This window comes from Cnephaeus nilssonii (genome assembly GCF_951640355.1).
Source record: "Cnephaeus nilssonii genome assembly, chromosome: 4".
NCBI lineage: Eukaryota > Metazoa > Chordata > Mammalia > Chiroptera > Vespertilionidae > Cnephaeus > Cnephaeus nilssonii.
Window position 1 is genome coordinate 102,912,393 of NC_137075.1, and position 134,679 is coordinate 103,047,071.

The 134,679-nt window shown below is 41.3% G+C and overlaps 1 protein-coding gene and 6 long non-coding RNA genes across 11 annotated transcripts; 1 reads left to right on the top strand and 6 right to left on the bottom strand.

Moving 5' to 3' along the window:
• Positions 1-8,831: 8,831 nt before the first annotated feature.
• LOC307097769 lies at positions 8,832-18,009 on the bottom strand. Its single transcript, XR_013813377.1, has 4 exons — positions 17,642-18,009; positions 15,682-15,757; positions 13,424-13,509; positions 8,832-8,973 (listed from the first exon to the last, which is right to left on the bottom strand). It is a non-coding gene; the product is annotated as an uncharacterized lncRNA (long non-coding RNA).
• A 2,004-nt stretch (positions 18,010-20,013) lies between these two features.
• On the bottom strand, positions 20,014-25,998 carry LOC307097768. Its single transcript, XR_013813376.1, has 6 exons — positions 25,653-25,998; positions 25,279-25,352; positions 23,433-23,526; positions 21,535-21,621; positions 21,036-21,121; positions 20,014-20,108 (listed from the first exon to the last, which is right to left on the bottom strand). It is a non-coding gene; the product is annotated as an uncharacterized lncRNA (long non-coding RNA).
• An 8,309-nt stretch (positions 25,999-34,307) lies between these two features.
• Positions 34,308-39,223, bottom strand: LOC307098845. Of its 5 annotated transcripts, none has more exons than XR_013813470.1 (6): positions 39,147-39,223; positions 38,479-38,550; positions 37,486-37,559; positions 36,753-36,847; positions 35,743-35,826; positions 34,308-35,626 (listed from the first exon to the last, which is right to left on the bottom strand). It is a non-coding gene; the product is annotated as an uncharacterized lncRNA (long non-coding RNA). The 5 variants fall into 5 exon arrangements; XR_013813471.1 differs by having other exon boundaries at positions 34,308-35,041; positions 35,418-35,826; XR_013813472.1 differs by having other exon boundaries at positions 34,308-35,051; positions 35,418-35,826.
• Positions 39,224-40,353: 1,130 nt separating this feature from the next.
• LOC307098869 lies at positions 40,354-46,697 on the bottom strand. Its single transcript, XR_013813478.1, has 6 exons — positions 45,925-46,697; positions 44,962-45,044; positions 43,233-44,243; positions 42,272-42,340; positions 41,779-41,822; positions 40,354-40,445 (listed from the first exon to the last, which is right to left on the bottom strand). It is a non-coding gene; the product is annotated as an uncharacterized lncRNA (long non-coding RNA).
• A 172-nt stretch (positions 46,698-46,869) lies between these two features.
• LOC307098868 lies at positions 46,870-55,974 on the bottom strand. Its single transcript, XR_013813477.1, has 7 exons — positions 55,869-55,974; positions 53,790-53,846; positions 52,609-52,663; positions 49,484-49,568; positions 48,733-48,813; positions 48,083-48,162; positions 46,870-47,260 (listed from the first exon to the last, which is right to left on the bottom strand). It is a non-coding gene; the product is annotated as an uncharacterized lncRNA (long non-coding RNA).
• Positions 55,975-58,059: 2,085 nt separating this feature from the next.
• LOC307098466 lies at positions 58,060-87,290 on the bottom strand. Its single transcript, XR_013813438.1, has 5 exons — positions 86,855-87,290; positions 82,111-82,197; positions 75,293-75,378; positions 59,484-59,566; positions 58,060-58,115 (listed from the first exon to the last, which is right to left on the bottom strand). It is a non-coding gene; the product is annotated as an uncharacterized lncRNA (long non-coding RNA).
• Positions 87,291-94,507: 7,217 nt separating this feature from the next.
• RTL1 (retrotransposon Gag like 1) lies at positions 94,508-118,363 on the top strand. Its single transcript, XM_079769228.1, has 4 exons — positions 94,508-95,200; positions 95,416-95,506; positions 104,401-104,469; positions 112,383-118,363. The coding sequence occupies exon 4, from the start codon at positions 112,468-112,470 to the stop codon at positions 117,172-117,174; it is 4,707 nt and encodes a 1,568-aa protein (XP_079625354.1). The 5' UTR covers positions 94,508-95,200; positions 95,416-95,506; positions 104,401-104,469; positions 112,383-112,467; the 3' UTR covers positions 117,175-118,363.
• The last annotated feature ends 16,316 nt before the right edge of the window (positions 118,364-134,679 follow it).

A 134,679-nucleotide genomic window follows, 5' to 3' on the forward strand; every position in this document is an offset into this window, starting at 1 on the left:
AGTGAGGAATGAAAGAAAGGACAGCTCTGAATAAACTGTCCTGGTCCTCCCGGATAAAGTGACATGTGTCCCCAATAGCTTCCTGGGTGTTTAGAGAGGTGGGCAAACCCACCTTCCCCACCCAGCCTCCCAGCCCGGGCTGAACAGCTCCTAACCTCAGACGGCTGCTAGCCGGTGGCTCTTCTCACTTCCTCGGGGCCTGGTCATTGCTCACTGCCTCACCCGTCCCTCTGCCCTGCCGTTCTCTCAACAGCACACTCATTCCCCCCTGGCTCTGTACTCTGCTCCATCCCAAGTTCACGCCTTCAAGGTCACACCTTCGTGCACTCATTTACGCCCCAGTTCCTCATCCCTGCACTGACTTGCCCATGTGTCCTCTCAGACACGCGGCCATGAGCATGTTTGCTGACCTCTGCCCTGTGCGGAGGGCGGGGCGGCCCTGACTCAGTGTCCCTGTCTCCCAGGAGCTCACAGTCTGGTAGGAGAAAGACGGACATTGAACCCACATGCTGACAGGAGGTGGTGGAAGTGTACAAAGTGGTAGGATTCCAGGCTTACAATCTACAGTCCAGGATCAGCAAGGAGTTCTGGCTCCTGCAGAGGGGACCAGACCAGAGAAAACCAAGAGAGGCAATTCCCGGAGGTGGGGCAGGGTGGGAGCTAAGTACAGGAGTTGGTGATAAAACCCATTCACACCTTATCATTGGGAAGGGTGCACACAGGGGGGATGGGCAGAAACAGGTACATACTCAGCTTAATTACACACAGGGCAAAGTCAAGAGAATACTAGTTCTTTTTTACCATAAAGAGATACAGATGCATGGTTTTCAAAAAAACAAAGGAACCAAACACCTAAAATGTAAGCCCTAACATTAGAAGCTGCTCGTGTACTTTCTGAAATCCCCAGGGTACATTTTTTAAAAAAAAGAAAAAGAAAAATGTAGTCTATATAACAAAAGATAGCAAGAAAGGGAGAATTAAAAAAACAAGCATTAAGTGCAATTTTTAAGTCCAAACATGAGAATCAAGAAAAAAATGTAAATGGGTTATACACTCCTAAAAAGGGGATTTTTCCATTCAAGTCAACAGCCTCAAATCTAAACTATAGATTGTTTATTTGAGACACACTTTAAATACATTCCAAAAATTCAAATAGAAGGCATGGGCACAGATAAAAAAGGAAGACCTCAATTTTCATGCATGTGACATTCAGGCAACCACACACTCATGCACCGACATGTCAAAACCCACGGAATTCACACGCCAGCTGACTGCCAGCAATCGACGCCCTACCGCTGGCCTCCAAGTCCTGCACATATAGCAACTGGTTCCATGTTCAGTGTGCAATTGCTTAAATATCCCACTGCCGAGGCTTTCATAGGGGGTTCTGAGGGGGACTTGCTTCCCCTACCCCCCCGCCCCAGCCATGTGTCTGGCAAAATGATGCCTACAGCTTGAGGTCACTGCCCAGCTCTAAATAGGGCAGCCTTGATTTGATCTCCTTTACTGGACTTCTGGGTAGTATTTGGTCTGAATAAAGGGCTTGGCTGCATTGAAACCCCAGTATTTAATTACATTTTGCTTATATTGTTTTATAAAAATGAGTGGAAAATGAAAAAATATATAATTGCTGATACCTGTGGTAAGAACACAGATGTCATATATACTTTAAAAATTAAGACAAAGATGGAAATCATTAGGTGAACCCGTTGTGGCCAATGTTTAGCCTCGATAATTGAATTTAAGGCAATCAACTATGTGTTTGGAAAGAGGAAAATGCTAGACATGGTCTGCGAATGTGCAGAACAGTGAGCTCTCGAGGAGCAGAACGCTTTGGAACATGCAATTGTCTGTTTCAGCTTTCAAACAACACTCTGTCTTGAAAACAGGCTTCCAGAAACAATTACATGAGAAAGTCCATTTATCCAACTCAGATACAAAAATGAGAATAAAGCAGAGGTAGGTCAACAATTTCAAGTACCCAAGAGCAAAATCATTAAGCAGGCCGATGAAAATCACCTCTCAGAGTCGAAAGGTACAACCACAAGGATATAACAGTAAGAAACATTTACATGAGGAATAAAACAGCATCCCAAACTGGAGGAAACAGATAAAAAAGGTTTCCAAAGCCCTTTCAATAGTAAAGACATCGAATAGGCAAAAAGTAAATAACAATCTTAGAGGCAAGTCACATCATATTTCACAGAAAATGAGAAACAAAGAAAAGAAGCGTAAGGCATGAATATTAAGTTACACTGTCCACAAAGCTCTAAACGATATGACATAACAAAAGTTAGATAAATTTTATAAACTAGAATGAGATTAAAATTACGAATGTTTATAGAATTCTTAATTCTTTACTAAGAAAATCCAAAAGAATAAAATGCAAACCTAGTAAAACTAATTGTCTTCACATCAAAATTGGTAACCTATAAACAAGATGTACACCTTATTTTAAAGGCCCATGAAACATTTACAAAATTGATTGTAAAAGGCACAAAGACATCAATAAATTCCCAGAGTAGAATTTTTTATGTCCACATTTTCAACCCACAATGAAATATAACTACAATTCAATAAAAAGTTATAAGCAACAACACACAACCCAAATAAATTAGCAATTAATTTTAAATAAGCCCTAACTTTTGGACATTTAATTCAGGTAACCATTTCTTCTAAGAAAAATAAGAAATGAAAAGCATAATTACAAATATTTTAAAGTATTGAAAAGACTACATATTAAAACTTTTGATATGCAGTCAAAATTGCATCCAGAGGCAAATTCATACCATGAAATGTTTTCATTATTAAAGAAGAATAACATAAGAGATATATAGACCAATCCATAAACAAGCTTAAGGACAGCAGAAAGAATTAACCAAAAGGCAGATATTGTTGAATTTGAACACATACACAAAAACAGTTGAATTGATAAATTATTCCAAGAACTGATTCTATGAAAAACTTCTGAAATAGACACTATTCTAGCTCATCAAATAAAAAAAAAAGAGATAAAGTACACATACACAAATTTAAGAATTAAAAATATTATATAATCATAGAAATAGGTTAAAATGTATTATAGAAGTAATATTTAAAACTCTATGCTAAGAATTTTTATATCACAGAAAAATAAATTATTCCCTAAGATTATTATTAGGTTAAAAAAGGCATTGGGCAGTTACTGTGCCAGACACAGTGCAAGTTACTTTATCTCTTTAACCCTCACAGTAGCCCTATTAACTACAGATTCTCATTTTACCATTTAACAAACAAGAAAACTAAGAATTAGGAGGAAGACTTTGTTTTCCTGAGGTCACATGGGAAATGACAGAGAACAAATTTGAACCCAAATTGTCTGCACATTTAATTTCAAATGTCTGCACATTTAACACTGAACTATAATAGAAAAAGAATAAAAAATTCTAAAGATGTAGAAAATATAACGAACCCAAGAAATACAGAATAGGAAACATCTCAAAGAATCATCTCAGGAAAGTTATATATGAGTGAATTATTTCAAGCCTTCATGGAATAGATAATTTAAATGATGTATATATGGTACAGAATATAGAAAAAGATGGAATATTTCCTAATTCATTTTACAAAGCCAGCATAACTTTGACAGCAAAACCAACAAAAGATAAATTTGAAAAGTCCTACATGAAACAATAGCAGAGCAAATCCAATCATCCATTAAAAGAACAATATGCCCCAAACAGGTAGATTAATCCAAAAATGTTTCAAAGTTATGAAACATTATTATAACCAATAAGTCAACAGAGAAAAACAACGTAAGTATCTCCATAGATATCAAAAAACCATTTCATAAAATTCTAAATTCATTCCTGATTTTAGTCACATATTAAGTAGAAATAAATACTTCAATAGCATTATGAAAAATGTATAGCCTACATTTATTTTTATCTTATTTAATAGTGAACCAGAAGCAAGATAAAAATTTCTATTATCAACAATTCAATGTTTTATAAGATCTAGCCAATGCGATAAGACAAGAAAGAGAAATAAAAGAGAAAAAACGCTGAGAAAGGCTAAATTTGCATTATATAGAAATGAATGGTTCTTTACCTAGAAATTCCAAAACATTCAACTAAAATCTTGTAGATCAAATGAGAGAAATCAGTGAGACAGCCAATAACAAATATATAATCTCTTCCCAACACACCAGTAATAAGCAGTTAGGAAGTATAAGAAAAAGGAGTAATACAAGCAATATTTAATTCCTTGAAATAAGTTAATGACAAATTATAAATTTATAAAATCTGACAAAATGTGTATATATACATTAAATTGCAAATTATCATGCAAAGCCCAAGTATCAAAAATATCAATTCTCTTTAATTTACAATTTTATAAAATTTCACAGAAAAGCTCTAACAATTTTTTTAACTTCACAACATCATTTCATTCACCTGGAAGTATCAACAAGTGAGACTAATCAAGAATTAAGGAAGACTATTGCTATCAAATAATAACACACATTATAACAACACCATATATAAAACAAAGCAACACTGGTGTAAGAATAGGCAGATTAATGGAATAACAGAAAGCCACAACAAGAAACAAAAACTATAAAAATATCTAGCATGTGGTAAATGTGGAAATGGGACATATACTTATTTGTCACAATAATTAAATTAATGGATTGAAGATGCAAATATAAAAGATGAAATCATGGAAAAACTAGAAAAAATAAAGTGACTATATGAGCTCAGGATGGGAAAGGTCTTTCTAAACAAGAAGGAACTATTAAGGAAATTTTGTGATAGATTTTTAGAACATAAAATGTTTAAGTTACAAATTTCATGAACAAAAGAAAATCATTGGTAATACATGATGGAAAAATAGTTACCATTCTAATTTTAAAAGGTTTTATAAAATAAAAATAAAAGATGAAGACACCAAGAGAAAAAAATGGATACATAACTTTCAGTTTAATTTGGTGAATGGAATACAGATGTTCACCTGCTCCTTGCACCCCTTGAAACTGCTAAATGAGTGTGAAGAGACTTTCATTTTGAGCATAAGTACACAGGGACAGAGGCCAAGAAGGTAGTAATTGTAACTGACTCGAAGCTGGGAATCCTACACTGGCTCTAAGGAAAACAGAAATAAAGCCCAGTGCTTTCTAGGAACCCATAGAAGTCTCAGGAATTGAGAGCACCAGGTACCCCAGTGTGGCAGGAAAATCTGGGCCTAAATGATAAGAAACGGCTGAACGCCTGTGTAAGAAGGCAGCTCCCCAAATCCTCACCCACTGTGGAGAAGCCTTCGTTACCCCTGAGAGAAGACTAAAAGTGTGTTACATGGAGACAATAAAGTGGAGGTAACTAGAACAGACACATACCTATTTCATCTATATTTACATAAAGTTGAGAAAAGCATCTAACATGGAAGTTAGAAAAAAAGCTTAGAGGTTCTATAGGGAGAAGAAAAAAAAGCTTGGAGGTTCTATAGGGAGAAGAAATTTCAAGACAATCTATTAATATTATCAGGAATATCAAAGAAGCAATTGCACCTATGAAACAAAATGTTATAAAATAATATTTAGAATGTAATATAAAATCTTGAGAATTAGAGACTATAGAAATGAAAATAGGTCAAAAGATAAATTAAAAAAATTATCTCAGGATTGGAAAAAGAAATTAAGAGTGGACAATCAGAGGGGAAAATATGAGAATATTAGAGAACTAGTCAAAGAAATCCAACACTCAAACAATGAAAGTTCTAGAAAAAGAAAACAAATGGGAGGTCATTATCCAAGGAATTGTTCAAGAAAAATTTCCATAACTGAAGGACACAAGATTTCAGATCAAAAGGACCTGGCAAAATAGATGAATGTAGCTCCACATCAAGTCACATAGAAATGAAATTTAGAACACTAGAAGACAATGAGAAAATCATTTAAGTATCAGGAAGGAAGGGGGAGGATCACAGAAAGGGGATAATCCCAAAGGCTTCAGACTTCTCAATAATGCTAGAAGTCAGAAGACAATTATTTATGCTTTCAAAAAAATCTCAGGGGAGAAAAAAATGACCAACTAGAATTCAATACCCAGACAAACTATCAATGTCAGTGAGAACTAGACATCTGCCTTTTCACATGTGAAAGGTTTCCCAAAGTTTATCTCCCATGAATCCTTTTACACTTTGCTAGAGTGTGCACCCTAGCAAATCAGGGGAGTAAACCAAAAAGAGAGGATAACACAGTGTTTATGACATCAGGGAATTCAACCAAGGAGAAAGGACCAAGAGAATCTCTAGGAAGAAAATGAGGGAAGAGCCCAAGATACAGGCAGGAAGCCCAAAGATCAACCAATCCAGAACACAACAGGCAAGAGGCTCCAGGAAGAGATTTATTCAAATGATAAAGCATGAAAAAAAAACAAAACAAAAAAATAACACAAATGTGTTTGAATATATTGATAAGGTTAGAATAAATCTGTGATGTTCATTAAATTCCAATCAAAGAAAAAAAGTAAAGAAAAGAAAGAAAAAATAAATTAAAAAAAAAAGATACAGGGTGATTATCAACTCCAGAAGAAACAAAAAGTTTGAAGAAGAGATAAAGAATCATATATTCCACTGTTCCATTGTCAGGAGTGTTTACAATGTTAAGATCATGTAAATACTGAGTGCTGATCAAACCAAAACTGAAGCAAACATCTTTGAGCAGAGATGTGCTTATGTGTGGTGAAGCCAAGGGCATTTGGGAGAGTTAAAGTCATACCTTCTGTGGGTAAAGAGTCAAGATAATGCCTAACCCCCCCCCCAAAAAAAAAATGAAGAAGAAAAACAAGAATATTACTTAGAAATATGGATATAAATGTCAAGAGAATTCATTTTAAAAGTTCAAAGCTGTTGTGCTGTGGGGCAGGATATTGAAAAGAGTTGGGAGGCTGGAGGATTGAGACTTCTAAAACAACCTTGTAGAACTATTCGACTCAAAATGATGCACATGCATGACTTCATCTAAAATAAACTGAATGAAAAAATGCAAAGGACCTGAACTGGCAATTCAGATCTTACAAAGAAGCAATAAAGATATGGGGGATATGCTCTTAGCAAAGGTAATAAAAGAACTGAAAATCAAGAGAACAAAATACCATGTTTTGACAAACTAGCCAATGTAAGAAACCTCCATTATTAGCAGAGAAGCAGGCACTTCTTAAACTAATTCTGAGAATGTCAGTTGGTACAAAGTCTGAGGTCAATCTGGCCATACAAAGCGCATGCCTCTCGAGGCGGTCATTTCACTTTTAAAAGGAACCGAGGAAACAAGTCAGGGATGCGTGAAGATGAAGGAACACGGATGCTCACCCCAACGTGCTCTAGCCAACGTTGAGACTTATCTAAATATCTGATGCGAGGGAACCAATTAAACCAATTATCTAAATATCTAATGTGAGTGAACCAATTAAACCAATTATGATATAGTCATTTGCTGAGACACTATGTCACCATAATAACAAAACACAACTAAAAAACAAACAAACAGGAAATTACTTAATGGCATGGGAAAACATTCAGAGTTGGGTGAAAAAGTTAAGATGACCGTGATGATCCCCAATTAAAAATATACAAACATACATATGCGTGTATACACATACACACACACACACACACACACACACACACAATTATGAAATGGATGGAGCAAACACAAGACGAGAGGCTGGTCACAAAATGAGGGCAGGGATCATCTTTGAATGGTGGGACCAGCTTGTTCTTTTTAGCATTTTACAAGCTTTTACAAGAGAGGTGTATTTTTTTTTTATTTCCTTCTTAATGAGAAAAACGTTATTTTTTAGAATTATGTTCAAGATGTTTCAGTTATTGGCTGAGAGTCCTTTAAGGGAAATCTCACATGGCTCCCACTTACTGCATCTCCATGACAGTTCGCAGAATGCAGTGACCTGCATACTTTTGAGGACACTCGCTTGGAGCAGGAGTGTGAAGGTAACCCTGTGTCCTGATTCAAGTGGCCAAAGAGGACTCTCTTTGGTCAGCTGGGAAATGAACTCGGCCCCACCACCTAGATGAGACCGGAGACCAAAGGGACAGCTGTCTGGGGTCGAGCCTCTGCGGACCTCACCTCTTGGCTTGCCCTCTCCCTAGTAGGACCTTGGACAACTTTGAGCAGCTTCGCTACTGGCCCTGCAGTACACTTAGAGAGGCTTCTGCCAGGACTGGCCCAGCCTCCCCTGCCCTGCTCCAGGTGGCCGGTGCACCTGCTGGGGCCCACTGAGGCCCTCACATGGGCTCTGCCCGCCCTGTGATCACCTACAAGTCTTCACGTGACCGAGACCAGGGGTTCCCAACCATTATTTGGCCACACCCCACCTAAGCATCTCTGAAATCCTGATACCTCCCCGCCCCTCCAGTGACATCTAATTTTTATTATTCAAAAAGTGACTCCTAGTCACTTGGAGAAGCCTAAAAAGCCATTAACTTGGTCTAAACAAGCTTCCAAAGAACATGGCACCCATGAAAGAGAAAAATAAAAGAACAAAAGGACAGCTGAAGTCCTGAGGAAGAAATCACTAAGAAATTGTTTAAAAAAAATAATAATATGAAGTGATATGAAAAACAGCAAATAAAGTTTCAAAACATTTAATAGAGAACTGAAATGCATAAATGTCACAATATATATTTATATGCTGTATACGAGGCCCCTAGAACCATAAGAAATGCAATAACTTCACTGTTAATAACTCATACTCGAATTGCCCCCCTTAAAAATAAAATTGCCCCCCCTATGGGGCATGTGCCCCACATTGGGAACCACTGACTGTACTGTCTGGCCCTTTCCCACAGGCATGTATGCTTCCTAGAGTGTAAGCACGAGACGCAGAACTCACCCAGGAAGCGAGGGCTCCACCGTCAGAGGCGTCCTCTCAGGAGGGCTTGTGCTCAGGCAGCCACACCTCCAGGATCTTTGCAGATGACCTTCGAGACAAGAAGGCCATGTCACAAAACCCAATGTCTGACCCACAGGGTACAGGGAGCAGGTAACCACTCCTGGGTGGGGGGCTCTGGAAACAGGGAGGTTCCGCACCGGGGACAGGATACTCAAAATTCCATGGGAAAAGGATAGAGATGCTACTAAACACCGGTGTTCTGTATGGAGAAGACCCTGAGCAGCTCCAGTGGGGCTGGGGTGTCAGGGAGACCCTCCCCGAGTGACAGAGCTGATAGGAGGTGTGAACTGGGGAATTAGCAGACACTCAGGATGAAGCAAGGAGCAGGGAGCAGATGTCAGGTCCAGCCAAGGACTCTTGGAGATAGTCAAGAGCACAGAATAGGGGGTGTGTGGCTATGCAGTTGTCTGAGCAGATCAAGCCTCTCAGATTTCAACTCATTGAGTTCCTGCTATTGTTACTATTGTTGCCAGCCATCATTGTTCCATGAAGGTTCTTTTGTATTTTGATCTTTATTCAACATGTTAAGGATTAAATGCCCATTCATAAACCCACCACAGCTCCAACCCAGAGCTGAAACACTAACTGTAACTTGCCCACCCTGGGCTGGGTGATCCTGCAGCTCCCTGTCAGCCCTGACGAACACGGCTGAGACCCACCGTGGCCACACACCTGATCTGGATTTGAGAGTTCCCATCGATACAGTCCCAGCCACGCCTGGGAGCTCAGCTCGGCCAGGTTGAAGAAATGGCTGGTCTGAAGGACAGACAGACAGCCCAGCACCCGCTGGAGGCTCTCCCCGAGGTCATGAAAGCAGGAGACTGGGAGCAAGTGGAAAGGGGCAAGCTCAGGCAGGCCAAGGGTGGCCTGCACCCAGGGCCCTGGTGGCCAAGCCAGAAGCGAGGCTCTGAGCTCTGTGGCCAGATGAGCCTGGGGAGGCACTGGGCACGCAGTCAGGGCTGCCCGAGCCAGACTGTGGCCCTGACGGGACCAGGAGCATGGCACTGCCTTCCCAAGGCCTGTTTCCTTGTTTCCTCAATGAGGGCTTGATGTCACCCATCTCCAACTTGGTGACAATAGCCATAATGTAGTTATTATTCTTCCTCCTTAATGTCTGGGACAAAGCCCAAGTCCCATTTAGTGCTCAGACACTTGTCCCATCATTTGAAGGACCAACTCAGACTCCTCTGGCTCTGGGAAGGTATGAGGCCTGAGCCGAAAGCTTGAGAGAAGAGGGTGACCGTGACCAAGCTCACTCAAGTTTCATCAGAGAAGCAACCAAACCGCAGAATTCTTCCTGCAAACCGTCCGCCCGCTCAATGACAGTGGACGTTTGTTTTTAATCTTCCTTTCCTTCCCTTCTCTGAGAGGAGGCCCAGCGACCTCGCAAACCAGGCTCGGCTCTGGCCAGTGGCCACGGGGTTTCAAATTTTGAAACGGGCCTTTTGCAAAATGTTCAGTTTCAAGCCCGGGTCCAACTGCCCACATCCTGTCCAAACTTCCTGGGGGAGTGAGATTTATTTAAGGAAGGAATAAAATCCCCATGTCTGTGCCATGGACTGCAAACACGCTCCATCCCAGGCAATTTCAAGGATTAAGGTTACATATTTCTTAATGAGTCGCAGGCGGAGGCAAAGTGGAGTGGGCAGGATCAGGAGGACAGGCCTGGGTAGAGAGGGGTTGCTTCTCCTCAGCACCACGAACCCCTTTCTGTGCCAGGATGGCAATCTCACAGTCTTTCTTTCGGGCATTCATCCCCTGTCATCCAACCAGCATTCTGACGGACGGATCCATCAGCCCTCACAGCACTAAATGGGACTGGGGCTTTGTCCCAGACACTGAGGAGGAAGAATAATAACTACATTATGGCGATTGTCACCAAGTTGGAGATCCACCAGCACAGGTTCCGCACTGGACAGTAGGGGCTCTGAGGCCCCCAAGATTGAGCATCCACACTTGGGGAGCTCAAAGTCTGATTGGGAAGGTAGATACCTAAATAGGTCATGAACGAGCAACAGAAGTTTCTGAATGGAGGTCAAGTTCACAACCGAGTATCGGTTCTAAGAGTGGGGTCAGGATGAGCTTGTGCAAAGGCCCAGAGACAAAGAAACACAGAGACTAGGGAAAGCAGCTACTGGCTGGTGCACAAGGCCAGGGAGCGTGTGGTGGGAGGTGTGGCTAGAGTCCAAACCATGAAGATCCTTGAGTGGGAAACCAAGGGTCTTGGACTTCGGCCTGGAGGTTCCAGAACTCACAAGAGCGCTTGAAAGAGCATGGGACTCATCCTCATGTATTCTAGAAAGATCACACTGACTGCAGTGAGGAGAACAGACTAGAGCAGGGACAGGGAGACCATCGGAAGACTGATGTGAGCACACAGTGACCCTGGCTCACTGGAGCGATGCTAAAGGGGCGGGACTGGAGTCAGAGGTGTGCCGTGGACACGACAGCAATGTTAGCAATGGGAGGGTCCCTGGGGCTGCCCCTGGAAGAGGCTCAGAGTGAATGTGGGAGATGGAGAGAGAAGAAAGGGCCAGTGCAATGCATATCCATCCTACCCTAAGTTTGTGAGTTGGCGGCAAATCTAAGAGCAACACTTGAAGGTGGACATGGCAGATCAAAGCTGGACACTACCAGCTTCCTTGACGAGCTGCTGCTGGAGGGAAACTCAGCACCTGGCTACTCCACTGCCAGACAGCTGCCGAACTCCCAAATCTGCTCATCTCTCTCCTCCCAGGGTATCCCCACTGACCTGACCCCAGGAGCCTATGCCATGTAAGGGCCTTATCATGATGAGCTTTTGTTAGGCAAACTTAACTCTCGCAACCATTCAGCTGGAGGGCGTCAGTGTCCCCATCTAATGGATGACACTGAGGCTGGGTCCGAGGATGCTTCGCATGTAACCCAAAGTCCCACAACTAGAACCAGGAGGCAGGGAGCGAGCCCACTCACTTGGAGGCATAAAAACAAGACTGGGTTATTTTTAATTTCTTGTCTTGGCAGGCGCACGGGCAGCTTTCGGGAAGACCCAGGGCTCCCATTCCACCATGCCAAGCCAATGTTGCCCAAGGACGGGCCAACGGCCAGGGCAGTCAGAACTGCCAGTATCCTGCCTCACTGTCTGGTGCTGGACTCCAGGGAGAATCTGAACTTGGATGGGAGACGGCGACCATCTGATACGCAACACGCTTCCCCACAGAATGGCTCCCAGGCCTTCTGAGAAGCGTTATCCTGGTTCCATAAAAGCACATGTATTTTTAATTATTCATTCATTCATTCGGCAATAATTTACTGGCACCTCCTAGGCACAGGGCTGGGAAGGCACTGGGGACACGGAGAAAAATTTGACCCAGTTTCTGGCTCTCAGGGCACATCAGCTCAGTGATGAAATTAAACAAATGTTCACGATGGAGTAAGACTGGTGATCTGGGTGAGGTAGCTACAATGTGCTGTGAGGTTGGGGTGGGGCAAACTCTCTGGAGTGGACAGGGAAGGAGGCACATGGTGAGGTCATTCACTAGTTGCCTCACACATGGATCACAGACTCATCCACTCATTTATTGATTAATTTGCATATTCAATCATCCATTCACAGAGGAGTTAATTTATTCTTGGATTACACACTCATTGACTCACTCACTAATTCATTCTTTTATTCTTTCACTCTAATATAGTCATTCCTCTGTCCATTTGCTGATTCATTCCCTCATTAATTCGTTTCATTCATTGACTTACTCATTAGTTAAATTATTCAACTTTTTCCTCTTTCATTGATTTATTCATTTATTCGCTCACTCATTTTCTGAGTTATTAATCAAGTCATTTGGTTATTCATTGACTCATTCACTGATTGACTCATTCACTGATTGACTCACTGGTTCATTTATTCCCTCATTACTAATTAATTTTCACTTATCCATCAGCTCATAAACTCATTCAGAGATTCACTTATTTATTCACTCATCCATTTGTACACTCATCTTTCACTTACGACTCATTGACCTACTTTATTCATTCACTCATTCCCTTTTTGAAAATTTTTCTAACAGGTCCATTTACTAATTCATCACACATGTATGCACTTATTAATTTAGTTACTCAACTCATTGCCAATTCATTCGCCCATTGGTGTGCTCCTTCATATTTTCATTCATTTATTTTTTCATCCTTTGTTGACACAAAGACTCATTCTTTCACTAACTCACTGCTTCATTCATTCTTTATTTCAATCATTATTTATTCAGCTACTCATTCAATTAATGTTTATTACACGTGATATACATGCAAGGCACAATGGGCATATGAGTATGGTTCCTGTCTTCCTGGAGTTTAGAGCCTTGTGAGCTTGTTACTGGCTCAGGCATCATCTCTTCCATAAAGTGCCTGGTACTTAAGCTGAGGGCCCACTTCTGTGCTTTTTTAATGATGTAATGGAAACCTATGAACTAACCACTCAAACCAAGAACTTTGTTACTTACATAGCACGGTACGCTCCTTCCCCAGAGGGATAAGGTGAAGATCTTCATGACTGCAGAATAATTTAATTAGCTATGGTGCTTCCATCCTGTGGGATGTCAAAAGAATGCTGGTAAATGAAAAGGCTAGATTGGGGTTTTAATATGGCAAACGTGAAAGAAATTAATCATAAACAATGATTTATGTCACATTCTTATCTCTGACCCATGAATAGACCACAATTATATTAAAGTATTTAGTTATCCATTTAATAATAAAACAAACACCCTTCAATAAGCCACCCAACATGAGAACTCTGTCCCTCACCCACAGAACTAAGAGGAGCCCAAATGTTTTACTTAATTAAGAGGGTTATCATCTGCGTGGATTAAATTATAAACATTATTCCTTTGTCCCTCTGAGCTACTAATAGCTATGAATTTATTTATTCACCACAATGATAAAAGCAAGATCTTTGCAAACACTCAGTACAATAGCACTGAGTAATAGTAACGCATGTGCAGTTGCTGCTCGTTACCAGACTACTAGTATGTCACTTCACAGTGGAATTTAGTGGGCACAACAGCTCTAGTTATATAACAAAACTTATCACTGGCCTTCTTTAATTTCAATAGTGCTTAATCTTTAATTTTATAAATACTTTATATGCAGTAATAAAATGAACAACCAGTAGAACAAAGACATCCCAGAATTCATATATCTGTCTATATGTGCTGCATTCTGAAATTTAAAGAAACATGAATCCCAGATCCTTAATGATAGATTGGTCCTGACACTTGTTCATTACATATGCTACAGTTGGAACTGGTGTGGCAGGGTTTTTATTCAGTTCTATTTGTTAAACCCTTCACGTATCAGTTCACTGTAATAATATAATTATCCATGAACTACAAAAGCACAAGAATGGGATAACTGAACATTCCTATCAACTGTCTATGAGATCACATCTAAAGGAGCAATAGACTAGATTTCTTTTTGTGTCAGATCTCAGACATCCAGACACATGTTATTCATCATCCTTGACATCCATGGCCAGATGTTACCAATGGTCCAAGCACATGAATCATTGTCTTCAGTTATTATTTGTCTATTGATATATTCATTAATTTACTACTTACTAAGAAATACATATACATGAATCTGAAACTCAGAATAAGAGCCCTAACACCCCTAATGTTTATAAAATCATTCCCCATAGACACTAGATTATGTTTCTTGAATGGATGTTTTAAGAAACATATCAGTGTTTCAAATATGGCTGCCTCAATATAACCATTCCTATTAACCCCATGTTCATTATGGGCCATGTTTAGTCTTCTTTGATTATATTGTCTACTTATTAATAATGCATTGACCAATCCAATCCTCCCAACCAAGACAAGAACTGCAACTATTATTCATGCTGGAAGCTCATGCTCCTAAGATGACCATTGAGTTGGAGGCCATGGCAAAATGTTAAAATCAGCACAGGAGTGCCCTTTCGTTTACTCAGTAATTTAACATTTCTTCATTTATGGTACTATTTGGGTATTTTCTCTTAAAAGAAATGTTGGATTTGCAATTGATCCAAAATAAGGCACTGATTATTACTTATCAATAGCTCTGTAATCCTTAGCCAAAGGAGTAACACACTTGGTCCCCTTAGTATCCATTCCAAATTATATTAATTTCTTTCTTATCACATATTTAATAACTGGATTATACTTCACTCTCTCCATCGTTAATTATCTGATATTGACTCTTTTATAATAACATAATCATAATCCATGAACCATAAAATTAGAAGCTTAAATATCTCTAACATCTATCTGTGGGATTTTTTCCAACATGAGAATAGATGAGATTTGTATTGTATTGGACGCAGAGTTCCAGACACATAGCAGCCATGACTCCTAAGCCACCAGTGGTCACCTCTGACCCAGACATGGTCCTGTTTTTAAATTCATGTCTATATGAATTTTATTAATTAATCAGGTCACCAATAATAATAAAATATATACCTAAGGTCACAAAACTTGAGAGTAATATACATACATAAAACTTGTGTTATAGAATTATTACTCATGGCAATCAAGCCCTTACATTACTCAACTTCCATGTTGCACTTAGGGATTAATCAAAGCAATGCTTCCTGTGAGCCCCATATTTATGACTGAGCCAGGGCCGTCCTTCAATCATTACACTTCACAATTTTAAAATAATACAGTGAATATTTACATAAAACAATGACACCAAGACAAGAACTGTCACTATTACTCACATGGGTCTCCATGCTCGTAACGCACAGATACAACTATGGAGCTCGTGATGCTTAAATCAGCTCGAGTGTGTCCAGACTGCGGGGTACAGAGCAGAGGGAATGATTTTTAAAAGAGTGAGATACTGTCTGCACTGGTCTGGGCACCCCACCTTCCAGTCAGTCAGTCATTCAGGGAGGTAGTGATTTAGGTTAACATTTTATCTTTTTGGAAGTAAATAAGCAGTATCATTCTTGCCCCTGACACAGAACATGGACTGTTATTTAACATTGTCTGTGTTATCCTCAGCCAAAGAGAAAACACCCTTTAACCTTTTACTTCCTCAATAATATCAGAGTATTCAATATATCAGACCATTTCCTGCCTAATCACATACTTTCACAATTGGATAAAGCTTTGCTCCATTCATCTCTATTTCTTTATATATTTATTGATGGATTCTTTTATTTACCCAATTATAATCTACACTAATAAAAGAGAAAGATGCAAATTAACTGTACTTTTGCTATGCCCACCAGCCAATCAGGAGTGAGTATGCAAATTAACCCAACAAAGACGGTGGGTTAATTTGTATCCACAGGCAGTTCTGCGCCACCCCAGCTGCTCAGGGCCTCTGGGCAGTGTGGGAAGGTGGGGGAGCAGGGGGAGGGCCGGAGCGGAAAGAGGTGGCTCCAGAGCCTGAGCAGAAAGGCGGTGCCAGCAGTCAGGGAAAGGAAGGCCCATTCTTGCACAAATCTTCATGCATTGGGCTTCTAGTAATGGAATAATAAAAATACACAAAGATCAAAAATTTAATAAAGCATCTTTGTGTATTCCTGACATGTGTCAATAAAATCCCCTCAAACAAAACAGAGTGAATGATTTTTTTTAATTGAGACGATATCCTCTATGGTTCCTGCTTTCTGCATTTCATTTATTCAGTCATATAGGTAATTATTGTATTTTCATAATGTATATATTTTTTCCCTTAACAAAAGGACAACAGACAACACTATGGTGGTTACCAAAGGGAAGAGGATATGGAGGTAGTAAAAGGTAAAAGGGGTCAAATATATGGTGACAGAAGCTTTGACTGTGGGTGGGGGGCACAGAATGAATGCAATATACAGATGATGTATCATAGAATTGTACACTTGAAATCTATATAATTTTATTAACCAATGTTAGGCCAATAAATTTAATTTTTTAAATAAGGGAAGCCTCAAACTTGGAACTGATCCAGTACAATAAAACTGACTTTTATTTCAGTGTCTATATGATCTTTAAACAAAGGTAAAATTTTCAATCCATTGATGTTTTAATGGGCATCAATAGTCTCAATTTTTATTAATATGTTTTGCCTCATCACATATGTTCTTAGTTGGACAATGATTAACTCTTTTCCTTTTATTTATTTATTTTTATTTGTTTAATTGTTCAATCATTCATCTGTTAGTAATAATAAATCTAAATCTAGGAATCCAAAATAAGAACATGATCTTCATATATTTCTATTGATAGGATTCTTAACAGAGGGAATACACTAATTACATTTTGTGTTAAACTTCAGAATTCCAGATTGATCTTATTCGTTATTCATAACTCATATGAGTCAGTCATCATCATTGGTCCAAGTGAGGCCATCTTTTCTTCCTAAATTTGTATCAATTAAAAATCATTAATTCATTGATAATAATAAAATACACATGATTCACAAAAATGCAAGAACAAAATCCCTGAATATCCCTAAAATCTATTTATAGAAATCTTTCCCAATACAGTATATCTTTTGCATTAAGCAACGTTAATGTTGAACATTATCAATTAATCAGAATAATGTGTCATATTATATTACTCAATGGGCCATCGCTAACATTTTTTGTTATATTTAATACTTTTTAATAATAGTGGGAATTTGATTAAGGTTATTACTACCTTAAACAAATGACCAAAACCAAGAGAAGAACTTCGATAACTACTCACCTTGTTGTCTCTCTGAAAACAGAAGTGACATCTTATTTTGATCATGGAAGAAAGCTTTAGTCAGCTGGGTGCTTTGTTTCTGCAGAGTATCAAGCAGAACAGATGATAAAAAGATTGAGACATTGTCTCCATTGATCTATAATTTCCGTAATTATTTTGGTATTTATTCACTTATGGTAAGATTTATTTATTTTTATCTTTATAAAATAAACTTCCCATATTTATCACCGAGTCAGAGTTGCCCTTTTAAATATCTTTTGCACTGCCTAATGAATAATTTTTAAAAAACACACATTGAAACCAAGAAAAAAACCTTGAGCTATTATGCACATTAATCTCTGTCCTCCTACTAGAGGCAACTAGAAAGCTGGTGACCATGGATGATGCATAAATCAGCTCAAGAGTGTCTGAGGAAGACAGCGCAGAGCAGATGAAAAATAAAATTAAACTGTCATTGATACTTGCTTTGCACACATTTCATTAACTCAGTATTTAGGTATGTATTAATATACATTCTTTATCTTAAGAAAAGTAAAAACTCAATCTTGAGATTGACCCTGAAGAATAAAATAGACTTCCTTATCAGTATCTATATAATCCTTAGTCACAGAGGTGACCGATTGAGCCATTAATTTCTTAATGGGAATCAATGTTTTCAATGGCATTATTACCTTTTACCTCACTACAAAACCTTCATAATTGAACAATACTTCACCTCATTCTTTATGTTTATTTATATTTAATACTTTTATCACTATTCCATTAATAAATACAAATCTATCTCTGTGAAATCAATACACTAATATGATCTCTATATTCCTGACATCTCTCTATAGAAACCATAGAAACCATTTCAACAGAAGAATCAGACTATGTTCTAGACCTCAGAGTCTCAGACATGTATTTTCATTGTCATGACTCCTATACCACCAGGAATCATTATTGATCCATGACTTGGTCTATTTTTCATCATCTGTTACTACATTTGTATCAATTAAATGATTAATTCATTCATAATAATAAAAACAATTCATGGATTATAAAAACTTAAGAATGAGATTCTTGAGTATCCCTAAGATCAATTTACAGAATCATTCCCCACATAGACTATACTTCATTCATTAATAGACCCCAATCCTGCACATTATCAATTGATCAACATAAAGTTTCATGTCATATTTATCAATGAGACATGGCTAACTTTTTATAAATTTAATGCCTTTAAATAATACTGTAAATATCCTTAAACAAATGGCCCACTCCATGATAACAACATGACCATTAGGTACCTTGATCGCTTCTCAGACACAGAGGGAACATGACAGACAGCAGAAGCCGAAATCAGTTCCAGGGTCCATTCAGGAGACAAATGACCAAAGAAACATGATAAAAATGTTGAGACTTTGTCTCCATGGATTCAGAGTTTCCACTATTTATTTGCATAGTTATTTAAGCATTTATTAATTTATGGTCATATTTATTTATTTTTCTCTCAATAAATCAAATGTCAAAGTTGAAACTTACTCCATCGGTAACCGACTACTATTTATCACTGTTTTTCATTTTTATATATATCAAGGATATATATATATGCTGGGTAGTATTATTTTCCATCCCACTATATATTTTTAACAATGATGAGGGTTTCACCTATTCAAATGTATTGACTATATATTTGTTTATTTATCTTGCCATTTCTAATGATATTTGTAAATATTCATGTACACAAAGACCAAGAACATGATCCTTTGTATGCCTAGCCTCTCCCTATAGGATCACCTCAAATGGGGGGAAAAGGACTCCTACGCACACTAATCATCATCATTTATCCAGGGTTGAGCCTCATTGTCTTCATTCATGTCTATACATCTTTATTGATTAAATCACCAATTTACTAATAATAAAATAAATACCTTAGGGCAGTGGTCAGCAAACTCATTCGTCAACAGAGCCAAATATCAACAGTACAACGATTGAAATTTCTTTTGAGAGCCAAATTTTTTAAACTTAAACTTCTTCTAACGCCATTTCTTCAAAATAGACTCGCCCAGGCCATAGTATTTTGTGGAAGAGCCACACTCAAGGGGCCAAAGAGCCACAGTTTGCCGACCACAGCCTTAGGGAGTCACAAAAACTTGAAACAAGATTCTTAAATATCTCTAGCATATGTCTTTAAATTACTTTCCATAAACAATATATATGTTTATTAATGACCTCAAAGGTTAATTTCCTACAAAGGTTAACATAATACTTCATATTAGCACCATTACTCTTTTTTAGCTTGTTTGGCAATCAGAGATCTTATTTCAGGCTTTTTAATAATGCAGTGAGAACCTTTTTTAAAAAAAAAACAAAACCAAGAAAAGAACTATGTTACTCACATTGCTCTCCATGATTTTAATGCATAGATTCAGCCTCAGAGTTTATGAACATGGAAGCATGCTTAAATCACCCACATGCAATGATTCTAAGGAGTACAAGAGAAAACAATAATTTATAAAGTTGAGATATTAATTATTGATTCTTAAATATCACCTATTAGTCAGCCATTTAGTAAGTAATGAATTGAGGTAATGTATATTTTATTTTTTCATAAGTAAATGAACAAAATCAATGTTGCAATGGACAGATAATATGAATATTTACTATTACTTATCAATAACTATATCATACTTAGTCAAAGAATAACACTTTGTACCTATATCCTAATATATATTTGTTTCTAATATATATATTAACAGCTTTTTACCTAACCACATATTTTTATAATTGGACAAAGTTTCACCATCTTCATATTTACATTTATAGAGTATCCACCCAAAAATGTATACACGTACTTTGAATAATTATAAAGGCAGTGTTTTTAAAAGTATGTTCCATTTTAAAGTGTGTATACATTTTTGGGTGACACCCTGCATTTATTTATTTGTTTACTATTTCTGTGAATGCCCCCTTCCCTCTGAGATTCATCAGTCTGTCCCATCTTTCCATGTCACTAGTTCTATTTTATTGCTCAGTTTATTTTGTTCATTAGATTTCACATATAAGTGATTTCATGTGATATTGTCTTTTTCTGATTCACTTACTTTGCTTAGCATAATAATTCCCAGGTCACTCCATGCCGTCTCAAAGGGTAATAGATCCTTTATTTTGGAATGCTATACAGCTGCATAGTATTCCATTGTGTAAATGTACCATGTGTTTTTATACACTCATCTACTAATGGGCACTTGGGCTGTTTCCAGATCTCAGCTATTATAAACAACACTGCTATGAACATAGGAGTGCACATATTCTTTAATTACATGTAATATTTGGAATAATACAGTGAATACCATAAAACCAGCCATTCAATCCCAAAATATGTAATATCTAATATATTGCTATTACTCACATGGGTCTCCATGCTCCTACAACATAGATGCACCCAGAACACTCAGGACCAAGGGCGATGCCTAAGTCAGGTCGCGTGCGTCCATCCTGAGGCGTAAAGAGCAAAGCAGAGGATAATAAAATGAGGCATGCTTTGCAGGAAGAGCAAGACCCCCATTTCTTCTGAGGTGGACCTCAGAGTTTCAGACACGCATTGTCATGGGGACTCATAACGCCGGCAGGTATCATCATTGATCCAGAAGACCATGTTGTCTTCATTCATTTCTATGTTGTTTATTGATTAATTCATGAATTCACTAATTATAATTTAAAAACCAACAAGGCCTTAGAATGTAACTAGATATTCTTAGAATTTAACTAGAATCATTCTCACAACAAGATATTTTCATTGTTAATTATTCTGTTTTTCATATATGAATTAATCAAAAAACACTTCCTATTAATGTTGCAATTATTCACAACAAATATCAGAAAAGATAAGAACTTTCATTATTACTCACATTGGTCTCCATGTTCCTAAAACAGAGATGCAATCCTATGGCTCATGGTGAAGGAAGAACCCTTAAAGCAGGTCGAATTTGTCCAATCTAAGGAATAAATAGCAGAGCAGATGATAAAAAAAAAAAAATGAGAAAATCTCCCCATATGAAAATCTCCCCATAGATTGTTGCTCTTCACCTTTGAGTTCGCAAGGCACTTAGGCAGTCACTAATTTGGTATAAGTTTTTTTCTCTCTTAAGAAAACAAACAACATTGATATTGCCACTGAACCAGAATCTGAATATTGTCTGTGAATCATACTATCCAAGTCATCCTTAGCCATGTACCATTTAATTCTAATTTAACTTCAGGTTTTCATAATGTATCAATAGTAATTTCTTGCATAATCACATATTTTTACAATGAGACATTGTAAAATGTCACTGCATTCATCTTATGTATTTGTTTACAGATTCTCTCATCTATCCAATTATGATAGAATGTAAACATATGAACACTTAGACCAAACTAGGTTTCTTTTATGATAGACCTCAGAGTTCCAGACATGTAGTCATCTATGTGGCTCGTTCGCCACCAGTCGTCATCACTGATCTTATTGGAACCCATTTTTTCCTTTTTAATTGTTTATTGATTAAATCATCAATTCACTAATAATAATATCTAAACACTATGACTCACCCAAAACCAAGAAGAGTTATTACACCCCTAACCTGTACATATATTATTTTCATATCAGTGTTCCTCTTTGATTAATTATCCTGCTTTTCATACATGGATTAATCAATATAATGGTTCATATATCTCGTATTTATCACTGAAATGCATTCCTTCTTTATTTATATTTTATAATTGTTAATACTGCAGTGAATTACCTTATAAAAAATAACTTAACACAGAAAATAACACTTCGACTATGATCACATTAATCTCCATCCTCCTATTATGTAGACGCAACCAGAGAGCTTGTGACCAGGGAAGACACTGAAGAAGTCCTAAATATCCCTAGATATTTAATGTAAGGCCTAATGGACATTGATCCCTGCTGACCACGTTTCATAGACTCAGGGTTTAGATATTTCTTCTTTTATCTTAATGTATATACTGGGTACCCCAAAAAATGTATACATACTTTAACAGCTGATAGCTCAATTTAGAAAATGAAATGTGTTTTAATAAACACTGCCTTTATAAATTATTCAAAGTGTGCGTACACATTTTTTGGGACACTCTGTATATTTATCCTAACATGATGAAAAACTCAATCTTGACACTGACCCAGAACAATACAATGGATTCATACTAATTAATGTCTATATGATTCTTAACCATAGATGAAATTCACAGCTACATTGGTTTCTTAATTAATATGTTCTTTCAATTGTTAATATCCTTTGCCTGAACACATACATTCATGGTTATGTATTTATTCATCCTAATTCTTTAAATACTTAACTATTTGTTTAATATTTCTATCAGTCTATTAATAACATATCTACTGGTATGTCAATGAAATCAGAACAAAAACATGACCTTTGTATTGATCTTGACATCTATCTATCAGAGTTCCAGACACATATTCATCATATATGACTCAAATGCCACCAGTAGTCATCACTGATCTAATTAAGCACTAATTGTAATTTTAAAACTTGATGATTCACAAAACCAAGAAGACATTGATATCCCTATTACGTATCTAGAATCATTCTCATATCAATATACCTCCATTAATAATCCCAAATTTCATTGGAGCATTAATCAATATACTGTTTCCTGTTAATTCATTGGATGACAGTTAGATTACTTTGATTCCCTAAGGCACTTTTTAGAAATGCACTAAATAGCCTAAAAAGAATCATTCAAACCCAGACAGGAACTTTGACTATTTATTACTCACATTGCTCTCTGTGCTGCTAACATGGAGATGGTAGCATGGAGCTGCCCCCATGGGATGAGGCTTAATTAGCTTTAATGGTCCATTCTGAGAAATTCTAAGCACAGTCAGACAGAAGAAAATATTAAAGTGTTATATAGGTATTTAAAATTTCTGTGTATATATTATCTTCTCTTAACAAAAGGAACTGTCTCAAATTTGAGACCAACCCAAAACAATGGATTTACTCAATTATTTTTCTTTTTTATTAAACTTATTGGGGTGACATTGGTTAATAAGATTATGTTTCAAGTGTATAATTCTATGATACATCATCTATATATTGCATTGTATGTCCACCACCCAAAGTCAAATCATCTTCCGTCACCACATATTTGACCACCTTTACCATTTACTACTCTCCCAACCCCTTCCCTCTGGTAAGCACCATTCTGTGTCTATGAGTTTTTGTTTGTTTGTTTTTCCTGTTTGTTCATTGATGTTCAGTATTTCTTAATGAACACAATGTTTTCATTTTTTAAATATTATTTCTTTACTCATGACATGTTCAAGTTGCACAATGCTTCACCCTTTTTTCTGTAGCTATGATTCACATTTCTTTACTGGTTCTATAGATCCATTAATAATAAAAAGTATAAATCGATGAAGCCAAAGTAAGAACATGATTTTTGTATATTCTTAACATCTGTTTACAATATCGAATATAACAGAGAGGATACACTAGGCATTGTGTTGGACCTTAGAGTTTCATACACATATTTTCTAATTGTTCCCACCATCATGGTCCATTAGAAGTCTACTTTTTCTTCATTCATTTCTATTTTTGTATTGACTAATTCATTAATTCACTGATAATAAAAATATCCACAAAAACTTAAGAACAAGATACTTAAATTTCCTTAATTTCTACCTGTAAAATCATTATCCACTTAGGTTTATGTCATTCATTAATCAATGTCAATGATACATGTTATTAATTAATCAAGATAATGTTTTGAATAAGATTTATTATTGGGCAAAAGGTTCCTTTTTGATAATATTACTATTGGTAATACTGTAAATATCCTTAAACAATGACCCAAACCAAAATAAGACCTTAGACTTTTACTCACTTTAGTCTCTTTCCTAAGATAAAGGCAACATAGAAAGCTTGATCATGTTAGTAGACAAAATTAACTTGATCACCTCCTTTGAAAAGTACCAAGCAAAGAATTGATAAAAAACATTGGGACTTTCTCTTCATTGATTCATAGTTTTCTCCAATTATTTACATAGTCATTTAGGCATTTATTAATTTATGATAATACTTATTTTTTATTTTTAACTTAATAAACTTCAAACCTACAACTGACTCAGGCAATAACTGACTCTTACTTTTCATTGTTTTTATCCATGCACACACTTGGTCCAATTATTATTCATTCTAATGCATATTAATATTCTTTTACCTTGATAGTTATCAGAGAATAATGCTTCACCCTCTTCATCTTTTTTCATTTATATATTTATTATTTATTCTGCCATTGATACTTTGTTAATATTAAAATCCTGACCCCAAAGACCAACACAAATGCATATGCTTCACATCTGTCTAGATCAGGGTGGGGAATATCCGGCTGGTGGGCCATATAAGACCTGCGAAGTCATTTGTTCTGGCCCTGCCAAGGCAACTGCAGGTGGGACTCGAAATGCAATAAATATAGGAGCTTTTTTCATAGCAATATAAATTTATAGTAAGTGAATTATATTAAGCAAATGATGTTATAAATATCCAAATGGCCCTTGGCAGGAAAAAGCTCCCACACCCTGGTCTAGAGGATCCACTGACACATGGGGCGTGGACTAGTACCTTTCATGTGTACACGTCGTATTCATTGTCCGCCAGCCATCATGGATCCATGACTGTCCCTCTTTCTTTTCATTCTAATAAACAAGTGTTTATTAATTCATTATAAAAATAAACATTAATTTTAGAAACAATACTAATATCCTTTGACATCCCTATCATCTATCTGTAAAATCATTTCCACGTTGACTAAATATCTTTTATTAGCTACTTCAGGATTACATTTATGGGTTAGTCCATTAAATGTTTCCTATCAATTAGATATTTAACATGGCCTATTTCACCTTCTTTGATCATAATTAATACTTTGGAACAATACAGTGAATACCCTTAAAGAAGCCATTCCCACTAAGACAATAGCTTTAATTATTACTCACGTGGTCTCCATGGAGGAATGCTACCATCAGCCGGAGTGCGTCATTCTGTGGAGTCGAGAGCAGAGCAGATAACGAAAACAGACTTCCTTCCATTCATCTTTGATGGAAGCATTTAGACATCAGTTATTAAGTATATTTACCTCATTGTCTTTTGTGAAAACAAACTACTTTGAACTTCCCACTGACAAAGAACATAAACATAGTCAATAATTTACCCTGTCTATATCACCCTTAGCCAAAGAGGTTACAGTCACGTACCATTTATTTCTCTTTGGACTTCACTATTTTCAAATTATATTAATAGAATTTATTGCCTCTCCATATATGTTTTAAATTGGACAACACAACTACCATTCAGCTTTATTTTTATATATTTCTTCATTGGTAAGTCATTGATCCAATTATAATAATGACTGAAAATACATATAGAGAAAGAACCCATTTTCAGACACATATTATTTGTTATTCGTGACTCATATGCCAGCAGGTATCATCACTGATCCAAGGACCACTTTGTCTTCATTCATTTCTACATTGTTTATTGATTAATTTATTAATTCACTAATTAAAATTTTAAATCTCTATGACAATCAAAAGCTTAACAAGATCTTAAGATCTCTAATATGTATCAAGAATCATTCCTACATTAATATCTGTCATTATCTTGTTTTCTTATGTGCTTTTAATCAAGATAATGATTCCTATTACTCCCATAATTGTTACTAGAATGCAGTTTACCTTCTTTGGATTTCATACTTTTTATTAATATAGTGAATATACTTTGACAAAGCAGCAAAACCAAAACAAGAACTTCCATTATAACTCACATTGATCAGGTCTAGGGCTCTGGATCAAGGAAGAATCCTTAACTTAGCCCAGTGTGTCTGTCCTGAGAAGCATAGAAGACAGCAGATGATAAAAAGAGTTGAGACATTCTCTCCATTGATCGTTGCTTTTCACATTTTGTTTTTTCAGCAGTTTGGGCAATTATTAATTTGGGATCTATTTTTCCCTTAAGAAAAAGAACAATGTTGATCTTGCAAATTGATCCAGCACCTGAACAATGTCTATGACTTATACTGTTTGTCATCTTTATACAGGTAGTAGTCATGAAGCATTTATTTCTAAAGGAACTTTAGGATTTTCATAATATATCAATAGTATTTCTTACATAAACACATATTTTTATAATTGATCAATGCTTCATTAAATTCATCTATATTTACTTATAAATTTATAGATTCTCCCATTTATTCAATTAAAGTAATAGAATAAAAATGAATGAAGACTAACACCAGAAGCAAGATCCTTGTTTATTCCTGACATCTATCTATCGGATCCCTTTAAACAAGGGGGATGGATTTCAGAGAGCTACACATACTAGTATTCATTGTGTATGTCTCATATAGCCACCGTGCTCATTATTGATCCAATCTTGTCTCTCCTTTTCTTCAGTCATTCCTACAGATTCATTGATTAAATCATTAATTTCCTACTATTAATTTCTAAACACTGATAAACAAAAACCCTAGAGGAGCCTTTATATCCCTATTCTATACATTGGTTATCCTAACACCAATGTGTCACTTTCATTAATTATCCTCAGTTTTCCACTGGAGTAATCAATATAACGTTTCATATATCCCATACTTCACTAAGATGCATTTGCCTTTAATTATATTTCAGGATTTCTAATAACACAGTGAATTATCTTTTTAAAAAACACAGAAACTAAGAAAAGAATTTTTACTGTTTACTCACATCAACCTATGTCTTCTTATATAGAGACAACCACACAGCTCATGACCATGGAAGATGCTCTACTCAGCTCGAGTGTTTTCATTCTCAGGAGTACAGAGTAGAGGGTGATAAAATAAAATAAAGAGAGAAAGAGCCAATCATTACTGATGATTTCTTTCCATATTTCATAAATTCACTATTGATTTGTTATATATATATATAATCTTACAAAAGCAAAAACTCAATCTTCAAGACCAAGAAGAATACAATGGATTCTTACTTATATGAATATTTATGACTCAGTCAAAGAGGTGAGACCCCTATCCATTTATTTCTTAAGAGGCATCACCACACACTTTAAAAGTTAGATGATGCCTCATTTTTTAAAAATACTTATGTATATTTGTTGAATGGTCCCACCAATATACCAGTAGCATTAATAACAAATCTACATCTAGGAAATTCTCACAAGAATATAATCACTGTATATTCTTGACATCTCTCTATGGAAGCAAGTCAAAGTCCAACTAAAAGAATAGATTGATGTTCCATGCTGGACCTCAGTTTCAGACCTATAGTATTCATCATCAAGACTTGTACTTGACCAATTACCAATATTGGACAGGTTACTTCCTATTATATTCATTAATGCTTTTACAGATTAATTTATTAGTTAACTAAAAACAAAGGTCACAAAAAGTAAAACAAAACTTCTTACTGACTATAATCTTTCATTAATTAACTTCAATGTCTCCTTATATAGATTACTTAATATAATGCTTGATAGGCCACGGTTATGATTTTTTTATTTTATATGACATTTTTAATAATGCAGTGAAAACCTTTTTGAACAAAAACACAAAACCAAGAAAAGTACTTTGACTATTACTCACATTGATCCCCAGGTTTTAACAAGATGGAACCATGGAGCTTGGGATCATGAAAGATGCTGAAATCATCTGTGACCAAGGTAAGTACAAGACAGAACAGATAATTTTAAAAAAAGGTTTGAGATATTATGTCATTAGTCATTGCATTTCACCTTTCATTGAGTCACTCATTCATGTAATCTACATTATATATATTTTAATTTCCCATGAGTCAATGAACAATATTGATCTGACCACTAACAGACATGAATATTAACTACCACTTATTAATACCTATATTATCTTTAGTCAAAGAATAATGACCTAATACCATATAATCCCTTATCAACATCAGTGATTTAAATATACATTAATACTATTCCTTGACTAAACACCTACTTTTATAATTGGACAATATTTTGCCACCTCCATCTTTATTTATGTTTGCTTATTAATTATTTCATAGATCCAATTATATAGACAGAAAATGCATAAACATAAAAATTAAAAACAAGATCCTCATATATTCCTGAAAACTTTCTAGGGGATCTCTTCAAACAATGGGCATGGACTACATTTCATGTTGGACCTCAGAGTTCAACATGTAGTCATCGTATAGGACTCATACGCCACCAGTAGTCATCACTGATGCAATACCACCCCTATTTGTTTCATTCATTTCTACATTGTTTATTGATTAATTCATAATTTGCTAATAATAATTTTAAAACACTAATTACACTAATTACACACACACACACACAAAACAGGAAGAGTCATGATATCCCTAACCTATAAATTGAATATAATATATCTTTTAAAAATTATGTTGTTTTACATTTATGCATTAATCAATTTAATATTTCATAAAATACAATATTTATCACTGAGCTATACCTGGTCTTCTGAAATCCTATATAAAACTTTTTAATGATACACTGAATACTCTGGGGGAAAAAATCAATCGCTAAACTCAAGATGAGAACTGTGGCTATTACTCACATCGGTCCGTGTGCTTTTCACACAGAGATGTAATCATATAGCTGGGCAGCGCAGAACAATGCTTAACCAGCTAACATGTGTCCATTCTGAGAAGGACAAAGCACAATCAATAATAAATAAATAAATAAGCCTTTAACCCCCATTGATTCTTGCTTTCCACATTTCATATTTGCAGTTACTTAAGGAGATTTGACTGTGGGTGGTGGCACACAATGCAATATATAGATGATGTATTATAGGATTGTACACTTGAAACCTATATAATTTTATTAACCAATGGCATCCCAAAAATACAATAAAAATATTTTTAAAACTAAAAATTTTATGTTTTATAATGTAGATATTTGCACCTCACAGTTCCAGATTATTCAATGTTCATAACTCCTCTGCCAATCATTATCATTGGTCCATAGGGGCCAACTTTCTCCTCATTAATTTCTACATTTGTGTTGATTAAATCATTAATTCATTGACAATAATAAAATAAATACATGATAAAGAAAAACTAAAAAACCAACAACTCTGAGCATACCTATTGTCTACAGAATAACTGCCAACATATATTGTATCTTTCTCATTAATCAATCTCAATATTCCATAATTTCAATTAATCAATGTAATGTTTCATGTCATATTTGTCATGGAGCAATAAATTAATTTTTATTAAATTTATTATTTTTTGTTGTTGAGAATATTACAGGTGTCCCCCATTTTACTCCTTGCCCCTCTCCACCTGGCTCCTGCCCCACCCCAGACCTTAACCATACTATTTTCTTTGTCCATAGGTTATGCATGCGTTCTTTGGTTAATCTCTTGCCACCCTCCCCCCCTTCCCTGTGCGATTTGTCAGTCTGTTTCATGCTTCCATGTCTCTGGACCTATTTTGTTCATCAGTTTATTTTGTTTATTAGATTTCACAGATAAGTGAGATCATGTGATACTTGTCTTTCTATCACTGATTTTTTCACTTAGCATAATAATCTCCAGGTCCCTCTATGCTGTTTCAAAGGGTAAGAGATCCTTCTTTTTTACAGCTGCATAGTATTCCATTGTGTCAATATGCCACAACTCTTTTATCTACCCCTCTACTGATGGGCACTTCAGCTGCTTCCAGATCTTAGCTATTATAAATAATGCTGCTATCATTAAATTTTAATAATACCATGAATGATACCCTTAAACAAATTAACCCACCCAAGACAAAATCCTTGATTACTACTCACCTTGATCTCTCTCCTAATGTGGAGGCAACAGAGCAAACTTCTCCAGGGCAGAGCTGAAATCAGCCGGAGCATCTGTTCTGAAGAGTCCCAAACAGAGAGGGAGACAAAAAGGTTCAGACTTCCTTCCATAGATCCTTAACGCACAACTTTCATGTAACCAGTCATTTAGGCATTCATGATTTGGGGTATATTTATATGTTCCTGGCCTTCAGGACAACTATTGTGAACTTCCCACTGACACAGAACATAAACATTGTCTATATTTTATCCTGTCTATAGCTTCCCAAGCCAAAGAGGTTAGAGTCATGGACCATTTGTTTCTCTTTGGACTTTCACTGTTTTCAATTATGTTAATAGAATTTATTGCCTACCCACGTGTCTGAAATTGGACAATGCAACTACCATAGATATGTCATCATTGATAAATCATTGGTCCAATTACAATTAAGAATGAAAATGCAGACAGAGAAAGAACCCATTCCTTCTGTGTTGGATCTCAGAGTTGAAGACATATTATTCATCATCCGCGACTCATACTCTGGCAGTTAGCATCATTGATCCAAAAAAAGGACGCTTTCTCTTTATTCATTTCTATATAGTTTATTAATTCATTAATTCCCTAAATAAAAAATTAAGACTCTATTATTCACAAGAACTCAAAAGGGTCTTGATAGCCCTAACTGTACCTAAAACATCATCACATCATTGTATCTGTCATATTTATTAACATTTTTATATATGAATTAGTCAATATAATGCTACCTATTAATCCCCTATTGGCCACGAGGATGCAATCGGGCCATCTTTGAGTATGTCATACTTTTATTAACACAGACCACCCAAACCAAAATAAGAACTTGCATTATAACTCACATTGGTCTCCAGGCTCCTAAAGCAGAGATGCACTTCTATGGCTCACGGTCCAGGAAGAAGCTTACAGCAGGTTCGGTGTGCTTGTCCTGAGGAGTATGAAACAGGGCAGATGATAGAAACGGTTGAGACCTTCTGTCCATTGCTATTTGCTTTTCACCTCTCACATGGTCAGTCATTTGGGCAATCATTGATTTGGTGTATACATTTTTTCTCCTAAGAAAACCAATTTTAATTGGACCACTAACCCAGACTATGAGCATTTTCTATGATTTATCCTTTAACTATACAGGAAACAGTAATGTGTCATTGGTTTCTAATAGAACTTCATGATTTGCATAATATATTAATACTATTTCTTGCCTACTCACCTATTTTTTATAATTGGACAATACTTCATTGATCTGTTTTTATTTATGTTTATTTATAGATTCTATAATTTATCCAATTATAATATCAGATGAGAATACATGAACACTAAGACCAGAAACAAGATCTTAGGGTCTTCCTGCCATCTGTCTAATTTGATATACATTCATTCTAATTATATTTCTATAGGCAGTATTGAATGGACTAGAGTAAGTTTACATTGGAACTTACTAGAGTAAGTTTACATTGGAACTCAGAGTTCCAGACATGTATTCGCCCCATGTAACTCCTAGGCCACTAGTAGCCATCATAAATCCACAATTCTCTCTCATTTCCTCATTATATTCTATTTGTATATTGATTAAATCATTAGTTCAATAATAATTCTGAAAGACTATTATTCACAAAAAACAAGATGAGCCCTCATATCTTTAAACTTAATATACATTTACTCTCACAGCAATATATGTCTTTTTTTATCACCTGTTCCCATGATGCATTACTGGATATAATTTTTCTTATAGTCCATATTTAACAGATACAGTTCCCTTCTTTACTGATACTTCACACTTCTTAATAATACGGGGAATAACCTTAAAGTAACAACAACCACACTGAATCCAAGAAAAGAACTTCAATCCTAACTCACATTAATCCTCAAGCTCCTACTACAAAGTGGGAACCAGAGGGTCTGTGACCGAGAAAGGTGCATGCGTCATCTAGAGTGTTTGCGTTCTGAAGAGGATAGAGAAGGGAAGATGGTACAGGAAAACCGAGGCCCAGTCTTGCTTTCTGAGTTTTATTTCCTCAGTATTAAGGTATTTATATTTTTAATGTAAATTTTTATCTTAACAAAGAAAGTTGGTAAGAGAATAAATTTTAAAAGTTTTCTTCACCGGCATATAAGCCTAACCAATGGACACAGACAACAGGGGGGTGAGGGCATGAGTGGGAGGGTGGGGGGACAATGGGAGGATAAGGACACATATGTAATACCTTAATCAATAAAGAAATTTTTTAAAAAGTTTTCTTCACCAAAAAAAAAATATTTGGTAACTACATATGGAAACTGATATTAAACTAAACTTAATTGTGATCATCATTAGGCAATATATAAATATACCGACCCTTTCCCGGCTGGTGTGACTCAGTGTTTGAGCATCAACCTAGCTCACGACCATGGAAGAATCCTTCAATCAGCTCGAGTGTGTCCACTCTATGGAGTACAGAGCAGAGCAGAAGATAAAAAATTAAAACTTTATCTCCACTGATCCTTGTTTTCTGCATTTTATTTATTCATTTAGACATTGAGTAATTTTTCATATTGTAGTATGTTTTCTCTGAACAAAAGATAATTTTAAACTTGAGACTGATCAAGAGCAAAGTAATATTGAGTCTTACTCATCACTGTCTATATGGTTCTTAGGCAAGAAGACAAATGCTACTTCCACTTATGGCTTCATCAGTATGATTTTAATTTTATTGCCTCATGACATGTGTTCCTAGCTGGACAATGTCTCACTCTTTTCTCTTTAGTTGTTTATTACATTCTTAATGGTTTGAGTATTGATTCATTAATAACAATAAATCTAAATCTATGAACTCAAAATAAGAATATAATCTTTGTATATTCCTAACATCAACCCATGGGATCATGAACAAGAGAAGATAAACCAGATTCTGTTTCTTTTTTTTTTTTTTTTTTTTTTTTTTTTTTTTTTTTTTTTTATTTTTATTTTTATTTTTTTTTATTAAGGTATTATATGTGTACATATCTTACCATTGCCCTCCCCACACCCCACTCCCATATATGCCCCCATCCCCCAGAGTTTTGCATCCATTGGTTATGCTTATATGCATGCATACAAGTCCTTTGATTGATCTCTTATCTCCTCCATCTCTCCCTAACCTTCCCCTTGTAATTTGACAGTCTGTTTGATGCTTTACTGTCTCTGTATCTATCTTTTTGTTCACAAGAGTTACAGACACCTCGCACTCACCATATATGACTCTATGTAACCAGTCATCATCATTGGTCCATTTTGGGGTCTCTTTTTCTTCAATGGATTCTCTATTTGTGATTATTAAAGCACTAATTCATTGATAATGAAATAAATACATAGTTCATAAAATCACAAAAAAAACACCCTTGATTAAACCTAGCTTCTGTACTACATAGATTATATCTTTACATTAATTGACTTAAATGTTGCACATTATCAGTGAATCAACATATTTCATAACATATTTGTACTGGATTCATACTTAAGTTTTTTATTCTATTTATTACTTTATATTAATACTATGAATACTTTTAAAAAAAAAATCCAAACCAAGGTAAAATCTTCACCTGTACCTTGGTCTCATTTTCTGCCATCAGAGCAGATGCTGAAATAAGCTTGGTGCATTCATTCTGAAAAGTACAAGCAGACAAAAGAATAAACGATATTACTTTTATAACTTAATGTAATTAAGATGTAAAGATACTGCCTATAGAAATATAATTAGAATGAATGTATATCAAATTAGTAGATAAAATAGTTAAATTAGGAGACAAACATAACTAATCAAACATAAATCAAGAAGGGAGAGTGACAAACAGAAAAAAAACAATAAAGAAAAAGCACAAAAGTCAACTTAGAAATACATAAATAGTACATACAAATATATTGGTCATCACAAAAATGTAAAAACAATACATTACCCAGATATGTCATAAATAATCAGAATATATTTTTAAAATTCAACTACATATTTACCCCCCCCCAAAAAAAGATCAAGACATTTTCTCTATTGTACCATATTTTCCACTATTTATTTACAGTCATTTGAGGTTTATTAATTAATGGTAATATTTATTTATTTTGCTCTTAATAAAATGAACTTCAAACTAATACCTGACTGAGGGCAATAATTATTACCTGTCAGTGTGTATGCCATCCTTTGTCAAATACATAATACCCTTGGCCCTTTCTTAACCTTTCCCACTTATACTGATATTCATTTTCATTATTACATATTTTATTCATGAACAAAGCTTCATGCTCCTCATCTTTATTCATTTATACATTTGTCTATTTATGCTGCCATTAAATCTTTAATAATAATATTTTTAAAATTCATGAACTCAAAGACCAAGAACGAGATCCTTTTATATTCCTGACATCTGTCCACAGGTTCCTGTCATAAAAGGAAAACGTGCCGGACTCCATTTGTGTTGGATGTCAGACTTCCAGATACCTATTCAGCTCATATGCCCCACAATGCACCAGTGATCATTGTTGGTCCAGGGGTGGCCTTCATTCTGTATTGTCATCTACATAAATCTCAAAAACACAAGAGAGAGATTCTTAAGTATCTCTAACATTCATTTTAAGATCACTTCCACTAAGACCAGATTCCTATCATTAACTCAGCTCAGAGTTTCATATATGGATTAATCAACACAATGTTTCACATTAATATGATATTTAACAGTGACATATGTCTAATCTTCTTTGATTGCTAGAGGCCCGGTGCACATAATTTGTGAACCGGAGGGAAAGGGGGAGTCCCTCAACCCAGCCTGTGTCCTCTTGCAATCCAGAACCCCTCAGGGGATGTCCGGGACCCCTTGCAGGGAGCAGGTGGACATCCCTCTACAGTCTGGGACCTCCTCGTTCCTTACCACCCGCCTGCTCGCTGCTCCTTACCGCTCAGCTCGCTGATCCTTAGCGCTGCCACGGAGGTGAGAGAGGCTCCTACCACAGTCACTGCAATCACCAGCCTTGAGCCTGGCTTCTGGCTGAGCTGTGGTCCTCCTGTGGGAGCTCACTGACCACCAGGGGGCAGCTCCGGCGTTGAGTGTCTGCCCCCTGGTGGTCAGTGCGCATCATAGCGACCGGTCGTTCTGGTGGCTCTGCTGTAAAAGTCACTTAGGCTTTTATTATATAGATAGTAACACTTTTTAATTATACAGTGAAAATCTTAAAAAAACAGAACACGGTTAAAGCAAAAAGAACATTGGCTATTACTCACAGTGGTCTCCATGCTCCTCATACAGATGCAGTCACAGAGCTCCTGCCCAGGGAAGATGTTGACATCAGATGGCGTGCTTCCATCCTATGGAGCACAATGCACATGGGACCAAAGAGGCAATCAAGACATTATCGCCATTAGCCCCAATTCCACCATTATTTAGTCAGCCATGTACATCATTGGTGATTTGTGATGGTGTCTACTTTACTTTCTCTTAAGTGACTAAACAATATCAATATGGCCACTGACAGACTAGGAACATTGGTTGTTGCTCATTACTATCTATATTAAATTTAGCAAAAATAAACAGCATCCTTATACTGTTTATTTTCATTCATCTTTAGTGTTCACAATATATACAAATAGTATTTCTTATCAGACGACATATTTTTATAATTGGAAAATGTTTTACCCTATCGTTCATTTGTAAAACATTTATTGGTATAGTCACTGATTCAATTATATTTATAGAATATAAATGAGTGAAAGCCAAAATTGGACCCTGTATGTCCTGGTATTTCAGCCACATGAAATAGATTCATTTTTTGTTGGACCTCAGAGTTCCAGTGGTATTCGTTGCATGTGAATTATATGCCAGGAGTCATCATCATTGAATTTGTTCTTTTTATCTACTGTCATCTATGTTTTTTATTGGTTAAATTCACTAATATAAAAATAGATATAAATGAATAAGAAAATCACAAATAATATCCTGGAATATCCCTAACAGCCATCTATTTTTTATTTATTTTTATTGTTGAGAGTATTACAAATGTCTCCCATTTTGTCCCCATCGTCCCCTTCCACCATCCATATATTGAATCATTTCCACTGAAACCAAACTCTTTCATTAACTGAACTCAGTGTTTCATATGTAAATTAATCATCATATTGTTTTATATAAATAACATTTGATATTGACATGATTGGGCTTCTTTGGTTATATTTAATACTTTCAATAATACAAAATAATTTTTTTTAAACAACCAATCCAATACAAGAACACTGACCATTACTCACGTTACTCTCCATGCTCTTAACACACCGTTGCAACCACGGAGCTACGACCACAGAAGACGCTGCAATCAGCCCAAATGTGTTCTTTCTGAGGAATATAGAACAGAACCAAAGATAAAAAATTTAGTGATTTCGTCACTCATTAATCTAGAGTACATTTATTTCCATTTATATTAAGGAAATGAACAACTTAGAACTTGCCCCTCACCTAGAAAATGAACACTGACTAGCACTTACTATTGTCTATGTCATCCTCAGCCAAAGACTTAACAGTCATGCGCCAATTACTTCCCTTTGGACTTCACTTTTTCCAAATTTATTAGTAGTACTCTTTGCCTCACAATGTATTTTTATGATTGGACATTACTTCATTCATCTTTACTTATATATTTGTTTATTGATTATTACATTTATCCAATTATAATAATAGAATAAAATAAACCCGAAGACCACAACCATCCTTGCCTATTCCTAAGTTCTGTCTATGGGACCCTTTCACACGAAGAGAAGGCCCTGGGTTGCTCTGTGCTGGACCTCAGAGTTTCAGACACATTATAATTTATCATCCTCACCTCAAATGCCACTGATTCTCATCACTGGTCCAGGACGAGCACACATTCCCTTTGTTCATTTCCAAGTTGTTTATTAATTCATTAATTCACACTCATCATACAGTGAATTAAGCAAATCACCCAAACCAACACAAGAACTATGACAATCACTCACATTGGTGTCCATCAGAGGCGAACAGAGGGCTGGAGGCCAGGGAAGACACTGACGCCATCTTGAGTGGGTCCGTTCTGAGGAGCGCAGAACAGAGCAGTCAATAAAAAAAACAATTCATCCAAATGGCTACTTCCTTCCCACATTTCATTACTAAGTTGGGTAGGTATATGTTAATTCTTCATTATGTATTTTGGACTATTAACAAAGGGACCAACCTCAAGCTTGAAACTGATCCAAAAGAATAAAATTGACTTAATTATCCTCATCTACATAATCCTTTGCCAAAGAAGTAAAACCTTTGATAAATTTATATCTAAATGGGCATAAATGTTTTTTATTTTTATGTAATATGTCTTATTTCACAATGTATGTTCATAATTGGACAATGCCTCACTTTCTCCTTTATCTAAGTATTATTTTTATTTGATGAGCTTATTAATGATTCATTAATAATAAAAAATCTAAATCTACAAATCCAAAATAAGAACATGACCTATGTGCATTTCTGACATCTGTCTATAGCATCATTTCCAAAGAGGAATGAGACTAATTATGTATTGTGCTGTATCTTAGAGTTTCAGGCACTTCCTATTGTCGCTGAGAATTGCAGACACATCCTGTTCATTGCCCATGACACACCCTACCAGTTGTCCATCATTGGTCCAAGATTTGCCCTCTTTTCCCTCATTCATGTTTCTTGATTTATTAACTTTTCAATTGACTCATAATAACAAAATAAATTTACATGATCACAATAATTCAAGAACAATGCTCTTAAGTCTCCCTAACATTTGTCTACAGAATAATTTCCCTCCAAACTATCATTAATCAATGTTAGTGTTGCACAAACCCATTAAGGAACATATGTTCCACATGAACCCCATAGTGGGCCATGGTTAACTTCTTTCATTATACTTAACACATTTTCTGAACAATACAGTTAGTGTTCTTAAACTAATCACCCATACCAGAAGAGATGTGGCTATTACTCACATTGGTCTCCATGGTCCCCACAAAGAATTCTTGGCCATGGCAGAAGTATCAAATCAGCTAGGTGCATTCACTCTGAGTATAAGCAATACAGATAATAAAATATTGAGACATTCTTGCCATAAATACGTACTTTTCTCATTTCATTTTCTTAGTCATTTAGGTATGTGGAGAGTGATTATTTATTTTTCTCTAAAGTACAGGAACCACTTAAACTTACTATTGACTCAAAGCAAGAATATAGATTACTATACATCTCCATCTTTATAATTCTTACCCCAAAATGTAACACCTTGGTCTATGTATTGCTTAATGAACACCAGTGGTTCCAAGTTATATTAATAATAATTCTTGTCTGACAACATATTCTCACATTGTGATATACCTTACCCTTTTTATACTGATATTTATTCTTTCATTTATTCACTTATAAAATTAAAATCCATGAAGCACCAAAGGCTGAGTTATAATCCTTAAAAATGACTGAGCTCAACCCATAGGCTCATTCCCACGGATATAAACACTTCAGTTCCTTTTTGTAGTGGACCTCAGAAGAGCTCAGATGCACTCCACTCTCATCAATGACCCATGGTTGGCCTTTTTCATTCATTTGCACACCCTTTTTATATATAGAATGATCCAGGCATCAGAGCTAAAACATTGACCAGTACCTGTACCTCTTATGTGCTCCTTCCTCATAATGAAAATGCAGTGCATCTTCATCCATGAAGGCAGTTTAGCGAAGACCTAAAAATAGAAATATAAAGAGCTATAAAAATTAGTGTCATGGTCTTTCACTATTTTTAAAATCATCCTAAACATTACTAAATCAAGTTAATCCTATACTTTGCCTCCTCATTATTAGTACCAGCCTGTCCTTGTTTGATTATATTCATGTATGCAGCCATTGGCTCATTGCAAATATAGATTCCTAAACTAGAGGTCACCTAGAGCTCTTGGTTTTTTCAGAATGCTTAAATCATGTCTGGTCCACCCATTTTGTGGAGTATTAAGACAATGTTAAAAGAATGAGACATTTTTTCCACTGAACTATGCGTTTCCTCTTTCATTTACTTAGACGTTTACATATTTATTAATATATGTGTTACCTTGTTTTTCTTAATATAATAATCAACCTAGGACTCACCTTGATCCAGAGGAAGAGAATTAACTGTTATTACCTATATCTGAATATATAAAAATGTTATTCTCTACCAGGCAGCATCAGTAGAACTTGGGAATATATTAGAAATGCAGATTCTTGGACCCCATACCAATCCTACCAAATCAGAAATGCTGACAGTGAGTACCACTGTCTGTATTTTAACCAGCCTCCAGGTGATTCTGAAACTCAAGTTTGAGGAACATTGCTCTACATTACTTTAACCCAAAGAGCTAACCAACACCCTTGAACTATTGGTTTCTTAATACACTGCAGTATTTCAGAATTATATGAAAGTAATTTCTGTCTCACGACATTTTTTTCTTAATTAAACCAGCTTTCCTTTTTCTATCTATTTTTTAAAATATTTTTATTGATTTCAGAGAGGAAGGGAAAGGAAGAGAGAATCATTGATCAGCTGCCACCTGTATGCCCTCTACTGGGGATTGAGCCCAAAACCCAGGCATGTGCCCTAACCAGGAATCAAACCATGACCTCCTAGTTCATAGGTCAACACTCAACCATTGAGCTACACTGGCCAGACTTTCTATCTATTTATCTAACTAACATTTATCCAATCTACTTACTGATTCTTTCATTTATTCCCTAAGAATAATGCAATAAATCCCCAAGTTCCACTGAAACCTCATAATTAGATTCTTGAAAATTAGTAAAATCTAGCTCAAGACTTATTCCCACAAGTGTAATATACCATACCCTTTTTGAAATGAACATCAATAATGCAGAAATGAATTCATCACGAGACATGTTCAGGATTCATTCCATTCGCATCACAGATCCTTGTTCTCTAAAGATATAAGGAAGAACAGCCATGATCCCCCTATCCACTGGGCATCCAAACACTGTCAGTATCTTACGTCTTCCTATGAATTGCATCACTGAATTAATACCTTAGATCTTTCCCCAGAGGAATGGTTAAAAGTGGAGGTACACACCTAACAGGGAATAATAAGTAGCTTTGAAAGTGAATGTAAAAGTCTCAAACTTTAAAAAAAATTGTACTGAATATTAGCATAACCAATGGACACAGAAACTGGGGTGGTGGGGGTGAGGAGGGGTCAATCGGGGGGAAAAGGAGATATATGTAAAACTTTAGACAATAAAAAATAATAATAAAATAAATTGTACTGAAACGACTTCATAAAATGTGCTACATAGCATATCTTTATCAAAGATCCATATTTTATTTAAGTACATAGCTATTTATTAATAGCTTTATCTTCCTTTCATTTAATTCATGGAAAACCTTAGAAACTATTAATTTTTAAACAAAATCAAAACTATTTAACTGCCCAGAAACCCAAAACAGAAATGGTATTGTATATCTCTGTCTAATTAATTCCCTTCAATCCAACTGATAAGAGCAAATTTTTTTTTTCATAAGGGGGACATAGCATGAGTAGGACTGATGAAGGATGATGCTTCAACATATACTCATCACTGGTCAGGTGCTCTGTCCCCTTTATATTATTAAATTATTAACCTGTTTGTTAATTACTGATAAGAAAATCAGTATGTCTGTGTACAAACTCAAGATGGTAACACTAACTGACTGTAACTAACTCAGGTGCTCACTGGCATAAGTATTGGGGAACAATATACTTTTTGCAAATTCATTGCAGAAAAATTGACAAATAAAGTTGGAAATCTTTAACGTGCACAGCATGATGATTTGATTTACATTGTGGAATGATTACCCATGGAGCACAGTGAAGCCAAATGGATTGGTCTTAACTGTCATCGGACATATTTTTGTCACCGGTTCATGCTCGGCCATCTTTAATGTAGTTGATTAAATTATATAATCATTTTACTACTTATTATGTTTTTAAAAAACACCTGCTACATAGTTACAGCACAGAACATGAACATTGACAAATACATATGCCCCTTATGCTAATATAAAAGCCTCTCCATATTGTTAATGGACTTCAGTTCTTTGAAAATGGATTGGGGATGATGTTTGTTTCATTATGCCATCTTTCACATTTGACTCTATTTATCCTTTACTTGTTCATACATTTGTGTAGTTATTATTGCATTAACTTTTAATAAGAAATCAAATCTGTTTTTCATTGTACCTCGGAGTTCAAGGTAAGCAGTATTCGCCCTTGACTCACCTGCCGCCAGGCCACAGTATTGACCCCGTATTCACCTTCTTGTTCTTTATTCAGTGTCATTTTATGAAAAGAGAAATGATTAAATCACTAATAATAAATATATAACAAATTAGTTTTTAAAAGTAGCTTTAATATCCCTAACCATATGATACAAAATCACTTTCTAAAGAGCAAATAGTCTAGGTCTGTTTTGCTGATGAATCTGTGTTGAATATATGGATTAGTCAATGTACTTTCTTCAGTGTAACCTCTTTATTATTAATCCTTGATTGGCATAGACTAATCTCTACCATCTGTCTATAGAATTATTTCCCTCAGCAACTCATCCCTTTTATTAAATAACCTCAATGTTTTGTATATAAATTAATAAACATAGTGCTTCACATTAATTGCATTTTGGTTGGCATGCACTGATTATATTTCACACTTCTTAGTAATAGAGTGAATACCCTTAAGCCACCCAAACTGAGACAAGAACGTGAATATTACTCACAGACACAGAGACTCATGGTCAAGACCATCACCACAGAAGAATCCTGAAATCCGTTAGGGCAGGTCCATTCTGGAGTGAAGAGCACAGTAGGTGGTTAAGAAAGGTTGAGACCTCTTATCTACTGATCCTTGCATTTAACTTTTTATTAGTCATTTAAGAAAACTAGCAATATGTAAAAATGTCTAAATTCTCACAAGTGACCAAATAATAGCGACCTTGCCACGGACACAGAATATGAACATTGTCTGTTACTATGAAACGCTGACTATAAAATCTTTAGCCAAAGAGGTAATCTGTGGGCCATTATTTCCTAATGTGCAGGAGTTTTTTCTATATATATGCGTTGTATTTCTTATCTAACTGCGTATCTTTGTATTTGGGCAATTCTAATGATCTTTATCTTAATTATATGTTTTATTGATTATTTCATTGAACCAGATGTAAATAGAAAGATAATACATGAATGTAAATAAAAAAAATCCTCATAGACTTATGAATTGTCTAGGGGATCCCTTCATACAGGGCAATGGACTAGTATGCATTTGTGCTGGAACCCAGACACGTGTTCAGCGTATTAACTCACACACCACCAGGAGTCATCGTTGATCCACGATGTCATTGTCCCTCCTTTTCTCTAATATTTTCTATAATGTGTACAGAGTAATTTATTCATTTATCAAAATAATCTTAAGATCCTATTATTCATAAAAACTCAAGAAAAGCCTTAATATCCCTATTCTTTGTATCAAATCATTCTCACATAAATCTTTCTCATTGAAGAATGTATATTCTTCATATATATATACATATTCATCGATATAATCAATGTTATATCAATGAATAAAAGAAATCCCACATTTGTCACTGGGCTAGATTTGGCTTTCTTTGATTATATTTCACACTTTTTAATGTTACAGGGAATACCCATTAAAAAAATGCTGGAACTGAGACAAGAACTTACTTACAAATAGAGGCAATCAGAGAGCTCGTGACCAGGGAAGATGCTGGAGTCAGCTCCATAGCATCCACTCTCAGGAGTACAGAGCACAAAATAACACAGAAAGATGAGACCTCATCTCCGTTGCTCCCTGACTTCTACATTTCATTATTCGTTGATTAATGATCAGATTTATTTGTTCTTCTCTTAATAAATTAAACATCAGAATTGTAATTGACTCAGAGCAGTAACTATTACTTATCATTATATATCTCATTCTTAGTCAAAGATGCAATACACTTGATCCATTTAATATTGATTGCAATATACATTAGTATTATTTTCTTCTATACATTTTAACAATGAACAATACTTCACCCTCTTCATCCGTATTTATTTTGTCACTTATTCTTTTATAATAATATTTTGTAAAATTTATGAACACAAAACGAAGAACAAGAGCTTTGTAAATTCCTGACATCTGTCTATACAATCACTTCTAACACAAAGAAGGGACTAGGTTTCTTTGTGTTAGACCTCAGAGTTCCAAACACATTCGTTTTTACTGTATATGTTTGACTCATATGCCACCAGTCGTCATCATTGTGACAGGCTGGAATTCTTTTCTTCATTCTCATCTATACCTGTTTACCGATCAATTTATCAATTCACTAATAATAATAAAAATATCTGTGAATAATAAATACGCAAAGACAAGATTCTTAATATCTCTAATCTTTATCTATAGAAGTATTTGCCTCAATGCATATGCCTATGTTACTAATCAGCTTCATTGATGCAAATAACCATTAATTGACATCAAGTTTCATGTCAATTCCATATTTATTATGCGAGTATGACTAGCCTCCTTTGAACATATTTAATACTATTTTATAGCATTACAGTGAATACTCTAAACAAACAATCTAAACCAAGAGAAGAATTAGGCTATGACTTACATGTACCTCTACAGAGGGCCGACCAGCGGAGCTCCTGATGATGGCCAAGGGCTCGGTCAGCTACAGTGTGTTCGTGCTGAGGAACACAAAGCAGAGAAGATGATAACGAAATTGAGAGACAGTCTACTGAGGCACACAATCACCTCCCATTTAGCCAGTCACTCCAGAATATAATATGTACTCATGAACAAACCAAATAATATCAACCTTGACACAAAGAATTAAAAACTTTGACTATTATTTACTGTCTGTATCATTCTTAGCCAAAGAGGGGAGATAATAGAACCATTTACATTTCTTAATGAATGACAGTATTTTCAATATGCATTAGAAATGTTTATTGTCTCACCCTCTTCATCTTATTTATTCTTGTACATTGGTTCCTTTTGAACCATTTATTAAAACTCATGAAAACGAACCAAGAAAATGGTCCTTTTTCATTCCCTAATATCTGTCTATAGGATCACTTCAAACAAAGGCACTAGACTATGTCCCTCTCTTTATTGGACCTCAGAGTTTCAGACACATCGTATTCATCATCTCCGTGACTCTTACTCCAGCAACTGTCATCATTGGTCCATACTGTGGCCTGTTGGTCTTCATTCTCATTGTTCTCTCTCATTACTTGTCATCAATATTACAAATATGCATTAGTAAATATAATGCTTCATAATATCTCATATTTATCATTTCCTATGGTTGGTGTGGGGCTTACATTCCACACTTTTAGCAATACAATGAATACCCTTTTAAAAAATTCTTAAACAAACACAAGAACTGTAACCTTTACTCACATTTCATCTCAATGCTTTACACAGAGGAAACCATAGATCTTGTTACCATGGAAAACACTTAAATCAGCTTGAGCATGTTGATTCTGAGGAGTACAAGACAGAGCAGATAATTAAAAATTGAAACCTTTTCTCCATTAGTCGTTTTCTTTCTCATTTCATTTTATCAGTTATTTAGGTATTTACTTCTTCAGAACATATATACATATAAAATATAAATATACATATTAAAAATTAACATTCTCATCTCAAGACTGACACAGGCCAATAAAACTGTATATTAATTCTCAGTGTCAGTGTTTATATAATCCTTAGAAAAGAGGTAAGGGACTTGGTCCATTTCTTTCTTAACATCAGTTTTTCAGTTTATGTTAACTGTATTTCTTGATAAGGCTTCATCCTTGCTTTATTTAGTGACATATTTGTTTATTGGTTCTATCATTGATACATTGATACTAATAGTAATATACTAGAAATCCATGAATCCAACATGACAACAACCATTTCCTTGCATGTTCCTAATGAGAGAGGAAACAGACTAGATTTTGTTTGGCTTTTGGACCTCAGACTTCCAGACACATAGCAATCATAGTACCTCCTTCATATGCCATCAGGGATCATCATTGGTCCAGGCTTGGGCCTCTTCTTCCTCATTCGCACCTACAGTTGTTAATTGTTCAATCTACTACTAATAATTAAACACATATCTGTGAGTCACAAAAATGCAAGGACAAGAGCCTCAAGATGGTTGTCACACTCCTTTAGGACCAATGGCTGGCTTATTGATTATACCTCTTTTCATTAATCATCCCAATTATTCCAAAGGTAAAATAATCAACATAATGTTTCGTACATGTCCAGTTTAATCATTGGACCATGGTTGGTTTTTTTCCACTTTTTAAATTATTACACTGATATCCTAAACAAACTTCCCTGACCAAGACAAAAACTTTGGTTATTACTCACACTGGCCTTCATGCCCCTCCATGGAGCTTCTGAACACGACAGATGCTGAATCCTCTTCAGGGGTTTTCATTCGGAGAAGTGCAAAGCAAAGGAGACAGACAACAACAAGATGGAAACATTATCGCACCTTACATTTAGTCAATCGTAGAATACAGTGATGTGGGCTAATACTTCATATCATACTTTTAGTGACCAGAATAAGAACTTTATCGAAGATGGAAGGTACTGGAACCATTTACTTTTGGTAAAGGAATACAGTAGTTTAAATAAACTGGAATATTTTTTATTCCTTCACCACAGATTAAGAGTGTATGATGCGCGACTGGTGTGGGTCAGTGGTTGAGCGTCGACCTCTGAATCAGGAGGCCGAGGTCTGATTCCTGATCAGGGCACATGCTCAGGTTGTGGGCTTGGTCCCCAGTGCGGGGGGTACAGGAGGCAGCCAATTAATTTTTCTCTCTCATCATTGATGTTTCTCTTTCTCTCCCTTCCTCTCTGAAATGAATTTTAAAAAAAATTTTAAAGAGTGTATGTTATTCATCTCTGATTTTTAAAATTTGTACATTGAGTCTGAAATTGATCCACTTATAATAAAATAATAAAAATCCATTCATTTCTACATCTGTATCAAATAAATCATTAATTCATTAATAATAATTAAGTGAACACATGACTCACAATATCCAAGGACAAGATTGTTGAATATCTCTCACATTTGTCTATAGAATCATTTCCCACACAGACTAATTATTTTTCATTAATCAACCTCAATGCTGTACATTAGTGATTAATAATATAATGTTTCTTATCATTTGGCCATAGTTAATTTTTATAATGTTTAATATTTTTAATAACTCAATAGATATGTTTAAACAAATAATGCAGTCTAAGATGACAACTTAATGAACTTCAGTTTTTTCAATAAATGCTCATCTTTTTCATCATTCTTATCTGCATAAGCTCATTCATTAATTCATTGATTTACTAATATTAAATTTTAAAACTATATGATTCATACAAAACAAGAATAAGAGTAATAAATATTCCACATATAGGACCATTTGTCATATTGATATATCTCTTTAATTATCATCAATGTTTCATATATGATTAATTAAGATAATCTTCAGACCAATCCCATATTTATAATTCACGATAGTTGGCATCTTGGACTATATTTCGCATTCTTGATGACATGAATATTTGAGAGAAAAAAACCTCAAAGACATGAACTGTTCCAATGTATTACTCACATTGGTCTCTACTCACTACACAAACAGGCAACCATAGATCACGTGACCACGGATGATGCTTCCATCTGCTCAAGTACGTCCTTCTGAGGAATACAGATAAAGCAGATGGTGAATACATTAAGGCCTGCTCTAAATTGACCCTTTTCCCACTTATTTCATCTACTCAGTCATAAAGGCATTTATTATATTTCATAATTTATACACATATAGAAACATAAATATAAATATAATGATATGACTCTTTAGAAAAATAATGTCCTTTGTCCATTTATTTCTTATCAGATTTTTCAGTTTATATTAATAATATTTCTTGCCTCACCATATATATTCATAGTTGATAAGACCAACTTAGTGAAGCCTTGTTTCCTTAGTGATATATTTGTTTATTGGTTTTTATCATTGATTCATTGATATTAATAGTAATATACTAGAAATTCATTAATCCAAAATTACAAGAACAATAGGATCATTTGCCAAAGAGGAAATAGATTAGATTTTCTTTGGTTTTAGACCTCAGACTTCCAGACACATAGCAATCATAGTACTTGCTTCATATGCCATCAGTCATCATCATTGGTCCAGTTTGGGGCCTTTTTTCTTCATTCTCATCTGCATGTTTATACATTAATTTATCAATAATAATTAAATACATATCAATGAATCACAGAAGCTCAAGAACAAGAGCCTTAGAATCTTTATCATTTTTTAAGAATCATTGGCTAATTTTATTCATCGTCTTCATAATTTAAAAAATAGATTAGTCAACATAATATTTCATATATTTGCAACTTAATCATTGGAACATAGTTGGTATTTTTTCTTATATTGAATATTTGAAAATATATACTCAGAGAACACCCTAACCAAATACCCAAAGCAAAATGAGAACATTGAGAATTACTCACGTTGGTCTTCGTGCTCCTACAGGCAAATAGGAAGATCACTGAGCAAGGCACAATGCTTAATTCAGCTTGGGTGTGTCCATCTAAAGAATAGAAAGCAGAAGAGAGGATAACACAATTGAGATATTTTCTCTATTGGTCTTTGCATTTACATTACATTATTTGGTGATTAAGTTGTATATTATTTTGGGGTAATATTTATTAAACTTTCCACTAACCCCAATATTGACCATTATTTATATCATCTATAACATCCTCAGCTAAAGGTATGTTGGACCTCAGAGTTCCAGAGTATTCATCATCAATGACTCATACGCCACCAGTAGTCATCATTGGTCCACGGTTAGCCTTTTTTATCCACTCTCATTTATGTTTATTAATTAATTCATCAATTTAGCTGATCAAAATAAAATTTAAAAAATATGAAGCACACCAAAACCTAGAGTATGAGCCTTGACTAGTCCTATATCTGTCTATAGAATCATTGATGACATCAATATATCTTTCATTAATCATCCTCAAAGTTTTATATAGGGATCAATCACTATAATGTTACATATCAATTCCATATTTAATAATGGGCCATGGTTGGCTTTCTTTGGTTATAATTCACACTTTTCAAATACAGAGTCTACGTTCATCACAAAACTCACATTTGTTTCTATGCAGCAAACACACAAGCAGACATCTTGAGACCATGGGAGAATCTGTAGTTCAGGTCCAGTGCATCCATTCTGAGAAGTGCAAGCACAGAGGGAGATGAAAAGTTGAGACTTTATCTGCACTAACTTTGCTTTCTGCATTTAATTTACTCAGCAACTTAAATATTTACTCACTTTCATAACTTACAATGCTTCACACATTTATATTAATTTACTTGTATGTGTTTTTTTAGTTCTTTCACTAATCTATGCTCATGGAATCATTATCCATGAACACAAAAAGTGAAGAACATACTTTGCATGTTATTAACATCTGTCACTATGGTCATTTCCAACAGAGGAAATAGACTAGATTTCTTATTGAGTTGGACCTCAGAGTCCCGACATACAGTATTCATCATCCATGACTCATACCCCACCAGTCGTCATCATTGGTCCAAAATTGGCCCTCTTCTTCTCCATTAATTTCTAATTTTCTTTGTTAATTAATTATTTCACTAATAAATAGATAAATCACAGAAATTTAAAAAAATTTTTAAGTTTCTTTAATAGCCATATGATCATTTGTCAGCTTGATTACATCTTTACAGCACAATGTTCATCTGGCGTATGTTACTATGACATCATGAGAATGTCATATGTATCATTGGGCCATGGTTGGCCTTCTTGAATTCTTTTAACAATACAGGAAATATCCTTTAAGAACTTCCCAAATCAAGACAAAGTCTTTGACTATACTCACATGAGTCTCCATGCTCCTAACACATGGAGGCAACTAGAGAGCTTCTGACCATGAAAGATGATTAAATCTGCAGGGAACGATCATTCTGAGAGTAAAAAGCAGAACAATTGATTAAAATATGAAAATATTCTCTTCATTAATCCTGAAATCCTCCTATCATTTTATTAGACATTTAAGTCTGTATTAAATTATGATATTTTTTCTTGAGAAGATAATGTTGAAGAAGGCACAGAACAAATGAGAGCGTGGACTGTTATTTATAGTGTAGGTATCATTCCTTAGATCAGTGGTTCTCAACCTTTCTAATGCCGCGACCCTTTAATACAGTTCCTCATGTTGTGGTGACCCCCAACCATAAAATTATTTTCGTTGCTACTTCATAACTGTAATTTTGCTACTGTTATGAATCGTAATGTAAATATCTGTGTTTTCCGATGGTCTTAGGCGACCCTGGTAACAGTTTTCAAAATGTGGGTCGCATCCCACAGGTTGAGAACCACTGCTGTAGAGCCTAAGACCATCGGAAACACAGATATTTACGTTACGATTCATAACAGTAGCAAAATTACAGTTATGAAGTAGCAACGAAAATAATTTTATGGTTGGGGGTCACCACAACATGAGGAACTGTATTAAAGGGTCGCGGCATTAGAAAGGTTGAGAACCACTGCCTTAGATAAAGAAGTAATGCCTTTAAGACATTTATTTCTTAATGAACTTCAGTGTCTTTAATATATAGTAACAGCATTTCTGGCCTCACCATATATTTACATAGTTGGACAATGTTTCACCCTCTTTATTCATATATTTATATTAATTCTTTCCATTTATATTAATAAACTCAAATTCCATGAACACAAAACTAAGAACAAAATCCTTGAATATTCCTAACATCTGTCCACTGGAATATTTCAACAGAAGGTACAGATTAGATTATATACTGTGTGAAACCTCAGAATAACAGGCACATAGTATTCATCATCCATGACTCATACTCTACCAGTCATCACCATTGGTCCAGATTGGCCCTCATTATCTTCAATTGTGTCTACATGTTTTTACTAATTAATTCATCCACTAATAGTAATAAAATAAATGCCTACAGACCATAAAAACTTGAAACTAGATCCTTGAATATTTCCAGTATTTCTCTACAGAATTACTTCATACTTATATATATTTCATTAATTGACTCCAATGCTTGCTATAAAAATTAATGTAAACTTTAACCCTATTTTACAATTGAAGCTGACTAAATTGTGTCTCTGTAAAGGGAGGTTTAAATGAACTGTGGCTCAGAATTAAAACTGAATAATACATTTTACATAAATTAATTGAATAATTAACTCTTAAAATGAATAAATGGTCTTGCTTTTTTCTCCTTAGTTGACCAAAGATGTGCTAAATTGGCCCACACATAACCTTCATTCATTTTATTTGTATATGTAATTATTTATTTCCTTTCAATAAGAGTTAAGTCCCTATGCCCTAGCTCAGTTGACTAATGAGTTTGCCGACCACTGGGATAGGGGCTTAATCACAGGAACAACAACAGCCTGTAATAAATATATTCAAAATTGCAAAAGTGTAAGAGCCCAGGACTGTTTTCTTTACCTGAAAAGCAATTGCATAGAACTGTATTCATCACTCTCCAGGCTGCATCACATGGGCTCCTTATTGGTCCATGCTGTGCCCTCTTTCAAATAATTGATTGAAAAGTTAACTTATTCTTTTCCACATAATAATAATATCATTACTATTTGTGACTCCACAGAAACAGGGTAATATTAATGCCTGTCCATATATTCATTGGACACAAAAAGAAAAGACCAAATAATCTTTTCTGTTCTTTTTAAATTAAAAAAATAGTGAAGATCATTGAATTAATCCTAACTGGTCATGTGACACATTCAACATAGTCTGTGTCTAAGTCCTCTCAATTATGTAGTGATTTAATCAATAATTAGTTTAAGCTAATGTTGTGCCCTTTTCTATAAAACAAAAAACCAATAACTCGGCCCAGAAAAATAACATGGGCTCTTACATCCATTTACATAAATGCTCTTTACCCAAAAGAGTCAGCTCTAATAAATGTATTTATTTTACTGCAACAGTGCTTCAGAAATGTATTAACAATGATTTTATATTATATATATATTTCACTCCATATTCTCATATTTGAATCAGGAATAACCCATTTCCTCTTTATTCACTTATATGTTTCTTAAATTATTCATTCATTGATTTAGTGAAAATACAATACTCAGAAACCCAACAACTCCTTCATATCCATAACTCCTAGCATAATCTCCTGTGCCATTCAGATCACAAAGAGGAATGTTCTGGTAATGGACCTCAGAGTACAGGGTTTAATGAAAATGCTTGATTTCAGAATGATCCAGACACACTCATCATTGACCCAGGGTAAACAATCTTGTTCTACATTTATACTTTTGTTTATTGATCCATTCATTGATCCACTAATAGTAATAAAGTCAATATTCATTGTTTTTTTATAAAAGCCAAGAACATCCTGGACTATGACCAAGATGTGTTTCTAGGCTCATTTGCCATGAACTCAATTTTTTCTCCATAGACTAGATCTCTTTCTGCAGTGGCCATCACTGAGGGAACAATTAACATCCTTGCTTCACACCTGTCCTATCCCACCTACCTTCCATCTCCGGATGCACTCCTCCCTCAGTGAGGAGCCATCCAGGAGAATTGTGCATGACAACATGAATGTGCTATGACTGGGCTCTCCAATACCATCGCCATTAGCCACAGGTAACTAAGGACTTCAAATGTGGCTAGTGCAACTGAGGAACTGCATTTAACATCCAACTTTAATTCTTTTACATTTAAATGGTCACATATGGTTAGGGGCAACCAAATGGGACAGTGCAGCCCTAGATTTTATGGCTGGATAAATGTTTAAATCAAATGCAGTGCAAAAATAAGACGGATTATTAATCAGCTTTGAAAAGAAAATGTCTTCCATCTTGTTTTTAACCACAATTGTACTGAATTGGTTTAACCCATAATCTTTGTGTCATAACACATTCATATTAGGGACATTTACAAGATCTCTGACCATTATTTACTTCAGTCTTCAGGTTTCTTACCCTAACAACGAAGATCTTCATCAGCAGACTGATGACACCAACCATGGTCTTCAGTCTGTGGAGTCAAATATATGCCAATGTTCAAGGCCATGAGCAGTCCATATTTACACTGATTTAAATGACATTACTTTTGTGGTACTAGGTTAGTCATAAAGTCGATTCAAGTCTCATTTTTATCATTGAAAAATTCAGTCTATATCCATCAAGTGATCAAGGTGCCTGAATAGCCTCAATTTCTGCTATAAGCTCATTTCCATAAGGAAGAGCGGAGACTACTTTGTGATAATGGACTTCAGAGTTACAGATGGCTTTAATCAATATTTTTGTTTCAGACACCCTCCAAATTCATCACTGGTCCAGGCCTGGCCCTCTTTTTCTTAATTCATTTATACTTCCATTTTCCCATGAATCACAAACTTCCAAGAACAAGGTCCTTGATACAACTATGGTCTGTCTCTAGACTGACTTCTCACAAAACTTTTAGACTAAACCTCGGTGTAAACCTTGCTTCATACAGTATCTCCGCTAAAAATGGCCCATGGTTTGGGCAGTGTCCATTTCACTTGGCCAATTTAAAGCATGAAGTCATAGACACTCAAAACCCACAATGGAACCCCACATGTAGGACACAGACAATATGTTCCACCTTCTAAGAGCTTCCTCTAAACAGTTAGCCTGGATTTCTACCAATATGGAGATACTTAAATCAACGGTGGTGCAGAAATAATAGGGAATAGCAAACAATTCTCAAAACTAATTAAATGCCTTCCATCATTTGAAGAAATGAATCTCAGGTGTACTGTAATGAGTTAATTATTTTAAAATTTATCTTTATTGTTGAAAGTATTACAGACGCCCACTTTTTTTGTTTTGTTTTTTTGTTGTTGTTTTTTCCCCATTGACCCCCCTTGTCTCCGCCCCTCCCAAGCGGAGGCCACACTATTGTCTGTGTCCATGGGCTATGCATATATGCATGTAAGTTCCCCAATAACTATTTCCCCTCTACAAACTGCAAACCCCCTTCTTTTCTCTGAAAAGAGGGTTAATACTTTTAGGTACCAAACACATCCCATTTTGGGTCTATACTTTGTATTCTTGGACTTTGTTTATATATCTTTGTTCCACTAAACCACCTCAGTGACCACACATGACCAGCCAGGAACAGACACTGTGTTACTTACATTGCCCTTTTCCCACAGACAGAGGTAACAGCTAAGGTCTTCACCAATGGACAAGGACTGAATCCAATGTGGAGTGTTCATTCACGAGGGAATGCAGATTTTTAAAAAGAATAAAAGGAGTAAATTGAGACTTTTAAATAGCAGTTCGTTAATCCTTACTAGATTATTCATAAACATTGGTTTGTGTCACATTTTCATCAATCCAATAGCCATGTACTTTTCATCTATTGATCTACCATCAAACATAAGAATTATAGCTATTATTACTATATTCATATCTGTCTATATACCCCTACCTAATAGCAAAAAGGACACCACTTTTTATTGGGGGGAAATGTTACAAAATGAGATTGTTTCTTGAAACACTAAGTAACGTTAAATCTATCCACTGGGACATGCTGTGCTTTCTTTCACATATTTATTGATTAACTTATTTATTCGTTAATTTAATAACTCTAAGGTTAATTTAACTATCTGCTCTCGTTGCCTAAGGAAAACACAAAAGGGTAGAGCCATTTGCTACCCAAAGCTCCACAGGCTACACGCAACGTTCTCTCAGCACCGTCGGCACTGATGGAACCTGCCACAGTGATGACACGTTGCTTATTGGCACTGCCCAATATGGCAGCCGCCGGCCACATGTGGCTAAAATGTGGCCAGGGTCAATGAGACATTGGAAGTTCTTTTTAAATCAATTTGAATTAAAATGCTAATAGAAAGATGCATTTAGAGGGGCTTGGGTCTTTGTGATTTAAGTGACTTCATAAGGTTAGAGCAAGATGAATCACGCATCTGCGTATAACCACATATTACCTCCCTGCCCCACGCTTTATGCTTTTCTAAGTAAGGGACTGAGATATGAAATTATTCTTTCACTCGCTTATTATAGCACCTAAGGACAATGGGCAAGGAAAGTGAGTGAAGCTAAATTTATCCATGGGCTTTTTCTATACAAAATGCATTTACATTTTTCTTTTTAAATAAAAAAAATCAGTGAACACAAGGGAATTAGTAATCACATTTCTCCGTGATCATATTTAAACCTTTTTTCACATTTCAATAACTATCCATTCATTTGCATACTATTGTTATTATTGATATTAGATTATTATATATTAAAATAATTTTATACTAATGTGTTTATCATGATTTGTTATATTGCTACTGAGCTTATTATATAAAGTATTATTATGCAATTATGTAAGTTTTTGTCCCTTTTTAAAATAAAACCTACAAGCAGAAACTCACCAACTCAGAAAAACAACATTGATGTTCTCATCTATCTGCCTGTATGCCTCAACTCTATTTTATTTGAACACAAAGTTTCAAAAATGTATTATCAATGATCCTTGGTTCATTGGGTAAGGTGCAACCCTCCTCTTTATACTGTATTCATGTGTTGATTTACTTATAATAATATAATTCATATTCATGAACAATCAATCATCAAGAACACATCATTGAATTTTCCCAGTTTCCTCTGTAAGCACATTTCCCATTGACGGAGTGGACCTCAGGAGCAGCCGGGTAATCAGAATATTTGTTCAGAATGCCCCAAGCAACATTCATCATTGATCCAGAGTTGGTACTCTGTGCTTCCATTTAATATATTGTCCTTGACTTATTCATCAGTTTGTGAATAATAATGCAATCAATGTCCATGAATGAGGAAAACAAAGCCAAGTTCCTTGGGGATATGAATGTGTCTCTGAGCCCTCAGTTCCCCCAGAGCTAGAGGAGTGGCCCAGTTTGTGCAAATGCACGTCAGCATTTCAACTATCCATCTGTCCACTTCCTTCTATTACATCAATTCCCTTAGTCATTGGTCCATGCCTGCCTCATTCATTTAACATCCATGTTTTCAAGACGGTACAACGGGTTCATAGTCTAGAACAATATCAATGAAGATTTGTTTCCTAATGAATTCAGTATTGCTGAAATGGATTCATCGTAATTCTGAAATCATAACCCATTTTCATCATTGGTCAATGTGTGACCACCTTTGAACTATTGGTGTATGTTGCCATTTATTCCTTCAGAACATTAAATGAATGACTATGAACTCTGATTATTACTTACATTGATCTCTTCTCTTTACTCCAAAGAGGGAAAAAGCAAGATCATCACCATGAGATAATAATATAATCTGATAGCGTTCATTCTGAGGAGTAAACAACAAATTTTTAAAAGAATCAGTCTACCTTGAGCTATTTTAAAGGATCAATAATCAATTAAACAAAGACTTAAATCCTATTCTAACATTTGGAAAGAGAGAGCATCCACTACCTTATATTTATTAACATGTGCAATTTTATTTCTTTTTTTATATATCTTATTGATTTCAGAGAAAGGAAAGAAGGGGGAGAGATAGATATATCAATGATGAGAGAGAATCATTGATCGACTGCCTCCTGCATGCCCCACACAGGATCGAGCCTGCAATCGAGGCATGTGCCCTGACCAAGAATGGAACCGTGACCTCCTGTTTCATAGATCAATGCTCGACCACTGAGGAACACTGGCTGGGCAACATGTGCAATTTTATATTTTAAGTAATATAATGAGCACCAGTGTTACTAACATTAAAAAGAAACAAACTATCATTATTAAGAATATCTCTCTGTACTTGCTGCCCGCATAGGTAACAGCCAAGATCATCTTTTATGTTGAACTTCGTGCAGAATGGGATATATGGCAGATTCAATGCATGGCACAATCTCACCAATGGTCCAAGTTTAACCCTACTTAATATATGTATTCAGTCACTTGCTTTACTTAATTACTGTGGGGTAAGAAGACCATCTCTTCATTTTCCTAAAAGAATTCCAAAAAGTATAAACAACCATCTAAATGGAACTGGAACATTGTTATTTGCCAATGTTTAATGCACCATTGGAAAGTCCTAGAACCTTTGTCTTCCTATGGGTATCAGTTGTATAAAACATGATGAAGCATGATGTTTACACCCAATTGCATGCTTTCCATTGATGTATTGTTGGCTGATTGAAATATAAATGTATACATTTGTGCACTTATAATTATACTTCAACGTATGTGAGACCACCCACACTGGGTAAGTACCTCAATAATATTTACATATGTCCTTATGTCCTTAGCCAAAAGGATAGCACACTGGTCCCTTTAACGAAGGTTTGCTTACACAAAATTGCATTAAAACGTTGCATTAATCATTACTGTGTTTGTATAAAACAGTCTCATCATTGCTCCATGCTCTCCCCCTCAATTCCATAGTTTATTCAATCAAGGATTTATATAAATGTATTTCCCTTTCCTTAATAAAATGACCAATTGGCAATCTGCCTCAACACAGAACCAAAACATTGCCTCTTAACCGATGACCATATGCTCCTTACTAAGGTGATAAGAGCCTTGACTACTAATTCATTAGAACTGAGAATTTCAAAATTGCCTTTTAATAATTTTCCATGTTTCATTCAATGTGATAAAGGTAGTGTACGCATATCTCTCTTACTTTTCCTTCACTGACCTATTTCTTTATGTGTGTGTTAATTTTATTATAATAATGCATTCACACCCCAAACCACAAAGCCCAAGAAAAAGGTTCTGTAGGCTCATTAGAAGATAATGAGGTGTGTCAGAGCAGTGGACCTCAGTCTTAGGGTTTAATCAAAATTCTTGCTTCAGAAACCCCATGACAATCATCACTGGTCCATGCTGGGAATTTTGAAAAAAATGATGATTACTTTCTGGGTTCACAAATAATAATATAATTTACAAAATTCCAAAACAAGATCCTTGAATTTCAGGCTCTTGTCACAAAGAACTAATAAACTCCATCTCTGTGTAATGGCACTCACGCTGCACATGGGGATGGGACAGCATCCCTGCGTTTATATTCAGCCTTCTTCCTGGGTGGCCCTCTTTCATTTAATGTGTCCATATGTCAAAGATGTTTCCATTAAAAATAATGAAACCACCTTCTGCAAGTCACGGCCCCCGAAGAGTTACCCGCCAGCTCTACGCACATGAGAATATGTGAATCAACCCTGGCTATATTAAACTGCACTGAGAATGAATCCAATAACTTCTATCCTCTTTTAAAATTGCCTCAGTTGCACTGATTTAGATTAAACATAACATTTGGATTATAATCCATTCCCATCATTGGCCCACACTTGGAGTGTTTTATTTATTTCATGTATGTAGTACAGAATGATTACTTTAAATTTCTTCACATAACGCCCATGAACAAACACTCCAAACAGAGAATGTAAACTAAGGGACTCAATTATGTTACTTTATGCACCGTGCTCGCGAAGACAATTCAGCTGTCCTCTGTTCACTCTGGAGAGGAAACAGCAGGTTTAGACTAGATTTAGATTCTTTTTAAAGGTTGGTAGTCAGGCAGAACTGGGTAACAATAAACTTTGGCTCAAAAATGCAATTTTTTAAAATCAATCCAGTATTAAAGTCTTAGCTTTAAATAATATACCAAACACTATTACATCCACCACTTAGCCCAAGATTAAGATGTGTAATGTTTACAAATCTCCAACTATATGAACATTTATTAATTAGGTGGTTATTTAATGGACTACTGATTGACTCAAACACTTTCCCTTTCTTTAATATTAGAAAAAAATACCCAGCAAATGACTAAAACTCAAAAACTGTCTAACTACAGATGCTAATATGTTCCATGTGAAATAGGATTATAGACTAAACCTGTTCATTTTCCTTCAGAATTATATTAAGTTATTTTATTGCAATGTCCCAATTGTCCCATGAATAAGCCTCTTCGTCTTTCATATATACATTTCTGTGCTTATTCATGTATTGATTCTACCGGAAAGAATACAACCTATACCCATGAATCACAAAAGCCCAAACTCAAGTTTATTGAATTTTCCTAACTCCTACTCTTAGCTAATTTCTACAGGGAATATTGACTAGTTCTTTTTCTATGACGGACCTCAGAGTCAGAGACTTAATGAAAGGGGTGAGTTGACTCAGATACCTGCACCAATATTCATCATTGATCCAGGCACAGCTTTCTATTGCTTCTCTCACTCATGCCTTTTTTAACTGATTCATACATCCATGGATTCATGAATAATAATAATTATATAATCTATAAACTCTAATGACACAAAACTGAGAACGAAAGCCTTAAATGCAACCAAGATCTATTCCTTGCCCTTGTCCACATAGAGCAAATTGACCATCACTATTCACAGGGGTTGTCCAGCACCGTCTTTCATGTCAGACCCTTACTTAGGACTAGTGTCCACCTGCTCCTCTCACTGGGTTTGTCCATATATTGGAGTTGGTGTAATCAGTAACCACAGACCTGTCTGTTAGCTTAGCCCAGAAATGACAAAACTGACATCTGCTATCTTGGGTGGTACTCTAGCCTCAAAGAGTTAACAACTGAGATCTTTATCAGTGAAGGAATACATTAGGCAAATGTGACAAGAACTTTGAATGAGAAGTTTTAACTGCTTTCAAAAAGTGTGAAATGCCTCCCCCATCACTTTCCTGATAACCCTTAGTTGGCCTGAGTCATAATTAATCATTAGTTTCAGTTCATGCTACATTCGAATCATGGATGCATGACTGATATTCCTTAATTCCATATATTATTTAACTATTTATTTTATTGAAATAATTTTGTGGGCACCCCATCTATGATTAGAACTGATGTTTACTTACATCAGTCTTTATACTCCTTACTCCCAGAAGTGACAGCCAGGGGTCTTCACCATCAGAAAATGATTAAATCAGTGGTATTCATTCTATAAAGGGAAAATAATAGCCTATATTTTAAAATGAAGACAGAGTTAGCCTTTTTATTTGTTTTTAATATGTTTTTATTGATTCCAGACAGAGTAAGGGAGAGGGACTGGGAGACAGAAAAACAATGATCAGAATCATTGATTGGCTGCCTCCTGCATGCCCTCTCCTACTGGGGATCAAGCCCATCCCTGGCAATGTGCCCTGACTGGAATCAAGCAGTGACCTCCTGGTTCATGGATTGTCACTCAACCACTGAGCAACAATGGCAGGCTGGGAGTTAGTCTTTTTAAATTGAAATTTGTCAGAAAGACTAGACTAATCATAAACCCTACCTCACATCACGTTCTCATCATCTTCTCCACAAAGGCAATCTTATGTTTACTTAAATTTTACTATCAAATAATATGAACACCACTGAGTTCATTGTTCAATACAAAATAAAAACTATACCAATTAATGACCTGTGACTTTATTTGTTACCTACATAGGGAGAGACAAGATAATCTTTCTATTGGAATTATTTGTATAGAATTAGACATATTTAATTTGTTTCATGGTAAAAATCTCATCAATCCTCTACTATATGTATTTATCAATTTATTCACTGGTTTATTTTATTATTAAGGGAATAACAATACCATGTCCTCATTTTTTTAAAAACCCAAAATGGTTAAACAACAATCCAGAACCAAATTATTTTAACTTGGAAAGTTCTAGGTGCACCTTTCAAATAATAGCAGAGCCTAGACTTTTTCCTAGAATATTTGTTGTTGGGAGCAAAGATGAATTGGTATCCTCATGTCAAAATGTGTTCCTAGTTGATCTGTGGTTTGCTGAATGTTTAAAATAGATTAAGGTATGAAATTATATTTCTCTCTATACAAAGACTTCAGTCTCCGAGATCTTATTTACTAGATAAAAACATGGAACTCTACCATCAATAATAGACTTACTTCTGTTTTGTGTTTTAATAAAAATCAGTAAAAAGGTTAATCATGAGTATTGTCATATAAAACATTCTCATCTTTGGTCTCAGTGCTTGGTTTTCAATTATGTGGTTATTTAACCAACTATTTATATGAGTAAATGTGTTTCCATTTCCTTAATAAAACAATCAGTCAGCAATCCACCACCAACACAGAACAGAAACTCTGACTGTTAATGTGCAAGTCACAGTGTATATGCTCCTTCCCAGAGCAGAGAGAGCCTTTAGTTTTAATTCTCTGAAAGTTGAGCCTCAGCCAACTTTTAATAATAATCCATGTTTCACTAAATGTCCTGATAATAGGTGAATGACCTATCCTCTTTTTTCATTCATTTTATTTATTTGGGGATGAATTTTATAATAAAAATTATAATCCAGCCCCAAGAATCAAAAAAGCCCAAACACAAGACAACTTGAGTTCATTTATTAGTGGGCCTCAGAATTGCATATGGGTTTAATCAAAACTCCTTCAGATACCCCATGGTACTCATCATTGGTCCAAGCATGTTTTTATTCCTTCATGCTTACTTATTCATTGATCCATGAATAACAATACATTCATAAAATTCCAGGAAGATCTTCCCATTAGACTAGATCTCCTTTACAGTGGACCTCAGAGAACATGTGTAATCAATTACATCAATGCTTCATACCAAAGCCACATTTACCATTCGTCCTTCTGCGGCTTTCTTTTATTTAATTAGCCCATGTTTTAAAGATGGTTCAATGAAGAGTGGTGAAGCCACCATCTTTAATCCCTCTTACACACTGCATCTTCCATTGGCTATGGGCTGCCACACACATGGACATCATCCAGGACTATACAAATATGCAAATGGTTAAGTCATTTGGGGAGGAAAATAAAAATATCTAATTTTTCTGAAAAATGAATGAAATGATCCTATCTTTTTTTAATCCCCTCAGTTATCCCAAATTAGATTAGATGTAATTTTTTATTCTCAACATATTCTCATCACTGGTCCACACTTTCTTTCTTTTATAATTATTGCTTCTTTTGACAAACCACTAAATATTTGTGAACAAAGCATTCCAACCAATGATGGGTACCTCGAGTCTTACTTACTATGGTTTTTATCCACAGAGCTAACTGCCAAGATTTTGTTTCTTCAAAAAATGAAAAAGTCAGCTATCTGGTGGTCATTCTGTGGAGGACAAAGTGGAATTAACCTATATTTTAATGTATCTTAACTACATGGAACTAGATAGCAATAAACTTTGGTCCTTTTTAATTAGTCCACTATTTTACTTTTACATTTAATTAATGTAATAGCCACTGTTGAATCCACATTAGAATAAGAGCAATATCTATCAAAAAATATTTATACTTTAACAGTTTTAACAAATTAAAGATACTTTTAATGGATGCTACTTTTGCAGAATTGGGTATATTTAAATCCTTACTTCACATTTTCAATGACTAATGCTTGATTCTATTGTATATATTTTTATTCATTCACTTATTTATTTAATCACTTATGGGATGATTTAGCCATATGTTCATTATATTTTAAAAAGTCAAATTGGTGTACCAGCCAGTAATCAAGAACAGAAATACTGTTGAAAGCAATGAGCTACATGTTCCTAATCAAAAATGAGGGCAGGCCAGGAATTTTTCTTTCAATAAACATCAGTAGTGAAAACCCAAATTAATCATTATCATTGTTTCATAAATCATGGTATTCATTGATCTGTACTTTCTCATATTTTAAATCATTATGATAGGATTTTATTCATTCATTCATTATAACAATACTTCAATACTGCAAATGCAAAGACACTGGAAATAAATCCTGACTGATACTAACATCTGTCTATCTACTTGATAGTCACAGAAACAACTGAGTCAATTTTGAGATTGTTAATAAAATTTAGTGAACACAATCTGATCAATGACACATTCCACAATTGCTTGACATTCTATGAGATATGTACTTAATCAAATACTTATCTATGTAAATGTTTCCTGTTTCTTTTTTTAAAAAAAAGATGCAGCACAAGCAGTGCTTAGAGGAAATTTTATAGTATTGAATGCATATATTAGAAAATAAGAACTAAGTGTCAGTTGACAGACGAATGGATAAAGAAATTGTGGTATACACACAGTGGAATATTATTCAGTCTTAAAAAATGAGACTGTCATTTGTAACAACATGGATGAACTTGGAGGATATTTTGCTAAGTGAAATAAGCCAGATACAGAAAGAAAAATGCTGCATGATCTCACTTATATGTGGGGTCTAAAAAGGTTGAATTCATTGAAGTAGACAGTAGAATAGTGGCAATCACAAGTGGAAAATGGAGGAAAAGGGGAGATGCTTGTCAGGGTACAGAGGTGCTATTATGTAGAATGAATAGGTTCTAGAGATCTAATGTATAGCGAGATGATCATAGTTAATAACATATTGGATACTGGAAATTGGCTAAGAGAGTAGATTGCTATAACAAAAACAAAATAGGAAAAAAGTAACTATATGAAGAGATAGATACATTAATTACCATGATTACAGTAATACCTATGTGTATGTATATCAAAACACAATATTGTACACATTGAATATATACTTTTTATTTAAAGAAAAAACAAAGATTAAAAATTAGTAATATACTTAGTAAACTCATAAAAGAACAAATTAAATCCATTATCCAAAATAAAAGAAATGATACAAATTAAAGCAGAATCTTCTCTGACTATAGTGGTATATAAGAAAAAACAAAAACCTAAAAAACACAAACACATGGAGGCTAATTAACATATTACTAAACAATGAATATTATAACAATGAAATCAAGGAAGAAATCAAAAAAATCCCTTGAAACAAATGAAAATTAGGAAACAACCACCAAAAATCTGTGGGACACAGCAAAAGCAGTCCTAAAAGGAAAATTCATAGCATTATAGTACTACCTCAAGAATCAAGAAAATCTCAAATAAACAATCAAATTTTACACTTAAAGGAACTTGAAAAAAGAACAAACAAAGCCCAAATTGAGTACATGAATGGAAATGATAAATTTCAGAGCAGAAATTAACAAAATCGAGTCTAAAAAAATAACACAAAAGATCAAGGAAACCAAGAGTTGGTTATTTAAAAAGATAAACAAGATTGATAAACCTTTAACCAGACTCATCAATAAAAAAGAGAGAGGACCCAAATAAATAACATCAGAAATGAAAGAGGAGAGGTAACATTGACACCAAAGATATACAAAGGATTATGAGAAAATATTATGAACAACTACATGCCAACAAATTGGACAAGACGATCAGGAAGAAGTAGATAAATTCCTAGAAACAAACAATCTCCAAAACTGAATCAAGAATAAAGAGAAAATCTGAACAGACTGATTACAACTAACAAAATTGTAGCAGAAATTTTTAAAAATATACCCCCAAAAAAACAACATTCCTGGACGGGATGGCCTCACAGGTCAATTTTACCAAAAAACAATTAAAACCTATCCGTCTCAAACTATTCCAATAAATTCAGCAGGAGGCAAGACTCCCAACCTCATTTTATGAGGCCAGCATTACACTAATTCCTAAATCAGATACTACAAAGAAACGAAACTAGAGGCCAGTATCCCTGATGAACATAAATGCAGAAATGCTCAACAAAATATAGCAAACCGAATCCAACAATATACTACAATGATCATCCAGCATGATCAAGTGGGATTTATCCCTCAGAAGCAAGGATGGTACAATATGCACAAATCCATTGATGTAATACACCACATTAACAAAATGAAGGATAAAAAAAATCACATGATCCTACAATATATGCAGAAAAAGCTTTGGGGAAAATCAAGCACCTATTTATGATAAGAACTCTCAGCAATGTAGGAATGGAGGGAACATATTCAACATCATAAAGGTCATATATGGAGAAACTCTAAAAGCATTTCCCTTAAGATTAGGAATAAGGGAATGCTGGGGTGGGTAGGTGGGTGGAAGAGATCAACCAATGAACTTGTATGCATATATGCATAACCCATGGACACATACAATAGTGTGGTGAAGACCTGTGGTGGGGGGCTCGAGGCAGGGTCCCACTAGAAGGGGTCAATGGGGATAAAAGGGGGACATATGTAGTACTTTCATCAATAAAGATTTTTTCAAAAGAAAACAAAAAGACAAAAAACAAAACAGCAATGTCCCCTTTCACCATTAGTATTCAACATAGTACTGGAAGTCCCTGCTACAGCAATCAGACAAGAAAAAAATAAAAATAAAAGGCAGCCAAATTGGAAAGGAAGAAGTAAAAGTTATTATTTGCAAATGACATGATAGTGTATATAGAGAACCTTAAAGATTCTACCAAAAAACTACCAGAACTGACAAATTCAGTAAATTAGCAGGATACAAAATAAATAGCCAGAAGTTGGTGGCATTTTTATACAATGATAGTGAACTATCAGAAAGGGAAACTAAGAAAACAATCCCATTTATAATTGCATTAAAAAAAATGAAATAAAAATAAATTTTACCAAGGAGGTAAAAGACCTGTGCTTGAAAACTTAAAAAACACTGAAGAAAGAAACTGAAGAAGATAAAAATAAATAATCATATACCATGCTCATGGATAGGAAAAATTAACATTGTTAAAATGTCCATACTACCCAAAGCAATCAATAGATTCAATGCAATTCCTATCAAAATATCAATGATGAATTTCATAGAACTAGAACAAATAATCAAAAATTTTACATGGAACCACAAAAGACCCTGAATAGCCACAGCAATCTTGAGAAAAGGGAACAAAGTTGGAGGACTCATGCTACCTGATATCAAACAATAGGACAAGGCCATAGTAATCAAAACAGCATGGTGAAAAGAGACACATAGATCAATGGAACAGAATGGTGGGCCCAGAAATAAACCCACGGCTTTATGGTCAATTAATATGTTACACAGAAGGCAAGAACATACAATGGGGTAAAATAGTCTATTCCAGCGGTCGCCAACCTTTTGGACCTCACAGGCCACCAGTGGTCCGGGACCACCGGTTGGAGGCCACTGCTCCAAAGGTTTCCTTAAACCAGCGGTCGCCAACCTTTTGGACCTCAGGGACCACCAGTGGTCTGGATAACTGTTTGGCGACCGCTCGTCTATTCAATAACTGGTGTTGAGAAAACTGGACAGATACATGCAAAAAAATAAAACTAGATCATCTTGTTATACCACATACAAGAATACACTCAACAAAAATTAAAAACTTAATTATGAGACTCAAAACCTAAAAGTCCTAGAAGAAAATAATTCTTCTTTGGTAAAATCTTTAGGGTAGTAAAATCTCAAACAATTCTCTTAGTAATATTTTTTTCTGATATATCTTCCCAGGCAACAGAAACAAAAATAAACAAGTAGGACTACATCAAACTAAAATATAAAATATCCAAAATTTATAAAGAACTCATACAACTCAACACCAAAAAAACAACAACAAATAATCCAATTTTTAAATTGGGCAAAGAATCTGAATAGACACTTCTCCAAAGAGGACATACAGATAGCCATTAGACATATAAAAAGATGCTCAGCATCACTAATCATCAGAGAAATGCAAATTAAAACCACAGTGTGACCTAACTTCACAGTTGTCAAAATGCTATCATCAATAAATCAACAAACAACAAGTGTTGGTGAGGATGTTGGCGGGAATACAGATTGGTACAAATACTGTGTAAAACAACATGGAGGTATCTTAAGACATTAAAAATAGATTTGCTTTACGACCCTGCAATTCCACATACGGGTATATCTAAAGAAATCAAAACACTAATTCAAAAGTATATATGCACTCCTATGTTCACTGCAGCATTATTTACAAGAGTCAAGCTATGAAAGCAACCCAAGCACCTATAAATAGATGAGTGGGTAAAGAAGAGGTGCTACATATATACGGTGGAATATTACTTGGCCATAAAAGAGAACGAAATCTTACCATTTGTGATAGCATGGATGGACCTACTGGGTGTTATGCTAAGTGAAATATTTAAGTCAAAGAAAGACAAATACCATATGATTTCACTTTATGTGAACAATATAAACAAACAAACAAAACAGAAATAGACTCAAATACAGAGAACAGACTCATGGTTGCCAAAAGGTGAAGGGGCCAAGAAATACAGGTTAGTAGTTATAAAGTAGTAATGGGGATGTAAAGCACAGCATAGAAAATAAAGTCAATAAAATTGTAATAACTATGTACGGTGCGAATTGGGTACTGGAAATATCAGGGGGAACACTTTGTAAAGTATTTGATTATCTAACCCCTATGCTGTATACCCAAGATTAATACAAATTAACACTAAATGTAAACTGCAATTGAAAAAAACATTTTAATAAAAATAAAATCTCAAAAAAATTAAAGCATAAATCAATAAAATTTAAAACAAAAGAGAAAATGAATGAACCAAAATCTGGTTCTTTGAAAAGATCAATAAAATCATTTAGCTGCTAGTCAGACTAAAAATAAAAGAAGACACAAATTACTAATATCACAAATGAAAGAAAATAAACTATTACATTTCCTATGCACATTAATAGGATAGGCGAAGAATACCATGAACAATTCTATGACCATAATTGTGATAACTTAGATGAAAGGAACCTATTCTTCAAAAGACACAATTTTCCAAAATTCATACAAGAAAGAGTAGACAATATGAATAGGCCTACATCTGTTAAATAAATTGAATCAATATTTAGTAACCTTCCTAAAGAGAAAACATCAAGCCCAGGTGGGTTCACTGGTGAACTCTACCAAATATTTATGGAAAGAAGATACACCAGTTCTCTACCATCTCTTTCAGAAGATAGAAGCAGAAGGAATACTTCCTAACTCATTCTGCGAGGCCAAAATTACTCTAATACCAAAACCAGACAAAAACATTACAAGAAAAGAAAACTAAAGGTCAACATCTTTCATGAAAACAAAATACAAAAATCCTCAATGACTAACTGAAACTTATCCTAAGTATGCAATGTTGGTTCTATATTAAAAAGTAAATTAATGAAATCCATCACATCAACAGGCTAAGGAAGAAATATCCTATCAACAGATGCAGCAAAAAGCATTTGAAAAAATACAAACCCATTCATGATTAAAAATTCTCAATAACTATGAATGAAAAGGAATTTCTTCAACTTGATGAAGAACCTATAGATAATAACATATTTAATGATGATGCTTTTCCACTAAGATCAGGAATAATCCTATATAATAAAGAGGTAATGGAACAGAATAGAGAGCCCACTAAATAGAGAGAATCAAGTGATCTTTGACAAAAGAGCAAAGGTGATACAATGAAGCAAGACAACCCTTCCAACAAATGGTGCTAGAACAGCTGGATATCGAAGTACAAAAAAAAAAAAAAAAGGAATCCAAACACAGATCTTATACTCTTCACAAACACTATCTCCAAATGGATCATAAGTATTTGGAATAATATATTTAAAGTAACTGTATCTTAAAAGGCTTGTTTAAGGACTATTAAAAATCAACTTGTTTGGGGGGCTAAAAAAGGTGAAATGATTAAGCAAAGTAAATAAACAAACAAAAACAAAAAAACTCACAGACACAGTATGGTGACTACCAGAGGGAAGTGGGGGAGGTAGAAGAAGGTAAATGGGGGATAAATGGTGTCAGAAGGAGACTTGACTTGGGGTGGTGAACACATAATACAATATATAGCTGATGTATTATAGAATTGTACACCTAAAACCTATTTAATTTTATTAACCAATATCATCCTAATAAATTCAATAAAAATATCAATTCATAAAATTGATATGATACAATGTCTTGCTTCATTGTATCACCTTTGCTCTTTTGTCAAAGATCAGTTGATTCTCTCTATTTAGTGGGCTCTCTATTCTGTTCCATTACCTCTTTATTATATAGGATTGTTCCTGATCTTAGTGGAAAAGCATCATCATTTATAAAATAGATCATAGACCAAAATATAAAATATAAAACAATAAAAGTCCTATAACAGAAGAAAATCTAGATGGCCTTGAGTCTGGCGATGACTTTTTAAACACAACACCCAAGACACAATACAAGAAAGAAATCATTGATAAACTAGACTTAATTAAAATTAAGAGTTTCTTATGTGCAAAAAAGAAAAAACTGTCAAGAGAACAAAATACAAGCTACAGAGTGGGAAAAATATTTGCAAAAGATACATCCATTAAAGGATTGTTATTCGTATCATATAAAATCAACAATAAAAAACAAACAACCCAATTAAAAAGTGAGCCAAAGACCTTAACAGACACATTGCCAATGAAGACACACAGATGGCAAATAAGCATATGAAAAGATGCTCCACTTCTGAAGTCATCAAATTAAAACAACAATGAGGTACAACTAGGTGTGTGGCAGTTTCTTACAAAACTAAACATATTCTTACCACACAATCTAACAATTGTACTCCTTGGTATTTACCGAAAAGAAGTTGAAAACTTATGTCCACGCAAAATCTTGCACATCAATGTTTATAGCAGCTTTATTCATAATTACCAAAACGTGAAAGCATCCAAGATATCCTTTAGTAGGTGACTGGATAAACTGTGTTACTTCCAGCCAATAGAAGGTTTATTAGGCCTTCTATTGGCTGGAAGTAAAAAGAAGTGGGCAATCAAGCCATGAAAAGGCAGGGAGGAATCTGAAATGCATATTACCAAGTGAGAGAAACCCATCTGAAAGGGCTACATACTGTAAGAGTCCAATCAGATGACATTTTGTAAAGGCTAAACTGGTGGCAATGAAAGGATTCGAGGTTGCCAGGGTTAGAGGGAAGAGAGAAATGCATAGGCAGAGCCCAGGGGATTTTTAGGGCAGTGAAATATTCTGTGTGATACTATGAGGGATACATGTCATTATACATTTGTCTCTGGTCACTGAATTTACAAACAGGAGTGAATCCTACTGTAAACTATGGACTTTGGATAAAAATGACGTGTCAAAGTAGGCTCCTCGGTTATAACAAATGTACCGCTCTGGTGGAGGATGCTGATAATGGGGAAGGGTGTGCATGTATGGAGTCAGAAGGATTATGGAAATTCTCTGAACATTCTACTCAATTGATTGTGAACATAAAACTGTTCTAAAACGTAAAGTCTTTTTTAACAGGAGGCAACACCCAAAAATTCTGCTGCTACCCACCAACAGCAACACTGCCCCTTGGTACACTTGTCTTCTAATGATCCTTACCCAAAGGTGTCAGAGCCTTGATCTATGTATTTTGCTGGAACGCAACACTTCCAAATTGTATTAGTCCTGTTTCTTATTTCATTACATACTCTCATAATTGTTCCAATCAAGGCCCTCCTTAATGTACATATTGTATGCTTTCATTCACGTATTAATTTACTTATTAAAGTATAATCTATGCTCAAGAACTTTAATAGAGCAAAAATAGGATCTGACACTTGCTAACTTCTGCTGTAAGCTCATTTCCCACAGAGATAATAGGGTAATTTTCTTTTTCTAATGGATCTCACAGCTATCGGGCTTAATCAACATCCTTAATTCAGACACCCCAGGGCAGTCATCATTGGTTTAGGCTTGGCACTCTTTTCCTTCATTCATTTCCACGTTTATTTATTGATTCATTCATTGATTGACTAACAATAACAAAATTGGCACATAAAATCCCCCAAATCACAATAAGTACTTGGAAATTGCTAACATCAACAGATGAATCTCTTTATCACACAATGCATAATTAAATTCCTTGCTTCTTAGAAACCCTGAACTCATTGCTGATCCATATTTAATCCTTTTTGTTTAATGTGTCCATATTTTAAATAGGGTACAACACTGACCATGAACCCATCATCTTACCCCACAATAAGACCCCTGACACTATCAACCATCTTCTTACACTCTCCCCTTAAAGCAGGGGTGGGGAGCCATATAAGGCCCGAGAAATCATTTGGTCTGATCCTGCCAATACACTGGGGATGAGTTAATTAAATGTTTGACCAAATATAGCAGGTTAATTTTTAAGTTTGATAGTACTGTATGGACCACGAATGATGTTCTAAATATCCAAATGGTCCTGGGCAGAAGAAAGGTTCCCTACCCCTGCCTGAAAAAGTCAATGGCCAGGTCACTAATAGTAATCAACTCTGAAAGTGATAGAAATGAACCTGTATCTTATTTTCCTTGATGGGCTCACTTCTGTTGAATTGGCATAATCTAACTTTGTTTTTGTTCATAATACATAACTATACTCGGTTAATAACTGGTGCTTTTATTTTCTTTAAATAGATACCCATTTCTTTTTCTGAAACATGAAAACCCATAAACTACGCCCCAATCAAGAACATGAAGTCTGAGCTTTGTTACTAAAATCGGTTTCAAGGCTTTTTATCCACAGAAATGACAGCCAAGATTTTCACCAATGAAGAATAATTAAGTCAGCTATGATGTATCTAATGCGTGGCATAAAAGCAGATTTTAAAAAGAATATAAGAGTCTACACTTAAATTTCCCAAAGTATATTAGTAAGCCTGTACAAGATTAATCATAAACCTTAACTCATGCGACATGTTAATCAATGGCCCAAGAATGGCCTGACATCTTATTTATAGACTTTATCTAATACCCAACACAAGAACATAACATGACTACTACCAGTATCCTTCTCTGGAGTAAGAATACAGAACATTTTCCTAATAATGGATGTCACTTGTGCAGGACTGGATAAATGTAACTACCTTTTTCATGGGATAATTTTGCCAATAGTCCACATTAGATCCTACTTTTTGTATTTATTCATTCATGGTTTTATTTATTCACTTATTGTTATGCTCATGAATAATTTTAACATCAATTTACTTTTCCAGAGAAAGCACATGATCAACCCATCAACAACCCTAACTGCAAGCCACAGCAACCTTGAGAAAGGAAAACCAAGTTGGAGGCATCAATCTACCTGATATCAAACTATATTACAAGGCTATAGTAATCAAAACAGCATGGTACTGGCATAAAAATAGACACATAGATCAATGGAACAGAATAGGAACCTCAGAAATAAATCCACATCTATATGGTCAATTAATATATGTCAAAGGGGACAAGAACATACCATGGGGCAAAGATAGTCTATTCAATAAATGGTGTTGGTATAATTGGATGCAAAAAAAAAAATAAATGAAACTAGACCACCTTCTTACAACATATACAAAAATAAACTCAAAATTAATTAAAGACCTAAATGTAAAACTCAAAACCATTAAAACTACTAGAAGAAAACATAGGCAATAAACTTGTCTGACATTTCTGTTAGTAATATTTTTGTCTTGTATATCTCCTCACACAAGGAAACAGAAAATAAATAAATAAATAAATAAATATGGGACTATCTCAAACTAAAAAGGTTTTGCCCAGCAAAGGAAACCAGTAACTAAATGAAATGACAACCTACATGGGAGAAAATATTCAATAATGATACATCTAGTAAGGGGTTAATATCCAAAATTTATAAAGAACTCATACAACTCAACACCAAAAAACAAACAAATAATCCAATGAAAAATGGTCAATAGACACTTCTTCAAAGTGGACATACAGATGGCCAACAAACATATAAAAAGGTACTCAATGTCACTAATGATTACAGAAATGGAAATTAAAACCACAATGAGGTCACCTCACACCTGTCATAATAGCTATCATCAATAAATCAACAAATAGTAAGTGTTGGTGAGGATGTGGAGAAAAGGGAACCCACATGCCCTGTTGGTGGGAATGAAAATCCACTATGAAAAACAGTGTGGAGGTTCCTAAAAAAAATTTAAAAATAGAACTACCTTATGACCCAGCCATTCTCCTTCTGGGTATATAGCTGAAAAAATCCAAAACACTACTTCAATAAGATATGCACCCCTATACTCAATGTAGCGTTATTTACAAGAGCCACGATATGGCAGCAGCCCAAGAGCCCATTGTGGATGAGTGGATAAAGAAGAGGTGGTATATACATACAGTGGAATATTACGTGGCCAGAAAAAAGAATGAAATCGTACCATTTGTGACAACATGGATGGACCTAGAGGGTATTGTGCTAAGTGAAGTAAGTCGGTCACAGAAAGACTAATACCATATGATGTAATACTGTCAACAATAAAAGTGATTTTAATTTTGTGCAAAATGACTCTCATTTTTATGTATGGATTAATTTACTATTTAATTTTTAATTCCTGTCATAAACACTGTTAAATGTACCACCCAACACACGAATAATAAACATAACTAGCGCTATTATCTATCTATATACTTATTCCTAGGCCACATAGTTCACAGCCTCATTAACCTTTTTAAGGACCATATTCACAAATTGCTTAGAGTATGCAATGAAGAATTAGTGCAAGATTTACCCTAATCAATATATTTACTCATTTGTTTTTCTCTCATATAATTACTCAAAGAATATTTTGATCATTTATTCTTCCCCCACCCCGTTTTTCCCCCATGGACCTCTTCTAGCCCTCCACCTACCCCTGCCGCAAGCCTTCACCAACTTTTGTTTGTGTCCATGGGTTATGCATACATACATACAAGTTCTTTGGTTGAACTCTTCTCACCCCCCTAACCTCCCCACCCTCCCTCTTAAATTCCTCAATCTGTTCTATGCTTCTATGTCTTTGGATCTATTTTGTTCATCAGTTTATTCCTTTTTTTTTTTTTTAATGAAAAAGAGTAAAACCTACCAGTAATCCAGAACTGAAATACCATTTCATACAACCGCTGACAAGCACTTTGTCCAAAGGGAGGGAAGTCTAATCTATTTTTCTTCATCTAAAATAATTTAATCATTATCTTTATTTCATGACACCTACTCCTCACTGACCCATGCTCTGCCTCCTTTCCTTTTTTCTTTTTTAAAATTTATTGAAGTAACATTGGTTAATAAGATTATATAGGTTTCAAAGGTACAATTCTGTAATACATCATCTGTATATTGCATTATGTGCTCAGGACCCAAAGTGAACTCTTCGTCGGTCACCATATACTGGACTCCCTTTACCGTGAAATGCCCTCACCCCTTTCCTCTGGTAACCACCATATTGTCATCTGAGTCTATGAGTTTTTGCCTGTTTTTCTAATTTGTTCATTTGTTGCTTTCAGTTTCATATCCCAAATATGAGTGAAAGCAATATGGTCCTTAATTATTTCTGACTTATTTTGCTTAGCATGTTATTCTCAAGATCCATCCATGTTGTGAAAATTGGAAGTATTTCACCTTTTTAATACTGAGTAGTATTCCATTGTATATATTTAATACTTCTTCTTTATCCAATCATCTACTGAATAATACTTTCAATAATTGATCAAAATATGAACTCATTCATTCATTCATTCATTCACTTTTAAAAATACATTAAAAACAAATGCAGGCCAAGATACTGAACAATAACTTTGACTAATTCTAATATCTACCTGTATGCTCACTGTCCAGAGATACAATCTGCTAGATCCCTTTTTGTTTTTCAAGTATAGCCAGTAAACAGAAATGATCTGATCATACCTACTATCATACTCTTGACAGTAGTCCATGCTTGGTCTTCTTTCAATCAGACACTTATTTAAACAATTATTTTTCACGTAAGTGATTTGTTCCTTTTTAAAATAAAACCAACAACCAGCAACCCACCACCAATCCAAACTCACATGGACTCTCATGGAATAGGATATGCCCTTTATGGGAATCACTAAGAGAGACTTGGTGTATTTAGGTTATGAAACTCGGTGCTTCAAGAAATAACAAAGTAATGGTGATAACCCTTGTTTCTTGGCCACGTGCGCTGACACATCTTTATTCTTGCATCGCTTCACTTCTGATACATCTCACCGACACTGAGAACTAAAGCTCGTGAACCAGATCTGATACTCCTAACGTTTGCAGTGATCCGTTTCCCTCAGAGAAAAGAACTACATTTCTCTTTTGGAATGGACCTCAAAGTTACAGAGCTTAATCAAAATCCTGGATTCAGACATCTCAGAATACTCATCCTTGGTGTATACTAGCCATCTTTTTCTTCCTTTATTTAGACATGTAATATTCCTTTATTCATCGATTCACTAACAATAACACAATCAAATCTCAAGAATCAAAAAGCCCAAAAACAACATATGTAAGTATCACTAATAACTGCCAAATGCCCATATCTCACAGCGCTAGTAGGTGAGGGAATTCTTTGCAGTGTGTGTGTGTGTGTGTGTGTGTGTGTGTGTGTGTGTGTATGCTTTCTGCACATATAAATTAATCAACATCTTTGCTTCATATCAGTTCCAATGACCCATGCTTGGCTCTTTTTCATATAAAGGTGATGCAATGAATAACCATTTTGCATCATAACCTTACTTCAAACTGGAAGACTAACAATTTTGTTCATCTTCCTATGTGTTCTTCCCATGGGAAATTAGCCTAAATTTTTATCAATGGAGAAGCACTTAAATGAATTGCAATGCAAAAATAAAACACAATGCGAGGCAGCCCTGAAGATGAATGAAACACCTTTCGTCTTTCTTACTGGATTTTAGTAGTACTAAATCAGATGAACCAGAAATCCCAATTCGGGTCTATGCTGGTGTTCTTTGGTTTTATTTACTAATACATTCATTTATTACTTCGACAAATTCAAGTGACATCCGGAAACCAACCTCCCAACCCAAGAATGTAAGCTGCGGGTACTTACATGAGTCTCTTCTCTCCTTACCCCCAGTTTGTAAAAGCCAAGAGCTTGAGATCATCGGTGGTGTGTTCAAATGGGAACAATGCAAACTTTCAAAAGAAAGAAATAGCCTATAGTTAGATACTTTTTAATGGAAGTTAGTCTTGCGGTATTAGATTAATTATAAACTTGGTGCATTTCCTACACTCATCATTGCGCAAGAATTATACACCTTATTTTATTGACTTATCTAATTTTTATTTTTTAATAATTCAATGAACCTGAGGATAAGAACCTTTATATTTCGCAAGAATCTGCCTACATACTCCGAATTCATAATTTCACAGCTCAGTGACTGCTTTGAGTGGACCCCACCTGTGCAAAATTGGATAAATGCAAATTTTTTTCAGCATATTCTCACCAATGATGCACACATTTTTCTGATTTATATGTCTAGTGATTATTTATTCATGTATATAATTATGCATGAAGTAAATTAATAATCTGCCCATTTTCTGAAGAATTTCTCCATGCAACTTTCTATGTGTACTTTAGCCAAAGCAGGGGGAACCTTGAGTTCTATTTCTTTATCTGGAAAGCATTTGGGTAATCATCATCTTTGGTTCATAATACATGTTCCTCACTGGCCCTTACTCAGCCTTCCTTATAATAAGTCATCTATAGATAAATGCACTTCTTCATTCCCTTATAAGAAGATATCAATATCAATAGTGTGCTAACCTCTATCCATTCATGAGTTCACTTCCCAGGCATGGATGAGAGCCCTGAATACCCTGTCCACATGCCCATGGCCCAGCCACATAACTGACCATATCCTCTTTAATTTTTTAAAGTAAAATTCAGTGCAAATAGAGTTAGATTAATCATGACTCTGGTCATATAACACCTTCACAATGTTGGTTCATGTTTGGCCTTCTCTCAGTAAGACAATTCTTTAAGAATTGTTAATTTATGTATACTTTCTGTCCTTTTCTAATTAAAACAACACTCCAAACACCCAAAACAGCAACACAAATTCTTAGGTATATCTACCCATATTCTCATAATGGAGGGTTCCATGTTTTGATCTATTTATCTAAAAAGCCCAGTGTTTCAAATATGCACTAATAAAAATTAGATAATTTCATATTATTAGTCCCTGGGTGGCCCTCCCTATTTTTATTCCTTTAAATATTTCTTTATCATTCATGAGTTCACTTCCCAAAGAGTGCACCTTATCTCTTTTTGCAACAGTCCACAGATTTCCAGACAGGGACTAATCAGAATTTTGTATTCAGACCCAACCCCCACTCCAAGAAGCATCACTAGCCCAAGCTTTGCATTCCTTCTCTTCCGCACTTTAGGCCTTTGTTTACTGATTCAAAACAATATAATCATTGCATATAAATCACAAAGTGTCAAAAACAAGATTCTTGAACATTCCTAAGATCTATCCATATGCTCATGTCCCATAGAGCTTGTATATTAGGTTTCTTTTGCAACAGTCTGTGTGTAGCACCTAAGTGTTCCCTCTCACCGAGATCCTTTTCAAGTTAAAATGATGAAATCAACTGTATGTAAATAGAAACAAGAACAGCAAACATCTCTGGAAATGTATGAAACATCTTCCGTCTTTTTTAAGGAGTCATCAGTTGTGCAGAATTGAATTAATCTTTATATCTATGGTTCATAATCTATCTCCATCATTGTATAGCCACCCTCAGTTTATTAAAGATGTACAGCATTCTTTGAAATATTTCAGTGGACACCCATGAACAAGTTTCCCTAACCAAGTATATAAACTTTAAATGTTACTCTCCTCAGTATTTATTCTTCCTTTAAATATATATATATATATATATATATATATATATATATATATATATATATATTTGTATTGATGTCAGAGAGGAAGGAAGAGGGAGAGAGACAGAAACATCAATGATGAGAGAGAATGATTGATCTGCTGCCTCCTGCACATACACCACTGGGGATCGAGCCCATAGCCTGGGCATGTGCCCTTGACTGAAATTGAACCTGAGATCCTTCAGTCCGCAGGCTGCGCTCTATCCACTGAGCCAAACTGGCTAGGGCTTAAATATATTTTTATTGATTTCAGAGAGAAAGGGAGAGGGAGATAAAGATAGAAAAATCAATGATGAGAGAGAATTATTGATCAGCTACCACCCACACACCCACCACTGGGGATCAAGCCCCCAACCTGGGCATGAGACATGACCAGGAATTGAACACTGAACAACTGGTTCATAGATCGACACTCAATCACTGAGCCACACCAACTGGGCCATGGGCATGTGGACCAGGTATTCAGAGCTCTCATCCAGGGCCTTGGAAAGTGAACCTATGAATGGATAAAGGTTAGCACACCATTGATATTGCTATATTGTTATAAGGGAATGCAGAACATTCCACAGCTAATTTAATCATCCTATCTAATAAAAGAGTACTATGCAGATTGATCATCACTGCAACACACAATATAGCTGCCCCCATGTGGTCAAAGATCCTGCCCCCATGTGGACACAAGATGGCCACCACAAGATGGCCAGCAGGAGAGGGCAGTTGGGAGGCACCCGGCCTGCAAGGGAGGGCAGTTGAGAAGGACCAGGCCTGCAAGGGAGGGCAGTTGGAGGTGATCAACCCTGCAGGAGAGGGCAGTTAGGGGTAACCAGGTTGGCAGAGGAGGGAAGTTGGGGGCAAACAGGCTGGCAGCAGAGTGGTTAGGGGGTGATCAGGCTGGCAGGCAGAAGCGGTTAGGGGCAATCAGGAAGGCAGGCAGGCAAGCAGTTAGGAGCCAGCAGTCCTGGATTGTGAGAGGGATGTCCGACTGCCCATTTAGGCCCGATCCCAGGGATCGGGCCTAAACGGGCAGTCGGACATCCCTTGAGGGGTCCCATATTGGAGACGGTACTGGCTGGGCTGAGGGACAACGCCCCTCCGTGCACGAATTTCGTGCACCGGGCCTCTAGTAACAAATAATGAAGATTTTAGCTGGTAACCTTTGTGTTTAAGCAGGCTTTTTAATAGTGAAAAACAAACAAACATAAATCTAGGTGTTTTTTAAAAATATTATTTGTAGAGTTATAAATAAGACATAAAACTTAGTTCATGTCATTAGCCCAAGAATATCACTATTTTTATTTACTAAATTATTTAATTTTAATCTTAAACAATATACTGAATACCAATAAATTCACCATCTAACCCACAAATCAGAACTATCCTATCTAATAAAAGATTAATATGCAGATTGACCATCACTCCAACACACAAGATGGCTGCCCCTATGTGGTCAAAGATCCTGCCCCCATGTGGATACAAGATGGCCAACACAAGATGGCCAGCAGGGGAGGGCAGTTGGGAGGGACTAGGCCTGCAAGGGAGGGCAGTTAGGGGTGACCAGGCCGGCAGAGGAGGGAAGTTGGGGGTGACTGGGTCTGCAGGAGAGGGCAGTTGGAGGGGGAACCCAAGGCCTGCAGGGGAGAGCAGTTGGGGGGACCAGGCCTGCAGGGGAGGGCAGTTAGGGGCAAACAGGCTGGTAGGGGAGCAGTTAGGCATCAATCAGGCTGGCAAGGGAGTGGTTAGGGGGTGATCAGGCTGGCAGGCAGAAGCGGTTAGGGGCAATCAGGAAGGCAGGCAGGCGATCAGTTGGGAGCCAGCAGTCCTGATTGTGTGCAGGCTGGGCTGAGGGACACCCCCACTCCCCTCCCGTGTACAAATTTCATGCACCAGGCCTCTAGTGATTATTATAAATATATCCAAATGCTTTACATAGGTAAAGGCTAAATTGTCCTTTTTAATAGATCTTTCTTGACTGCATGAATGTAAATCCTTCTTTCATGGCATAATCTTAACAATGGCCTATGCCTAACTCTACTTACTGTAGTCATTCATTAATTAATTCATTCATTCATACACCTAATTACTCACAGAATAATTTCACCAACTGTTCACTTCATAAAGAAAAGGCAAAATGGTAAAATAGGCAGCAAACCAGAACTACAATACGCGCTATTATGTGCAGCTGTCTACATACACATTATGCAAAATGAAAAAGCCTGGGTTTTTAAAAAATATGGATGTCAGTTGTATAAAACAGGATAATCATTATCCTTATTTCATAAGACTCTTCATTGCTATGTGCTTTTCATCTCTTAAGTGAAATATGAATGTATTCATTCACTTATAGCAATACATAATTAGGTCACATAATTATAACTCATTACACAAAAACTTTGAATAATATTAGCATGTGATCGTATGCTCACAGTAAACTATCTTAAATTAATCATTATTCTTATCATAGGACATATTCTCATCATTGGTCTGTGATTGTTCTATTTTGTAAAATAGATAATTAATTATTTATGCAAACATGTTTGTCCTTTTCTTAATAAAATAAACACCAGCAATCCACCATCATTCCATAATAACAACATTCAAATACCTGTCTATTTGCTCCCTCTGAAAGGGGTAAGACCTTGATCTATTTCTTTGCCTAGACCCTATATGCAGGGTGGAGCAAAAGTGGGCTTACAGTTGTGAATATAAGAAACAAAGTTTATTCTTCTTTACTATTTATTAATTATTGTATTATTTTCCATACAAACAATTTTAAACCTACTTTTGCCAACCTGTATAATTTGATCATCATTTTTCTAAAAATATGTATTATGTGTAATAAATATATAAAATATACTATATAAAATATAAACATAATAAAATTATATACAAAATAATAAAAACTCTCCAAATGAAACCTGGAATTGAAATACCATTATTACATGCAGTTGTCTCTACTTAATCAAAGTTAAAAAAACAAACAAACAAAAAAAAAAACTAGGTCCCACATTCTATACATGGACATCATTGGGTATGGCAGGGTTAGTCAACCTCATTTCACATGATACGCTTCATACTATCCACTGTTTGCCCTCTTTTAGGTAACTGTTTGAGATATCATCATATTATTCAACTAGAAGCCCGATGCACAAAGATTCATGCAAGAATGGGCCTTCCTTCCCCTGGCTGCCAGCACCGCCTATGCTCCGGCTGGAGCCGCCTTTTCGCTCCGGCCCAGAGCCACCTTTCTGCCTTCCCACGCTGCCCAGAGGCCTGGAGTGGCTGGGGCAGTGCGGAATGCCTGCGTTGTCGCCATGGCGACGCAAGCGTCCCACCCAGTCCCCGGCAGCTCGGCACCTGTGTATGCAAATTAACCTGCCATCTTTGTTGGGTTAATTTGCATACTCACTCCTGATTGGCTGGTGGGTATCGCGAAGGTACAGTCAATTTGCATCTTACTCTTTTATTAGTGTAGATAGCTAATAACGTATATAATTACCAAGAATCTATAGACCCTAAACTTGAATACCAAAAATACTGACAACTGCCCACAGGCTCTTTACCCACAGAAATCACTGACTATATCCCTTTTCCTTTTTCTTTAAATAAATTCAGCACACACATTTAGATTAACGCAGACTGGTGTCCTATTACACATCCTCAACCCTGGCCCATGCTTGCTTCTTTCTAACTGGAGAGTTAAGTAATCATTTGTTTAGGTAAACATTTTTTCCTTCTTAATAACACCAACAATCGGCCGCCTCCCCTCGGCCCAGAATGGCAACAGGGACACTTACGTGCATGTGCTCCAAAGGGGAGGACAGTTCTTACCTGTGAGATGGGAACTCACTGTAAACAAATAATCACTAATAATTCTTGTTTCATGATCCTGTCTCATAAATGATCCATATGTGATCCTCTTTGTCTTCATTCACTTACATATTTATTTATTCACTGTGAGATGGGAACTCACTGTAAACAAATAATCACTAATAATTCTTGTTTCATGATCCTGTCTCATAAATGATCCATATGTGATCCTCTTTGTCTTCATTCACTTACATATTTATTTATTCATGCATTCATTAATTCACTTACATCAATACAACCCACACCCAGGAACTACTGAGACCGAAGAGCCAAATCCCCAATGGCCTTGAACTTCAGATCCCCAATGGGCTTGAACTGCTCTGAACTCTATTCCCTTACCATCTCTTTCTAAGAGTTTAGGGTTTAACCAACATTCTCAATCCATACACATTGATTCAAGCTCAACACTTTTCTTCATCTATTTATTTATACTTTATTGATTGATTGATTATGCATTATTGATTAGTTCATTCATGGACTTACTGATAAAGTTTATTCCAATGAGTCACAAAACCCCAATAATAATATCTTTGAATACTGTAGATATCAGTTTGCAGGTTTATTTCCCACAGAGCTAATAAATGAGATCTCTTTTTAATTGGACCTCAGTGTTGCGAATAGGGATTAATCAATAACCTTGCTTAATGCCCATCACATGGGTTTTACCACTCTCTGCTTGTTCATCGTTCATTTAATGTCTTCATTTTTAAAAAATAGAACAATAGTACAATAAACCTACTATCTTATCCCACAATTAGAACACTGACAGTACTTTCCATCTTCCTAGGTGCTCCCTCTCAATGATTTAACAAACTATATCATTATCCATAACAAATAATTTTAAATGTGGTGCAAAACTCAAGTGGAATATTAGGCAATTCTGAAAATGAATGCAAAACTCTCTAAATCTATGTTTACTGTGTCTCAGTTGTCTTAAGACTAATGGGCCAGTCTTAATCAGTGGTTCACTATGCATCCCCACTAGCGGTCCATGCATGACATTCTGGGACTTTATTTCTGTTGGCAGGAGCCACTCATTCCTTTGAAAGAATTCCATGGACCACAGGAATCACGCCCTCCAAATCAAGAAAATGAACTCCATTACTTACATGAGTCCCTTTGCCTCTTTTTGCAAAGAAGTAACCACAAAGGTCCTCATCACTGGATAATAACCAAGCCAGATGGGTATATTGAATCTGTGGAGTAAAGGGCAGTTTTTAGAAAATTGAAGTAGTGTAGATTTTTTCAGAGAACTTAGCCCTACTCATCCAGATTTCTCATGACCTCAGTTTTCATCACATGCCATGAGCCCAAGAATGTCCCTCTTTTCATTTTAATTAGATATATATGTGATATGATGACAACTGCTGAATCTCAATCCTAGCTGAAGAATTAAGAATAATGCCTAGCCCAGGGGTATGGCTCAATGGATTGCACCAGGAGGTCTCAGTCAGGGGACATGCCTGAGTTTCTAGTTTGATTCCCAGTGGAGGGTGTGCAGGAGGCAGCTCGTAAATGTTTCTATCTCTCTTTTCCTCTCCCTTCCTCTCTCTAAACATCAATACAAACTTACTTTTTTAAAAAAGAACTATGCCTATTCCAAATTCTTTCTATTAAAATCACACACATAGGTAAGAGCCTATCTTTGATATGGGTCCTGTTTGAATAGAATTAGGTTAAGTTAGTCCAGCCGGTTTGGTTCAGTGGTTGAGCGTCAACCTATGAACCAGGAGTTCACAGTTCAATTCCTAGTCAGGGCACATGCCTGGTTTGCAGGCTTGATCTCCAGTAAGAGGCATGCAGTAGGCAGTCAATCAATGATTCTCTCTCATCACTGATTTTTCTCTCTCTCTCTCTCCCTCTCCCTTCCTCTCTGAAATCAATAAAATATACATGTAAAGAAAAAAAGAATTAGGTAAACTTACATCCTATTTCCAGACATATTCTCACCAATGATCCATACTGGACCCTACTTTATGAAGCTATTAATTTATTTACTCATGAAATGACATTACTATTTTCATTTTCTTTCAAAATAAATGCAAAATTATCTAAAATACTATCACAGGGAACTGTCTCAATGCTCTTTACCCGAAGTGGGCAGAGCCCAATACCCTCATTGTTTGCTCTCTTTTGAAACTATCTTTTCCTTTATTCACTTATTATAATATTATCAATATTCATAAACCTACATGCCCCGGGAAAGAGTCCTAAATAACACTAACATCCACCCAAAGGAAAACAACTACAAGGGTTTTTCAAAAATGATACTGATTAAGAAGAACTGATTTAATCGTAATGCATCCTTAACATTGGCCCATCCCTTGGTCATTTTTAATTAGGTAGCTCTGTAATTGATTGTTTATTTTGTTTCCCTTTTCTTAACAACAACCACCAGAAACAACATCAACTCTTACATATCTGCCCATGTTTCTAACCAACATGGTAATTAGGGGAAGTCAGCTCTGCAGCAACAATTTAATGAGCATATATATCTCATTACATACTTTCATAATTAGTAACTATCTAGTCCTCTTTGTCTTTATTCACTGATATGTTTCTTTATTTACCCATGAACCTATTCACTAACAAAAGGACCCATACCATACCTAAGATCTACCAAAGTCAAGGGCAAGATGCCCTTGTTAACTTCAGCTACAAGCTCATGTCTCATGGGGCAGGAAATTACGTTTTTAATAATTAACCTCAGAGTTATAGGGTTTCCCCAGGATATCCATCATGGGTCTAGGCTTGGCACTGTTTTTTTCTTATACATTTGTTTATTGATTTATTCATTGATTGAGAAAAAAATTACTTCACATCCGTTGAGTCACAACAAAGCAAGAATAATATGTAAGAGTATCACTCCCTTCGGTCCTTTGCCTAATTTCTCCCAGAACTCATCCCCAGGATTTCTTTCTAATGTGAACCTCACTGCTGCACATATGGGTCAATCAATATTCTTTAGGCAAACCCACACTTCTCATGGCCATGCTTGGCCCCTTCTTTGGTTTTCTTTAATTTGTTGACACTTTAAATATGCAACAACAAAAATCCAAGAATGTCTCATTTTATGTCATTAACAATTTTCTATCTTTCTTTGTGTTCTATCTCAATTGGTTAGGAACCTAAGTCTTTATCACTGGTGGGATGTATAAATCACTAGTGGTGAACAACAAAATGAAGTATTGCACAACTGTAAGATGAATGAAGCACCGCTTTCATCTTGTTTTAATTGACCTCACTTGTTCAAAGTTGGATTAATCTAACTTTGACACATTTCACCAATGCCCATTCATGACCCTCTTTATGTATTTAGCTATTTGCTTATTTAGTATTTAATTTTATTAGATATGGATTAATTAAAATCCTATAGTTTTTAGAAGGGAATTAGCAAGGATAAATCCATCATCAGCTCAAACTTAACATGAACTTAACCTATAAACCTTAAACAAATAAGGTTGGAGCCAAGACTTTATAGCCTTTATAAATAATTACTCATGAGTAATTATTTATAAACACCATTATGGACACCAGCAATGAACTCTAAATTTATCCTCATAGTTGCTTTATAAGTCATGTAAATCACAGGTCCATGATCTGTCTGTTTTTAAGGCATTGATTGTGACTTATTCATTCCAAAGAAACTGGTCAAAAACTCTGGACTAAAACTAACACCTCTCAACCTGTTCATTACTAACAGGGATAACCAACTGGATTTTTGTTGTTGTTGTTTAATGAACTTAATGAATAAACTGGATTAATAATTCTTATCATTTGACACAAACTCAACCTTGGTCCACTTCAATTTTCTAATTTAGGTAAGTATCTTCCCTTTTTATAAATTAATGTCTACACTTTAACAGACTTCAGTGCTTCAAAAACATAGTGATAATAATCCTTGCTTTATTATACACACTCATCATTAGGCCATCCGTGCAGAAAGTTCTATTGGATAGTGTTAATATTTACGCTTTACCCTTTGGTAATAGCCTAGCACTTTTTCTAATGAAGCCAAATAGAATTAATCATCATGTTTGATCCTTGGTCCATGCTCCTTTTTTTTTTTGTTTTATTTAATCATTTCTAAAGAAGTTTTAATGAGCAACCAAAAATCCAATTTCTCACCCACAAGTAGAACATTACCTTTCATCTCCCAATGTGCTCCTTGCTCAGAGAGTTCATAGCCTAGATCTTTCTCCAGGGAGAAATGTCTAAACAAACTATGCACATAAAAGGGATGAAGCAGGCTAGATTGTTTATTTGGAAGTCAAGAGCACAATATAAAACAATAGAACTAAATTAACTCTAATCTATTAATCCTTAGGTCATTCGCATCACCAGTCTATGTTTTGGCCTTTCTTGAATTTTGGCCTTTCTTGTAAATAATTACTTGTGTAATTATTTATTTTTAGTATTAAAATCAACATCTAACACATCATCATGCAAAAACAAGAAAATTAATTACTCCTTAACCAACACAGTTTTTAAACAGACCTTGGATATACAGAATTAGAATCATCTTAATTCTAGGATAATGAGATATTATCATCATTGACCCATGTTTGCCCTCTCTTGTTTTATTCATGAATTTGTTCATTCATGCATTTACTCTTGGAACAACTTTTCAGCTGAAGATTTAAGAACATTGACTATTACTTACATTTTCTTTACATACTTTATTCACCCAAATAAGAGTCAAAATTATCATAAATACTGCATGATTAAATAAACTATTGTGTGTTCATTTTGGGAAATAGAAACCAACTACTTAAAAAATGAAAAACCTGGCCCTAACCTGTTTTTCTCAGTGGTTAGAGCATCGGCCCGTGGACTGAAGGGTCGCGGGTTCGATTGGGGACAAGGGCACAGGGCACATGTGGGAGGCACCAATCAATGTGTCTCTCTCACATCAATGTTTCTGTCTTACCCCCTCCATTCCACTCTCTCTCCAAAAAAAAAAAGAAAAAGAGAAAAAGAAAACGGAAAAAAGTATCCTCAAGGGAGGATTAACAAAAGGAAAAGAAAAAAGAAAAAAACACCCTGGATCACTTTTAATATCTCTCACTTGTGTAGAACTGAATTCCTTAGTTTATGAAACATTGTCCTCATTGGTATGCACTTAGCCCCTTTTTCATTCATCTTTTAAAATATCATAAAAGAATACCTATAATTCTTATCCAACGAAGAGAAAACTACCATACTTGTCAAGTGTAATTGAAAAAGTAAAAAAGAAAACTACCAATACTTTATGTCTGTATGTTTATCTCTCTCACTGATTTAACAGCATAAACTTCATCAATAGGGAAGTGTTTCTATAAACCAGAGTGTATAAATTAATGATATAATGCTATTAAAATAAATGAAACAGGGTAGATATTTTTGTTTTAATGGCCATCAAATTTGCAGAATTGTGTAATCATACATTCTCTTCATTAGTCCATGCTTAACTCTCTGATTTATGTATGCATCTATTTTTAATAAATCTATAAACACATATAAATCCACCACTCAATCCAAGAAAAAAATAACAATTATATTTATATTAACAGATTTATATTAACTATATGTATATTGTAGTTATTCATATACATATATAAAATTAACATAAATATATATGTTTATAATTATTTTATGTGCTCATTCTCTAACATAGAGAACATCCCAGTTACCTTATGTTTGAATTTGGTGACAGTTATGCCAAATGAAATGCATCGTCCTTGATTCATGACAGTCACATCAGCATAGCGACAAGTCTCAATGTGTGGCCATTTTTAGTTTTATTTGTGCCCATGCATGTTTAAGAATACAAACACACTCATCAACCACCACCCAATGTGCAGCAACACTTACCATCACTCACATTGGTTGGTCCATGGCTCATTTCTCACAGAGGTCAGAGTCAAGATCTTCCTCAGTAGCCTTGCTCTGGGGCCTCCATTCTGTGGATCACAAGGCAGATAGATTAGGGTAAAGCCAGGTGTTTTAAACGGGTCAGTTGAGCAGCACAGGCATAATCACCGCCTTTGGTTCACGACGCAGTCTCACCACTGGATCAAGAATAGCTCTCATTGGACATATTTTTTTCATCTAATAATTTTATTATTATAGCAAACATGTACAAATTCACCACCCTAATCAAAAGCAAGAATGATGATTATAAGCTGTCTGTCTTTATGGTTCTTACCAAGGAACCAGCCTAGACCTTCTTCCCAATAGACTCAGATATGCAGAGTTGGAATAACAATAATCTCTGATTCTACCCATAATCTCGTTGTTGTTTCTTACTTGTCTTTTATATTGCTTGTACTTATTTTTTTAATACGATAAACACATGAGCTCAGCCCTGACCCAGAACAAAAATATCACTTAGTACTTCTATACCAATGCTTTCTCACCAGAGGCACAAGCTTTGCTTGGTTCTATTGTTTGAAATAGTCCACAATTGTACCTACGTGAGTTAATCTCAATCCATAATTCATAATACATTGTCTTTGATGGCCCATTCTTGACCACCTTTCATTTTGTCATTTATCTTCTATGACTCATCTAATTCATTGTTAACTACACAATAAATACACTTGAGGCCACCGTTCAGCCCAACACCAATGACCATTCTATACACCTGTTGGTATTCCTCCCCACAGTCCCAACAGACTGGGCCTTGTTGGATTTAGGGGGCAGGGTGAACCAGATTATTCATAATCCTTGTTTAAAACCCCATTCTCATCATCACTGGTCCATGCCTGACTCTCTCTACTTTACTTCACGCATGCATTCATTTCTACCTCTTCAGTGAACACCCATGAAGCCCCGCGCATACCTGTCTACAGTGTCCCTCCCCACAGCCAAGATTTCTCTGGCGGAGAAGGCCCAGCGCGCCCATCCTGTGGGACACACAGTCCACGAAAAGGAAGAAATAGCCTAGACCTTTCTGTCTGTTAATGTCAGGCAAGCAGACCTGGATTAATCATCATCTTTTGTCCAGAACACATTCTCACAATTGCTCTATTCAAGGCCTTTATTGCCATGATTTCTTTATTTTTAATAATAAAATTAACAACGACAAACCACTCCAATCTCTCTGTATATCCCTTGGCTCTGGGGAACTGACCACAATCCTTGGCACATGACTGGTTCTCATCGCTCTTCTGGGCACGTCTCCCTCATTGTATCACTTGTTCAAACGGGCACAATAACCAGGCATGACCCCCACCTCCATTCCTATTGCCAAGCATAACCCTTGCTGCCCTCTACCTCAGCTCATCACTCCCCCATCTCCTGTGTACCTTCCCCTGCTCTATATATATATATATATATATATATATATATATATATATATATATATATATAAAACTTTATCACTTATAAGTATTCTTTAAAATTAGTTTCCATGAGCCAGTGGTTTGCGGGAGGTGGTAAAAGGACTCGAACCCAGACCCTTAGACTCCATCCCTGTGCTCACAGGCACGATGGTCAGAGCACAGGTGTGCACACCACACCCCCTGCCTCCAAACCCAGACTCACACACTGACCCACTGGGTGACATGGAGAGAGCTCACCAGCCTCTGTGTGCCTGTTTCCCCAACTGTACGAGAGCCACAGCCCTAATCCCTAAGCAAATCCAGCTGTTCTGCTCATGCCCAGCCAGCCAGGTAAAGCCCCATCCCATCCCATCTCTGAGCCCCTCCCCCAAATCTCTGTTCCCTCTGCAGCAGCGCCCAAGCCATGGTGCTAGACAGACAGACAGACCAGGTTCCACCCCAGCAGGCACTCATGAGCTGTGTAACTGCAGAGACGTGACCTGGCCTGTCTTGTGCCCCAACTGGTGCGATTCGTAGGCTGAGGACGGCAACACCCCCGTGGCTCCAACGTGGGCGAATCGCACTATGGACAGTCGCTGAAGCAGCTCCCGCCCGGCACACGTCCTGCCCTGCCGCACCCCTGCCGCCCACCTGCTGGTCATCCAGCCCACACACTGCTTCCGGAATTATCTCAATGCTCAGGCCCAGGGGATGTCAGGAAGGATGGCCCTCGGGCAAGAAATTGTTAGTCTATTCTATTCTGGCCATGGCATCAAAGCTTAACCAAGTACCCTGCAGAGTAGAAGTCCAAGTAAAGGATTCACTTCACAAAATGGGGCCACTCCCAGGGGCGTCTATACTGTAAGATTCTTTTTTTTTTTTTCTTTATTGCTTTATGGAGAGAAGGAAGGAAGCAGAGAGAGACAGAGAGACAGAGACAGAGAGAAAGAGAGAAATATCAATGTGAGAAACATCAATAACTTCCCAGAAACCAAGGAGGCTTCTACTCTAACCCTTCCTGACAAGACTTTTGGCCAGCTTCCTGAGACATGAAAAATAAAATTAAATGAATAAATATTGGCATATATATATATGTCTATATATATGTGTTTATAGATATATATAACGTATGTGTATACAGTGTGATACATTCATAACCACATCTATGGGGAGGTTGATATGGAGTCCTGGAGAGACCCCTCGCTGGGAGCCAGGATGTGGCTCCCAGCTCTGCCTTCTTCCCTCAGTGGGGACCCACCCCCTGGCTGAGCCTCAGGTGGCAGTAACCCATCAGTCTCCCCTCCCACCCAGGTGGTGTAAAAATGCAAAGCATGAAGTTTAAGTGTGACTTCCCTGTAAGCAGCCTAGGAGCGATAATGTGGTACCTCCTGGACCAAGCACGTTGTGCTCACAGCATGCTTTAGCATACATTATCCTGTTTGATCCTCGCCACAGCAGTCCTGTGGATTAGACATAATAATCATAATTAGCCGATATTTATTGGATGCACACTCTCCACCAGGCACCATGCTGCCTGCTTTGCAAACTTGACAGTCCTCTGCGGTGGGTCCAATTCAACAGCATCTCCCCCCACCTCCCCCCCCCAAAAAAAATTGTGAGCCTGCATGTAGGTGCCTAGGATATAGCAATAAACAAAACAGACAATAATAAATAAGTAGAGCGGGTAGGAGATGGTCATAAGACCAACAGCTGACTCCTGAAGGACAGATTTAAACTGCAAGTCCACTTATATGTAAAATTTTTTCAGTAAATACTGTAAAGGTTGTTTCTCTTTCTTATTATTTTAATTACTTTTTTTACAGCTTACTTTATTATCATAATACAATATAAAATACACATAACATACAAAATATGTGTTAATTGCCTGTTTATCTTATCTGTAAGGCTCCTGGTCAACAGTAGACTATTAGTAGTTACGTTTTAGGGGAGTCTGAAGTTATACACAGATTTTTTGACTGTGTGAGGGGGTCAGCAGTCCTCACCCCTGTGTTGTCCAAGGGTCAAAAGTATGGAGAAAAAGTGAACAGGAAAGGGGCTGATAGAAACAACAAGGAGAATGGTTCCCTAATTTAGATATAATTATCCCCATTTTAGACATGAGAAAACTGAGCCTCAGAGAAGGTAAGTGACTTGTACGTAGTCACACAGCTGGGAAGACGCTGAACTACAAAGCAAATGTGGGATCTCTGGCTCCAAAGTTTGTCTAACCCTAAGTCCAATGCCTGACTCAGCGTTGTAGCTCTTCCTCCCCGATGCTCCCGTCGGCCCGGCGGGGGGGGGGGGGGGGGGGGGGGGGGGGGAAGGCTTGTCTGACCAGCTCCCTCTCCAAAGGCAATCAATCACATACACCAGAGTACCTGTTCGGCTATCGGCAAAATGTGGGCAATTGGGCAATGATTCCTATCAGGCAAAGACATTAACTGCCGCCTCAGTGAGAACAGGTATAGCAATTATGATGTCAATTACAATGAAGCATTTGAGTGCTCACCCTACGGAAGACATTGTTTTAAGCACTTTAAATGTCTGAGTTATTTCATCTTCACGTACCCATCAATAAGGTGCTATTCGTATCACCATGTTGCAACTGAGGAAACTGAGGCATAGAGGTTAACTGCTTGGTCTGAACTCACAAAACTAGTCCATGGTGGGGCTGGGATTGAAACCCGAGTGTCCGGGATGTGGGTTACAGGGCTCACACCTTCAGCAGATACTCAAAATGTACCTGCTGAGGGAAAGCAGGTTTTCGGGGAGGCTTGCTGGTTTGCCCCTGAGCCCACTGTCTGTTTCCCTCTTGCCTTGCCTCGCACCCCTTCAGGCTCTCGAGTCCTCTGTGCATCTGGTCCCCTTAGCATTCAGTCGTAACGTGAACTACCGGGACTTTAGTTGGACTTCATTAAATTATTCCGTAGGATGTCAGGGATATGTCTGACCCTTGTGTGTGTGACTGTAACAAATAGGATGAGCTAGAGAAGGTGTTACTTGAGAAACAAATTTAGAGTCCAGAGGATAAGAAGTCCAGCTCCCTGATGAACCAGGAGGTTGGGTCCGACATGGGTGAACCCCCAAGGAGTGCAGGATTTTTCAGGCACAATCACACAAAAAAATAAAATAAAATAAAAAAAGGAAAGAAAAGCAAGCTAGGGTTCAAATGCCGAGTCTATATTCGCTCCCTGTGTGGTTTGGGGCAAGTCACGTGTCCTTCCTAACCCTCAGTTTCCTTTTATCTACTGCAGGATGGTAATTGTTATCATGGAGGTTGGCTGTGATGAGTTAGATGAGATGCAATTACGCCAAGTGGCTAGAAAAGGCCCGAGCATGCGGTGAGGGTCACGGAGTACTCATCCATCCAGGAGAGCCAATGGGAAGGGGAGGCTGCCTGCTGTCTCCGTGCGCTGTGAAGGCGGCCGGGACTCAGAGCTGACGCTGAGCAGCTCCAGCAACACAACTGGGACTGGGTCCCCGTGGACGGGCAGGCCACCTGTTGTCCCCGAGCCACCTGAGCCCGTCAGTGCACTCGGAGGCAGGACGGAAGGCAGGCGCTCCGTGCAGAGGACCCCTCTTCACTGAACAAGTAAGCTTTTCACCTTGGTGAGAAACTATTTCTCATCCATCCATCCATCCACCCACCCACCCACCCCCCCATCACAGCTGATACCCCTCCTTCCTCCTCTCCATTATGCACAGAAATCAGACAAACCTGGGTTGGAATCCTGGGTCCTGCTTCCTAGCCGACCTTGGACAAGTCACTAACCTCTCAAAGTCCTCCCCTCTGTAAAGTAAAGGGAAGTGAGACAGCCGGGTGAGGATGGAGAGAGGACAGACAGTGCCTGGCCTGAGCAAATGACCATTAAACGTTCCTTCCCTCCGCTTATGCCATCGGGCCGCGTTGTGTGCAGGGACAAAGCCGGGATGTCCTGCGTGACAGACACACTTTTTAGAAATTATCTGCCCCATTTAAGCAGTGTGCTGCGCCCCCCCCCCCCGCCCCCCGTGGTGCCCAGGGCTGGCCTGTAAACACCGCAGTTTGGGGTAGTGGTCCCACCTGGACTTCCCACGGTGGGGTCCCGGGGTTGTGGGGTGGAGGGGGGGCCTGGGATGCAGCAACTGCTGTCTGCTAGGGGAGAAGCTGGCCTGTGAGCCAGCTCAGCGAGAGGTTCCAGCCCGGGGACCTTGTTGGGATATCTTACCCACTTAGGGGGTGGACTGCCTGGTGGACGGCAGCCAGCTGTTTGCCTACCCCACCCAACGCCCCTTTAGAGGTTTCCATGGGAGAGGGATTAATGCTGGCCCCTCCTGCTTGCTGAGCGTCTGGTATGCATTAGACACAGGGCTGAGGGGTTTCGTGTGCATTATCTCCATTGCGCTCAGTGACCCTGGGAGAGACCCAGAACTTGTCCCGTTTTCCATGAGAAAACTGAAACTCACTGAGGTTGGGTTACTCCCTGGGGCGAGGGTAGTCCAGCTGCAGGCCCTTGAATCTACAGCTGCAGTTAACTTCTGCGAGCCCAGGGCCTCCAAGAGTGCAGGGCAGACTTGAACCGGCTGGAAAGGAAGTTTATCGGGGATACTGCAAAGCTGAATAAATGTCGGACGGACACTGAGGAAATGCTGTTGATTTCTGAACTGTGACAATGACATTGGTTATGTTTTTAAAGCAGAAGAGTTAATTTTTGAACTGTGATGATGACATTGTGGTTATGTTTTTTAAAGCGGAAGAGTTCTCTTTTTCAGAGATACATACTGAAAAGTCCTCAGAGATAACGAGGTGGAATTGGCTTCACAACAGTTGGTGAGGGGCGGGCGGGGGGAAGGACAGTGGGAGGTCCGGATGGACAGAGAGATGATAGCGACCACAGCTGGGTGACAGCAACGTACGTCTGTGCTGTTTTGACATATCTCCTAATTAAAGGGTTTGAAAATCAACAAGTAAAAATAAGTGGAGGACATGAGGTCATTAGAGAGGGGCCCAGGGTCTCAGCTGAACCCCGGGCGGGAAACAGAGAGCTGAGTCACAGAGTGCAGAGGGGATGAGAGGGGGGGGGTCCAGGCCTGGGGGAGCAAACCACTCCAGACTGCGGGGACTGGGAGCTGGGGCTACAGGGCAAAATGCCCACTAGCTTCCCCCGGGCCCTCCTTCCCACTGCAGACCCTCCTGTGCTTCCACCCACTTCCCCACGCCACCTCTCCCCATGCCAGGGCCTCCTGGATCCCCAGGTCGCTCTACCTTACAGCCCCCCGCCCCATGCTCTCCCCAGACCTCCAGCCACCCTCCCACAGGGCCCCCTGCCCTGCCCAGGCCCCTGCGCCTTTTCCTTGGCTCTGACAGGGCCCACAGCACCTCCCTCCCCCCGCGCAGAGCTGGCTACCTGGTTCTTCCTTCCCTGAGCTCTGCACAGCCTGGCTGGGGAGAAGTCAGCCGCAGCGCTTTCAGATGATTTTTTGTTTTTATGCTTCTTCATTTTTTTTTTTTTTTTTGCTTTTTGGGGAGGACAAGAGTCGATGCTTTAGCCCTAAAGTATGTGCCAAGCGACCCTAGCTGTCCTCAGCCCCTCTCTTCCCCATCTCTCAGCCCCCTCCCTCTCTGCTACCAGTGGTATCACTGCAAAATGACGCACACTGGACCCCGGGTCCGCTGCAGTCGCCCCAGGCCCCCAGCAACACCACACTCTCCACCTCACCCTCTTTCTGGCCCTTCGGCAGCTGCTAGACCCTCTGCACCCTCAGTTTCCTGGACTCCCCCCTTCCCGCATCCCGCACTTCCCACTTTGGAAGAGCGGCCCGGGACAGCTCCCCGGCCCTCTGGCAGCCTGCTGCATTGCAGCACAGCTCTGCGAGGGAGGGGTGCGCTGGCGCCACCCCAGGCAGGGCCGGCCACCCCTCCAGGGGCCCCCAGCCCCGGGAAGGTTGGCCCCATCACACTTCTGACGCAGTTTAAAGCGCCACCACAAAAGTAAAACCGCCCGTCCCTACTGACGGCCTCCCCCTCCTCAATTTCCTGGCTTAAAATGTGGCCCAGGCAGCCCCCTTGTGGCACTTGGGGGCGCCACAGACTCTCGGCTGGAGTCTGGAGAGTTCAGCCGTCTGCTTCCACTGCACCGTGAGTTGGCACAAATCTTCACCGGCCCAAGCCTGCCTGATGCAGCAGCTTCCCCCCCTCTCCGTCCGCAGGCCCCCTCCCGCTCGCCCCGCCCGCTCGCCGCACTGAAACTGTTGAATATTGCTCTGGCAAGCAGACAGGTGTCTGGAGACTGTAGCAGAGGTAGGGGGCTGGAGAGAGGGCCTGAGAGCAGGGGCTTCCTTGCAATGACGTAGTTTCCATCTCTCTTGCACAGGTAGGGAAACTGAGGTGCAGAGGCTCAGAGTGGCTGTCTGTGTCAGAGATGGGGCTGGGGGATCTCCCCCCAAGAGTGGGTCTAGTGGGGGGGGGGGCACTTTTCTGTGGTGAGGAGCTGCCGGTGTCAACCATCCAGCCCTCATCCCCTCCAAAGCCAGCCCTCCCCAGGAGGCAGCTCTGTCCTAACTCACTGTCCACACAAACAAGCCCCAGCCCTCCCCATCTCCATCTGCAATCTGCTTGGAGGTGGGAGGGCGGGCCCTCCCCACGTCAGGGTAATAACGCCATCCTCATAAGCCTCTGCCCATAGGTGCTACCACCTAATTTTGAATCTGCCCTTCAAACGGATTGGGCCACAGAGGAGCCTGGGATCTCAAGCACCGCTGGGAGGTGCTTATAACTAATCAATCCATCCCTGCCCACCCACGTCCCCCCAGCACTCAGCACAGCCTCGCTGAGCTGTTCAGCTGCAGGGTGTGGTGGGAGCCTCGGACAAACTAGGGTTCTATCCTGGCTTGGCCTCACACCAGCTGAGAGACGGTGAGTAGGGGACTTCACTTTTCCCTGCCTCAGTTTCCTCATCAACCTAGTGGGGATTCTGAGGCCAGTGCTCGGAGTTTCTGCCGGGAGAGTCCGACGCAGACAGCCCAGCTCAGAGCTTGGCCCCTACATCGGGCTCCATAAATCTCAGCTGCCATCATCCCCTTGATCACTTGATTTACAGTGACTCACTCCCTGTTCTCTTTCCCCACCAGCCTGAGCTTCGAGGACAGGAAGCAACCAGCAAGCATCCAGCTCCGTGTCCGGCTTCCCAGTCTTTCCTACTCGGGTCTGGGCCCGGGGAAGGTAGGTGCACTACAGTGGCTTGGGGGGAAAGGGCATGGATGGGGGACTGATTCCCACAGTCTGTGGGTGCCTAGACACTGGGGCTTCTGTTCCTCAGACACCCCGTCTACCCTGGCCCTTCTAGGAAGCGAGGAAAGGGCAAGGGAAGACGGTCTTATGCCTCAGCCCCCCGGAACCCCTCAGGCTGCACATACAATGCAAATTCTTGCTTTATTAAATACAGATGTGGGCTTCCATGTCATTTTTACCATTTACTGCATCTACTGTGAGCTCACAGGCCTAGGGCTGCCTCCAGCTGCGTCTAACTGGCTTGGCGTGCGTGGTTAAGCCGGCAGAGGGGTCCCTCCGCCATGTAGAGGGTCCCCTCTGCATCCTGTGCAAGTCTGGAGAAGGCCGGACCGGTTTCTCTCTGGCGACGCTCCTTCCATGCGTGCCTCCCTCCCTGGATCCCCGTGTCTACTTGCACTAGTTTCTGATGTGAGCTAGGCTACTCTGATCTCCTTTAGTCTCACTTCAAGCCAGTGGAAGCCCCTCTCATATCCTTTTCAGAGGAAAAACGGAGGCTCAGAAAGGTGAAGGGAATTGCTGTGGTCACAGATAAGATTGGGAGTCAAGCCCGGTCTGCCTGACTCTGGCGGGAGGCCCCCAGCCCCGCAGCGGCTGCCTGCGGGTCCCGCCGCGGTTGCGGCAGCGGCGGCGGCGAGGAGGCTGCAGCAGGCGGACCAGGGCCGCCCGCCTGGTGGCTCCTGCGGAAAAGGCAGGGTTTGCATAGAGAGCTTTCTCCCTGGCAACTAGCAAGGGGGCCATAAAAACCTGAGAGGGCTCGGAAGCCGCTCAACAGGGAGATCCAGAGCAGCTGGACCCGGGAGGGGAGACCCGCGCCCTCCCCTGGGCTCACTGCAGAACAGCAGGGCAAAGGGCCCCTTCCCAGCTCCCAAACCGCAGGGGCAGGGGCGCGGGACAGGTGTAGACGGCTGTAATTGGGACCGGGACCGGAACCCCAAAGCTGACCCTTGATGGGGGGCTTGCTCCACCGCACAGGAAGGAGAGGACCGAGAGGGAGCTGGCTGCCTGCAAAGAGCGGAGGGCAGAGGGGGTGAGGGGGCTGCATGAGCCACGGAGGCAGATGCAGAAAGCAGGGGAGGGCTCGGCAAAGCAGCGCCGTGTGCGAGCCCTGAGCGGGCTGCTCCGGGAGAGAGGGAGCTCCCTGTTACTGGAGGCATCGAGCAGAGAGAGGCAGGCCGGTACTTGGCCGGAAGGCTGCAGCGCGGCTCCCTGCCCGGGCTGGCAGCCCGCACGTCTAGGCCTTAGAGCAGCTCCTACGGAGCTAAGTCCCGAGCGAGCGAGAGGGGCTGGCTGCAGAGGAGGCAGGCTGGGGTCAGAGCAAGGATGCACACTTTCCCCGCGTACCTTGCCCTGAGCTGAATGGCAAAGGCACCGCTGGCTGGTGGAGCGCTTCTGTCACAATGAGGCAGTGAGGGAGAGGAGCAGAGAAAGGGGGTGAGTGCTCGGGGCCAGTGGGGGGCGGTGAGGGGCTGTTCTGCAGCCAATTCCCCATCTCAAGGGCCAGGCCACCTGGAGAGGCCCACGGCCCACCGTGGCTCCCGGGCTCACAAAGGCTGGCCTGCGTCCTCTCAGGGGCAACAGACGGGTGTGGAGGGTTGGGGGGCAGCCTTCCAGAGGGGCAAGTAGTAGGAGGGGGGATCTGCCGAGTGGAGGGGCTGGCCGGCCATGGGAAAAGCAGGGCCCCTTCCTAAAGGCTGGGCCACAGCCACCAATTCGGCCGGCTGCTGGACCGTGACTTGGATGCTCGGGGGACTCCTGAAAGCCCCTCATCCGGGGCTGGGGCCGAGGGGCCTGCATGTTGATGAATGAGGCCAACTCTGCCGTCTGGGGCTGGCTCTCCATGCCCATTCATGGGGACTCCGTTCCCAGGAACTCTGGGTGGATGGGGCCTTTATCAGGGGACCCCCGCTAGACGAGGCTCTGTTCTGCAGTTTCTAAAGGAGTTTTCTAGTCTTTGTTCCTAGTGCGAGCACTCAGCGCGTGTGTGTGTGTGTGTGTGTGTGTGTGTGTTGTGTGTGTGTGTGTGTGTGTGTGTGTGTGTGTGTGTTGTGTGTGTAAAACAGGCTGGCTTAAGGGTGCAGCCTCGGTTTCTTGTCCCTGAAATGGCCAAGCTGCCCTAGCTCACCCTTGGGGTCATAGATGCACCTCAAGGGGTAGAAAGATTTGAGGAGGTTGGAGGCAACAGGGACACGGGGACGGAGCCCCTTGTCACTGCTGCCTGAATCGTCCTGCCCCTGACAGCCCCACCTGCCAGGGCACTGTCAGTCAGCCGCGGGGTCCCAACTGCTGCCCAGACCCACCGTGGGGAGGCAGCATCGTGTTGCAGGTGGAGAGCGCGGGCTGGCTCCCCACAGACAGACAGACAGACTGCGGGCCACCCGCCTTGGTGCTGCTTGCGAGACCATTTGTTTCTCAGAGCCCCGTTCGGTTGTTTTGCGTCGTTGCTGTTGTTTAAATCTATTACATGACTGATGTGGTGAACGTGTTTGGGTAAAGTGGTATTTACACGTGTGTTGCAGCCCCTGCGGCATTTCATGGCCGCTTCGGAAGAACTCACGCACATTAAGAAATCATGCAAAGAAAGGTTTCTGGTTGGGGGGGGCCGGTGGCTCAGGATATGCTTAGGGTGGGTGTGCAAAGCCGCCCACCCACGTCCCTCACCAGCCAGAGGCCTGGGGTCTTCAGCCCCATGATGGGCAGGCTGGCTGGGGAAGGGCTCCTGCTGAGGAGGGGGTTGTCCCAGGCCCCTGTCGCAATAGCTCCCTAGACTGCAGATCCACAGAGCCCCCCTCCCTCGCCACGCCATCAGAAGTCAGGGCGTGAGGCTGGGGCTGCAGAGACAGGGGCAGCTGCATTTGCCGCAGAGAAACGGGCGGGGCGTTCGGGGGGGGGCGGGTGGCAGGGGGCCGGGGGAGGAGGACATGTCTGACCAAGCCTCGCTTAGAGTAAACAAACCCAAAATTCAGAGAGAGGCGTCTTTGTGCTCGATGGCGGAGGAAGTTCACTTCTGTGAAAAAGGCAACACACAAGTCATGCTCCCACCAGGGCAGGCTGCGCCCAGGCACAAAAACCTCCTTCAGGCTGGGCCCGGCCCAGCAGCGTTTTCTGTGAAATTTAGGAGAAGCCAGGCTGAGCCAGAAGTTCTTCCAGGAATTATGAACCTCTGGAGACTGTAACCACTGTTCCTTCCGAGCCGCCCCTGCCAAAGTCTATAAAATACGAGCCTGAAAAATCTGCCTGAAGAGCAGTCTGACATTTTATACAGATTTATAAAAAAATAAAAGGAGCTATCACCAAACTTTTCAGGAGAACGCACTCAGAGCCTGCAGGGCAGCCCCTTCCTGGCCCCCGGGAGCTGGGGAAAGGCCGTGTCTCCCCGGGGTAGGGGGTCTGCACTGGGCCTGGGGGGGGCTCTCATCCCCGCTCACATTGTCTCTGGGCCTTTCTGTCTCCTCGGAGGGGCTCTGAAAGGAACTGCCCGTCTCGGGAGGAGGGCGCAGCGTGTCGGGAGGGTCCTGGACGGGCAGGGCTGCTGAGTTTTGCTGGGGATGGCGTGCTGGCTACTGGGCCGGGGCAATCCTTTGTGTTGCTTTCTCTTGGCGCCCGTGGGAGATTTTGATTACTGTTTTGCATATCAGGAAACTGAGGCACAGGACATCTCCGGGACTTAAAAGGACATGCAGCTCTACAACATCAGGTCAAGTAGCTGGGTTTGTGTTCAAGAGGGCCTGCCTCTCAGGGTGTTTCCTACTCTCCACTCCCCCCACCCCCGACCCCAGGGAAACAAAAGGGACCAAAACCTTGATCATGCTGGTGCCTTTTGTTCCCCCCCAGGGCGGGTAAATCCTCTACCCCAAGGGTGATGTGCATTTGGCATCCTAGCCCTCCACACCAAAGCCTGTGTTCTTTCTAGAACATTCCACTGTCACGAAGGTACAAGCACCACTCTCAACCCTGTCCTCTCCCCAGAGCTGCCACCAACACCCCAGCTGGTGGCCCTGTTGTCACATGCTAGGATGTTTCTCATGTCCTGGGACCAGTCCCGTTTCCCTCGGGGGAGGAGCAGGCCATTTCCAGGCTGGAATTATGCCCCCGAAAACCTGCCGCTAGCACTCACGGCATGAGATGCCACTACCCTCCATCTGTGGACCCCAGGTTCTGGGGCACGGCACACAGGCAGGGCGGGGCAGTGTGGGGCAGTAGGGGTGCCAGCCTGGGCACCCCCCCAGGCGTGTGTGTGCAGTTCGACGGTACTCTGAGCACTCACCGTGCCGCGGAGCACACAGCTCCGACCTCCGACACTGCGCATCGCCGGGAACAATATGAGGCGGTTTTCAGTGACGGGACGTCAGATCCAGGCAAAGCAGGGGCCGGCGGCCCTGGACAGGGACAAAGGAGAGGGGCTGATTAACATGTAGCCAGTTTCCTGAATCCTAGAAAAAATGCAAAACACTGTCTGGGGCTAGGAAGACCCATCAATGAGGCATTACAATTCTGGGGACCACGCTTTGCTGGACTTTTGAATACATTTGGTCTGGAAGACCGAGGAGAAAGGCATGGAGAGGGGCAGGTAGCTTGTGGGGCTGCAGCAGCAAGCCCAGGGACAACCGGGGGGGTGAAGGGGGGGGAGGGCACGAGGCTGGGGAGCTTCCAGCCAGACCCTATAGGGTCGTACGTGCCAGGCTAAGGCTCTTGGACCACGTCCCAGAAGCTCCGGGAAGTCAGATGGAGGACTTAAAGCAAAACAGTGATAAGGTCAAAATGGCATTTTAGAAAGACCACTCGGTGAAAATAAACTTTGCAAACTGTTTAGCCCGGCGATCCCACCTCTGAGAACTCGGGGGGAAGGAGCCGTGTTTACAGACTTAGCCGCAGCAGTGCTCCCTGCGGGGTCATTCGCAACAAAACCAAACAACACAAAACGGGACCCACGGAGATGTTTCTGCGCGGGCTGCAGTTGAGCGGAATCACATTAATTAAAACCTTGGTTCGTGATCTGCCCTCATTTATCTATGCCAGAAACACTTACATTTTATGTATTCATGTTTGTTTATTTTCTCATCTATTATAACAAGCACCCCTGAACCTGTCGGCCACCCCAACGACGGGGACTTGGACCAAAGCTATTGTGCACGCACACGCGCACTCACACACACACACACACACACACACACACACACGAACACACACACACACACCAATGCAAACACGGCTGGGATTTTCGACAGGAAAGGAGAGTCTGATCAGCCGTGGTGCGCACATACCCCGGAATATTAAACAGCTCTTAAAAGGCATGAAAGAGCCAGACCCATTGTCTCCTAATGGACCCTGGTGTTTTGTGCAGGCCTGGATTCATCATGATCTTTTGTTCATAAACACTTTCTCATCACTGGTCGGGGCATGTCCCTGTTTTATGCTAATGTATGCATTCATATATTCATCTTTAATAATGCCATAAACGCTTGGGAGCCCACTCCCCAAATCCAGACATTAGCAATTACTCACACCTGCCTCCACTCCCCGTCCCCACGGGGTGAGGACTGAGAGCTTTCGTGGCAGCGGGGAGGCGGTTAAATAAACTCCGGTGTGCACCGTGTTGTTATAAGGAATGGCGTCGATCTTTATCATCTCCAAGCAGATTCCTGGGTGAAGAAAAACGAGCTGCGCAGAAAGGAAACGTACGGGATGATATAGTTAATGCAAAAAAATAAAGAAAATCATGCACTTCAGAGTTCAATTCCTATCCATATGCAAATGCACAGAAAAATATCTGCAACCATAACCCTGAAACCCGTAACAGCAGCAGTGAATGGGTGGGGGTGGGGGGAGCTAGGGTGGAGGGAGGCCTTGGAGCTGGCTTTTGCTTTTATGGGGAACGTTCATTTTCAGTAACGAGTGTATTAATTATCAATGCATTTCTCCCATAATTAGAACAAACATTTTTTGTGAGGGGGGTTATTTTAAAATACAAAAGGGAGGACATTTTGGCTGATGGAGCAGAAGTGGTCATGTTTCCCCCCAAAAGAAGTTCTGCAGACACAGGGGTTCGTTTTATCCCAAAGATCATCCCTTTTTTAACTTCCTGTGCTCTGAGGCCGGAGCCGGGGGCGTTTGAGTGGCGTGTCCGTGACAGGAGGCCAGCAGGTGTGCGCCTGCCGCGGGCTGCGCTTCCCCCGCCCCCCCGGCCCCCGGGGCCCCCCAGAGCCCGCCAGCGGGTGTCTGCAATGCACCCATTGGGGAGTACGTTTTCCTTTGCGGTCTTTAAGAGGCCCTGAAAGCTAATGCCCTGGCCCGTGTCCTCGGGATTAGCTAACTGGAACATGAATGTGACATGAGATCGGCCGGGGAGAAGGGGACATGGGCCTCAGGGGAGCAGCAACCACGCAGCTCACATGCGTCAGCGGCCGAATGGCCTGCTGGCAAAGAGCCGGCCTTGCTGGGTCCCCCGACAGCTCGGTCCCCATGCAGAACCCACAGCTGCCGTGTTTCCTCCCCGTTCTAACCCAGAGGGGACGTGGCGGAAGGACACGGGTATTTCTAACGGCTCAGTTTCGTGAGAATGGGGCCAGCCTTGCAGGTGTTTGCCCCCTTCGTGTCCGCTGTAGGACACGGCACCCCTCTCAAGCATGGGGCTGCATGCGCCCCCTGTCATCTGCAGATAAAGGCACAGACTGAGGCCCCGAGACCCCAAGGACACAACACTAAGCCAGCTTTGAACCCAAATGAGTCTCAACCCTCCTGCATCTGCACATAGCAACGACCGGGTTCATCGGGCAGAGTCCCTCCTCCTACACAGATGGGGGCCTTCTAGAACTTTCCTCCCCTCTGTCCGGCAGAGACCTGCTTTTGACCTTGACTTTGTGCAGAAGAAATGGGAGCGCAGGTGAGAACCAGTCCTCTGCCCAGTGACCAGTGCTGCCTATTACACAGCATTTTATTCCGGGAGAGGCTCGTCCAGTGTCTGAAATCGTTTTTCAGATGCAAAACGTATTTATAATAAACGAAAATAAAATGCCATACCCAGATTGCAGTTACCTGTACCACCTGCAGACTGGGGCGATTCGCTGTGAAGACGGCCAACTCCTCCTACGGAAGTCTAGGCACTGTCAATCAAGTTGTTAGTGGATGCAAGAGAAGTCCCTGGGGACCCAGGGCTGACCCTCCTGATCCCTGCTCCCCTTGTCTCCCCTCTGGCTTCCACACAAATGAGAAGGGCTTTTAAAGGGACAGTTCAGGGACAGATCCACCTCAAGTAAGAATCATTTTTACGTGTTGAGTACCTACTGCGTGCCAAGCATTTCATGTTATTTCATTGAAGGCAGCAAGGCAACACTTGAAGCAGGAGGAGGGGGGCCTATAGTCACTGGTTCAAGGTCACTCACTCCTCCCAGGAGATCATGCCCTCCCTGCCCCTGTGCAGGCCCTGTAAGCCCCAATCACAGTTGTCAGCACCTTTTCATGTCAAAGTGAGAGATTTTAACTCCTCCCTTGATTACCTATGACAGGCAGAGGAATTGCAGGATTCTGGATGTTTGACTGTATTATTTTACGACTGTAGAATCCCCACCTCCTCAAGGCCCCTACCTCCCCAGAAAGACTGTCAGTGTAACAGGGCAGGCACACATACCTGTTCTGCTGGGAGGTCAGCGTAGGAGGTCCTTGCACCGCTCTGGGTAGGTGTGCCGCACCCTGGCCTCAGGACCCCACCGACTCGCTGCCCTCCAGGGGGCAGCGAGCCTCGGCTGTAGAACCAAAGGCTCAAGTTAGTTCCATTCTGACGGGCTCACATATTTACAAATTGTTCAAATATGTAAATCCGAAAAAAATAAATCCTTTACAGACCTTTGATTCCATCCCAGGCCAGGCATCTGCTCCCTTCCTAGGAGAAAGCCACCGCCTCGCCTCTGGCCACCTGGGAGGAAAGAGAAATTACTCGTGGGTCCAGCCAGGACGCAGCCCACCTGTCCCAGCCTCCTCCTCCTCCTCCTCCTCCTCCTCCTCCTCCTCCTCCTCCTCCTCCTCTGCCTCCTCCTCCTCCTCCTCAGGCCCCACTGCTACCAGCAGCCCTACTGTGTGCTGACGGAGGGTGGGCGAAACACTATGAGGGTCCCCCAGGATGTAGGTGGGGTTCTCAGGTGAGGGCGGGGCCACCAGCCTGGGAAGATGCTACTTACAACGGCCTTGGAGTCAAAACTCAGAGAGCTTAGCGTTTCACTCAGAGTTGCGCAGAGGCTGGGCCCACATCAGCTCTGAAGTACACTTGCTAGAGAGAAAAATGGGGGTCCAGCAAGAACAGGGAGCCGGACACTGAGTGCCAGTGTGGCCCTCCACATGAGTGGCTTGAGGTGTGTCCTGGGCTTCAGATTCCCCTCTGGAAAATGGGGATAACAAAGGCAACACCTTCGTGGGTTGTTATAAAAAGTAAGAGAATTAAAATAGTGCCCTGGCCAGGCTGGTGTCGCTCAGTGGTTGGGCATCAACCCATGAACCCAGACAGCGCACATGCCCAGGTTACAGACTCCATCCCCAGTAGGGGGCGTGCAGGAGGCAGCTAAAGAGATAGATGTTTTCTATCTATCCCTCTCTCTCTAAAATCAATAAAAACATATGGGGGGGGGGGGGGGACAATGCCTGCCACATAGTAAGCACTCAAGCAAACCCACGGAAAGACCCAAATGCAGCCATGTGGGGGAAAGGGAGGGTCGTGATGTAGTCACGTGAGAAAAGCTCCGCGTACACATTTTAAAGTTGTCCTGTGGAACATGCATGCTGGTCACACAGCCCGGACTTGCATATTAAAGACACTCATTTATCCAATAACTTTCTAGAAAGAAGCGCGGTTCCTGTCCACCCGACGGGAGCCCATCCGCTGACTACAGTGACTACTTGCATCAAAGGTAAGACTAGGGCCAGAGGTCCCATGCTGACCTCCGCCCAGGGGCCTGAGGGAAGAGGGGATGGGCACTTAAGGGGGTGGGCCGGCCATTAGGGAGAAAGGTTAAAGGGTTCGTTTGGTACTCAGTATCTCTGTTCAAATACTTGGGCGGCTATAATTAGCAGGTCCTGGGCCAGCTGTCCTGTCCCTCCACCGACAACCAAATTAGCCAAAATGAATTGGGAATGACCCCATGAGCATTTCGGCAAGATAGAGGCAGACACCGAGACCCCCACTCCTCTGGTCTGGTCTCCCATTGGACTACGAGGCTGATCACGGTGACCATGGAATAAACTAGCCCTCTCTGGCCCTGAGAGCCTGTTGAGGTCCCCAAATGGCCACTGCTCACCCCTTGAGGGGTGTCTGCTATTTCCCCCTCCCTCCATCAGGGGAGAGAGGAAAGCCTGGGTTTGAATGCTGCCCCCCTGCCTCTTCCTTCCTGAACTGGGCCTGCTAAACCCCTGAATTTAATGCCGGAAAACGGGGAACGCACCACCTTATAAGGAAAGCAGTCAGTAACGAACTGGGTGGTGAGGATCCTGTCTGACACCTAGCAGACGCTCAGGAAACATTAGTTTTAACTAAAAAATCGAATTACCTCTGTCTGGACATCACGTGCCTCCTGCATCTGCACAGCCCGCCCCTCCCCAGCCTCATCACCAGCCACTTAGCGCCGGGGTGTTCAATAGTTGCTTCACCCCCTGGACTCGGTTCACTCCTTGTCAAGGCAGGCCCGTGAAATAATTAAAGCCGGCACCGTGTGTGAAAATGCTCTCTGATTCTCGTCCGCTGCAATTACAGCAGATGTTCACAAAGTAGCGACACGGGAGCCCTAATGATAAAACCGGCCCTCACTGTTCCCATCTCCCCTGGGCAAGAGGTGCTCCTCATTTGTAAATGGGGACCCTGATCCTGGCCTCTGCGCCTCCCACGGGCGCCCCGCTCCTAGCCTGCAGCTCCTGGCCACCAGATACTACCAGATTCCACCAAAACCCCTCCCACTAGAAGAAACCACCCAGCCGGTGCTCTCAACAGTGGCTTCCGTGTGGGGGGCCTCTAACTAAATGAAATAGAAGGGACCCCTATTTCTAAGAATTGAGGCAGGGTGGGTGCGGTTCCGGAGTTCCACCTGCTCTGCCAAACCCCTCCCTTCACCAAAGCTCCCCAGGGTCACCCTTCGAACACCTCTCGGGACCCCAAAGTGACAGGAACAAAATGAGAAGCCCACTACCCAACCCTACTAGCAGATCCGGGGAAACTGAGGGCCCAGGAGGAGCGGGTCACCCTGAAAGTAGGCGTGGGGCCCAGCTGGCAGCTGGCTGGCTCCTTCCCCTACCCACTTGCCTTGAAAGGCAAGAGCAGCATTGGGAGCAGCTCATTGGCCGGTCTGATTTGGGCAGCTCGGAAGGACTGTCTCTGTGACCCCTCTCCCAGCCCCTCCCTTGAGCGATACTCTCCCCCTCCCAGGGTTATTCTGGGGAGAGTGATCCAGCTACCCCCTGGAACTGCCAATCAAGGAGGGGGGGCAGGGACTTGGCTGCAGGAACATGGCTGGGTGCAGGGCACTGCCCTTCACCATGAGGGGTGGTGAGGGGCTTCAGGGACCCTTTCCAAGGGGCCCCCTAACCCAGCCGGGTTTGGGGTTGGAAGAGAGACCCTGGGGGCAACCCCAGCTCTGCCAGAACTCACTATGTGTCCTGAGTCACAGTGATGCCCTTCCAGAGACTCAGTTTCCCCAATGAAGTCCGAGGCGCAGTGGGGCCTGACATTCACAAACCTAGGGGAAGGGAGGGGAGACTGGCGGCTCTGGGTCAAGGTGAGGAAGCTTTCTCATCTCTAAGGCCCAGTGGTCTCGAGCCACAAGCCAGGCAATTGAATGGACAAGGCAGGGGGCTGGAAGGCACCCCAATGTGAGTTGTGCCAGCCCAGCAGCGCCCTGTAGGGGCCACAGTCCACTGGGACCCTCCTCATGGGTCCCCAGGGAGCCACCGCTCTCTGTGCCCACTCCCAACTAGGAAGCTAAATGAGGAGTGACCACAGCCCTGGTCCTTCAAACCCAGGTGGCTGAGTATGTCCTAGAGGCTGGCAGGGTCTTCGCCTGATGCTGGCCCTGACACCCATCCTGGTAGCCCAGAGAGCCAGGGTCCCCTGTGAAGGCGGGGGTCTAAGAGGCCAGAAAAGGGGAGCATGGAACAGGGAGTCCCAATCCCCCTCTTCTCCCTCCGCCCTCATATACGCCATCTCTACCTTCCTCGCAGCAACTGGGCCTCCCGCCCTCCTCCTGTGTCCTCACCTCTCCCCTAATTCCTCCGCCCCCCGCTCTTACCCCCGGCTCAACTCTGCTCCTAAATATCCTCTCATCTCCTCTTCCAAGCTCTATTTTTAAAATCAGATTTCCTTTACTGTACAAGTGAGCTGACAGGCAGAGGTATTTGCTGAGGGATTGGCCCCCCCGCACCCCCCCCCCCCAAACATCCAACCCTTCATAGACACACGTTGGCAGCCCCGACCCAATGGGCCACTTGCTCGGAGGCAAGCAGGGAGCTGTCCTGAACAAGAAGGCTCTGGGCACGGCAGGTGGTGAGGCTGGGGTGTCTGTCTGTGGGTGCCGGGGGGAGGGGGTCTGACTCAAAGACCCCAAACCAGGTGCACTCAATCCTGACTTGGGTGGGGGGTATGAAATGAGAATTTCCAAATCAGTAGATATTTTTTTTTTTAAATCGTCCTGTGGCTTGAGACCTCAACATAGATGGAACGACATTCGAAAGACTGAGAGGCCAGAGATGGGGCAAGGGGGCAGCTGTGGGCATGGAGGGATAGGTGAGAGGGCGGGGAACCCCCACCTTCTGAAACGACGGCCCAAAGGCCTCACCCAAGGATGGACAGCTGAGCCCAGAGAACCCTGAAAGGATACGCTCACCAGGGGTGGAAGGGAGACCTCCCAGCCTTGCCCCCCAAAACCCCACGCTCACCTCCAGCATGGCATGTCACTGCGAGGGCGTGGTCCCACCTCCTTGCTGGTGACAGATGTCCAGCAAGGCGAGGCTGCCTCCATTCCGTTACCCCCAGGATCCAGTGCCCGTCCTAGAAAAAAGAATCAGGACATGCCGCTGTATGAATTAATGAACTGTACACAGAGGTACCAGCTTAAAAATATAAAAAAGACCCGGAGGCAATAAAATCGCGATTTGTTTGGGGGCAAGAAGTAGGAAACCAAGTCTTCCTGGGAAGTATGAGGAGGAACGGGGGCTAAAGCTTAGGCTTTGTGTCCTAAGTAACCAAGAGCAACGTGAAGATTTTTCAGCTTAACAAATACTTGGTGCAATTTTCATTCCACGCTCAGGTCTTTGGGTTTTGTGTTGGGGACATGAAATAGGGACGGTTTTGAACTGAGAATACCACCATAAATCGGTATCACGCTAAGATGTCCAGGTATTTTGTCAGTGACGGAGGTACATGAAAAGATGTTACGCAGGGCTTTCATGAATAGATTTGGGGGTTTGGAGGAAGAAATCTGGACTTTATTTTGAGACGTGACAGAATCAAACTTTTAAATCATACTAAAGAGTTTGGGTTCCTGCCAAAGGGTTTTAAGAAATGTGATGGTGAGGATTTTGCTTGTAGGAGATAAGTCTGCAGATAAACATGATAAAATGTATTTTAAGGCTAATGGCTTCAGACTCTTCCATTATAGGCAATGAGGAAACATTGAAAATTATAACATGAAAAGGAACAGCCACAAATTTAGGCATCATGCTAAAAACATTTGGACTTTGTGTGTCGAGGGGATGCTAATGTCTGACTTTGGGAACATGCCAAGAAAGTTTGATTGATGTTGGCACCAAAGCCGAGAGATTTCAAACAGGGGACTCCCATGATCAACATTGGGAGTATGCAAAAATATTTGGAATTTATTTCCAGGCACTGACATGATTAGATTCTTCCACACGCCTAGAAATTTGATTTTAGCCAATAAAGTTCTAAGAGAGGGACATCATGATATATTTTTTGTATTTGATAAACAGTATGCAGTGAAATTATAAAATAAAATTCACATTTTATGCTAAGAACTTGGCCTTTTATTCCATAATTCCACAACTGAGAGAGGGAGTCTGTGAGTTTAAGGCAGAGTTACAGGATCAGATTTTATATACTGTGCTAGGAAGTGTGAATTTTATTTTAAGGGATGACAAGATCGAATTTTTATATCATGCTAATAAGTTTGGATTTAAGCCAATAAAGGCTTTAAAAGAATGACGGGGTGAGATTTAGGTTTTTTTTATAGACCAGTCTGAAGATAAATTACATGGTAAAACGTTGCATTTTATGTTAAGTAGTTGGGACTTTATGTTACAAGGCAATGAAGAAACCTTGAAAAGTTTCAAATTGAGTTACATGATCAAACTTATGCATTTCAGCAGAGCTACAAAAGTAGATTTTTATGATAAAGATAATATGATCAGATTTTTATAACACGCCAAGGAGATGAGATTTCATGTGAGAGTTGAAGGCATTTGAGCATTTCATTTTAGGGAGGAGTATGATCTCATTTTTGAACCCTCAATGCAGAGGCACTGGGATGTTAGCCAACATAGTGTTTTAAGGAGTGACTGATAAGAGTTTTGTCTCCAGGGGAATTTGCTGGCAAAACAAATTTTATGCTAAGGTGTCTGGATTTGATGAACCAGATAATAAATGAGCACGGACAGCTCAGAGGAGGCACACTTTGGCACAAGTGCATCCACTTAGTAGTTCATGATGAGGAACTGTACCATGCACGGCAAGTCATGGGTGGGCGTGGCAGGGCTCATGTGAAGGTCATATGACTGAATTCCCATAGCATGCAAAGAGGTTTAGACACTATTTGGAAGAATGACAGGATCACATTTTTGTGCCTCCTAAGGAATTTGGATTTGGGCCATTAAGAAATCTTAAAGAAGGACATGGCGAAATTTCTGTGTTTGATAAAAGCAGTGTGCCTAGAAATTATAAAATAAAATGTTTATTTTATTCCAAGGAGTTCAGATATTGTCTTAAAGGTGATTAAGAAATATTATAGGCTTTTACAGAGAAGTTACAGGACCAAACTAAAGTATCTTGCAAGGGAGTGTGACCTTTTATTTTGAGAAATGACATGGTCAAATTTTTGTATCATGCTTAGAAGTTTGGAATTAAGTCAATAAAGAGTTTAAGAAGTAATTAGGTAAGACTTTGGGTTCTATATCTGTCAGATTGCAAATAAATCACATGGTAAAAAATTTTGTTGGATGGCAAGTGATTGAAACTTCATATTTTATAAACAGTGAAAAAAAACATTTGCAACCTTTAAATAGAGAAGTTATGAGATAACTTTTATGCATCTTGTTAAAAGTTTAAGCTTTGATATTAAAAGGATTATTAAGATGAGATTTTTTTATGACATGCTGAGGATATTAGATTTTAGGTTGAGGACAAGAAAGTTGAAGGGCTTAATCAATTATATCATCAAATTTGTAAATATATTAATAATTGTAGACTTTATATTAAAGAGGGGATATATATCTAGTTTTTAAATCATCTTGCTAAGGAGCTTGAATTTTAGCCAATAGAGTTTTAAGGACTTCGATATACTAAAATTTTAATCAACTAAAAATTTAAATATTACAATTTTTAATATTAATAATAGGAAATATATTGAGATTTTAAATTTTAATCAATTTAAATTTATATTAGCCAATGGTTTTAAGACATATGAGATTTTAACTTTTATCAATTTTTTTATTTGCAATAAAAGCCAATGAATAGTTTTTAGTGTTTTTAGTGAGATGTTGAGGTTTTATATTTTAACTTTCATATTTTAGCCAATTTAAATTTTTAAATTTAAAATTTTAGCCAAAAAAGGGTTTTATGGGTCTTAAGAGACATACTGAGATTTTTATTCCTAATAGAAAATTAGGTGAATTACTTAGTCAAATTTAGTATTTCAATTAGAACTTTATACCAGAGACTTGGAATTTTAGAATAACACATAGCTTATAGGACTTTTTATGAAGAGAAAATAAGTTAATTTATGCAAGGTATTCTGTGTATGTTGCTATGATGGAGATGCTGATGGTGATGGAGATGCTTATGGTGATGGAGATGCTGATGATGATGGAGATGGTGATAATGAAGAAGATGGTGATGAGGAGATTTTATGCTAAAAAAATGTAATATCTACCTTGAGAAATAGCATGATCAGAATTTTCTATTATTCTATGGCCTTAAAATTTTAGCCAGAAAATGATTTTGGGAATTTATGTGTCGGGAATTTTATGCGAATTTATGTGTCGGGAATTTTATGCGAAAAGATTTGGGCTTAATAATGCAGACAGTAAATAAACAACAAAAGTTTTAATCAGAGGTCCTGTGGGATCAAATTTAACTGACATGCTAACAACAATTTACTTAATTTAGAGAAACAGCAGATCAGAATTTTATATCTCATTGGATGGTTTGGACATTAGGCAATGAAGAGTTTTACAAAAGAGCATGAATGTTTGTTTTTAATGGAGAAAACCGAGAAGTAACAAAAGGTGCAACACAAATAAAAAGCATTAACCGTAGAGCTAACCTATTGAGTGGCCAGAACTCAGTTTGCTGTGCCCCAGCAGAGATGAAATGTGCAAAACCCCACCAAAACATCGCTTTAAATTCAGTCTTGGTCCACTAAAAACACCATGACCAGATTTTCAAAAGTCCACTCCAAGACAATCAGATGTCAAAGATACCTCCCACCTCTACTCCTCACTCAATATCACAACTCAACTGGATACACCCAAAGCTTAAACTTTTAACAAGATGCATAAAAGTTATGTTAGGGGAAAACCAGTTAGCAACAGAGGGGGTATGTCTGCTAGAGTGAAGGGGTCAGCCCTACCCAGTAAGACTGGGACGGGGGAGGGGGTAGATCAAGTCAATATGTTTTGCACGTGTGGAACTGAGGCCAAATTTTAGAAGTTCCTGAACCCCACAGACAGAGAGGGTAATCCAGGGAAAGTAGAGATTTTAGGAGGGGTGGGGAGATGACTGGCAAGTTTCCTCAACAGCTCTGAGTTGAGGAAAACACAGCATTGCCAGTTGATGAAAGAGAGGAAGAGAAATTAGCCCCAAAATTCTGAATTAGGATCACATCGCAATGTGCAAATCTCTGGCACCTCCTCGTTGTTTTCTAAATATTTATGGGAAAAATAAAACCCGGAATCCAGAGCTCTATAGCCAGCGCCCACCCCCCGACACACACCATTTCTACTTTGAATTTAGGGAAGGAAATAAAGCTATTTGGGGCAGTTGAGCCAGCTGACAGGATAGTGGCCACGTGCCCATTTTCTCCTCTTCCCCTGAACTTGTTAAATAGCAGGCATCCCTGCTCGAGGCTCTGCTCTCACACCAAGGCCAAGCTAGCTCCAGAGCACTTGGCCTGCAGAGCTGGCTTTGGACAGCACTGACATGTGAGCTCGGTGACTTTCGGGTGACCACAGGAGGGAAGGAGCATTGACCAGACACGTGTGCCAGGGTGGAATGAGGTGGCCAGTGTGTTCTGCCAGGTGCCTGCCTGCGATGGTGCTCTGGGCCCATCACCCCACCAAATTTATGGGCTGTGAATTTCTCACAGCCGTTGGGAAGTAGGCAGGCCAGAGAGGCAGAGGAAGCCTGGGAGAGAGTGGGCAGGAAGGTCAGGGGTTGACACATAGTCTCTATTCTCTCCCTGTGGGTACCACACATGGGACCCGAAGGCTTCCCCAGTTTCTCTCTGTTCTAATGTGTTGGAAATTCACTTTGTCCTGAGGAATCTGACCCTGACCTCTTGAGACCCTAAACCACTGCCTTTACTGCCCATCTCCCTACCCCCACCAGGTTCTGATCGCTGTGATCCCAGTCACTGACTGGACGCATCACCACCTTACCAGTCTTCAGAGAACACTCCTCTCCATCCGACGAAATGATAGAACCCTCTGAAGACTCATTTGAGACGATGATGGAGCGTAAGAATCCATCATCAAAACAAATGGAGTCCTCTGAGGGCTCATCCAACACCACCATGGAGATAGAAGGCGGAGTACAGGAGGCGGCGGGGCCGGCTCAAGGCCCAGCCCAGGAAATGGGAGAGCTGCCCATTGACCTCCTCCAAGACATGGAGGAGCCATCCAGTGGCCGACATAGTGAAATAAAGGATCCACCCAATGACCTACTCCAAGACCTGGAGGAGTCATGCAAGGCTTCCCGTCAGGAAGTGGGGGATCCCATCGGTGAGGCGCCTGGTGAGATGGAAGAAGCATCAGTCAATGAGGGAGAGCTGGACGAAGAAGACGACGACACTGACCTAAGTGACGACGAGGAGGAGGAGGAGGAGGAGCCCGGTGAGTTGGAATTAAGGGGCAGGGTCAGCTCCTTCACCTCCATGTACTTCTGGATGCAAGACCTCAAAGAACAGCAAAAAATAGCAATAGAGATCCTGATGAAAGCGATCAGAATGGGCCGCGTGCCAGAGCCGCAAATCTTCTCGGGCGATCGAAGAGATTACCCGGAGTTCTTTGTGCACTGCCACATGATCATACAAGGCTACCCTAGAAAGTTCCGCAACGACCGCCGGCGAGTGAAGTTCATCATCAGGCACCTCTCAGACACGGCCCTCGAATGGGCCCAAAACCTGAAGCGGCAAAGAAGCCCCCTGCTGACCAACTACCCAGCCTTCATGGAGGCCATGACCAACACGTTCCATTACAAGGAGGAACTGCGTGTGGCGGAAGACACCATGCTCAACATCGCGCAAGGGGATCGCGCCGCCATCGACTACATCAACGAGTTCCGGGAGCTGGTACCCACCTTGTGTTGGCCAGACGAAGTCCTGCAGGCCCACCTGTGCCTGGGGCTCAATGAGGAGATCAGGCAGTATCTGTTCCAGCTCCCTCAGCCAGATTCGCTGGAGAGTCTGATGGCCCTCGTCCTGCAGATAGAAGAGAACCTGGCGGAGAAAAAGGCCATGCTCAGGATGCGTCCACAGTCCCACTCTCGGAACCCTACCGGGAAGGCCAAGAAGGACTCACCTGCTCCCGAGAAGTGGCCGGTCAGCAGCTGGCTGACCTACGAAATCCAGCCCGATATCGATCGCAGGCACGTCTTCCTGCTGCTCATGGTGAGGGTGAACCCTTACCACAGTGTGGCGGTACAGGCGCTGGTGGACTCGGGGGCAAGCTCCAACTTCATGGATGAGAGGTTTGCCCAAGAGCACTATGTTGAGTTGTTCGAGAAGCCCTACCCACAGTCCATCCACACCATGGATGGCTCCCTGATTGGCAACGAGCCCGTGTGGCTGCACACTGAGCCTCTGGTGTGCTTTCATCAGAACCACCATGAGCTTATTGAATTCGACATCGTTCCTTCACCCAACTTCTCCGTGGTCCTGGGCATCAACTGGCTCCGAGTCCACTCCCCCGATATCGACTGGGCCAGAGGCCGCTGCACCTTCCACTCTCCCTACTGCCTGAAGAACTGCTTCAGCCCACTCCCACCATCCACCACGCTCGAGAGACATGCCATAAGCCTGCTGCCCGGACTGCTGCCCCAGTATTCCGACCTTGCCGACGTGTTCAACCCGAAGATAGCAGATGATGAGACTTCCGACCAGCCAAGCTCAGACGGATCCGATGATCTTTCTGAATCAGAGCCCTCTGAGCTTCAGCAGGCTGGAGACAGTGATCACAGCAACGTCGCCGCCACGTGTCCCTCTGTGGCTCCTCCGGAACCTGTGGGTGCTGGGGTGCAAGAAGCAGCCAAGCTAGGGAATGGAGAGGAGGAATTGCAGGAGGAGAGACAGATCATTCCAGAACTGTTCCAACAGTTACATGGAGCTACGTGGTTCACAAGGCTGGAGCTGCGTGGGATCGTTGTGGAGGAAGGCAAGAAAAAGGCAGCAGAAGAGCTATGGAAAGTAGCGTTTGGCTTGGAGCTTCAACAGAAGGGGAGCTATCAGCCCTTTGAGATCTGCTCAGACCCTGTCATCCCTCAGAGCGTGATGCACTGTATCCTGAAGGACATGCTGGGCAAATTTGTGCTCTCCTACGGCAATGAGGTCGTGATCTACTCAATGAGCCAGGAGGCACACCTCCGACACATCCGCCAAGTCCTGGTCCGCTTTCGACACAACCACGTCTACTGCTCACTGGACAGGAGCCTGTTCCACCAACACACTGTCGAATTCATGGGCTTTGTCCTGACCCCCAAAGGGGTGAGGCTGAACAAGAGCGTCGTGAAGACCATCAGGGACTACCCGATCCCTCTCTCTAAGGAGTCCCTGCAAAACCTGATGGAGCTCATGTCCCCCTACTGCCACTTCGTGGAGCGCTTCGCTGCCATCACGGAGCCCCTGCGGCGGCAGCTGCTGACCTCCAACCACTTCCACTGGGGTGACGAGGAGCAGGAGGCCTTCGAAAGTGTGAAGCGGGCTTTCCGCAAGGCGCCCCTCCTCCATCACCCCAAGTGCCACAAGCAGTTCTACTTGGACACGGGAGTCAACATGACCGCTCTGTACGCCTCCCTCATTCAATTCGACGAGCAAACCGGCAAAAGAGTGTTCTGCGCTTTCTTTTCCCGAGACCTTTCTCCCGTGGAAGCCAACTCCCCTCCGCTGGTGATGAAGTCTATCGCGATAAAGGCTGCCTTGGATGTGTGGTCTTGCTACCTGGAGAGCACCGAGGAGCCCATCATGATCCTTCTCAACACAGAGGATCTAGCCTCCCTGAATAATGACAGGCTCACCGTAATTCTCCCGGGGCAGTGGGCCAAGTTCTTCGGCCGCTTCCACTTCGATGTCATGGAGAGGCCCGAACAAGATGGCAGCAGCTCTCTGCCGCTGCAGAACCCCAACCATGGGCCTTTCCGGGCCCACATTGCCACCCGGGCCCGCACTGCTACCCGGGCCCGCACAGCCACCCGGGCCCGCACTGCCACCCAGACCCACACTGTCACCCGGGCCCGCACTGACACTCGGGCCCGCACTGTCATCCGGGCGCAAGCTGACACCCGGGCCCACACTGCCACCCAGACCCACACTGTCACCCGGGCCCACACTGCCACCCAGGCCCACGCTGACACGCGGGCCCACACTGCCACCCAGACCCACACTGTCACCCGGGCCCACACTGCCACCCAGGCCCACGCTGACACGCGGGCCCACACTGCCACCCAGACCCACACTGCCACCCAGGCCCACGCTGACACGCGGGCCCACACTGCCACCCAGACCCACACTGCCACCCAGGCCCACGCTGACACGCGGGCCCACACTGCCACCCAGACCCACACTGTCACCCGGGCCCACACTGTCACCCAGACCCACGCTGACACCCGGGCCCACACTGCCACCCAGACCCACACTGTCGCCCGGGCCCACATTGCCATCCAGGCCCACGCTGACGCCGGGGCCAACAATCCCGGCAGGGCCCGAAATAACACCCGGGCCAACAATCCCGGCAGGGCCCGAAATAACACCCGGGCCAACAATGCCATCGGGGCCCGCACGGACACTCGGGCCCGCACTGACACCCGGGCCCGCACTGCCACCTGGCCCCAGAGTCCTGTCACCACAGAACGGTCCCTCAGGGATCAACTCCCAGAATTGGGAGAAGAAAAGGAGAATGAGCATGCACCTCCCCAGGAAGAGCCAAGAAGGCAGACCCAACAGCAAGAGGCCCTGACTCCGGTGCAGCAGGACCAAATACTCAGCTACCTCCTTGTCCATCTCAACATGGACCAGATGAGGAGCCTCTTTCTGCACTTCTTCCGAGACCTGCACATCAGCAAGGACGCGCTGGCCCCCATAGGCGTGCTGGCGATGCTGAAGACGAAGCAGCACCTCCCGCTGCTGCCCGCGCCCGCCCTGCAAGTGGCGCTGCTGCCAGCCACGCGCTCCCTGCGCCTCATTCTGGACTCGTCCCTCCTCACGGACCGTGGCCTCGCCATGGCCATCACCCAACTGTTGGCCCAGATGCCCCCTCTCGTGGGCACTGTCACCATCCGGACTGAGGAACAGGCCGAACGGAGGGCCCTGGTGCCCCGGGGCTCCCGGGTCCTCCACCTCCCACCCGAGTTCTGGATGATGCTGTGCGAGCGCTTTTGTGTCAGAGTCGCTCCCAGAGTAAGACCCCAGCCCCCGCTGCACAAGAGCCACTACCTGGAGCTGCACGTCATCGGTAGTGATGTCGTCTTGCGAGAAGCCCTGCAAGACGACCTGCAACGTTACCGTCAGTGTGGCCTGCATGACGGCCTGCAAGACACCTCGCAGGACGCGCAGGCAGATGACGACGCGCAGGAGGACGGCGCACAAGGGGTCCAGGTGAAGGAAGCTAACGCGGGAGGGGACCAAGAGAAAGGGGGCCAGATGCAGGAGGCTGCGGCGGCCGACTCCTCCGCTACCCCCCCAGCCCCACCACGGGCCTCTGGTGGAATCCTTGACTTCCTGTACAGACAGTTGTATGGGGACCAAGATCAACCCAATCTGCCTCATCAGGACCCTGCGGCCAGGAGCCTGGCCCACTTCCTGGCCATGATCTGCGCAGAGGATCCAGTCCCCCTCCGAGGCAGACAGGCCAGGGGCGGAGCAAGGCTAGAGGAGCTCCCTGAGGATGACGAGGACTTGGACCATGACTGAAAACACTTCCTCACCAGCAACAAACCCTCCACTCCTCTGCGCCAGATACCCAACACAACCTCCACTCAGCCTCCCTGTGCCTCAGTCTGCTTCGCTCGGACCCAGCGCTCCTCCTGCCACTCCTGATTCAAGGGGAACCCACTCAAGAAGAGCAATGATCTCTTCCACTCATCAACCAGCAACATCAACAGTGCCAACAGACTAGCCAGTCATCAGAGACCCAGAGCCAGCTAAGGGCTACACATTCCTTCCGTCTTAATTCTCCAGGTCCCAGGCCCACCACTGGGAGTGAGATCAATGATAGGAGAAAGCAGTGATGAGCAGGAAATGACCCCATGACCCCAGGCCAGGTGAGGAATCAGGCACAGCAGATGCAGCCAAGCAAGCAGATGCCAGAGACCCACCCCCCTGAAGTGGCAACATGGCCACCTGTGCCATCCTGGGACACTGACCTTGGGTGCTCCACTGACTTCTACCTCCAGCTCCGGTGCTCCTGCTCCCCTGGACCCGACCCCACTCCCACATCTTCACGTGTGCTGTGGTGCCTCCCCATCCCACCCCCACCACCCCCTGCAAAGCGAGCCACCCCACAGTCTGGTCCAGCCCATGCCACACTCACTGCCTGACCCTGACTCTGCCTCTTACCTGGACAATCTGCTCCACAGAACGTCCCATCGCACCAGTACTTACCGGATTTGCATCCTTGAGAGTCCCCCTGACTCCACAGGACACTGAGGGCTCCCCAACCCCCTCCCAGCACTGATAGCACAAGGGGCTCCAAAAGAGACTTGAGGACATGTGAGACCCCCCGAGACTGTGCTGAGTTGCTGAGAGTGTTCCTACCAGACCACTGCTTTCTGCCACGGGGATGAGACCCTTCCCTGCATGCTCCCTCCATTCTACCCCAAAATAAAGCAGAATAAATGATTATCTGACTTTGTGATTTGTTCTGAAGGTAGAGAGTGGGGGTGGGGGGGGGGGCAGACAGGATGGAGGAGGGGGGAGGGAAGGAGATGGTAGGGTGGAACTCCCCACTGAAACAAGCCCTGCCTGGCACCTGGTATACAATCCAGGAAGGGGGAACGCTGGGAACTGCCTCTTCTTGAGGGTCCAGAGTAGGGACCCCAGAAATCCAAGTCCCACCTCTGGCCTGGGCCTTCCTCCCCCACGAGAAATGAGAGGTGGGTAGGTTGTGCTCTGCCTCCTAACTCAGGGTCTGAGAACCAAGGAGCCGCAGTTTCTAACTCTCCCGCCACCGTCCCCCACCCAATGGAGAAAGCCAAGGTCCTCACGCTGCCCTAAAGTGGCAAAATGGCTCTTCTGAGAGTGCTCAGCCCTGAGAAGGGGGAGGGTCCCAGGGGATAAGTGCAGTGTGGGGGGAGGGAAGCCTGGAGGGAGGGCACTGGCTCCCTCAGCACTCACTCATGCCACCATCCCACACTTACTCACCCAGGGCCCCCTGCCTGGCCTCGGGGTCCACCCACCCAGCAGCAGCCCAGGTCAGACCCCCTGCAGCCCAGGTCAGACCCCCCTCCCCACCCTGCACAGGGACCACTCCTGGCATGACCCGGAACTGCAGCTGGGCTGTAGGCCTGGCACCCAGGGCTGTCCCCTCAGCACAGGAATCTGCCCCTGAAGGCACTCCCTTGAGGTCACCAAGCAGACCTCAGGTTCATAGGTCAGGGGCTCTCCAGGGTCCTGACTTCCCATCCCCCTGGCAAGCCTGTCCCTCTCCACTCATCCTAAGGAAAGCCACATCCTCCACTGACCCCTGACTTCTGAGCCCTCCCCAGTTCCACACTGGCCTCATGCCCTATGCCCTTCCTGGTCTCCAAGGGTGACTGGCCTTCACGCACTCGTCCATCTGTTCCAGGCATCTAGCCCCGATGGCAGCACCAGGAGATCATGGTCAGGGTCTCCAGGTTTAGAGCCAGGGGCTGAGCTCTACCTCTGGGCCTGTCCCCACCCCAACCAGTTCCAGGCTGACTGGCTGCACACCCCTCTCGCAGGTTCAGTTTCCTCGTCCGTGATTGGGATATGGCAAGAGAGAAGGGGAGTGTGAGGGGCAACAAGACACAACCTCCAAGGGCCCTTGGCTCCTAAAATCCCATCTGTTCCCAGGTGACACTCTTCCGGGGCTCACATCACTTGGTGTGAATTCTCTGGGGCCAGAGCCTGGGGTCATGGTGAGGAGGCCACTCCCAGCACCGGTCCCTTGTTCAGGCGGGCCTTGGGGTACCAGAGACTGGACCCCCAGGGCAAACCTACATGCCTACTTGGTAGGGGCTGTCCTGAGTGGCTGGGGGGATGGATGGATGACCCCGCGTGTCCCTGCAGCCTAGGTCAGTGCTGCTGGAGGGTCAATGGGACCACTACTTAGTTAAGGCCTAAGAGATAATTTGTCACCAAAATAATCAGACCTGTCCTTGAGTCGGGAGTCCCAACACCCACTATGGTGCACACGTTTTCCACAGTGACACGCACGTGTGCGCGCACACACAGGTAGACCAGTGGGGCTGCCAGCACAGTAGTGGCCATGGCCTCGTACACCACCTGACCGGGAAGTCCTGGCCGCCCTGAGTCCCACCAAATCCAACCAGAGGGGCTTTCTCCCCACTCACAGAGAACAGAGGCAGCCCCCGGGGCTGAGGACGGCTGAAAAGGCAAAGACATTGGGTGATGAGGTCCCCACTTTCTAGAAACAGTTAAAAACACACACAATACAAACCTTTTTTTACTCCTGAAACAAAAAAGAAAGAAAATTCATATTAAATGACATACTGGGCTTTGACATCATGGCCACCACACACAAAAAATAAATAAATAAAAACTCAAGCGTCTAATTACTCTGGACAACAGGTGCCCAGCACGTAGGCCCATGGCCATGCTAGACCTTGCCCAAATGCACCATGTCCACCTTCCCCAGCCTGCTGATTTCTGGCATCCACCAAGCTCTGGCACCATTTGAGAGACAAGGGGGACTCCTGAGTTCCACCCCAGATGAGGCCGTGGACCTCTTTCCCACCTCAGCCCACCCCTGCCCTGAGCGCTACTGCTCTCAGGTACTCACCACTCAGATCGGATTTGCCCATCCCTCCTTCAAGTGGCCGCTGGTCCAATTAGGGCTCCAGGCACAGGCCCCGTGTGAGAGGTGTGGCAGGAGCTCTGGGAGCTTGAAGGCCCTCCCCGCCCCCTGGGGCAGCCCTGGCCCACTCCTCGAGGGGGAAAGAGGAAACAACAGACAGAGCCCATCTCCCACCCCCACCCAGCCACCCAGCACCCTGCTGCTGGCTGATGGGCATCACTAAGAGGGGATGGTGGCCCAAAGAGCAGCCCTCATCCTGACCCCTGACAAGGTCTTCCAGAACAAACAGGATTTGTTTCTGCTATGCCTTCCACCTACGACATCGCACAGCCACCCCGGCAGCAGAACCCAGGCCTCCGCAGAGGTCAGTTTAGTTCTGCAAACAGGAATCTTAGGAGAGAGAGGCCCGCCTGCCACACACTGTCCACTCCTCTTTTCATATCAAACGGCATCACTGAGTGGGATAAAGGCCTGTCCTGAGCCGACAGCATTCCATGATGGCACCTCCATTCCCCTTGTCTCTCTCTCTCTCTCTCTCACACACACACACACACACACACACACACACACACTCACACACGTCTTGCTCCAACCCACTCACCTAACAAATGCACACACCACACACTCCCACTGCCCCATGAGGTCACCCGGCCTTTGTGCAAGCTGTGTCCTCCTCACAGGAAGGTCTTCCCGAAGGAACAACCACCTCCTGATGCCATGAAGAACCAAAGTGGCAAAGGTGAGGAGGGGGCACGGGAGAGGGGGTGTGGAGGAGGCAGGGGAGGAGAGAGCAAGGGGGTTAGGACAGGAAAGGAGGAGGGAAGCCATGACCCCTGTCCTACTCTAAGGGCCCTCGCCCCGCCCCCCCATGCATGTGCCTGGGCTGGCTGCATGGCTGGTTAGTGGGTTAAGGATGCCGATAGCACAGGGGATGAGCACAGGTCACCGCCCGCCAGGTACCTGAGTTAGTGAGGGACACAAAAGACAGAGGCCATGGCCCAGGGGGACACTGGTCTAGTGTCCTTTGGGCACCCAGACTGGGCAGGGCTGGACAAGAGCAAAAGCAGGGCACCTGTTGGCAGCTTTCCTCTGAGGGAGGGGACACAGAGCTGGGAGTCCTGGGGAAGCTGGGACTGTCTCCAGACTGGGTTCCAGGAGAGAGGAAGCAGCCGCCTATGAGGGCCCTCAGCCTCCTGGTCATGGAAGAGTCCTGGGTAGAGGCTAAGGCCCCTCAAGGAGACCCTCCTCCTGTGGCAGCGAAGGGTCAGTCTGCTCGGAGCCCTGCCTCCCCCAGTCCTGGGAACAATGGACATGGTCTCCCCAACACCTGCCCCTCTTTCCTGGGAGCTAGATCCCCTCAGAGAGCTCCCTTACGAAAGCACAGCACAGCCCTGTCGGTGGGAGAGGGCCCCAGACACGCCCTGATCTACATCTGGCCTGTCTGCTCTCAGCCACCAAGTCAGAGGGCGGCTCTGGGCCCAGCCCTGGGGAGTGTCCCACTGGGGGCATAGCCTTGCCCTCCAATGATGGGATCTCAGAAATGGCCCAGCCCCAGGCACCCCTCCAGGACCTCAGGGAGCTGCAGAAGAGAAAGAGAAGAGCATGCTGGGAAGAGACTAGCAGGGCAGCACAAGCGTGAGGGCGTGTCCCATGCAGCCAGGGGTGCAGAGGAGGGTCCGGGGCTGCGCTGGTTGAAGGGGATGAAGAAAGGCATCATCTAGGCGCTGGATAACTGGGCATCAACTCCTGGATGAAGCCGTTCTCACCCCCCACTTACTGACTGTGGCCGCGACCCTCCTCCAGGAAGCACAACGCAAGCGCCGTGATGGCAGGTAGGACACCTGCTGCTAGCGGTTAGAGGAGCGACAGCAAGGGACAGCCAGCCCAGGTAGCATGGCATGCCGCTGGGGACCTGTGGCACAGTGGCACAACCCACCTCGCCCTGCCGCTCCCTCTGCTGGCCAGGGCCTGGATCTCCAAGAGAAGCCCAGGAGACTGTGGGAAGGGGCCAGATTGCAGAGGTGGGAGAAATGGGGGGGTGGGGGGGGGAGAGCATGCCTAATGCTGGCGCAGAAGCTGTGAGTGACATCAGAGGTCTGATCCCATCCCACCTGCCTCACCTTCTAGGTCTGCAATGGGGCTCAGCAGGCACTTCTGGGAGCCTGTGAGGAGTCATTGAGCCCCAGGGGAGCTGTCTCCCCCAGACAGAAAGCAGATGAGGGGCTGACTAGGGTTGGGGAAGCGGGGATGGGAGCATGGGGAGGAGCTCAAGCCTGTAGGGTTTCTTATAGGGGTGATGAAAATGTTCTAAAATCAAATGTGTGCATGGTCACACATACCTGTGCATGTATTAAAAACTATTGAATTGTGCACTTTAGTGGTTGGATTATATGTTTCTAGAGATCCCAATAAAATGTTGTCTTAAAAAAAGAGCTTCCTTTATTCCTGCACATACGTCCGCCTTCCCCTGTGATGGGCCTCACAGTAAACTCACCCACCAACACCACATTCACACAGCCTGGCTCAGGGTCGGAGGCCAGTAACTATCAAAGGCGCTAAGGGGAACTGGGTGTGGAAAGGGGAAAGGATACACAGATGAGGAGGAGCTCCATGTGACACATGAGTGGGGGAGTGGATCCATGTGACACATGGGTGGAGGAGGAATATAGCAGGACACATAAGTGAGGGGCCTCAGTATGACACATGGATAGAGGAAATCCATGCAACATGTGAGTGTGGGGAGGGGCTCCATGTGACAAATGAGTGGGAGAAGGACTCGGTGTGACACCCAAGTGTGATACATAGTGAAGGGCTCAGTTACACATGGATGAAGGACGTGCTGTATGAGACATGTGCGTGAGGGACTCTATGTGACAGGTGTATTTCAAGGGCTCTGTGACCCATAAGTGGGGAAAGGGGCTCGGTGTGGCACATGGTGAAGGAGGTACTCAGTGTGGCACAGGAGAGGAGGAGAGACTCTATGTGACACATGAGTGAGTGAGAGCCTTAGTATAACACATGAGTGGGGGAAGTGCTCAGTGTAACACATGGGTTGGGGAGAAATTGGATGTGGTACATTGTGGGGGCACATGTGACATTAAGTGAGAGAAGAGTTCATTGTGACACATGGGTGCAGGAGATGCTCCATGTGAAACATGAAAGGAGAAAAGATTCTATGTGACACATGAGTAGAAGAGGGGACCAGTATGGCCTACAGGATTGACAGAAAATCAGTGTTATACATTAATTTGACAGGGGCTCAGTGCAACACGTGATTAGTAGACATATTAGTGTAAGAGGGGCTCAATGTGACACACAGTGAGAAAGGGCTCAGTGTGACCTATGACTAGTGGAGGGGCTCAGTGCAACACGTGAGGAAGGGCTCAGTGTGACATGTAAGTGGAGGAGGGATCAGGTGACACATGAATAGAGGAGAAGCATAGTGTGACACATAAGAGGAGGAACTCAGTGTGACAAATGAGCAAAGGAGAAGTTCAGTGTGACATGAGTAGTGGAGGGGCTCAGAGTGACACATGAGTAGAGGTAGGGCTCAGTATGACACACAAGCAGAGGAGAAGCTCAATAGGCACATGAGGAGCTCAGTGTGACACATGAGTGTAGGAGGAGCTCAGTGTAACATATGAATAGAGAAGGGGCTCAATATGATATGTGAGTGGGAAGATGGGTTCAGTGTGACACCTGAGTAAAGGAGGAACTCAATGTGACATATGAGTGGAGGAGGGGCACAGTGTGACGTATCTGTAGAGGGTCTAAGTGTAACACATGAATGAAGGAGGAGCTCAGTGTGAAACATGAATAGAGGAGGAGCTCAATGTGATACATGTGTACAGGAGGAACTCGGTGTGACAAATGATCAAAGGAGGGGTTCAGTATGACACATGAGTAGAGGGGGTGCTCATTGTGACAAATGAGTGAAGGCAGAGCTCAGTGTGACACATGAGTACAGGAAGAGCTCAATTTGACATATGAGAAGTAAAGAGCTCGGTGTGACATATAAGTGGAAGAGAAGCTCAGTGTGACATATAAGTAGAGGAATGGATCATTGTGACACATGAGTAGAGGAGAAGCTCAATGTGATATTTGCATAGAGGAGGGGCTCACTGTGAAAAACAAGTAGAGGAGGAGCTAAGTGTGACACATCAATGAAGGAGGAGCTCAGTGTGAAACACGAGTAGAGTAGGAGCTCAATGGGGCACATGAGTAGAGGTTGGTTTTAGGAGCTCAATGTGACACATATGTACAGGAGGAGCTCAGTGTGACAAATGAGTGGAGAAGCTAATTGTGAAACATGAATAGAGGAGGAGTTGATTGTGACATGTGAGTGAGAAATTTGAGCACAGGAGGGGCTTACTATAGGAGGAGCTAAGTATGCCATATCAGTGAAAAAAAGAGCTCAATATGAAACATGAATGGAGTAAAAGCTCAATGTGATACGTGTACAGAAGGTCAGTGTGACGTTATGAAACATGAATGGAGTAGGAGCTCAATGTGACACGTGTACAGAAGGAGGTCAGTGTGACACATGAGCAAATAAGGGGATAAGTGTGACAAATGAGTGGAGGAGGGGCTCAATGTGATACATGAGTAGAAGAAGAGCAGATTGTGACATATGGATGGACAAAGAGCCCAGGGTGACACATAGGTAAGGAAGGGGCTCAGTGTGACATATAGGTAGAAGGAGCCCAGTGTGACATTAAGAGTGAAGAAAGAGTGCTTCACTCAGTTGGACATAGGAGCAGCAGAGAAGCTCAGTATGACATATGAGTAGAGAAGGGATTCGGTGAAACACATGAGTAGAGGAGGTGCTCAGTATAACACATGAGTGAAGGAAAAGTTCAGTATGACACATGAGTGGAGGAGAGGCTCCATGTGAGAGGAGTGGAGGATGAGCAAAGTATGATATATGAGAGGAGGAATTCAGAGTGACATATGGGTGATAAGAAGCTCAGTATGACATGAGTATAGTAAAGGCACAGTGGATATATGAGAGAAGGAGGTCAGTGTGACATATGGGTAAAGGAGAGGCTCAGTGTGACATATGGGTAGAAAAGGGGCTCAGTATAACATATAAGTAGAGAAGGGGTTTAGTGCCAAACATGAGTAGAGGAGCTCAGTGTGACATATGAGTAGAGAATGGTCTCTGTGACACATGAGATAAAGCTAAGTATGACATATAGGTGGAGGAGGGGCTCCATGTGACAATTGAATAAAGAAGTAGCTCAGTGTGACATATGAGTGGAGGAGTGGCTCAGTGTGACACATGAGGACAGGAGAGGCTCAGTGTAACATATGAGTAGAGAAGAGACACAGCATGACATATTATTAGAGGAGACTCTCAGTGTGACACAGGAGTGAAGCAGAAGCTCAATGTGAAACATGAGTGGAGGAAGAGCTCAATGTGACACATGTACAGGAGGAGCTCTGTGTGACAAATGAGTGGAGGAGGAGCTAATGGTGAAACATGAGTAGAAGAGGCGTGCAATTTGACGCACTAGGAGAGGAGGGGCTCATTGTGACATGTGAGTGGAGGAAAGGCTCAGTGGGACATTTGAGCAGAGAAGGGGCTCACTGTGAAACACAAGTGGCAGAGGAGCTAACTATGACACATCAATGAAAAAAGAGCTCAGTATGAAACATGAGTAGAGTAGGAGCTCAATGTGACACATGTATACAGAAGGAGGTCAGTATGACACATGAGCAAGGGAGGGGATGTGTGACATATGAGTGGAGGTTCTATGTATGACACATGAGTGAAGGAGGAGCTCAGCAAGAAACATGAGTAGAGTAAGAGCTCAATGGGGCACATACGTACAGGAGGAGCTCAGTGTGACCAATGAGTGAAGGAGAAGCTAATTGTGAAACATGAGTAGAGGAGGAGCTGATTGTGACATGTGAGTGAGGAATTTGAGCAGAGGAGGGGCTCACTATAGGAGGAGCTAAGTATGCCATATCAGTGAAAAAAAGAGTTCAATATGAAACATGAATGGAGTAGGAGTTCAATGTGACACGTGTACAGAAGGTCAGAGTGACGCATGAGCAAATGAGGGGATAAGTGTGACACATGAGTAGAAGAGGAGCTTAGTGATACATGAGTAGAGGAGGTGCTCAGTGTGACATGTGAGTAGAGGAGGGGCTCAAGGTGTCATAAGGTAGAGAAGCTCAGTGTGACATATGAGTGTAGGAGAGAATAAGTGTGACACATGCGTAGTGTGACATATGAGTAGAGGAGGGTTCAGTGTGACAAATGAGTGATGGCAGAGCCCAGTGTGACACATGACTAGGGGAGGAACTCAATTTCACACATGAGAAGAGGAGGAGCTCAGAGAGACATATGAGTAGAAATGGCATAGTGTGACATATGAGTAGATGTGGGGCTCACTGTGAGACACAAGTGGAGGAGGAGCTAAGTGTGACACATCAATGAAGGAAGAGCTCAGGGTGAAACATGAGTAGAGCAGAAGCTCAATGGGACACGTGAGTAGAGGAGGAGCTCAGTGTGATACATGAGTACAGGAGGACCTCAGTGTGACATATGAGTAGAGGATGGGATAGCGTGACATATGAATAGAGGAGGGGCTCCTTGTGAAGCACAAGTGGAAGAGGAGCTAAGTGTGACACATCAATGAAGGAAGTGTACATGAGTAGAACAGAAGCTCAATGGGACATGTGAGTAGAGGATGGACTCAGTATAATACATGAGTAGAGGCGGAGCTCAGCGTGACACACGAATAGAGAAGGAACTCAATTAGACATAAGCATAGAGGAAGAGCTCAGTGTGACACAAGTAGAGGAGGGGCTCGCTGTGACACATGAGTGCAGGAGGAGCTCAGTATAACACAGCAGTGAAGGAAGAGTTCAGTGTGATAAATGAGTAGAGGAGGAGCAAAGGGTGACACGTGAGGAGAGGGGAAGCTCATTGTGAAATATGAGTGAAGGAGGAACTCTGTAACACATGAGTAAAGGAAGGTCTCTATGACACATGAGATGAAGCTAAGTGTGACTTATAATGGAAAAGTGGCTCAGTGTGACACATGAGGATAGGAGGACCTCCATGTGACATGTGAGTGGAGTGGCTAAGTGTGACATATGAGTGGGGGTGGGGTAAATATTACATGAGTAGAGAAGGGGTTCAATATATGCATGATTGGAGGAGGAGATCAGTGTGACATATGAGTGGAGGAGGTACTCAGAATGGCATATGAGTAGAGGAAGAGCCTAATGTGACCTAAGAGTGAAGAAAGAGCTCAGTTGAAAGTAAAAGTAGGAGAACTCAGTGTGACAAATTAGTAGAGTGGGAGAGGTCAGTGTGACACATGAGCAGAGGAGGAGCTCAGTGTGACATATGAGTAGAGAAGAGGCTCAATATGACACATGAGTACAGGAGGGGCTCAGTGTGACATATGAGTAGAGGAAGTGCTTAGTTTGACACCTAAGTAGAGTAGAAGCTCAGTGTGACACAATTAGAGGAGGGGCTCAGTGTGACATAGTAGTGGAGGAAGAACTCAGTGTGACTTAAGAGTGGAGAAGTTCAGTGTGATACATGAATAGAAAAGGAGCTCAGTGTGAAACATGTGTAGAGGAGGAGCTCAATATAACACGAGCGAAGGGAGAGACCAGTATGACACATGAGTTGAGAAGAGGCTAAGTGTGACACATGAGGAGAGGTGGAGCTCAGTGTGCCATATGAGTAGAGGAGCTCAATGGGACACATGAGGAGAGAGCTCAGTGTGACAAATGAGTAGTGGAGAAGCTCAGTGTGACACATGAGTACAGGGAAGGCTCAGTGGACGTATGAAAGGAGGAGCTCAGTATGACGTATGTACAAAGGAGGAGCTAATGTGATACATGAGTAGAGAAGAAGCTCAGTATGACACATGAGTGAAGCCTGGGCCCAGCATGGCATTTCAGTGGAGGAGCTCACTGTGACGCACGGGTAGAGGAAAGGCTTAGTGTGCAATACATGAACAGAGTACTTCAGTTGACATATGAGTAGAAGAAGGTCTCTGTGATACTTGAGTAGAGAAGAATTTCAATGTGACACCTGAGTAGAGAAGCTCAGTATGACACATGTGTGAAGGGTGGGCTCAGTGTGACAGCTGAATAGAGGAGGGACTCAAGGTGATATATGAGTAGAGAAGGGGGCTTGTGTGACAGATGAATGGAGTGACTTAAGAGTGAAGGAAAAGCTCAGCGGGACATAAGAATGGAATAGTACCTCAGTATGACGTAAGAGTGGAGAAGGAGCTCGATATGACATGTGAGTGAAAGATGGGCTCAGTATGACACACGAGTAGAGGAGAGGTTCAGTGTGACATGAGTGGTTGAGGGGCTCAATGTGACATACCAACAGAGAAGGGTCTGAGTGTGACACATGAGTGAAGGAGGAGTCCAGTGTGACATATGAGCAAAGGAGGGGCTTATTGTGACAGATGAGTAGAGGAGGGGCTCAGTGTGACACATGAGTGAAGGAGGAGCTCAATGTAACATATGAGTGGAAGGGAAGCTCAGTGTGACATGTAAGTAGAGGATGTGCTAGTATGAAATGTGAGTAGAGAAGGGGCTTACTGTGAAACACAAGTGGAGGAGGAGCTCAGTGTGACACGTCAGTGAAGGAAGATCTCAGTGTGAAACATGAGTAGAGGAGGGGCACAGTGTAGCATATGGGTGGGAAAAGAGCCCCATGTGACACTTTAGTAAAGAAGGGGCTCAGTGTGACATATGAGGGGAGGAGAGACTCAGGCCGACATATGAGTAGAGGAGGAGTTCAGTGTGGCATAAGAGTAAAGGAAGATCTCAGTCTACCGTAAGAGTGGAGAAGCTCAGTGTGACACATGAGAGGAGGAAAGGCTCAGTATGACATGAGTAGAGGAGGGGTTCAGTGTGACACATGACTAGAGATAGGGCTTTGTATAACACATGAGTAGAGGCTAAACTCACTTTGACATGAGTAGTGTAGGAGCTCAGTGTAACGCATGATTGGCAGAGAGGCCCAATGTGATCATGAGAAAGAAGGGGCTCGGTGTGACATATGAATAGTGAAGGAGCTAAGTGTGACACAAGAGTAGAGGAAGAGGTCAGTGAGAAATTTGAGTGGAGGGGCAGCAAAATGAACACATGAGTAAAGGAAGACTCAATGCAACACAGGAGTAGAGAAGAAACTCAGTGTAACATATGAGTAGAGGGGGAGCTCAGTGTGACACATGAGTACAGTAGGTCAATTAGACACATGGGTAGAGGAGGAGTACAAGACGTGTTCAGTGTGTCACATGAGTAGGGAAGGGGCTTAGACTGACATATGAATGGAGGAGGAGTTCAGTGAGACATAACAGTAAAGGAGGAGCTCAATGTGACTTAAGAATGTGGTAGAAGCTCAGTTTGACACATAAGTGAAGGAGCAGTTCAGTGTGAAACATGAGTAGAGGAGGCACTCAATGTAACACATGTGTACAGGAGGAGCTCAGTGTGACACATGAGTGAAGGAGGAGCTCAGTGTGACATATGAGTAGAGGGGGGACATATGGGTAGAAAAAGAGCCCCGTGTGACACTTAAGAAGGGGCTCAGTGTGACATATGAGTGGAGGAGAGACTCAGGCCGACATATGAGTAGAGGAGGAGTTCAGTGTGGCATAAGGATAAAGGAAGATCTCAGTCTATCATAAGAGTGGAGAAGCTCAGTGTGACACATGAGTGAAGTCATGGCTTAATGTGACAATTGAGTAGAGGGAGGGCTTAATGTAACATATGGGTAGAAGAGGGGCTCGGTGTGACATATGAGTAGAGAATGAGCTCAGTGCGACATAAGAATGGAGTAGAAGCTCAGTGTGACACATAAATGATGGGGCTCAGTGTGACATATGAGAAAAGGAGGAGTTCAGTGTGTCATATGAGTGAAGGAGGGGCTCAGTGTGACATATGAGTGAAGGAGGGGCTCAGTGTGACATATGAGTACAGGAAGGTCTCTGTGACAGGAGTAGAGAAGAATCTCAGTGCGACATATGAATGGAGGAGGGGCTCACTATGACATATGAGTACAAAAGGTCAGTGTGACACAAGAGTAGAGAAGGACCTCCCTTTAATTACGAATGGAGAAAGGGCTCAATATGACACATTAGAGGAGGAGCATCTTGTTAATTATGAGTAGGGGAGGGTTCAGTGTGACATATCAATAAAGAAGGGGTCAGTGTGACAATTGAGTAGAGAAGGGGCTCGATGTGACACATGAATAGAGAATTGGCTTAGTGTGACACATAAGTAGAGGAGGAGCTCCCTGTTAATATGAGTGGAGGAGGGGTCAGTGTGACATATGAATGGAGAAGTGGCTCTACTGTGACACAGGAGTGGAGGTGGGGCTCAGTGTGACATATGATTGGAGGTAGGGTTCAGTGTGTGGAGGAGGGGCCTCGTTGACACAGGAACCTAAGAGTGGTATCCTGTCCTCAAAAACATCCTAGAGCTGCAGTCTCTACCACAGTATGGCCATGCTGAGGTGAAAGTGGGACACCAAGGTTGCCACCACAACCCTACAGGTCCCTAGGCAGTCTGTACACACCATCCGATTTCTGATTCATAATCAAATGGAAACAGGCAACTAAACAAACCTAAACATTCTAAAGGTTCATCTACCAAAGGTAGAATTCCAAATTAGCAATCCTGAAACATCTGAAGACCACCAAGGTCCCTAAACTAAGTCCACCCCAATTATTAAAGGAGACCTGTAAGACATCTGAGCCACTATCATACCCCACAATTTCATGTCCCCTCCCCCCAGAACATCCGCAAGGTCTTCATGTACAGGGTCCAAGATTCTGATTCTCCAGGACCTAGAAACTTCAAAAATAGATATTTGACAGCCAAAGACATTAAAATCAATAGACAAAACACCATCATGACCACCATCATTTTAGATAACATAAGTACATTGTAACAGCACAAAGTAGCAAGGACATAGCTCAGAATTTTACAATAGAACAAATTTTGCTTTACAAACAATTCACAATCTAGTCTTCCATTTTCTGATTTTAGCCCAGAAGCATGACCAGTCCCATCACAGACTAGCCCACCCATCACCTCTCCCAAACACTCTCCCTCAACCAACCCACATTCCTATTCTTGAACTCTGCCTTAAATAATTCCAGGGCTGTGCAAGGTCTGCCTCCCCCACAACTACCCCTATATCATTCATGCATTTATTCATTCCACCAAATTCTTTGGTGGAAAGAATTTGATCCTTAACCCTCCATCTGAGTTCCTACATGTGACATCCAAGAAACCTGTCTGAGCATCAGTTTTACCACCCACTAGTAAACAAGGGAAAGATGTAACCAACATCAAAGGATCTGGGTAGGATTGGATAATCTCCAACAAAGTAGACAGCAAGGAGGCTTGGCCCAGAGAATGGGATGCAGAGTGAGAGGAGCCAACGCTCATGGAGAGGCAGGAACCATACCAGGGACCTGGGAGGCGGGCAGGGCTCCTGGCTCCATTTCTGAGATGTCAGCCACCAGTGGGAAAGAAGGCACACATAATTTCTCCTTTCTGCCCCCCCCCTCTGCCTCACAAATAATTCAGGTGGGCCCTTCTCTGTACCACTTCCCCAAGCCACCTTGGCCCAGGCTCTCTGCCATCCGCCGACTCTTGTCCGTCTCCCCGAGGTGTGCACTTTTTCAAGGGCAACGTCCATTTACTCGATGTCTGGCACAGGGCCTGGCACACAGTAGACCTTCACCGAATGTGCAAACGAATGAATGAAAGCCTACCATGTACAAGGCCCTAGAGGCCAGATGAGCCTGAAGCGAGGATGATGGAGGTGAAGTAGATGATGGATGGGTGATGGCCAGGTCCACAGTGATGGAGATGAGATGCTTCACCCAGGATGACAGAGGCCAAGTGGAGGGGAGGGGAGCCCGAGATGACCCACCCATGGGGAAAGAAGGACCAGGCCCTGGGACCTGGTAGTTGTAGGTGACAGTAAGCAGTGCTGGGTGATGGGAGCCATGAGGATGAGCCCATGGTGACAGACATGCGTGAGATGGACCCCCAAAAGACTAGAGTGGGAGGAGGAAGAATCCAGGACCCACACACTGGGCCTGGAAACCTCTGAAGGTCAAGGTGGAACATAAAAAGGCTCTTGAAGGTCACAGCCCAACCCAGTGTCCCATTCAACACTCCATCCCGCCCCCTTGCATATCACTATATCCATCATGTGCAAAGTTTGGAGAGCAATTACCAAGCCCAAGAACCTTGCCAGTGAGGAAAAGCGGACACCCTATAACAGGGGTGGGCAAACATTTTTGCTTGCATACCCCTAGAGGAATTTTGAAAAGTCGCCCATCCCCCTCTCCTACAGCCCCTTTTTAATTAGCAAAAATTTTCACACCAATCTTACAGAGTAGCACCGATGCAGCCTCCTGCATATAACATAACTTATATGTGACATACCTAGAGAATTGTCAACCTCAGAGCTGCAAATGAAGCTCATTTGAGTTGTCCACTCCCTACGCACTGGCAAGGCAATCGGACAAAACATACTCTCATCAGAAAGTCTGATGTCATTTAGGGCACTTTGCAATCCAAGTCAATGTGTTCCTCTGCATCAGTGAGGACAAACATTGCCCTCTGAAGTCTGAATTTCAGGTAGTAGTCACCGGAGTGATAAAGGGAGTGAGGTACCGTGGAGCACGGTGGGAACTGACCTGGACGGTGCAGCATCTGGTCCGAGTGCACAGGTGTTCTCCAGCTCTGAGGCTCCGTTGAGGGTGTGGCACAGCAGCCAGTGTCTGGTTCAGAGGTAGCTGGCCAGCGCCCCCGGGTGGCAGACACCACCGGCAGCAGCTGGAGGAGCTGGGGAGGCTGCGGAGGCTGGGCACAGGGACCAGCCAAACCGTGCTCAACCCATTCTTGTCCCTCTATCCATGAGGTGTCTCAATGTCTATTGTAAGCTGCCCAGAAGCTGGGGTCTAAGGGCTGGTGGGAGGGGGGTTGGTCAAAACCCCAAGCAATGGGGTAGGAGTTGGGGGGCTATGGGAGGGGAAGGCTCCATTCCAGAACACAGAAGGGAGAAGCTACCTGGGTAGACTGGACAGAGCTGAGGAGGGAGTATTAGCAGCTCATGGGAGCAAGTTCCCGCACCCATAGCAGCATTGCCAAGGAGCAGCAATGGGAGGGGGGTGGGACAGTGAAGGATAAGGGGCTGGGGACTGAGGTGCCACTCTTCTGCCCACTGTGGCAGAACTAGATGCACAGATGGGCTAATGGACAAAGCTCTGAGGGAAATGTGGCAGGGGTGACTGAGGGCAGGGGTCTTGGGGAGAAGCGGATGTGAAATCCAGGCTAGGGTGTCTGGGGTTAGGGAGAGACCCACTCTGTCTCTCACTTCCATTCACTCAACATCTGTTTCCCTCACGCACACACATACACACAAGCTCACACATGTGCCATAATATGCACACACATACACGCACATATGCACACACAAACACAGGCTGCACACACACTCACACATGCACATACATGCACACCCAGGTAAACATGGAAACACACACACACACAGACTACACATGCATATGCACACATACACACACACACACAACACCATCCAGGCAAGCACAGGCAAACATCTACCCCCAGGCCAGGGTTCCCTGCACACTGAGCCCTCCCTGGTCCAGGACAAAACCTGATCTTAACCCAGGGAAGTCACCCAACACCCACACTGGGCGCCTACCTGGTGGACGAATACAGCTATTAGTAATCCCCGGCCCGTGGCCCCTGATGGCAGAAGCCCTCTGGAAGCAGCATGCTGGGAAGTGATGGGCACAGGCTGTGGCGGGGGTGGGGGGTGGGGGCGGGGGAGCGGGGTAGGCTAAGGCCTGGCCCTTGGGGTCCTGGTCAATTCTAAGTAGAGGGAGGTGAGTTCCAGCCTGGGTAATAATAGTTCCTAAAGGCCAGGTCTGGGGTGTAGTAAGGGGCTTTCCTCTTAGACCTATGGCCTTCAGATACTGGGGCACCGAGGCCCGTCATATGTCACAGGAAAGGCCCCTCCTGACCACCGGAGGTTAACCCCAGACCTCGGGGACTCACATGTGAATCCACCCAGAGCAGCCTCTGCCCCTCTCCAAGTCCAGGGTCCCACCCCTGACCTGGGGGACTGACAAGCACACAGTCCACTGGCAGGCACACTCACTCCTTTCATCTCCAGCCAACACCACGCAAACAAATAAAGTGCTTTGTAAAGTGCAGGTATATAGGTAATATTCCACATCACCCTGCCAGCCCCACCCCCACCCACTCCCACCCCCACCCTCACCCCCACTCCCCCACCCCCCACCCCCCAGGACGTTCTGCCTATAGAGGCCCCTCAGCTGCAACAGAGCTGACAGAGACCACTATGGGCCCTACACTAA

Excerpts from the sequence above, each read along its gene's own strand:
- RTL1 (XM_079769228.1), top strand. The coding sequence starts at position 112,468 with ATGATAGAACCCTCTGAAGACTCATTTGAGACGATGATGGAGCGTAAG.